The sequence below is a fragment of the Coloeus monedula genome, assembly GCF_965178545.1.
Source record: "Coloeus monedula genome assembly, chromosome: 3".
NCBI classification, from domain to species: Eukaryota; Metazoa; Chordata; class Aves; order Passeriformes; family Corvidae; genus Coloeus; species Coloeus monedula.
The window spans coordinates 117640137-117780250 of record NC_138783.1 but is presented as its reverse complement, the minus strand read 5'-3'; the positions used below and the strand labels follow the sequence as shown (position 1 = coordinate 117780250).

General features: G+C 46.2%; 6 protein-coding genes across 8 annotated transcripts; 4 read left to right on the top strand and 2 right to left on the bottom strand.

Moving 5' to 3' along the window:
• Nucleotides 1–28646: 28646 nt before the first annotated feature.
• On the bottom strand, nt 28647–36185 carry SETD4 (SET domain containing 4). The gene is made up of 11 exons (XM_082279343.1): nt 36138–36185; nt 35141–35244; nt 34607–34702; nt 33769–33806; nt 33480–33568; nt 32414–32843; nt 31363–31537; nt 30787–30868; nt 30458–30538; nt 29166–29289; nt 28647–28906 (listed from the first exon to the last, which is right to left on the bottom strand). The coding sequence occupies exons 2-11, from the start codon at nt 35208–35210 to the stop codon at nt 28772–28774; spliced, it is 1320 nt and encodes a 439-aa protein (XP_082135469.1). The 5' UTR covers nt 35211–35244; nt 36138–36185; the 3' UTR covers nt 28647–28771.
• A 34-nt stretch (nt 36186–36219) lies between these two features.
• Nucleotides 36220–42602, top strand: LOC309570710 (carbonyl reductase [NADPH] 1-like). Its single transcript, XM_082277713.1, has 4 exons — nt 36220–36354; nt 37455–37774; nt 40360–40467; nt 41288–42602. Exons 2-4 carry the CDS (start codon nt 37489–37491, stop codon nt 41722–41724), a joined length of 831 nt encoding a protein of 276 aa, XP_082133839.1. The 5' UTR covers nt 36220–36354; nt 37455–37488; the 3' UTR covers nt 41725–42602.
• A 6033-nt stretch (nt 42603–48635) lies between these two features.
• Nucleotides 48636–83348, top strand: DOP1B (DOP1 leucine zipper like protein B; the record flags this gene model as incomplete). 2 transcript variants are annotated; one of them, XM_082279276.1, is made up of 36 exons in its annotated part: nt 48636–48773; nt 55052–55233; nt 55379–55549; nt 57337–57526; nt 58069–58167; nt 59170–59293; nt 59788–59888; nt 60321–60435; nt 62216–62336; nt 62783–62902; nt 63481–63586; nt 63669–63860; nt 64949–65633; nt 66852–67120; nt 67302–67454; nt 68077–68177; nt 68766–68956; nt 70946–72542; nt 72972–73083; nt 73432–73620; nt 73794–73919; nt 74451–74585; nt 74990–75045; nt 75371–75475; nt 75557–75623; nt 76686–76827; nt 77038–77120; nt 77314–77423; nt 78102–78248; nt 78555–78616; nt 79243–79371; nt 80319–80455; nt 80884–80939; nt 81339–81488; nt 81913–82042; nt 82336–83348. In XM_082279276.1, 36 exons carry the CDS (start codon nt 48636–48638, stop codon nt 82591–82593), a joined length of 6849 nt encoding a protein of 2282 aa, XP_082135402.1. In that variant the 3' UTR covers nt 82594–83348. The 2 variants fall into 2 exon arrangements, with proteins under 2 accessions (XP_082135402.1, XP_082135401.1); XM_082279275.1 differs by having other exon boundaries at nt 66849–67120.
• A 6288-nt stretch (nt 83349–89636) lies between these two features.
• MORC3 (MORC family CW-type zinc finger 3) lies at nt 89637–109412 on the top strand. 2 transcript variants are annotated; one of them, XM_082278903.1, is made up of 17 exons: nt 89637–89722; nt 94981–95053; nt 96187–96319; nt 97363–97549; nt 97874–98016; nt 98275–98422; nt 98504–98635; nt 98880–98999; nt 99403–99500; nt 101298–101402; nt 101510–101632; nt 101744–101818; nt 102401–102443; nt 103405–103589; nt 104090–104924; nt 105038–105201; nt 107806–109412. In XM_082278903.1, the coding sequence occupies exons 1-17, from the start codon at nt 89684–89686 to the stop codon at nt 107957–107959; spliced, it is 2757 nt and encodes a 918-aa protein (XP_082135029.1). In that variant the 5' UTR covers nt 89637–89683; the 3' UTR covers nt 107960–109412. The 2 variants fall into 2 exon arrangements, with proteins under 2 accessions (XP_082135029.1, XP_082135028.1); XM_082278902.1 differs by having other exon boundaries at nt 97363–97577; nt 97869–98016.
• Nucleotides 109413–111591: 2179 nt separating this feature from the next.
• On the top strand, nt 111592–121804 carry CHAF1B (chromatin assembly factor 1 subunit B). Its single transcript, XM_082279135.1, has 14 exons — nt 111592–111612; nt 112069–112199; nt 113123–113255; nt 113388–113505; nt 113915–114018; nt 114792–114888; nt 115642–115726; nt 116679–116772; nt 118421–118490; nt 118585–118676; nt 119682–119844; nt 120095–120502; nt 121199–121290; nt 121670–121804. The coding sequence occupies exons 2-14, from the start codon at nt 112074–112076 to the stop codon at nt 121789–121791; spliced, it is 1704 nt and encodes a 567-aa protein (XP_082135261.1). The 5' UTR covers nt 111592–111612; nt 112069–112073; the 3' UTR covers nt 121792–121804.
• A 13110-nt stretch (nt 121805–134914) lies between these two features.
• On the bottom strand, nt 134915–135592 carry CLDN14 (claudin 14; the record flags this gene model as incomplete). The annotated part of the gene is made up of 1 exon (XM_082278040.1): nt 134915–135592. One exon carries the CDS (start codon nt 135590–135592, stop codon nt 134915–134917), a length of 678 nt encoding a protein of 225 aa, XP_082134166.1.
• Nucleotides 135593–140114: the final 4522 nt, after the last annotated feature.

Genomic DNA, 140114 nt, shown 5'->3' with positions numbered 1-140114 from the left:
GAAGGGTGCAAAGACTAAAACAGAGCCCTGATATCTGCCAAACACAGATATAAAATAAACTGGAAAAGAGAAAGGACTTCTGCTCTCTGTTTTGCTTCTCATATACACAGCATGTAAAGGAAAAATATTTACAACTCAGCACAGGCTAAATGGGCTTGTTTATGTAGACTCATGGAATGGGTTGGGTTGCAGGAACCTTAAAGCCCACCCAGTGCCACCCCTGCCATGGCAGGGACACCTCCCACTGTGCCAGGCTGCTCCAAGCCCCAATGTCCAGCCTGGCCTTGGGCACTGCCAGGGATCCAGGGGCAGCCCCAGCTGCTCTGGGCACCCTGTGCCAGGGCCTGCCCACCCTGCCAGGGAACAATTCCTGCCCAATCTCCCATCCAGCCCTGCCCTCTGGCACTGGGAAGCCATTCCCCCTCTCTGTCCATATAAAAAGTCCCTCTCCCACCTTTTTATTCCCCCTTTAGGCCCTGGAAGGGACTCCAAGGTCTCCCCAGAGCCTTCTTTTCTCCAGGTGAACACCCCCAGCTCTCCCAGCCTGGCTCCACAGGAGAACAAACAGCCATAAACCCCACTGGAGTACTCTGGGAGCAAGAACCCCATGGGAAAAGTTAAAAAGAACACATTTTTTCTGGCTGATCTGCTCGCTGGTGGCTGAACAATGTGCACTTAAATCTGCCAGTGCTCCCTGTGTTTCCAGCAGCTTGTGTCCCATTGTCCATTCTCCAACATCATTCAGCCTTATAACATCTGAACAAAACCAGGGCAGCAGGAGTGACACGTTGGGGCTGCTTGTGATTAACTGCCCAGGCCCTGTCACCCCAGGGAAAGCAGAGGCTGAGCTCAGGGAATTTCTTTAATTAATTTTAACCTCACTGGTTTAAGATCTGCATCTCCAACTGCTGTGGTTTGGAAAGACAGAGCTGGGAGCCAAGATATAAATGTATATATTTGTATATGGGCAGCTCACTGGAAACTTCTCTGAGGCTTTTCTTATTTCTCAGGGCACTTTCTGACACCAACACTGATCCTCTTCGTGCCTCCAGCTCTCTGGGGATGAGATTCCAGCCAGGAAACAGCCAGTGAAGCACTTCAGCACTACATGGCAGCCTCAAAATAAGGCTTGGATGGTCCTGACTGGGATAACAAAACAGAATCCCAGGATCCCTGAGGCTGGAAAAGCCCTCCCAGCCCAGCCAGGCCCAGCTGTGCCCCATGCCCACCTTGTCCCCAGCCCAGAGCACTGAGTGCCACCTCCAGCCCTTCCTGAAGCTGACAACTCCAAACCTCCCTGGGGAGCTTCTTTCCATGTTCCAGCTCATGGTTTTAGGGCACAAATTGCAGGTGTGAAAGTTTCTTTTAGGAGAAGCTGCAGGGTTCACTGGGACAAAATCACCTCCTTTGGTTTTCAGCTTCAAGGAGGTTGCTGAATATTATTGACCTCCAAAATGTCGTGGGGCAAATTCTGTTCTTGGTGTAGATGTCCAAAGGCTGGATTGGCATTAATGAGTATGGCAGGGAAAAAGGAGGGATTCCAAAGGAATTTCCCCATGGAAAAGGTCGTTAAACATTGGCAGGGGCTGCCCAGGGAGGTTTGGAGTGCCCATCCCTGGAGGTGTCCCAGGAAGGGCTGGAGGTGGCACTCAGAGCTCTGGGCTGGGGACAAGGTGGGCATCGGGCACAGCTGGGCACAGCTGGGCACAGCTGGGCTGGGAGGGCTTTTCCAACCTCAGTAATTCCAGAATTTTGTGAGTTGCTTCTCCTTCCTTGGACTATCCTGTTTGGAAACAAGAGCCCCTCATTCCCAACTCCCTGGAGGCTGCCCAGAGGTGCCCAGGAAACAGAATTTGACCCCTTTTTTAAGGATGTGCCTGGTGCACATCCTTGAGCTGCACAGAGAATTTCAGGGGGTGACTGAGCACCAGGAGTGAGGTAAATGTGCAACAACCCCCCAGCAGCAGGGTAACGAAGGGTAATGTTTGTTAATTTGTTAATTATGGAAGTTTTGCAGCTCAGCGCTTCATATTGACCAAATTGCCAGTGTGGCTGTGCACAATTACTGTCTGCCTTGATAAATATCCCTTTAATTGGCAGAGCTTGCGTGAGATGAACTTTTAAATCACAGCATTTCCACACAATGCAGCGTGAAATTTCTTTCCTCTGGTTTTTTTTTTTGTTTCTTTCCCCCCTAGAACTGAGTCACAAAGAGCTGGGTTTAAGATATATTGCTATCTCCTTTTTAAGTGGAGTCAGAATGGCTGTACCAGAGCCGAAATATTGCCAGCACTTGGTGCCAACACTTTGATCCATACACACGAACTGGATATAGACATAAGAGCTTACTAAACAAACTGGACAGAGTCCCAGTGGGAACACTCAAAAATGTATTAATCAAAGTCAAGCGGCAGAGCAAATTGAACCAGTTCATTAATTATGAAAATTCTCTCACCAAGTGACATGTTGTTAACTGTGTGAGGACTTAACACGTTTCAATCCGTGGGCTTCCCTCCCTACGTGCAAAATTTCGTTTTAAATGGGAGTTTTCTTGGTTTTCCTTCCCCTTCTTTGGGTTTCTAACAAGGAGAAAGGGCAGAGTCGGTAGCACGGATGCAGCACTCGCTGCAGGAAGAGACTTTGCAACGGTCAGGGCAGAAGAGAGTCGAGGAAAAACGGGATGGTCAAGAATTTTGGGAAGAAAACTCTTGAAGGACAGGTTGGAAAAGATCTTCAGGGTCATCCAGTCCCACCAGCATCACCCCAACCATGTCTTCAAGGGCCACATCCAGACTCCTCTGGAACACTTCCCTGGGCAACTCATTCCAAGGCTTGACCACTCTGGCAGAGAAAAATCGTTTTTAATCTCTGATCTGAACCTTTAGGAGAATATCTGGTCACCTGTTCCCTCTTCAATAAAGACCAGACACCCACAGGTACCCACAATACCCATCCCCATTGTTTTTCCTTGCTCCCAGCAATGGAACAGCTGCTTCCAGATCAAAACCTGGAAAAAAAGATGTCTTTTTAAGGTGCCTTTTGCTGAATATGAACACAGACCAAATTCCAAGAGACAGCCTGAGACTCCCAGCAGGGAAGCAAAGCTCATTTTTTTTACAGTTCCTCTAGAAAAGGAGAGCAAGGTGAGTGGGAATTATCAGGTGCTGGGAAGGAATATCAGGTTCGGAATGCTGGGATCACCACTCCTACGGATGCTGTAATTACCAGCCCTGGAATATTGAAATTTTCTCAAAGTTTTCAGCCCTTCTGTGCATCATGGATTTTAGACAAAAAAGAAAGAATGTGGTTTCAGAGGTTTTCTGCTTTTCAGAATGATTTGAATACATTTTTAGTGCAGGAAAGAGGAGAAAGCTTCAATTCCAGCCTTCCAGAAGTTGGACATGAGGCAGCCATTTGGGATTCCTCTGTAATCAATAAAGACAGGCAGGTCCCAGGTGGATTCATCCTCCCAGTCCCACTCACCTCTGCTGGAATGGGATGAATCCAGAGCCAGGGAGGCTGAACTGCTGCCTTAGATTAAGCCCTGAACCGTGAGGCAGATGAAGATTTTCTGGAGGATTTTCACACCCAGTGAATACTCACATTATGTAAAATATCCCTGGGTTGGACCCAAAGCATTCAACAACATTTAAGCAAAGGATGTGGGCATTCAAACTTTGTTTTTTAGTTCATCCAAAATTACTTCCATAAATGCTCTACTCCACGCTGATCAATTTTTAAAAATTTTTCTGACCTTTTCCTGCATTTTTTTTGTCTTCATCTCCACACTGAAATGAAATTTAAGGCCGAGAGTTCAACATTTGGGGTGAAAATAAATTCACTTTTGCACTGACTAATTATTATCCATTGAAACCCTCCACGGGTTCCAAGCTGTGTCACTCACCTACAAACTGACGGTATGGGAAATATTCCAAGAAAAAGGCACGTCCAGGAGTTAACTAAAAAGTGTTTGTCACCTGTAAATTCAATATTAGGGGAGTTACCAAACAGGAGACTGAGCTTTGCTTGAACATTGCCTGAGATCCCGAGCTTTGACTGGGATTTAAGGAGCACATTTTTCTGGGAATAGCTGAATTTTATCCCTCCAGGTGCTGGTCAGGGAAAGGTGATCATCTTTTTGCTTTCCCTAAGGGATTACAGATGAAAGATGATTTTCCTTATGTGCCCATCACTCATTATCCCTAAATCCTCCCAAAACCCACAATATTCCTATAAAATCTTCTTTTTTTCTTTTTTTTTTTTTTTTTTAACAGCAGCAATCAGGAATTAAAGAGACTTCTCAGTATATTTAATTTTTCTATATTTAATATTATTATATTACATTATTCTATATTTTATATATTAAAATATGTTATATAATATCATATAATATATTTTCTATTATTCTATATTTAATATAAATATCTGTTTGATGTTGGTATCATTTAATAGAATTATTTAATTATTCCCATCTGCTTTTATCCAGCAGTTCTGGGAAGCAGTCTCATCCTGGGAATATTAAACATGGTTTTCTTGGGAAGCCACACTGGGGGAATCCCAGGAGGAATGAGTGACTCTCCAAGAGCCTGCAGGGAAAGGGAGAATTCCCTTGATCCCACTGCAGAGCCAGGGCAAGGTCGTGCCTAAGTGACAGTGGCTGTTGGCCTAAATCCTTGTTTTTACATGGAAAATAGGATTTTCCTAAATATCTGAAGTGTTAAAAACTGAAATTCAAATTTTGGGGCAATAGAAAAATCTGCTTTGCTCTGTAGAGTCCATAAATAGGGATGGATTTATCCTGAAATTAAGGAAGTGGGGGTTGTTTTATTCACAGAATTAATAAATGGGGCGAAATCTCTCTGTGTGGTTATGGGGAGAAATGTTCTCTTCTTACAGCTATAAAATCCTCAAACCCACTGCTAACACAGACACGTAGCAACATCTAGTGACCACAGCAGGATAAGGCAGGAAAAACTTGGGAATGAGATCCTAAACAGACATTTCAGTCTGAGGGTAAGCGAAAAAAAACTGGATTTTATTCCCTTGCTTCATCAAGGTTTTGTTCCACCTTAAAATTCACTCGTTCCTACAAAAAATCCGCTGGATGGAAAATCTCTCTTCCTAAAAAAAACATTAAATAATAATAATAATAAAAAATTTCCCAGATCCAACACAACAAAAAGGGTCCAAAAAATGAATGTGAAACTCCTGGAAATTGTTGCTGTATTAATAAAAAACCCCTGCTTTTAATCAGGTGTAAAACCACTGAGATCTTTGTGGTACAGAGCAAGAACTACTTAAGGGTCCAGAAATTAATCTCTATGAATCTATTAAAAATTAATCTATTACATCTATTAATCTAAGGAAATAATCTATATTCATCTATCAAAACACAGGTAAAGACATATTTTAATGAATATGTTGAACAAATGGTGTCTACCCTGCCTGAGTGGATGGAGTTGTGAGCAGCAGGATATATTCTTTAAAAGTTTTTTTTTTTTACTTTTAAATATTCCTTTTATTCCATGGAAAAAGCCAACGAAGGCAGAACATTTTCATCTTGCTTTTTTTAACCACTTCCATGCTCCAGCTGCTTCCCAGATGATTTTTATCAGGGACCCACAGGGCAAAATGCACAATTCCTTGAATAAACAAATTACGGGCAAAGAGACCAAAGTGGCAAATCTGGGGCTGTGTACGTCAGCAATTTCAGATCTAAACCCCTGGGGGGTAATTTGGAATGTGATCCACATCCACAAATCTCGTTGAGTTGGAAAAATTCATCCCAGCCATGACTGGATGGAAGTTTAAAGCAGAGTTGTCCTTCCTGGGTGCCACCCATGTGTAGAAGTCTGAGCTCACGGAGGAATTCTGGAGGAATTTGTGGATTTGGGGCTTAGGGAGATGTCTTGGTGATGGCACTGGCAGTGTTTTCTTCATGGGTGATGATCTGAGGGGTCTTTCCCAGCTTTAGCGGTTCTGTGATTGTCTGACTTCGCTGGGTCTGGGCAGGGATAACCTTTCAAGGACGGCTCTTCCAGAAGGAACCTGGACACAGGGAGTGAGTCCTGAGGGAAAGCAATTAAAATCACAAGGGGAGGGCAGAGGGAATCAGACTGGGAATTATAAAATCAGATGGGATTGGGTTGGAAGGGACCTTAAATCTCGTCCCATCCCACCCCTGCCATGGGCAGGGACACCTCCCACTGTCCCAGGCTGCTCCAAGCCCCAATGTCCAGCCTGGCCTTGGGCACTGCCAGGGATCCAGGGGCAGCCCCAGCTGCTCTGGGCACCCTGTGCCAGGGCCTGCCCACCCTGCCAGGGAACAATTCCTGCCCAATCTCCCATCCAGCCCTGCCCTCTGGCACTGGGAAGCCATTCCCTGGCTCCTGGCCCTCCATGCCTTGGGAATTGTCTCTCTCCAGCTTTCCTGCAGCTCCTTCAGGCCCTGCAAGGCCACCCTGAGCTCAGCCCAAAGCTTCTCCTCTCCAGGCTGAACAATCCCAGCTCTCGCAGCCTTTCCTCCCAGCAGAGCTGCTCCATCCCTCTGCTCATCCTGGTTCCAAAGCCCCTCCATCCACCGAGGGTGAAGCCCTAATTTTCCCAAATGATGCTCTAGGAGTCTCAACAGGTGAATGTTTAACCCCATTATTTCCTGTTTCATGGGTAACTTTTCCCTCCCAGACCCAGGGAACAACTCATTGAGTCGTTATTGATCTCTTTAATTCCGGGTGACTAGAAGTTCCCAAGAAAATTCATCTGATTATTTAAATGAATTCATTTAAATGAGTGACCTTTTGGTGATCCAAGCACCCCCAGTCTCCAAAAATTCCTAAACATGGAAAAGGAGCTATTTTGAGGCATTTCTGTTATGATTTTCCCTGAAAATCACTCAAATCCAAAGGCTGATCTCTCTGCCAGAACTGAAACTCCAATTTTGGGAGAGTGGGAAAGTTCCCCTGAGTAGCTGAACTAGAAAAAGTAGACTCAGAAAAAAAAAAAAATATTAAGAATTCAGGCAAAAGAAGTATCTGAGATCTATGAATCTATTATTATATACGCTGAAATAAACCTCTCTGTTAACCCACCTATTTAAATAACATATTTCCCACAAACCAGCATAATCCTCCATCTAGAAAAGAAAAAAATGAGTTAATTATTGTATTTCTGTGGGGCAGGAAGGTGAAACATCTCCAATTTTCCCAGCCAGATGCTTTCCTGACAACGCGAGGAGACTCCCAACCCTTGTATCCACATGTGCCAACTTGGGCTCTTTGAAAGCCTTCAGAAGTCAGGTGTAGCACACGTGAGTGCAGCCGATGCCTTTGATTGAGGATATTGTTCTTGCTGAACACACTCCTGTCACATTTGCTCATCTGAGAGTGCCCTCGGAGGAGTTCTGTGCAGCACAGCCTTCTCCTGTTTGATTTTACACGTGTTTGTTCTCCTGAAAGGCTTTTAGCCCTCAGGTAAGGATTAGGCAACGATTTGGCTGCCTCAAAAGACATCAGGAATAAAAAGACTCTGCTGTCATGCTCAGAAGCCAGAGGCCTCGTTCTGTTTGCCACACTGGGGGTGCTGTTTCTTCCAGGGGATGAAAAACGGAATAATTTTGGCAAACTGAGGCACAAAAATCTCAGAATATGTGGAAATGGAAGGGATCCATGAGCATCATCGAGTCCAGCGCTTAAGGGAGTGGCCCAAACAGGGATCAACCCCAAAACCTGGGGGTTTTTAGCACCAGGCTCTAACTGGGATTTCCAGCACGGTGCTGGGGGTGGAAGAGGGGAAATCTTACACAGAAACGTCAGGTCTGGGGTCCCCAACACAAGGAAGGTGTGGAGCTGCTGAAAAAATTCCAGAGGAGGCCATAAATTGATCCCAGGGCTGGAGAGCTCTGGAGCCAGCCTGGGAGGGCTGGGGGTGCTCACCTGGAGAGGAGAAGGCTCCAGGGAGAGCTCAGAGCCCCTTGCAGGGCCTAAAGGGGCTCCAGGAGAGCTGCAGAGGGACTGGGGCCAAGGCATGGAGGGCCAGGAGCCAGGGAATGGCTTCCCAGTGCCAGAGGGCAGGGCTGGATGGGAGATTGGGCAGGAATTGTTCCCTGGCAGGGTGGGCAGGCCCTGGCACAGGGTGCCCAGAGCAGCTGGGGCTGCCCCTGGATCCCTGGCAGTGTCCAAGGCCAGGCTGGACATTGGGGCTTGGAGCAGCCTGGGACAGTGGGAGGTGTCCCTGCCCATGGCAGGGGTGGGGCTGGATGGGCTTTATTGTCCTTTCTAACCCAAACCATCCCAGGATTTTATGATTCTGACTTTGACAGCAGCACAGCCCCAGCCCTGGGATCTCTGCCTGAACAGGATTTGCGTGGAGGAAACCTGGATGTGGAATGGCTCCCAGACAATTTGTACCTCAGGAACAGTGACAAGAGCAGGAGAAAATGTTCTCTGGTTTAAATCCCCGACATCCCAACAAACGGTGTTGGAGATTAACTCAGTGGTAAGTGGGGTTAATGCCCAGGTTTCACCAGAGGTGTGTAAAGAAGATGTTGAACTCTTTTAGGGAACCAGGTGACTGAAAAATGAAGCCCCCACTGTTGATCAAAGCACCAGCAGAGAGCTAATCCTGCGGAGAATCCATCTGGTTTAAAAGCATTTGGTTTCAATATGGGAAAAAAAAATAAAAGAGAACTTGGGCTACTGATCAACAGATCTGGCTTTCCTTCTGCTGTTTTATTAGGAATTATAGCAGGAAAAATCAGAAAAGCCAACAAAGAAAACAGCAAGGAAGCACCAAACAGAAGCTGTGGCAGGGTGATGCAGAGAAAAAGCTGAGAGAGTGAATTTTGAATGCCAGCACTGTCAGGAAAGTCTGGAATCTGTTGCAAAGATGCTTCTCCTGCTTTATCCAAAGACATCAGACATTGACTGAAGCCTCTGTTTCAAACTGGAAACACCTGGAAGCCCAAAGTGCTTCCCAAATGCTTGAGGCTGGGAAGGGGAGAACAGGGTGTTCTCACCCACTTTTGGGAGATGCTCCAGAGCATTATTTTCCAGACAACCTTGCCTTAGGTGTTGTAATAAAGAGGGAGGGCTCAGTCAGGTGACCAAGGTGGTCAGGGAGTCACCCTTGGTGCTGTCCCTGGGGCCTGCCAGGCTCTAAATGAGCTCAGCAGAGCCTCAGCCCACGATGTCCCATTTTTCCACCACAGTGGTCCCAGTTCAGTGTGTCATTGACAGAATCTGCAATGTAAAAAATATTGAATTTCATTTGTTCTTCACCAAGAAGCAGGAGGAACCCACTGTGCAAAAATCACTGGTTCTTCCACAAAGTTCAGCCACTTTTGGGTGACACAACCTTGACTGTGCGAAGTTCTTTTAGCCTGGAACAGGAAAAGGATTTGTCTGATGATGTTGCCTCATTTTCCAGCTAATTATGATGTTAATGATGTTCTGCTGGATTGCTGCTGAGGAGGGGAAAAAATCTCAAATAACTCAGCTTGGAAGGACCTGGGGAAGAAGAGGAGGTTTCAGGGAGTCCTCATTGGAGCTTTCTAGAACCTCAAAGGGGCTGTAAAAAGGAGGCAGAGGGATTTTTTTAGAGGGGCAGAGAGTGAGAGGACAAAGGGCAATGACTTTTAAATGGCCTTGGACACTGCCAGGGATCCAGGGGCAGCCCCAGCTGCTCTGGGCACCCTGTGCCAGGGCCTGCCCACCCTGCCAGGGAACAATTCCTGCCCAATCTCCCATCCAGCCCTGCCCTCTGGCACTGGGAAGCCATTCCCTGGCTCCTGGCCCTCCATGCCTTGGGAATTGTCTCTCTCCAGCTTTCCTGCAGCTCCTTCAGGCCCTGCAAGGCCACCCTGAGCTCAGCCCAAAGCTTCTCCTCTCCAGGCTGAACAATCCCAGCTCTCGCAGCCTTTCCTCCCAGCAGAGCTGCTCCATCCCTCTGCTCATCCTGCTGCCTCCTCTGGCCTCTCTCCAGCAGCTCCACGGCCTCTCTGTGGCTGGGATGCTGGGGCTGGATGCAGTAGGAAGTGGGAATGCTCTTATTCACCTCAACGGAGCTTTGGAAGTGTCTGCAGCTGACAGGAATTCACAGTGAATTAATATCATGCATCGGTATAGCTGAAAATTCCTGTGTTTCCACAATTAGCAGCCAACACAACTCCCCTGAAATGTTTTTATCCAATCACGTCTCTCTGCTTTCGTATTTTTGTGTGGTTTATTTTACTGCTGGTGCCTTTTTCTGCTCTGTGACTCAAACCAATAAACTGAGTCCATGCTGGTAATAAAAGCTTGGAGCTGGAGGCATCCCACTGTCCTGGTGGCTCAGGGCAGCTCTGCCTCCCAGACAGAACTTATGGGAAAAGATGGAAGAAGCACATTCCCATCCTTTCTTCTTCCCTGAGGAGAAAATATCCCTGGAGCCTTGCGAGAAGTGGGTGTCAACCCTTACGAAAATCAGGTTATAATGAGCTGGCAAAGCTGCTCTTATTGGTTGCATGAACACACGTCTGACGTGTAAACAAAACGGAACATTTGGATTTTTAAAGCAGGATTAAAGTCGGTTTTCAGTGATCAGGACCCTTGGCACAGAGTGCTCCAAACACCACCGCAGACATTTTTCCTTTCCTTTCACTTATTAAGGCATCAAAATGAGATTTCATCCTGCAAACGCGGGGTAAACACGACCTTAAAACAGCACTTAGGAAAAGCCTTTGTTCAGTTCTAATCTCCTGAGCTTCTCGCTCTATTCTGGCTGTCCTTAGGGAGATTAAGGTGTTCCTTTGCTGTGCCCTGTTTGTTTTCAACACTCAGGCTCCAAACCCGTATCAAAGGTGAGATTTACTGTTCCAAAACATGAGCTCGGGGTTGTTTGAGGGAGACAACGCAGGGAGCCTCTGTACACTCTGCCCGTGACACTTTAACCCTAATTTGGAATCATTCCATGTGATTATTTCAGCCATCAGGAGCCTAAATCTACAGATTTCCAAGAGCTGGCACAGTTCAATTTTAATATATTTTTTGTCTTTCTTTTTTGGGTGCAGCCAGGATCAGAGCTTAGACACAAGATCATAAAAACCATAAAATCACAGAATGGTTTGGGTTTAATCTGTGGCATAAAAGAAGATATTTAAAAGCCTTTTCTGAAGAACAAATTCATCCATTTTTCAGTTTGTATCCAAAAAATAAAAAACTAAAAACATCTCAGAGCTGCAATGAGGCCCAGCTCAGTGTCTCGGTTGGCAAACACCTGCAAACTGATGCCTCAAAAACTTCCTTTAAAACTGAAACCTCTCCTTTTTTTATATATACCACAAGCCCTGGAAGAAGGGTTACACAAATTCAGATATTGCAGGATTAGCAACCGACATCTGGCAGAAGAAATTAATTCCTGCTTTTCTTCTGAGCCTCAGTTTTAAGCAGCTGGTCCTGGCCTGGAGGACAAGATCCTAAAATCCAGCGAGGCCGTGCATACAAAAATAAAGTTGTCAGCCTCTAAAGTGATGTGAAGAGGATGTGGGGTGAGAGGAATCTCGGAGGGAGGTTTGATTTCGAGTTTTCTATTAAAAGCACAAAGCATTTTTGCCATAACCCTGCTGTTTCTCACCGCGCTCGTGCGTCCTCGCGCCGAGTTTCTCCTCGCGGAATGACAAATTGCAAATAATTTTTTACTCCCGAGATATTTCCAAAGGGGAAAAAAAAAAAAAAAAGAAATAACTGACATTTAAAATCTGCGTGCTTAGCAGGTCATTAATTACCTCATTTGGGAGCTGACAGGTCTCATGTCAGGCTCGACGCTGTTTTTCAAGCTGTCACACCCACGCTCTGCCTAAAAGCTGTGGAGGACAAGCGTCATCATTTATAATGCAAAAAGGGGATCATTGATTATGGCCTGATTATTCATCATAATGCTTTCTTTCATGTCTACTTAATCATTGTGGTTTCTTGGAATATGCAAACCTTTCAGGCAAATCTTTCTGCAGTAATCCAAACAGAGCTCGGAGCTGACACCAGCTGGGCAAATAGGGCACGAATGGGGAACAATGCAGGGCACAAACCCCACCTCTGCACGACGAAGGCAGGTTTGGGGTGGGGACAGGGAGGAAGGACCTGTGGGATCTGCAGGGCTGAGTTCCAGTGCTGGAGAAATTCCTGGCTCGGGGTCCGTGTTTGCTGTGATGTCTTTGGGATGATTGTGGCAAACTCAGCCTTCTCCACACAGGGGATCAGCCAGCAAGAGTGAAAGCATCAGGAAAACAGAATTCACAGAATTCACAGAATTCACAAAATCATTTTCATTTGGAAAATCCCTCCCAGCCCAGTGAGGCCCAGCTGTGCCCCATGCCCACCTTGTCCTCAGCCCAGAGCACTGAGTGCCACCTCCAGCCCTTCCTGGGACACCTCCAGGGATGGGCACTCCAAACCTCCCTGGGCAGCCCCTGCCAAGGCCTGAGCTCCCTTTCCATGGAGGAATTTCCCCAATATCCACCCTGAGCCTGCCCTGGCCCAGCCTGAGGCCGTTCCCTCTCCTCCTGTCCCTGTTCCCTGGGAGCAGAGCCCGACCCCCCCGGCTGCCCCCTCCTGTCAGGGACTTGTGCAGAGCCACAAGGTCCCCCCTGAGCCTCCTTTTCTCTCCTCTCTCCTCCTTTTCTCTTACCTTTTGCTATCTCTAGACATAACAGTGAGGTCAGATAATGATTTCCACCAAAAAATTCCCTTTGTCACTATTAACATGTGATTTCTAGGAAATCTGGTGGCGCAGTAAAGTCTATCCATATCTGACCTCCAAAGAAAAGGATTTTATTCCACTAAGGGGTGCAGGGGTGGTCAACACCTTCTTAGGTCCCTGTGGATGTTCTGGTTCTTGGGGCTGTTGTTGCTGCCAGACTGATTTGTTGGAGCACTCGTGCTCCCCACTGTACTGACGTGCTCCATACCGTGGATGTGGGACTGGGAGTGCCACCAGCAGTGTCACCAGGGTCACCAGGGTCACAGGCCATTCCCACCACTTTGGGCTCACACTGATCCCAGAGCACCAAGCCCTGGAAGCTGCCTCCGAAATGAGATCCTCTTTGGAGCTCCACCTTTGCTCCTGTGAATGTGTTCTCAGAAAGCTCAAACCTTAAAATATTTCTCAGTGAGAGGAGCAGAGCCCTGAGGTCCCAAGTGCTTTGGGGAAGAGGCTTGAGGAGGCTGTTTGGCTGCATCTAAAAAAGGGAGCATCCATCTCCAAACTCTGGCTCCGGCAGTGCCTCAGCCCACAGAGATGGAATTATCCCCAGGAGAGCTCTCTCCTATTAACACCTCCTTGCTTTTCACCTCTGTGAGCAGCAAGCTTGGGCTCTTTGGCAGATGGATAACAAAGTTCTTGGAAAGGCAGAGCATCCTTTTGTGGGATACTGTGGATATTGGGATCACTGCATGGCACAGGTCGGAGCAGGAGGCACCCAAAGCATGGATGGCACCTTCCCTCTGGTGTGGGAGGCAAAAAGGGAGGGGGGGCTTGGAGTTTGGATCCTACAGGAACCCTTGTCACCTCAGGCAGGTCCAAAAATGCAGCACCTCCAAGGGCATGTTTATGGTTTTTAAACATTCTGCAACATCTGCTGTACCTTTACTAGAACTAATTAGTGGCTTGTTTCAAATCACCTTCCTTTGTCCTAAAGAGGCCACAACATCAGGGGGGTTCAGATTAGGTTAGATAAGAAAAAACTTCCCTGCCAGAGTGGTGAGGCCTTGGGATGAGGTGCCCAGGGAGTGCTGGAGTCACTGTCTCTGGGAGTGCTCAGGAGGAGTCTGGATGTGGCCCTTGGGGACAGGCTTTGGGGTGCTGCTGGTGCTGCTGGGATCTTGCCAAATGTGAATTCCTTAATCGAATAAAACCCATTTACAGAAAGAAATATCCATCCACAATCCATATATTTCATTCGATGGGTAATTCTACAGTCCTCAGAATGGGGTTTTCCAGTTTTACAAAGGAAAACTGAGACACACAAATACTAAAAGGCTGCCCAAAATCCATGGAGAAAAATCACGGAGCTGAACAGACAGTGCCCAGTTTGCTGCCTGACCAACTAAACCCTTCCTCCTCTGTAAAATGCAATTTTGGGGACAAAGGGAAGCTGTTGCAGAGTCTCCAAAACCTGCAGGCTGAGAAAATCACCACCATTAAACGCTGAAGTTCCCGAAGCAGTGTCAATGTTGAGACTAAAACAGAGAAAGGCGTTACAGTTCATAATGGCAGAAAAAGTACCGCTGATAACATTATCTGCGAGGTTAGTGAAGGCAGAACCATTCCTGGGAAGCCTTTTCCTTTTGTCCCAGAGCGGCTTGTTTGCCCAGCAAACGCCAGGAGAGGTGTGAACCACCTACAGCAAATGTTCCTACAATGAGAGGCTCAGCGGTGAGCGGGGATGTTTGCTCAGGTTTCATTTCCAGCCACCTGCGCTGGGTTTACCAAGCGGGCTGGGAGCCCTCCCTATCTTTTGTGTTTCCAGCTTTTGTTGCCCAGCTCCCACTGCTCCTTCCCAACTGTGGGAATGAAAATGAGCCCGGCCGGTTTCTTCCTCTGCCTGAAGCTCAGGGCTTCCAGAAAGGGAGCCTGGAAAGGGGATTCCCTGCCTTGGGACTCTGTCAGATGCCACGGTTTGAGATGCACAGCAGCGATTGTGGAACAGGGGATCCCAGGATCCCAGGATCACCAAGGTGGGCAGAGCCCTCCAGGATCACCCAGTGCCACCCCAGCAGCACCAGCAGCACCCCAAAGCCTGTCCCCAAGGGCCACATCCAGACTCCTCCTGAGCACTCCCAGAGACAGTGACTCCAGCACTCCCTGGGCACCTCATCCCAAGGCCTCACCACTCTGGCAGGGAAAAATTGTTTCCAGTCTCCAACCTGAGCCTCCCCTGGTGCCATTGGAGGCCATTTCCTCTCCTCCTTTCCCTTGGGACACGGCAGCAGAGCCCGACCCCCCTCACTGCCCCTCTTGTCAGGAGTTCCTCCCCATTTTTTGGTTCTACTCCCTCAGAAGGGCAGTGCACCCAGGTTTTATTGTCATGTTAAACGAGGTATTTGCCAGAGCACTTTCAAAACAAACACACCCTCCCTGTGTGTCAGCCGAATTCTCTGTACCTGCTGCAATATAAAACAGGATAAAGAATTGGCTCGAGCAGGTCGTGGGGCAAGCAAGTGGTGGGGTTAAGGTGAGAGCTGCTGCTGTGCTGCTCAAGTTTTCTTTGAGCCTCTGGTCTTTATTTAAGAGGTAACAGATAACCAGATAATCTTGTAAAGGTTCAGAATGGAGACTGGAAACAATTTTTCCCTGCCAGAGTGGTGAGGCCTTGGGATGAGGTGCCCAGGGAGTGCTGGAGTCACTGTCTCTGGGAGTGCTCAGGAGGAGTCTGGATGTGGCCCTTGGGGACAGGCTTTGGGGTGCTGCTGGTGCTGCTGGGGTGGCACTGGGTGATCCTGGAGGGCTCTGCCAGCCCTGATGATTCTGTAATTCTGTGTGATTCTCCCAGGATAATCACACCTGTAGACACAAATTAATCCCCATCCTGATGAGTCAGAGATCCACCTCTCTAATCCAGGTCAGCTCCTGCTGCCCAAACACAAATCTTGCTGCCCCTTTGCAATCTCTTCATGGGTTTCTTGCTGTCAGCTCAACACCACAACTGCACGTGTGGTCCTGATCCTATTCCCTGCCCCCTCCTGCCGTTTCCCTCAGCACTGGGATGCACAGCTCTCCACAGCTGCCCTGGGAAGGAGGATATCCCATCCAGGGAGCACTTCCTCAGCCAGGGTGGCAGTTGTTCCATGTGCAGAGCTGATAGTGCAGGACATGTGTGACCCTCCAGTGCAGAAAACCCCCATGTGTCATCAAAGATCTTATCATCAAGGAGGTTTCTGCTCTTCAGACTGGAAGCCTGCAGTTAGCTTCAAATATTCAGGAGGCGTGGTGCCCGCGTTCCTGCAGATCGAGTGGAAACAGATGGAAACCTCAGCTTGGAAAGAGGTGCTCTGGCCAGAGCGGCTTTTCCTCATCCTGACACATGTTCAGTGTGGTGCTCTGCAGGCTTGAAACACTGGGTGGGCCACAGGAGTGGCTGCTGCTACTTCAAAAGTTGGTCAGGATTTTTACTTCTTTCAGCTCAGGCTGAAGAAGTTCAGGTTTCAAGGTCCCAAGGTCAGAGCTGCTGCCAATGATAGCCTGAAAAGCACAGCACCCTCTCCTCACAGACAGGACAGATTCTGCAGAAAAGGGCAACAGAGCCCGGGTAGATGTTAAAAACAACAGAATTACAGAATTATCAGGGTTGGAAGAGCCCCTTCAGGATCACCCAGTGCCACCCCAGCAGCACCAGCAGCACCCCAAAGCCTGTCCCCAAGGGCCACATCCAGACTCCTCCTGAGCACTCCCAGAGACAGTGACTCCAGCACTCCCTGGGCACCTCATCCCAAGGCCTCACCACTCTGGCAGGGAAAAATTGTTTCCAATCTCCAACCTGAGCCTCCCCTGGTGCCATTGGAGGCCATTTCCTCTCCTCCTTTCCCTGCCCCCTCCTGTCAGGGACTTGTGCAGAGCCACAAGGTCCCCCCTGAGCCTCCTTTGCTCCAGCCTGAGCCCCTTTCCCAGCTCCCTCAGCCGCTCCTGGGGCTCCAGCCCCTTCCCAGCTCCCTTCCCTGCCCTGGACACGCTCCAGCCCCTCCAGGGCTCTCCTGCAGGAGCCAGAACTGGGCACAGCCCTCGAGGGGCCTCTCAGTGCCCAGCACAGAGGGACAATCCCTGCCCTGCTCCTGCTGGACACACAATTCCTGATCCAGGCCAGCTGGACTAACCCTGCAGTGCTCAGTGCCAGGTGAAACTCCAGAGTGCCCAAATCCTCCAGACTTCCCACTAAAACCTCTCCCAGAGTGAAGATGTCCTGGAAAAGCAAAAGACACTGAAGTGGTTGGTTGGTGATTCACGCAGAGCTCCAGGTGGGTGCAACATGGGAATGCAATGGACTCACGGAATGATTGAGTTGGAGAAACCCTCCCAGATCACTGAATCCAAGCATTCCCCAGCACTGCCAGGCCACCACGAACCCATGGCCCCAAGTGCCACATCCACACAGCTTTAAATCCCTCCAGGAACGGGGACTCCACCACTCCCTGGGCTGGATAATCCTTCCTCACCTGGCAGACTTGAACCCTCCACAAGTTGAACAAGGCTCAAGGCACCATCTCCTGCAAACCCATGAGATCCTGAATATCCCACATATCTGGGAAAGGACCAGCATCCCAGGGCCGTGCTGCAGGATGCTCTCCCCAGGTATTTTTCCAGAAATCTTTCAGCACACATCCCCTGTCCTATTTCCTTGCTACAATTCCCTATAAATCAGTCAAAAGCACAATAAAAATTATCCTTACAGGGAAAAAGCTGTAAAACTCCTGTCTTTAAGACATTTCTTTGGCTCTGTACCCACGTTGGGAGAATCATCCATGACATCACCTTTGCTTTGGGCTCTCCAAGGTGCCTGAAGCAACGAGGCACTTGAAATGTTGATTTTCTTTGGGCACACCTTTGAAAACTCCAGCTGGTGGTTTTTTCCAAGCAGATACATCCCCCCGGGAGCGTGACAGTGCTGGGAAAATCTTCCAGCACGGATTTACAGCTCCCTCACAGCACTCAGTGAGAGCCAAGGACTCGTTTTAATTCCTCTGCAGGAGTGTATCAGCACTGAGGTTTTCGTGGTGAGCTGGGAGAGGAGTTAACAGCGCTATCAAACCTCAGTTGTTTTATCCCAACACGGCTGTGGTTTGGTCTTCAAACAAGCCCAAAGATAAGCAAATATCTGCTGTGACCCCTCTTGCATCATGGATATTTGATGAGAGCAAACAGCGCTGTGTAATGTGTGATTCACACCTCGCTGCTGCACCACAAACCGTGCTCCAAGGGCTTTTATTCCTCCCCAAAAAGCACTGGAATGAGCTGCCCAGGGAGTGGTGGAGTCACTGTCTCTGGGAGTGTTCCAGAGGGGTCTGGATGTGCCCCTAGGGACGTGGTTTGGGGTGATGATGGTGATGGTGGGACTGGATGATGCTGAAGGGCTCTCCCAGCCGTGATTCTGGGGTCTGCTCTCCCTGCAGCCATAAGAACATCCAGAGGATCCTGTACTGGCTTTGCTCCAATTCTCACAGTGAATTCCTAGTGAAAAAACTGGGGAAAGTCAGCTTTTCTGATCCTATTCCCTGTTTAACCCCCTCTCTGGCACCCCAGTTACAATCCCATATTTGATGATTTGGCTTTGCCTGAAAGCAACAGCAGGACTACACCAAGAGGAGAATTTTATTCCAGAGAAATTGCAAAAGGATTCTGGGAAGAGCAGGAGAAGGCACAAACCCCCATTCACGTCATGAATCACACGAGTCCAAGCCCAAAAACAATTGCAATATTTCTCAAGTCCCTCCAGACCTGACATTTAAAGCTCACATACATTTCCTGCAAGACTTACAAGAGCTTCTTAAAAATATTCCTGGCTGCAGATGAGTGGTGAGGCACCAAATCCAAGCCATGCACACCAAGAATTTTAACCCAACTACTCCTTAGTATTTACTCTTTTTAAAAAATGATTAAATTAAGGAATAAAAATCTGTGTAAGGCACACACTGAGCCACATCTGGAGGATTCTAAGGCAGAAATAAAACACCACTTGGGTTTGAGATAGATGATCAGGATCTGAAGGTCCTGAAATGCCACTAAAATCCATTAAATGTTTTTCTTTCAAACCCTATTGAGTTTTAAATTATGTGCAGTTAAAGGAGTAGGACACTGTGCCCACTTTTCCCTTAGAAGCTTGTCATGACTAAGTCAAACTTGGGAACCCAGAAAGGATTTGCCAAAGAAAGGTTCCTCAAGACTGAAATAATAAAAGTCTTGAGCAATTGTTAAGCCTGGCCTTAAGTCACAAAGTCAGAGAGCTTAGAGCAGACCCGGGGATTTGCACAGGGCAATTCCCTGTGAGGGTGGGGAGGCCCTGGCACAGGATTCCCAGAGAAATTGTGGATGTGCCCTCCCTGGAAGTGTCCAAGGCCAGGCTGGATGGAGCTTGAAGCAGCCTGGGATAGTGGAAGGTGTCCCTGGCCATGACAATGAGGTGATCTTTAATGTCCCTTGCAACCCAAACCATCCCATGGTTCTCTCCCTTCAGGAAGCAGAAATCACACCCAGTGCCCAATGTGTGGCTTCTGGACACAGCACACACCTTCTGTGGGGATAGAACTGGAAGAGAGCGAGCAGCAAAAGCATCGGGGGTGAGGAAACCATCTGGCAACTTCCCAAAAGAGAGAGAGGAGCGGCAATTCCGTATGGGAACGAAGAGAATTCATCCCAATGTCCAGCCAGGACGGGGACTCCAGGGAAAAGCAGAGAACAAAGTGATGGTGTTGTTCCAGTTTGCATCCAGACCATTGGCGCTGTCCTTGTCTCGACCCTTTTGGAAACCATTTCTCCTTTTGGCCTCCAGGACATCTTGAGGCAATAAAGCTCAGTGAACCAATTCCACACTGCTGGGAAAAGCTCTTCCCTTTTGTTTTTGGCTTTATAATCCCACCAGGCACCCCCCACTGCTTGTGTTTTGGGAAAGAAGATTTCATCTTTCCCTATCTGCCTTCTCCGTGCTATTTGGGATTTTATAGGCGCCCATCATGGCCCTTTCCTGCCCCTTTTGTCCATTTTCCCAAACTTAGGAAAATTTCTGGGTTTAAGCCTAATTTCTGCAGGGATCACTTCAGTCTCTGCTCTTCTCTTTAATTCTGCTGGATTCGAGAAGTGATGCCCAAAGGAGTGTGTGTTATATTATTTATGTTATTGCATTATATTATATATATCATCTATTATTACATTTTATATATTATTATATTATGTTATGTTATGTTATATTATATTTTATTTTATTTTTTATTTATTTTATTTTATTTTAATTTAATTTATTTTATTTTATTTATTTTATTTTATTTTATCTTATTTTGTTTTATTTTATTTTATTTATTATATTTACTGTATTTACTAATTATATTATATTATATTATATTATATCATATTATATTATTCCTGTCTAAAAGGAGGTACATCCATGAATTATAAAGGACACAAAAAAATGCTCTGTTCATTTGTTTTTGGCTCTTGCTGAGCGCTCAACCAACATTTTCACCCACCACAACCCACCTACCCCAAGGTGACACCAGTACCCTGCAGGCAGCCAAATTCCCAAATTAAACATGCCAGTGAACTTCCAAGGTGAAGAATAAATCTGTAATGGAGTGAATCCATTCCTGAAGAACAGGCTGGAATATGGCCAGGGCATCTGGGATGGATCAGGACAGGCTGGATCCATGGACTGAGGCCAATGGTGTGAGGGCCAACCAGGCCAAGGGCCAGGTCCTGCCCTGGGGTCAGCACAACCCCGTGGAGCTCCAGGCTGGGCAGAGGGGCTGGAAAGCTGGGAAAGGCCCTGGGGGTGCTGGTGCCAGCGGCTGGACACGAGCCCAGGGGTGCCCAGGTGGGCAAGAGGCCACTGGCCCCTGGGCTGGATCAGGAATTGTGTGTCCAGCAGGAGCAGGGCAGGGATTGTCCCTCTGTGCTGGGCACTGAGAGGCCCCTCGAGGGCTGTGCCCAGTTCTGGCTCCTGCAGGAGAGCCCTGGAGGGGCTGGAGCGTGTCCAGGGCAGGGAAGGGAGCTGGGAAGGGGCTGGAGCCCCAGGAGCGGCTGAGGGAGCTGGGAAAGGGGCTCAGGCTGGAGCAGAGGAGGCTCAGGGGGGACCTTGTGGCTCTGCACAAGTCCCTGACAGGAGGGGGCAGCCGGGGGGGTCGGGCTCTGCTGCCAGGGAACAGGGACAGGAGGAGAGGGAACGGCCTCAGGCTGGGCCAGGGCAGGCTCAGGGTGGACAGCAGCAGGAATTTCCCCATGGAAAGGGAGCTCAGGCCTTGGCAGGGGCTGCCCAGGGAGGTTTGGAGTGCCCATCCCTGGAGGTGTCCCAGGAAGGGCTGGAGGTGGCACTCAGTGCTCTGGGCTGGGGACAGGGTGGGCATGGGGCACAGCTGGGACACCATGGGAACCTTTTCCAACCTCAGTGATTCTGGGATTCCATGATCTGCTGGATGCTCCAACATCTCCATGGGTGTCTCGCTTCCCTTGCCTTTTCCCTGGCCATGCAGCCCTGCACAAAGTCAGAATTAAGTGACATTCTGTGGGTCTGGCATTCCACTCTCTCCTTCTGCTGGAAACCCTTTTTTAATAAAATCCTGATCACTTCTCACCCACATCACTGAATCCTCAGCTCCTCAGCAGAGGGGAGAAGAACGAAGGAGTCTTTGTGCATTTAATGTTCTGCTGATGGGTGACAAAAATAAAACAAGACATCCCTGAATACTCATAATAAAATTTACCAGGAGACAACAGGAACTGCTGGAGGATAATCACTAAACAGGCCCATAAAACTTTTGGGGACAGAAGACTGTCAGAGCTTGTCTTTCATTTTCCTCACAATATCACATGGTTTTGTCACTAATTGTGCTGTTGGCTTAAAAATGTCTGATGTGGCATTAATTTGGGAACTGTGAAAAATTGACAGTCAACAGAGTCACAGCAGATGGGGCCCAATAGACACAAAAAACACCAAAAAATTGTATTGTTGAATTGTGCACTAAGTGTGTTAAGGCACCAAGTTACTCCACAGGCAGCAAAAGTAACAATCCCTCATTTCCAGGGGTCTGAATCTGCCAGATCTACTGAGGTGGGGATTGGTGTCTTGTGCCATGTCCCAAGGGAAAGAAGGAGAGGAAATGGCCTCAAATGGCACCAGGGGAGGCTCAGGTTGGAGATTGGAAACAATTTTTCCCTGCCAGAGTGGTGAGGCCTTGGGATGAGGTGCCCAGGGAGTGCTGGAGTCACTGTCTCTGGGAGTGCTCAGGAGGAGTCTGGATGTGGCCCTTGGGGACAGGCTTTGGGGTGCTGCTGGTGCTGCTGGGGTGGCACTGGGTGATCCTGGAGGGCTCTGCCCACCTTGATGATTCTGTGCCATTCCCAGCAGTCTGGAGAAGAGAAGGCTCTGGTGTGACCCTAGAGCAGCTTTTCAGTGCCTAAAGCGGCTCCAGGAGAGCTGGAGAGGGACTTGGGACAAGACATGGAGGGACAGGACCCAGGGAATGGCTCCCAGTGCCAGAGGGCAGGGCTGGATGGGATATTGGGAAGGAATTGTTCCCTGGGAGGGAGGGGAGGGGCTGGGATGGAATTCCCAGAGAAGCTGTGGCTGCTGGAAGTGTCCAAGGCCAGGTGCCCGGGGCTTGGAGCAGCCTGGGATGGTGGAAGGTGTCCCTGCCCATGGAACTGGCTGATCTTTAAGGTTCCTTTCTAACCCAAACCATTCCATGATGCCACAATTCTATGCCAGCTGTGCAGCCATGATCCACAGGGTTAATGTAACGTTCCGTCTGTCCTTTCTCTGGGTGACCAAAACTCTCAGGGGCAGAGGTGAGCAGAGCAGTGCCACGTTTGTACCACTGCAGGAGGGAAAAGCTGATTTTCAGCACGGGAATCTTGGAGCAAGACATCACTTAGGAGGGAGCCACCAGAAGAAATCCACATTTAAATACAAACACAGCTGAAATGCAATAGCCACAGCTATCACTGAGACAATCTGCCACTTGCCAACGAGCAAACCACAATAAATGGCTAATAAAAACCGACCTCTGTGAAGCACAAAAAAAAATGTACACGACTGTTATGTTGTGGTTAATTCCCAGACAATACAGCAGAACGAGGGTGAAGTGCTACTTCCTGTCCCTGAAAGGCAGAGAAACCCAAACAGCGAGAATTCCTCGGGCTGAGGAATGCAGACATACATCATGTCTGCAGGAATCATAAAAAGATCAAATGCAATATTTTCTTTCAGTGCAGACAACAGCTTTGAGATTTTCCATCCAGACAGCCTCGAAAAGCGCCTCCAGCATTTGCCAATTACTCCTGACAAAGACCATTTGGTAGTGAGTGATGGTTTAAGTGAAATAAAGCAGTGGAGAAAACTGAACATGATGAAAGGGTTCTTTTCCTCCCTCTGAAGTGCCTGGAAGTTCTGTATCCACGGGGTTGGGTTTGCGCTTCCTGCCGGTGACAAATCCCACGGGATGCGAGCGGGGAGGTGAAGTTTGTTTGACAGTAATAGGAAAGGAACTGGTTTTCATGTTCTTTTAAGCAGCCAGAGAGTTTCTGGCTATAAACAAAGGAGGAGTTGCTGGGACCTCTGTTCCACATCATCCCTCAGAAATTTAAGTGCATTAGTGGAGGGAATGATTCCCCAATATCGAAGTGGTCAGAGGGCAAAAGAGGCTGGAGCTTTCTGCCACCAGCACTTGATTTACAAATCAGCTGCAACCAGTGATAACCAGAATATTCCATATTTTTTATTCATTTATTAACCGATGGAGAGCCTCAAGACAGGTAAATACAGCTCAGGCCCCACAACTGTGTTTGAAGAATGATTTCAATAACTCACTGTTAGCTCTCTTTTGACTTTTCTCCTTTTAGACAGAGGATTGGGGTCCATTTAGCTGCACATTTATATCTAAACTGTCAGGAGTGTTTGTCTCAGTCCTTGTGTCCTCTTTGCTGTCTGCCTGGGCTCACACAGCATCACAGCCCTGCTGCCTGCTGCCCCTAGAACACCAAATGAGCAGAAATTTGCCTCTTCCTCCCAAGGGGAGCAGCATCTTTTTCTAACTAACACAACCCACCAGCAGCAGCTGCTTTGTGAATTATCCAAGGAACGCTCCCATTCCCCCCTCCTTGACATTCAACAGTTGCGTCTTGTTCTTGACTTAGATCCAACTCTTGAACCATTGGGGAAAGCAGGGGGGAAGCTCCAGAGAATGTGGGTGCATTAAGAACATTTTTCACACTGTTTCAGTTTGCAAGGGTCTGGGGTTTCTTGGTTTCACAATCCTCTGCTCATTTTCTCCGACAAAAACATTTTATTTGGAAATTAGGAATGTTTAACCATTTGGTTTTTCAGTGTTGCTTCTCTTCTCTTTGTTTTTCTGGCTCTCCACAACTCCATGACCAATTTTTCTTGTGGAAGGTGTCCCTGCCTGTGGCAAGGGGTGGAACTGGATGGTCTTTAAGGTCCCTTCCAACCCAAAAAATCCTGGGATTCTGGGATACACTGATATAACAGAAGACTGGAATGGGAAATGAGAGATTTCCCACCTGGGTTCTGTGTTCATCTCCATCTGTGCATGGAGCAGTGACACACCCAGATGGACCAGTATGACAAAAAAGGCTCCATCACTGCCAAAAAAATGCCAAAAGGTCCCTCCTGATCCCTCCCTAACATCCTCTGCAGGCCATCCCACCCCCTCCAAGCATCTCTGTCCATGCAGAGCTCATCTCGTGGGAAGGACACACAAATTCCCTGTCAGTTCCATCCCTCTCCATGCAGAGCTCATCTTGTGGGAAGGACACACAAATTCCCTGTCAGTTCCATCCCTCTCCATGCAGAGCTCATCTCGTGGGAAGGATGCACAAATTCCCTGCAATTCCTTGTTGGCTGCTTCTGGACAAGCTCTGGATGCCAGCCCAGGCAGGCTGGTACAGCCAGGAGTGGCACCAGCCTCCTGCTGGGAGTGTCCCTTGTCCCCTCACCACTGCCTGCCAAGGGTCACAAGGGCCAAGCTGCCCCTGCCAGCTCCTGCCAGAGCAGCCCCAGCAGGAGGGAGCTCTAAAATAACACATCCAGAGCCTCTGGAATGTGTCTGCAAGGGATGCAGAGCTCAGCTGATGATTCCCCCAGCCCAGCTCCAGCATCATGGAATCATGGAATGTTTGGGTGGGAAGGGACCTTAAAGATCATCCAGTGCCACCCCTGCAATTGGGACACCTCTCAATGTCCCAGGCTGCTCCCAGCCCCAATGTCCAGCCTGGCCTTGGGCACTGCCAGGGATCCAGGGGCAGCCCCAGCTGCTCTGGGAATTCCATCCCAGCCCCTGCCCACCCTCCCAGGGAACAATTCCTTCCCAATATCCCATCTATCCCTGATATCTGGCAGTTCGAAGCCATTCCCCCTCGTCCTGTCACTCCATCCCTTGGAAATTGTTTCTCTCTATCTTTCTTTCAGCTCCTTTAGGTCCTGGAAGGCCACAATGAGGTCACCCCAAAGTTTCTCTTCTCCAAAATCACCCCAGTCAGAGGAAGTATTTCAATGTGCTCCATCAAAGGACATTATTGAAAGGGATCTGTGCCAAAGATCCATCTGGCCCCGAATTCTGAAGGAATAAAACACAGGAGCAGACCCTTCTCCACTGCAATCCCACTGATTAAAGCAGCAGAGTGGAGTTCATAGAATCACAGAATCATCGAGGTTGGAAAAGACCTTCAAGATCATCCAGGCCAATGATTTGAACTCTGTGTTGAGTGACAGTTCCAAAGGGAATGATTAAAGCTGAGAGAGGAACAACTCCAACAAAGTTAAAAACCAATAAAACTGAGAGAAGATAAAAGACTACAAAGCTTCAAGTTTCACTTGGAAGCAGCAGAAAGAAAATGACATTTTCAACTATTTTTCTCAATTCGGTTATGGTTTATCACTGATGACAATACTTTTTACTGTTAAAAACATAATACAGTAAATAGGATTATAATTGGATGTGGATATCCTGTAATTTCTTATTCCTCTGCAGTACAGCTGCATCATCTAGTGGAGAGCACAGAGATTGCACTGGTTTTGTATTTTATACAACGAACTTGGGATTAATTATCTTTGGTTTTCCCCTGAATACACTTCACTGCAATGCCTTCTACTAATTCTGGAATTATAGATATTCACCAGAACTTACAGTAGAATGCGTTGCAAATGTAATTTTTTCTTTCCATTTATGGAATGGTTTAAGTTGGAAGGGACATTAAAAATTATTCCACCCCCTGCCATGGGCAGGGACACCTCCCACTGTGCCAGGCTGCTCCAAGCCCCAATGTCCAGCCTGGCCTTGGGCACTGCCAGGGATCCAGGGGCAGCCCCAGCTGCTCTGAGAAACCTGATCCTGTTAAGTGTTTAAAGAAACCCATAAAGTTTTGTTGGGATATTTCCCTGTGTCCCAGAGTTCATTTAATCCATCACAAGAGTCAGATACTCTGAATGCAAACAAACTCTTCAAATTCTGCCCAAGTGTGGCACTTTTTGGGCAACAACATTTTTGAAAGTCCTTTTCTTTGGGAATGTCATCTTGGCAATGTTTTCAGGGTTTATTTAAAAGCTTTAAGTATCGGGCTATGAAGTTGATACTCCCTTATCTCGTCCCAAACCAGACAGGCCTGGAGGCACTCAGCAGTGCTGGATGAGCTCCACAAATTACAGAAGAAAACTCTAAACTGGGAGCCACTTTCTGCAGAAGATCAAAGAAAATCCATGTTGTATTTACACAAATTGATGCAGCAAAGATATTGTCAGGAGGTTTGGTGTTTCTCATTTTTCAGTGACTTCAGTGACTGCATTAAATCAACACCTCTCTTAAAAAATAAAAAATCAAGCTGTGCTGTTTCTGCCTAGAGCTCTTATCACAAGAAATCAGGTGGCTCTTATTACCCTTAGCAAACCCAGTGTCTTTGCTGCAGCCACTGAGCATTCCCACTTTAGCTCTCCTTGAATCACAGAATCACCAAGGTGGGCAGAGCCCTCCAGGATCACCCAGTGCCACCCCAGCAGCACCAGCAGCACCCCAAAGCCTGTCCCCAAGGGCCACATCCAGACTCCTCCTGAGCACTCCCAGAGACAGTGACTCCACCACTCCCTGGGCACCTCATCCCAAGGCCTCACCACTCTGGCAGGGAAAAATTGTTTCCAGTCTCCAACCTGAGCCTCCCCTGGTGCCATTGGAGGCCATTTCCTCTCCTCCTTTCCCTTGGCACACGGCAGCAGAGCCCGACCCCCCCTCACTGCCCCTCCTGGCAGGGACTTGTGGGGAGCAGTGAGGTCCCCCCTGAGCCTCCTCTGCTCCAGGCTGAGCCCCTTTCCCAGCTCCCTCAGCTGCTCCTCCCAGGATGGATTTTCCAGCCCCTCCCCAGCTTTGTTGCCTCTCTCTGGCCACGCTCCAACCCCTCAATGTCATTTTTGTGCAACACTGCACAAGCTGGAAGAGAATCCAACTCCCTGCCCTGTTTGTGTCACTCCTGGGCAGAAGCTGAGTTTATTCCCACTCTTGCTCAGATTTGCAGGTTCAATCTGAAAGGGAAGTTATACAAAGAGGGAAATCAAGCATTTTTTCCCACAGTAAGATCCCAGCTAAATCCCTTCTCAGGGAACAGAGAGGCAGAGTCAAATGTTAACAGCACATCAGTGAGGAGATCTGTTTGCAGCTCACAGTAGGGGCTGAGAGGGACAATTTTCACTCTGAAAACTTAATTTAATGTCCTGTAAAACAGGTGGAGAGCACTCCCAGGGCTGCTGCTTCCTCAGGCACCTCAGCTCCCAGCCCACCTTCGGATGCCCTGTCTTGCACATACTTTAGTTTGAGTCAAAAAAGTTTAAGCTTAAATTTAAGTTTAAGGTATATTTTTATAGATACACATAAACTGCTGGGCTCTGCCTTCTTTTCTGCACTTCCAGATCCCCTTCCTGCTCTCCCTGGAGGGTGTGTAGGAGTTCCAGGAGCAGAGCTCATATCCAAAACCACCTGGAATAAATGTGGAGCCCCCAGTAAAAGCAAACAAACTTCTGTCAAACTCATATTCACCTCACCAGACACATTGTACAGGAGCTGGTCTTATGAAATAACCATCTCCAGGAAAAAAAAGAAACCAACCAAACATCCTTATCTCCTTTACCTCTGGCATCATTTTGTTATAAAATTATAAAATTAGAAACACAGCTGGTGTTAGAGAATGAAGAAGGGTTTCTTAGAGGAAGGCAGGAGGTCAAACAGTCGCAGGGGCCGAGCCCCTCTTTGCTGTTGCCAGTCAGTGGCACAGAAGGACCTTGAGGCAAACTGGTGAGAATTCCCTACAGTACAGCATTCCCAAATCCAATGGAATCTCAGGAGGCACTTCAGAGCCAGAGAATCCCAGAATTGTTAAGGCTGGAAAAGACTTTAAGCTCAAAATTCAACCAGCATCACCACCATGGTCACCATTAAACCAAGTCCTCAATGCCACATCCACATTTTTGAACACTTCCAGGGATGGTGACTCCTCACTGGGTATCCTATCCCAGTGTTTTACAACCCTTTCCATGAAAAAATAGTTCCTGATATCCAAGCTAAACTGACCAGGACTTAATGGGACTGATTAGAGTGTAAAATATGGTGGTAAGTGACTTAAAAATATAATTAAGGCAAATCTGAAGGTAAATTGGCCCCAAGGATGTAAGAAATGGAGTTTCCAGCTCCAGCAAGGATTTCAGAAAAATAAAATGGAGAAGTCTTGTAGAAAATGAAGTAATATATTTATAAAAATAAGCACTTTTTAAAACCACATCATGGAAAATAATCACAACACAACCACAACTACAAAGGAAGCTTCTGCAGCTTAAATATGCCCTGAAATGACTTTAAAAATTCTCTTTTCTCCAAACCACACAAGGAGCTCGAGTGCTTCACTTCAGCAGAACCTTTTGTGTGAATGTCAGCAAAGAACAAAATTATTCTGATGAATTTTTAAATTATTCTTTGCTGCTCAGGTCCATTAAAAGAGTAATAATCTGGCAATAATCCCAGACCAATTACAGCTGTCACAAGTCCAGAGGGGCTCAAGCTGTTGCCAAATTCAAGTTGCAAAGAATCTCAGCTGATTTTTGAAGGATCTTGAGGTCTTCTGAGCGCAGCATTTCCACCAAAGCCAGGTGGGTTTTGAGGTTCTCTTTGTCTTTTTTCAATTGGGAAATCTGGGGTTTAGACAAATGGGATGAAAGGATTAAAAATTGAGATTATTTAATAGGATATGAAGAGAAAATTTGTGGAAATCTCTAAGGATTTCATTAATTATGTTAAAATAGTGGGGGTTTTAAATTCCACAAGAGAAACTTTAGTAGTAAAAAAGGGGAAAAAAAGGGGGAAAGGGAAAAATCATCACAGTTCTCACCCAGAAAATGACATTGTTATGATGGAGAAAGGAATCTGAGCTCCCTTGTTTTTCCAGATTACCTGGAGAAGGACATGCTGGGTCTCCTCTATTAAAAAATGACAAATTTTTGCTGCTGTGTCCAGAGCCTGCTGTTCATTCCTGGCTGAAGTGACATCACCAAGCAGGGTCCTCCTCCAGCAGGCACTGGAACCAGAATGTTTAAACAACACAGAATTATTTGCTGCACTCCCCAGCTGGATGCCAAACGTGGTTCTGCTGCACTGCCCGTCACCTGGGCTCGTAACCTATCCCAGGGATTTATTTTTAGTTCTTCTATCAATTTATTCCACTCAGCAATGAACCTTCAAAGCACAAACAACTCTGAACAACCCTTTTTTCATTCATTTATTCCCTCCTTTCATTTATTCCAAGCAAAGTGCAGGTTACTATTTTCTATCTCTGATGTTTGAGGCCGATTTGCCATTTGGAATAAATGTTCCAACTGCACTGACAGTCGCTGAAGATGAATTTGAGCAGCTTCCTTGGCCCTGGAATTCCAGCCTGTGGAACACATGACTCAAGGAAATCAAGGCAGGTTAAGAGCATTTAAAATTTCATCAAACCAACAGGAAAAAGGCCTAGAGTCTGAACCTTGAAGGAATATCTGAGGCTTGAAATAGAAAGGGAAAACAATGGGAGTGTGGTTATTAATACAAGAAAGAAAAACACCAAAGCAGCAATAGGGGAGTGACTTCACAGTGAATGGTGTTTTCTGCCTTTCTTCTTCTCACTTCTCACCTGGGGTCAATAAAACAGACACAGGAGACCCAAAAATTGTCCCAGTATGTCCCACACAGCCAGCAGAGAGCAAGAGTGAAGGGAAACAGAAAATATTGAAGGGTCTGGAAAACACATCCTGGCAGGAGCAGCTGAGGGAGCTGGGAAAGGGGCTCAGCCTGGAGCAGAGGAGGCTCAGGGGGGACCTCACTGCTCCCCACAAGTCCCTGCCAGGAGGGGCAGTGAGGGGTTGAGCTCTTTGGCCATGTCTCAGGTGAAAGGACGAGAGAAAATGGCCTTGAGTTGTACCAGGGGAGGCTCAGGTTGGAGATTGGAAACAATTTTTCCCTGCCAGAGTGGTGAGGCCTTGGGATGAGGTGCCCAGGGAGTGCTGGAGTCACTGTCTCTGGGAGTGCTCAGGAGGAGTCTGGATGTGGCCCTTGGGGACAGGCTTTGGGGTGCTGCTGGTGCTGCTGGGGTGGCACTGGGTGATCCTGGGGGGCTCTGCCCACCTTGGAAGAGCCTTGGTGATTCCATGAAATAAAAGCAAATGGCACCTGCACATGCACCAAATATTCAGGGTGCTACAACTTACAATTCATCTGCTCCCAGACTCAACACCTTGAGGGCTGTGAGGAGTCTCCAGGATGGTCCATCCCATCCAAAAGTCAGGTTCCTACAAAGTCAAAGTGATGAGATGAAGAGAAGGTGAGCCTTAGAGTGGTAGTTTTCTTCCTGAGACATGCCAGCCATGGAAGATCTCCAGCTTTGATGGTGGTGTTTACAACTGCTCTCACAAGCAGTGAGTTTGCTAAAAACCAAATTTTTTTTTTTTTATTGGATTTTGATACTAGAAGCAAAATCTGACTCCCAGAAAACCTGAATAAAAATCTCACCAGGAAACAAAGAAATTCAGATACCTACTCTAGGAAATCATGATCCTTTAGAATGGCAACTTTGGCCTTTCTCTGCTTGTCCAGTGGTGAGAAATATTTGAGGAGAGTTTCTGCAGAAAAATACAGTTTAAATATTTAAATTTAAATTGTATGTAAAAGAAACCACAACTATCAATTCTGAAATTACATTCCAACTATATTTTTCATGTAGGACTAAGATCAAAACCTGTTAAATTCTGGTGAACTTTCCAGAATTCTCAAAAGCTAACAGCAATCTCCAGGATTGTGTCCTTATAACAGAAATCCTGATTCAAACTGAAGTTAGGAACCACCCTCAGCAAGTTCAGCTTGTGGAGACCAGGATTTCAATCCTGAGGTCAAGGATGCAATCTAAGACATCCAGCTGGAATCTCTACACAGATGCTGTTTATAATCACAATTTTATAAAAGAAAATGTTAACAAAGAACATTTTTAATTAAAAAAAAATTAAATAATTAAACTCTATGCAAAGAGGTATCAAACCCTTTTCCACTCCTTGAGAATCTACATGCTCAGTTCTCTGTTATTGTGCCTTTCAATGTGCAGCCAGTCCATAAATCCAACCTGCTGAGACATAAACGCTGCTGTGAGGGTTATCCATGGTAACAAATCCATATTCCAGCAGCAGCCTCTGATTATCATGAGGTCCATAGCAGATAAAAACCTCCTGATATTTTTTGCACTGTGAATTTGTCCGAATTTCATAGCTCCTTGTCTGCTCGTTAAACGCAGCCTTGACCTTCAGGGAATGAAAAAGAAAAGGTTTTACTCTTGGCAGGGTGCAAAAGGAAACAAACCTTGAATTTTAAGACCCCAAGGGATTGAACTTCTTGTTCAATTGTGGGGACTTCTTGGAGAGGCCCCAAATGTGCAATCACAGCTGGTCCCATGCAGAGCTGGCCTCTCCGGTGCTGTCCCAGCTCTCCGTTGGCACACAGAGCCTGACAGAAGGTGGAACTGCTCTCTGCACTTCCCTCAGGCTGCTCTGAGGCTTCAGCCAGAGGTGAAGCAACACAGGGACCGTGGAACTTGGAATTCGTCTCAGGACAAGGAATTTGTCTTGCTTTTAGGAGCAGATCAGGGCTGTGTTTACAAATGGCTCTTCCCAAAACCCGCTCTGGATGCAAATCTCCCCCAGCCACTGTGGGCTCTCCCTGTACCTTGGCTTTGCTGCACAAACTGAAACATCGGAATTACAGAATCCCAGAATGTTTGGGTTGGAAAGAACCTTAAATATCCAGTGCCAACCCCTGCCATGGGCAGGGACACCTTCCACTGTGCCAGGCTGCTCCAAGCCCCAATGTCCAGCCTGGCCTTGGGCACTGCCAGGGATCCAGGGGCAGCCACAGCTGCTCTGGGAATTCCATCCCAGCCCCTCCCCACCCTCCCAGGGAACAATTCCTTCCCAATATCCCATCTAACCCTACCCTCTGGCATTTTGAAGCCATTCCCCCTCATCCTGGCACTCCAGTTCCTGAGGATCTGAGATATCTTTCCCCCTTCAAGATCTCTCCCTGACCTCCCCACACTCCTCATCCATCACAGAAATGCAGGTGGCATTGACAGAGTGCATTTACAGATCAAGAAATTTACTGATCTATTTTGAGTTTCTTACCTGAACATTTGGGCTGTGGTTTAGCAAATCTAAATATGGTGCCAATGCATAAACATCTGGCTCCAGGGAAAAACATTCCCTGTGTGGATGTTTCATGTAGATTGTCCTGGTATTTATAGTGCACCAAGCCCACTCCAAAGCGCTGTAGTTAAAAATAGTTCCTGTGTTCTCAACAAATAAAGGCTGCAGGGAAGAGAAGAAAGCTCTGGAAGATCTGAACAACTCTTGGATCATCATTTTTTGCTCCTGAGCCTTCTTTTTTAAGGGTTTTGGGAGAACATTTATTACATCATGGTCCAAACAAGCAGGGCAAGTGTAAGTTTTGGGTAGAACATCCAGGTAGGGCTTCCATGGAGATTTCTCCCCAGCGTGTTTCTCTGCTATCAAAAACGTGCACAGTGCCAGCAAAGGAGACACAGGGGGCTTCCATCTGTTGGAAAAAAATATAAAATAAATATAAAAGTAAAAATAAAAATAAATACCAACACAGCAGATTGGCAGAGGTGAGATGGGAAATGGACACAGCAGTGTTTCATCTCTCTCAGAGTTCTTTGGAAGTTATAAATAGCTTCTGTTTGAAACTTCTTTGTAGCTAATCTCCAAGACTTTTTTGGCTGATTTCAAAGGGGCAATAAAAGCTGGTTTGTAATAACAACTTCAAATTCACCCCTTGGGTTGGTTTTTTTAGGATACACTACAAGTATTCAATACCCAACATGGGGCTTTGTTCCAAACTTTCTAAAAGGCCATGGCTTTGCAGCCCCATTATATCTTCCTTCTCCTATTGAAGCTTACTCACAAATTCCCAAAAAAACCATTCCTAATTGATGTTTAGGTCCAAGCAGGCTCTGAGGCAACTCAAGCTCCAGTCTGTGCTCCCTCTCTCCAGCTCTGCCAAGCAGAAAGGGGATGCTCAGTGTCCAAACCTCTCCTGTGTGAGCATTCCACACCCACGAAATGCTGGCACCACTCAGGAGATTCAGTTCGAAGCTCCCGCACCCCTTCAGATGATTCATTACTCCTGAACAACCCCCACCAAAGGCCATCAAGTGTCATTGTCACTTACTTCACAATGTATCCTCCCAAGCAGCTGCTGAGGACAGTGCCCGTGGTGAGCAAACACTTCTCAGGCAATGAAATAACCAGATCTCCTGCCTTTGAGGGAGGAGAATAAAAAAATCACACACAAGGAATAGTAAAAATCAAGTGGGGACTGGTGGTTTCACATTATGGCTGCAACAATCTAAAAGTCAGAAATTACACTCACTACAGAATTCTGAGCTTTGCTTGCTGCAAAAACCATTAAATGTCAAAAAAATCTGAAGAGCTCCTGCATCAGAACCAACATCACTCACCTGAAGAGCTTTTGTTGCCATCAACCCTCTTCCTGTCCCTGAAGAAGAGGGAACAAAGAGCAGGAGTAAATAAAGGTATACATGGAAAATCAGCAGTCGGTGATCAGGTCAGCAAGGAAAAGCTCCAAAGGAGCAGACATTATGTCTTACAAAACATAAATCCAATTATGGACTGTTCCAGAGATATACCTCATTTCTTTTTCCTCCAGTTCTCTTTATTTTTCAGGATCTTTTCCCTGCATCTCCTGCAGCATTTGCTGTCCAGTTCTAGCAATTATTTGACTTTTTTCTTCCTCCCAGTTATAGCAATTATTCAACTTCTTTTTCTCAATTTTTTCCTCAAACACATCTTTCATCACCAGCTGCAGCTCTTGGTGTCAGATTTCTAACTAAACTTTAGGATTTCTAGTCACAATATTTTTCTCTGATCCATTCTATTCTTGATATCTCTGTCTATAATATTACAAAATGTTTTAAATATAACCTACATAAAGAGAAAAAATATAAGTATAAATCTTTATTGTAAGCATTACTAAGTGAACCTCAGCTCTCTGCTGAACTTGCCTAGGGAAAAAAAGATGAGCAAGTTACAACGAGGTTAAATTCCAATACTGGAAACTCCTTTATTCTTTAAAACTGTATTATTAACACTTGAAATTTTGGCTTTTTCAGGCCTCCATATCTACTTTTTAATGTTAAATTGACATTCCAAAAACCCTTAAAAGAGTAACTGGCTTTTTTTCCAGATGCCAGCCAGGTGCATAGTTCAGAATGAAAGCAGGAATCCAAAATTCTTAGACAAATCAGAAATTTGTACGATCAATAATTAAAGCATTACCCCAGAACTCTGCTGGCCTTAAATTAGTGCCTTCAAATCCTCTCTCTTTTAGCCATTTCTGAAGTTTAATGTATTCCAGCTTGTGACTGCAGTTGACTAAAAATAGGAAGAAAAATTAATGCTATTAAAGAGCATTCTGTTGGAAAATAAAAGAAATAGAAACATTTTACTCTATAGTCAGAAAAACTGTATTTTGGACATTTTAGAGCATAATAGAATAGCAAGAAAGGCTCCCATTGAACGAAACAAATTCTAGGCCTCTGGGAGTTCTCAGAACTGTGTGAGTTATTCAGCATATCGAAGGAATTTTAGAATAATGTAATATTTGCCATTAGGCAGAAAAGAGAGCTCAGAAAATTCACCGTGCTCTGCTTGGGACTGCAAAGCAATGCCAGAACATTTGTATGCAAAAAAAGGTAACATTTATGGATATATTTTTCCAAGCACAAAAGCTTTTGACAAATATAAATAATAAAATGACACCTTGAGAAACAATTGGTTATTTTATTATTTAACTCCCAGGGATGAGGATACCTCCATCCATAAAACTCTTCATGTGTTTTCTTCTTCTTTTTCGACCTGTTCGACCTCTACTTTTCTTCATATTAGGCAACAGATTTTGCCTTTTTTAAGACAACCTGAATTTAAAAAAAAAAAAAATCAAAAAATAAATTATTTAGAAACATTTGAAGTCACTTTCAAATTTCTTACTGTGAGGGTGGGCACAGGGTGTGCCCTGGCACAGGGTGCCCAGAGCAGCTGGGGCTGCCCCTGGATCCCTGGCAGTGCCCAAGGCCAGGCTGGACATTGGGGCTGGGAGCAGCCTGGCACAGTGGGAGGTGTCCCTGCCCATGCAACTGGATGGGATGGGGTGATATTTCATAGACTCATGGAATATCCTGAGTTGGAAAGGATCCACAAGGATCACCCAGTCCCACCCCTGATCCCGCCCAGACCCCCCAACAATCCCAGCCTGGGCATCCCTGGCAGCGCTGTCCAAACGCTCCTGGAGCTCTGGCAGCTTCGGGGCCGTGCCCATTCCCTGGGGAGCCTGGGCAGTGCCCAGCACCTTCTGGGAAAAGAGTATTTCCCCGATCTCCTTCCTCTTGCCAAAACTGCCCTGAACTGAACCTCAAAGCGCAGCTTTTCCCTGCCATGAGGGTCTCAGGAAACCGGCGTCACGCACGAGCGTTCGGGCTTCTCCAGCGGTGGGGCCTCCACTCCACTCCATCCCATTCCATTAGGTTGAAAAGACCTCAGAGATCATCGAGTCCAAACCCCATCCCATCCCACCCTCAGAAGTGGGAATCCTGTGCTATCCAGACCCCCATTCCCGGCTTAGCACAAACGCCCGGGACTGGAGAGAGAGAAACGGCCCCGGCAGCGCTGCGAGAGCGGGAACTTCCTGAGGGACTGCCCGTGCCCCGCGCACCCTCCCCGGGACACCCAACCGCATCCTCCCCTGCGAGCCCAGATTATGAATCCCGAGTCTCTCCCTGGCTGGAAGTGCTGCCCGGTGTTCCAAACCCACCAGCCGGAGGGGACACAAGCACCGACATTCCCTCGCCGTCTCTTTCCACGACTCCCCGCCCGCTCTCCCGCCCCTGAGGCGGAGCTGCCCCGCCATCTTAGGGGCGTCCCCGTTTCCTTCCCCCGTGGTTTGGAAGTGTCCGTGCTTTGGGAATAACGTGTCCTGTCTTCGCTGTGTGCAGCCGAGGGACGAGGGAGAGGCCCCCGCGGTGCTAGAGGTGGGTGATGGGATGCTGGATGTCCCCCCGGACCCTTCGCCCCCGCGTCCCCCTCAGGGAGTTGGGGTTCATGGCGGCCCGCAGGTTCCCTCCCCGTGAGGGGGACAAGTGGGGACTGAAGGAGACTTGCGGTGAGGTTGGAAGAGGGCTCCTGACTTTGAGAAGTCATTCCGGACCTACTAGAAGTGTTATATCCTCGCTGGATGCCTGCTTAGGGTTACAAGTAAATATGGAAGAGATACGGCAGTGATGCCAAAAGGGAACAAGCCCAGTGTTTAAACTTGCTTTATGGGGGGAAATGCAGCTTCTTTAAATGCACTATATCTGTTAGAAAAGCAGCAAGCAGGTTTTCCTGATGGTGTGTTACACAACGAACCATTGTAGTCAGCCTGTGGGGCTGCTGCTTCCCCCAGAAAAGGCTGTAATTGCTCCTCCTTCCTGGCACTGGAAGATAAAGCTACACCATCCCTTTTTTTTTCATGGTTTGGGATCTTAAAGATAATCCAGTTCCAACCCTTGCCATGGATAGGGATACCTTGCACCACACCAGGTTGCTCGGGTTTTGGGCCTGAGTTTTTAAGTAAAACTTGAGCTGAACCAATTGAATATTCCTAAAAGATGGGAAGCCTTTCTCTGAGGTGTAAATGCAGAAGAACTGACTCCCACAAAAAGTTAATTTAGTACTAAAAATGAGTCATTAACGTTTTTTAGTCCAGATGTTTCTTTCTTCTTTTTTACCCATCACCAGCTGGCCTTTCTTCAGAACACTTAACACCAGATCTCTCTGTGAATACCTCGTGCTACCTTAGGAATTGACATGTCGTGCACAGGAATGTAGTTTCTTTCACATAATCCAAGGTGGAACTTGAAACAGTATTTTAAAGAAAAACCACTTGCCTAGGGAGGCTGTGGACTCCACGCCTCTGGAAGTGTTCAAGGCCAGGTTGAACGGGGCTTGGAGCTACCTGGGATAGTGGAAGGTGTCCCTGGCCATGAGATGATCTTTAAGATCCCTTCGAACCAAAACCATCCCATGATTCCAATTCCTTTTCAAACAGCCGTTTTGTCTGGCTGGCTGAATTTTTCTTTGCTGTTGGCAGTTCCTGGCACCTTGGCTCGCGTCCTGAGGGGACAATGTCTAGCGTGCAGGTGGCTGTGGTGACAGGGTCCAACAAAGGGATTGGCTTGGCCATCGTGCGGGCCCTGTGCAAGCAATTCCCAGGGGATGTGTACCTGACATCCCGGGATCCCGGCCGTGGCCAGGCTGCCGTGGCACAGCTCCAGCAGGAGGGGCTGCAGCCGCTCTTCCACCAGCTGGATATCGATGACCTGCAGAGCATCCGAGCGCTCCGGGACTTCCTGAAGGAGAAGTATGGAGGGCTCAATGTGCTGGTGAACAACGCAGGCATCGCTTTCAAAGGTAGGAAGTGCTCTGCTGGGATAGTCCTGTGTTCTGCCGAGCTGTGGGGAGAGGGCAGTGGGTGCAGCCAACGCTTCTGTGCCAGTGCTGTGCTGCATTTTCGCTTGGGCAAGCTTCCCATCTTAAGTATGATGTGAGAACAGTGTGCCAGGGGAGGTTCAGGTTGCACATCAGGAGGAATCTCTTCCTGGAAAGGGTGGTCAGGCCTTGGAAAGAGCTGCCCAGGGAGGTTTGGAGTGCCCATCCCTGGAGGTGTCCCAGGAAGGGCTGGAGGTGGCACTCAGTGCTCTGGGCTGGGGACAAGGTGGGCATCGGGCACAGCTGGGCACAGCTGGGCTGGGAGGGCTTTTCCAGCCATAATGATTCCGTGATTCTGTAAACATGCTTCCCTGGCAGGTTGTGTTTGTACCACATGGAAATATTGAGGCACGCAGGGCAGGTGAGCTGGGTTGGATTAATTGTCTCAGTGCCCAGGAGTTTCAGCAGGGCCATGGGAGCCCATCACCATTGGGAATATCAGCCCTGTGCCTCAGGGATCTGTGTTTTCTCTCTTCTCCACCCACATGCTTTGGTCTTTGCATTATCTGCTCAGGGACTCCAGCTGATAAAAAAGAACTTTTGTCCCACAGTGGCTTTTGTCATCTCGAACTTTCTCAGGCCATTCAGTCACCTCTAAACCAGTTCACCCAAATCCTGCTGTGCTGAGCAAGAATTTAACCCTTTCACCTTCCAGTGGGCAGAAAGGCTGGGAAAGTGAGAAAGACACAGCAGTTTCAAGGTGGAAGGATGCATTTCTGTTATGTGTATGAAATCCAGAATCATGTTAGTTCCAGAGTCTGGTTGATGGTTCTGTGGGGGGCATTGTGCCCCTGTGCCCCTGTGCCCAGGTGAGAGCCCACCTGCAGAGCTGCCCCAGCCCTGGGACCAGCACAGGGAGGACGTGGAGCTGCTGGAGAGAGGCCAGAGGAGGCAGCAGGATGAGCAGAGGGATGGAGCAGCTCTGCTGGGAGGAAAGGCTGCGAGAGCTGGGATTGTTCAGCCTGGAGAGGAGAAGCTCTGGGGTGACCTCAGTGTGGCCTTCCAAGAGGCAATGGATTCACACTGAAAGAGAGAAGGGAACTTCTCATGGAGTGGGAATGCAGTGATGTTCTGAAGCTCAGTCACTTTTTTGCCTGTTACTTTTTAGGGAAATGGCTTGTGTTCAAGATCAGCTTAATAGGGGGCAACTCTTAATAGAATTGTCTGAGCTTCAGGGTGTGCTCAGGAAAGATTCCAGCAGCAGTTACAGTATCACTTCCAGGTGTTTAGCCTAGAGGTTCCTCAAGCTGACAACAACTGAGTCAGCAGCGGGTCACACAATTTAGAATGTGATAAAGGATCCTCTCGTAACTGTTGCTGTTTAAGAATTTGCTGTGATGCTTCTCTCGTAGTTTTGTTTTAATTCTTGCTTCCCAGATCGGTGTTTCTACCCAAGCTTGCTTCTTGCCTCATCAAATTTCTGCTGCCATCCCAGAATTTATGCTTTCCTTTCTTTGTTGTAGCATTGTGAGCTATTGCAGTCTGTCCCAAGACTTGCCATTTGGCGAATCCCAAGATTCTTACCATTAAGTTTTGTTATTTTGGTTTTGTGCTGCACTTATCCAGCAAAGAACTTAATCCAACAAAACCCATTCCTGTATGAAATGGTGGTGGAGCTGTGATTGTCTTCTGGATAACCCTCTCTGGGAAGAGTTGTCTAATAAAGCTCCTCAAATCAAGTGTAGATGTTACAATATATCCTGTTAGACTCATGAGTGGGGTTTGAAGGTGGGGAAGTTCTCTCCCACAAGGAAGGGAGGGTATGGAAGCCAGAGTTTGGACTTCTGTAGGTTTTTGGTTCTCCTACTGCCGTAACCCCGGTCATGGGTCATGATCTGGCTTCAGGTGTGAGATTTAAATGCAAGTAAGTGATATGCAAGTGAGCATGAGTCATTAAACTGTGTTTTGCAATAAAAACCACATCACATAATAACCTGTTACTATTTCTCTTTTGAATTATCATGGGTTTGGAGACCAGTGAACACCTGCCCAGTCCAGGCAGGTGGCTCCATCCCTGCCCAGACAGAGCCTGGAGCAATGCTGGGACTTTAACTCTTGGTTCGCCCTCCAAGTGCAGGTGCTGAGCCCACAGCAATCCCTCCCCACTTGTGGTGGTGCCCAGCTGCCACTTCTGTGGGATGAAATCATCCCCTTCCAGAGCAGTTCCATGGCTTCCTTCCACTCACCTCAGCGAGCTCCTTTTCCTGGCTCCAATTCCCACATTTCACTTGTGATCTGTCACCTCAGGGGTGATTTGTGACACAAGTGTTGCTCACGTTTGGGGATGGTTGGGGATTTCTGTTAGTTTGGTCAGACTGCACCAAATCCTGCCTCTGCCTTCTTTGTAGAAGCTTTTCTTATACATTTTGATTCATCATATGCCCGTTTTCTAATTATTAAAAATGCTAACTAAGGTAGACTTTTGGGGTTTGGTAACTTCTATTCAAACAGTGTTACAATTCTGATTTTTGTTATTTTTTCCCATTCCTCCCACCTCTTATGGCCAGTTCATGACACAACTCCATTTGCAGTCCAGGCTGAGGTTACACTGAAGACAAACTTTTTTGGAACCAGGAATGTTTGCACAGAATTGTTACCTCTTATGAAGCCTTATGGTAAGTGAAACAAAGCAAGTAAAGAAATAGTTTTGAGGGAATTTTGGCCCTTTTAAATGGGAAATTCTGTCCAGTCTCAGGCACTGCACCAGTGTTTTGGAGTTTGATGTGGTGCTGTGATGTGTTTGCTGCTATAAATAAAATATGTCTCTCCTAACATTTAAATACATCGAGGTTTTCAAGAAAAAAAAAAAAAGTCAAGTAGATGAAAAACAAGTTGTTAGTTCCCAGGGAAGAAGGAAAAAAACAAAGCAAATGAATTTTGGGGAGAGAAGAAACAGTGCCAACATTGCAGTCTAGTCCTCTTGTACTAAAGTGAAGGATGACTGTGTTAATAAAGTCATTAACAGAAAGAACTAATTTTTGTGGTTTTTAAAATTAAATCCCCAAATTCACCACCAGAATGGCTGTGAAGTTGCAGGAAAGAGGGGAAACAGTGCAACATAATTTTGGAGATGACAAGTGATTTACTGATTCAGCTGACTTGTACCTCTTGCTGAAGTGCTGGGAGATAAATCCTTAAATTTGTGAATCTCTAGGTATTGTTCCTACTGTGAGTGTACCTACAGATTGTGAGGTTGTTTCCTGGAGGTTTAGCTGAAACTTTTGCAGATTTACACCTTAAATTACCCTCTGTAATGGAGTTTATTAGAAAGAAGAACATTGACTTAACTCTGATCTTACAGGAGCTCTGCAAAACAACCCACCAAATTATTTTACAGGTATTCACCTGAGGAGTGAATCCAGAACTGTAGAGCAGCTCCACTTCAGTGCTGGGCTTAAAATGTGTGAAAATAATCAGTTTTTATTCTCTTTTCAGGTCGAGTGGTGAATGTCTCCAGCATGGTGAGCAGCTCAGCCCTGGGAGGCTGCAGCCAAGAGCTCCAGCAGAAATTCCGCAGTGACACCATCACTGAGGAGGAGCTGGTGCAGCTCATGACCAAATTTGTAGAAGACACCAAGAAAAGTGTCCATGAGAAAGAGGGTTGGCCAAACACTGCCTATGGGGTGTCCAAAATTGGGGTCACGGTCTTGTCCAGGATCCAAGCCCGGTTGTTAAACGAGGAAAGGAAAGGTGACCACATCCTGCTCAATGCCTGCTGCCCTGGCTGGGTGAGGACAGACATGGCAGGTCCCAAAGCCACCAAGTCCCCAGATGAGGGGGCTGAGACCCCCGTTTATTTGGCCCTTTTGCCTTCCAATGCTGATGCTCCTCATGGCCAGTTTGTGAGTAACAAAACTGTCAGACCCTGGTGAGCTCAGGAAGGTGGGGGTGGAAAGGTGCCTGACATTGTTTTCCTGCTTTCACTCCTAATTCCATCATTGCCAGCCCTTTCCCCACTCCCCCTGGGATGGATCTCAGACATGGAGCTGGGATGAGGAAACAGGTGCCTTATCTCTCATCACAGTAGATCTTTCCAGGATCCAGAGCTGCTGCTTGAGGCTGCACAGGGTTTCCTAAAGATGATGGGGTTGTTTAGAGCTCCTGTGATCTGTCTGTGGGGGAGACTCAAGACCAGAATCACAGTTGTGCAGACATTCCTTACTATCAGAACTAAATGGAACTAGGTGAAAATAAAAAATAGCACTGATCCACCATTTATAGCCAAACATAATCAGTTGGTTTTATTAATATATCAAGAAATAATTTCTGATTTATATTCATCCAAGTGGCTTATTCTGGTAGTAAAAACTTAGAAAGTTTGAAAATATATTTTCATTTTTTGCAGCTAAGTTTGTGGCTGGAATTTGTGATGTCTGCCCTGGATACAGAGAGAATAAACTACAGACCTGACACAACAAAGTGTTCCTCAGTTCCTTTATTGCACAGCCAATTTCCTTAATAAATTCTGGATTAAGTGCTCTCTACATAGCAGGAGAAAGAACTGTAAGTGATGTGGAGAGCTCTACATTTGCTTTAAATGCTGCTTATGGCCTTTCACATGCTCAGAGTTGAAAAATTACCTCTTCTGAGGCTGAAGGAGCTGGAAACAATTGTGCATAAAGCTGTTGTTAGTAATGACAAATCAATAATGGGCTTGTTAATTGTTAATCAGGAGTCAGGAAGGCGATGCCAGAGAGCCTCACCTGACTGGGTTTGACATTAGCCTCCCCCAGAACAGGTTGGATTGGGAAGCCTTGGAATGGAAATAAACATTGGAAATTAATATTGTGTGGGGTTATTAATTGCTTATCAGCACAGAACAAAGGGTGGTTATAAGTTGTTTTTTTAAGCATACAGGAGCATTGTTTTTGTGAAGAATTACCTCATCAGTCATGCCCCAGAGCTCCTTGAAGGGAAGGCCTAAAGTTCTCATGGTGATCTATTCTCTGGGAAGAAAAAAAATCAGAGGCCTTGGGTTTAGGGGAAAAATTATAGAATCTGTGTAAAGTTTTGGCTGCTACAATGTAACTCAACCCTCCTGCTGTGCCACAGAAAAAAAACCCAGTCTGTGTGTGCCCTCCCAGTTGTGCTACTGGGATCTCGGCAAAACACAACGTGGCTCTTGGATTTAGTCAGAGCTTTAAGAGACTTAATCCAGCAGTGGGGAATCCTGCCTAATTCTTCTTCCCTCAAATGCAGCCTGAGTCACTGAGCTTCAGAAGCTGTGTGTCCATCTGCTTGGCATCTCCAAACATTCCAAACACACTTTGTTTCATGCAAGGACCAGAGTGGAAGAGTCCTTGACCACAGCCAGGTAATATCCAGTGCTAAACACAAATTAGTTTCTAAGTATCCCCTGTGATCTGTAAAGCTCCAGCTTAAGTCTAACTCAGGATCTGCTTTGTTGGTTTGGGTTTTGTTTTAGTGTGAGTCAAATTCTAGGTTTAGGATCTGCTTTGTTGGTTTGGGTTTTGTTTTAGTGTGAGCCAAATTCTAGGTTTGCAAGTTTTACAAAAGGTGTTAAATTCATCCTGGAGAGTTTTGTTGAGCTGTAAAACTTCTCTTAGAATGCAGCCTGGAGAAGAGAAGGCTCAGGGGGTGACCTCAGAGCAGCTTTTTAGTGTCTAAAGGGGCTACAGGGGAACTGGAGAGGGACTTCCCATAGGGACATGGGGTCAGAACAAGGGGGAATGGCCTGAATTGGAAAGAGAGCAGGTTTTGATTGGATATTGGGAAGAAATTCTTTATGTGAGGGTGGTGAGGCCCTGGCACAGGTTGCCTAGAGAGGTTATAGACTCCCCATCCCTGGGGATGGATGGGGCTTGGAGCAGCCTGGGACAGTGGAAGGTGTCCCTGCCCATGGCAGGGGGTGCCACTGGGTGATCTTTAAGGTCCCTTCCATCCCAAACCATTCTGTGACAGTTCTGTGCATTTCAAATTCTTAAATTAAGCTCTTTGTTAAACCAACTTCCTCTGTGTCAGGATGAGGAAGCAAAGTGGGAGGTGGTGGCTGGGGAGTCACTGTCATCTCTCATGGAGGTGTTGATGATAAACAACTTCCCGTGGGATGAGCAGAAGGAAGGACAGGGGACAATGTTTTCCCCACCTTTGCAGCTGTGGTGTGGGACTCCGGGAAGGAGAAGCAGCTGTTGGAGATGGGAACAAGAGGCAGAACATATTGGTCAGGAAGGAGCGTGTCCAGGAGGAGCTGCACCCATTCCCTGCTGCCCCTAGAAGAGGGAATGTGCCCTAGGAAGAGAGCTGGGACAGGGCAGAGTGCCAGGGGGGGGCTGTTTGCTGGCAGCAGGCTCAAGCCAGACTGTGCCAGGCTGGGGCTCTGCACAGGGCTTGCATTGTTCAACACAAATTTATCAATTATTTATTTTCTTTCTCTTTTTTTTAACTGCCTTCCTGCTTGTCTCCCAGCTCTGTTGTGTGGGAATTGTTTTGTTGCTCTCAGATTCTGGCAAACTTGCCGAGTGTCAAGTTTAAGGGTTAGGAAAGGATGAAATAATAATGAAATAATCACGGTCTGCACAAAACTTTTACACGTGATTTACTGGTCTTCTTTTCATGGCACGTCACTACCATTGAAGGAGAATCATGGATCACAGAATATTTGGGTTGGAAGGGACCTTAAAGATCATCCAGTCCCAGCCCCTGAGAAAATAACTGGAAACCATCCTAAGTAACACACCGTACTTTAGGACATAAATGTCATGTCTCAAGGAAATCACCAAAAATCCAAGTTCTTTGCTCAGTCAGGCACATGCTCAGAAGCTCTGACTTGCATTTCCAAGAATAATTCTAAAATGTAGGAATTGAACCTTGAATTCGTGCAGCTTAGAAAGATATTCCTAAAATCTAGTTAGGAAGGGGAAAGACAGGTATCAAGAAAATAAACCAGCATACTAATGTAACAGTTAATGCACTTATTGTACTTAATGTAATGTAACTTAATATTTAATGCGTTACTTAATACTTAATGTAACTTATCGGCGGTCCTTGCTGAAACAGTATCCATCCAAATCTGAACAGTTTCTCTTCTTTCACCTTGAATAACTAAATAAATGCATTTCCCTTGATTTTTTTCCCCCAGCTGCTTTGAACAACCACGATTTTCTGCCTGCATGTTAAAAAAAAAAAAAAAAAAAAAAAAAAAAAGAGGAAGAGGGAAGAGGGAAGAAAAAAAAGGGGAAGGGTAAAAGGGAGGGAAGAGGGGAAGAGAAGGGATAGCAAAGGGGAAAAAAAAGGGAAGGGCAAGAAAACCCGAGGTTAAATAATATGTTTCCACAGTGTATGAATTCTTTTCGGGCACGATCCTGTATTTTACTTCCCACGGGTATTTTGATTTTGTTTGTTTTGTTTGTTCCTTTGTTTTGCTGTCAGAGAACTAAAAATCCTCCAGCACAATCACTTTCTGCCAAGCCTTTTGTAGCGAACAGATGGCTCCTTACATCGATCTCGAGCCCTCTAGAAATTCGACATCCGACCTCTCGTAAAAACCATAAAAATTTCCCAAAAACGCCTCTTTCCTAAATCCAGCTGGACCAGAAACGAAGCTGGAAGCGCTGACTCTCCTTTACCTGCAGGGCAGGTCCCGGCGGGGCGGGGACAGCTGATGTTGTCCTTATTTCCAGACCACCGGCGGGAGAAGGGAGCGGCTCGGCCGCGATGCCAATGCTCCGGTGCTTCCCGGGGCTCTCCCGGTGCATCCCGGGGCTCTCCCGGTGCATCCCGGGGCTCTCCCGGTGCATCCCGGGGCTCTCCTGGTGCCGAGCGGCCGCGGGGGGAGCGCGGAGCCGCCGCCCCGCCAGCGCCGCCAGGGGGCGCTCAGAGCCCCGGCCTGCCCGCCGGGCTGTACCATCTCCCCGCACGGTGGGGGGGGGTCGAGGCAGGTGACGCGCTACGTGGCACGACAGCGGCACTGACAGCGGGTGACACCTGGAGAAGGGTGACAGCGACAGCGCCTGACAAGGACAGCGGGTGACAGCGGCGGCGGCCTCGGCTTACGGGGAAAGCTGGAGCCCTCCTGCGGCGGGCGATGCCGCGGCGCTCCCCGCGCGGCGCTCGGTGGTGCGGCCGCACTGCGGCCCCGGCGGCGCGGGCGGGGGCGGGGCCGGCGTTCCTCAGGGCTGGCGTTCCTCAGGGCCGGCGTTCCTCAGGGCCGGCTCTCCGTGGCCACTGCGGGAGCCGCTCCCGCCCCGCCGCAGCCCGGGCTGCCTCACGTCGCCGCCGGCGCCCCGGGAGCTGCGGGGGCCTTGCGCAGGTACGGGGTGGCGGGGAGGGCACGGCAGGGGAGCCGGCTGAGGGGGCAGCGCTGTCCCCCCGTTCAGCTGCCCCAGGACAGAATCGCAGGATCCTGGAATGGCTGGGGTTGGAAGGAGATCACCCGCTCCACTCCCTGCCAAGGCGCGGTCACCTGGAGCAGGTGACACAGGAGGGCGTCCAGGTGCGTTTGGAATGTCTCCAGACGGGGAGATCCACAGCATTGCCAGGGAATGGGCACGGCCCCGAGGCTGCCAGAGCTCCAGGAGCGTTTGGACACCGTGCCAGGGATGCCCAGGCTGGGATTGTTGGGGTGTCTGTGCAGGAACAGGAGCTGGACTGGATGATCCTGACGGATGTTCCCCAACTCAGCATATTCCATGGTTCTCCTGGGCAGCTGTTCCAGTGCTCCGCCACCTCCATGGAAAGAAGCTCTTCCTCGTGTTGAAGTGGAATGTCTTGTTTTAATTTATGGCGATTGCTCCTCGTCCTGACCACTGAAAAGAGCCTGGCGCCATCAGTGCTGGAAGTCGACGGATAATCATTTACATCGGGATTTACTAAGGAAGTTTGTGACCTGGGATTTGGGATACGTGCCTAAAGGTCACTGACAGGGGACCTTTGTTTGGCTTTTAAAGAATTTTTTATTATTATTTATTTTCCTGCCTTTGTGTCCAAGCACAAACCCGATCTATTGGCCTTATTTAGATTATTGGATTTTATCAAACCTTGCTCACATCTGGCAGCTGAGGGGAAGGAACATCAATCCACACTAAATCATTACTTCCATCCCTGCTCTTCTGGGTGGAAAGCAACTATTTACCTGTCTTTTCACTGCAAAAATCCAAATTAACTATCCTGAGACCTGATGTGTCCTGTCAGCAAACCGGCTCCCTGATTCTAAGTGATCCAGACAAATCTCTTCTTCATGGAAGTGGCAGCAGCCCTGGCTTGGCAGAGAGCTGCTGGAATAACTTCCCAGCTCCTGCTTTGTTCTCAGGAGTATGAAACAATCCCATGGTTAAGATCCTTAGATGAGATGAGGGAAACAGGGTTCCATTTCTTGCCCAGTGTTTGTATCAGATTACTCTTAAGTTTTGCTGACAGTATCTTGCAGCTTTTCCACATTGTTGGGTTTTATGGGATGATTGACTTTCTTTTTTTTTAAATCCTTGTTGGAACAAGAAGAGCTGGATCTCAGATAAATGTTATTCTCTGATTTCACTGTCTCTGCTGGGAGAAGCACTGCAAACATCCTGATAAAAACAAAATTAAATCCTCTCTGTAGCCAAACAAACCAACCCAACCAACCCAATCTGGCCCTGATGACACTGTGTGATAATTTTATTTTTCCATGGAGGTGGATCCAGGTTGGCTGGCACAGAGTGGTTTTATTGGCAATGCCTGAGTCCTGCTCATGGGACTGCAAAGGTGGCTTAAACCTTTCTCTTTTTTGGATTCACCCAGCATTTTGGGAGAGTTTCCTCCCCAAACCCTTCTATTGATGGAGTTACAGTTGTTTATTACAAGATACTTAAAGTTGTAAAGGATATGGAGGATGGCTTGGGTTTATTTTTGTGTCCTAACGGCAGGAGACTGAATGCAGATGTCTTTCAGAAATGTAAAATATTTTGTCACAGAGCTGTGATTTCTTTTCTGCATCAGTGATGCAGCAGGGATTGACCTAAACCTAAATCTAAGCATATTTAAAATATCCTAGATAAATATTTTTACGTTTTCTAACAGAAGTGGTGTCAGAGGTAGCAAAGGAGACAAGGAAGGATTTTTAAGCAGGGAAAATCCCACCATGCTTGTTTCCCATTGTTCTAAACCAGGTGTATGTTGGATTTTCAACCTAAATGCCTTGCAAAACACAGGAAAATCAGGTCAGAACAGCTTATTTTTAAATATAAAAATATACAGATCCTTTTTGTTGAAATGCAGGAAGATTATAATGCATGGCTTGGCATTTTGGCACAACACCTTGGACTTGTACTTGAGCATCTGCTGCTGCCAAGTTGAGATCAGAGCTCTGAGAGCTCCTGCTGCTGTGGGCTGAGAGCCCTTTAGCAGCATTCCTCTGGAAAGCAGGGTTTTGATTGGGAATATTTCCCATTCCATGCTCCAGGTAGCCTTGCAAAGCCCAGGTGATGAGCTATGAGAGCCATTCCCAGCTCCCCAGCTCCTTGTCAGCGCTTGGAGTGGGACTTTGGAGTCCTTCCCTTTGTTACTGTGTGACATCCATGTGCATGGGAGGGAACAACACGTTCCAGAAATAGGAAAAAGTGACTGCAAAGCTTTTGGAAGAGCAGTGCGGAGTTACAGTCATGGCCAGGGAATTATTTTTAACTTTGTGTTGAAATTTTGGTCTGCTGACCTGTTTATTGTGCTCTGTCAGTGCTTCTGCATATTTATCGTTACCTCAAGTGTGCCAGAACTGAAATTTGGGTGATTTTTGTAACCCTTTGCCTGTTTTAGTTTACCAGGAAGTTCCACCTTGCTATGAGAACCCAAGATGGATCCAGAAGAGCAGGATTTACTTGGGGATTACAGATACAGGAATTATTCTTCAGCAATTGAGAAAGCTTTGAGGAACTTTGAATCATCCAGTGAATGGGCAGATCTGATCTCTTCCCTTGGCAAACTCAATAAGGTACAGTGTGAGGGGGAGTATTTTGTTATTTGTTTGTGAGATTTGTATTGTTACGAATTTTTCTGTTGCTTCCAGCTCTTGGAAAAATTGAAAATTCACTCAAGAAAAATAATGGAAGGAGCTAAGTCAGTATTTTTTATATAAATGTGAGAAATTCTGGTGAAAGCAGCAGAGCTTTCCTGCAAATGGTATTTGCTGTCTTTATGCTGCTAAATTAGTTTAATTTTTGCATCAAAATGCTGCTACTTACTCTAGAGCAGCTAAAAAACTTTTCTAGAAAACAGGAGGTGACCAGTTTTAGAATATTTTCTGAGTCAAAGCTTGTATTTAAAGGTCACATTTACTTGACTGTGCCCTCCCCTTAGATTTGGGGAAATTTGGTGGTGTCTTTTGTACGACCATGGAGAGAAACAGACAGAAAGAAATACTGGTTTGGAACAGGAGCTCCACATTTTTGCCTTCACTGTTTCATCCTGATTGCTGTTGAGTCAAGAGCCAGAAGCTTTCAAAATGCTTTTCTCAAAGGGAGAATAGGAAATAATTAGAGTGAGAGGTGGCTTTGATCTTTTATCTTGATCCAGATGAACACCCTGAACTGGTGAGCACCTACCTGAGACTCTTACTGAGGTGCAGAATTTCCAAAAGATGTGGCAGCAGAGGAGAAGCCAAGGGAAAAGCTTTCAGCTGATCCAGCAGTCCATCTGCTGTGGGATTTTATGGATTTAATCTTTTTAGGAGCTTAAGAATTGGTGGAGCAAATCATCCCCAGTGTTCATCCCTGTCTGTTATCTGAAAATCAGGATGGTGTGGCAGGGGAAGGTGTTGCCAAAAGGAAGACTGGGAAAGAAGATGTCACTAACTGTTCCCTGAACTCCTGGGATTACTTGGTCTCCTACAGCCTCAAACAGAAATATTATTGCTGAGTTTTATCAGGGTTGGAGTTTCTGACAGAAAAACCTCTTTTTTCCTGCAGTCAGTGGGGGAGGTGGATGAGCAGGAGGGAGGAGATCAGCAGGATCTCAGTGAGAAAATTGCTTTTACACACTGCATGTGGTTATATTAAAGATCCTGGGAGTCACTTGTGTGCAGGGAAAACTGACATTAATCACACATGAAACTGCTGAGAAAGGGAAGGACAAAACACAAGAAATCAAGAAGTTCCAAAGCTCTTTCCCAGAGCAGTGTGAAATCTGTTCTTGCCTCTATGGGTGTAATATTTTCTGAGGCTTTTTCTCCTGCAGGCACTATTGAGACACACAAACACTCTCTTATTTCCACAAAGCTCAGTGGCATCACCCTCCAGGTAATCCAAAGTCTGGAGAAAGCAAGACAGGCTCTTATTCCTTAAAAATGAGGTAAAAAAATGGAGGTTGGTGAAGAGAAACAACTCTGCTACTTCTCTGTTGTTATTTGATGATCTTAAAATCTCTTCCAACCATGATGGTTCTACTCAGGATAAACTGGAGGTTGTTTTTCAGTTTCTCTGTTGCTTCCACAGCTCTAAATAATATTTCATGGAGACTTGTAGAACCAGGGAAGCAGCCTCTGAATGCTCAGCCAGAAGGGTCAGTTGGCAGATCTGGAGAGATTTTATTTCATCATTTAAGGGAGATGAGCTTTATCTGACTTGACACGACTTCAACACAGACAGCTTCACCTTGAATTGCTTTTAGCAGAGGAATAAAAAAATAAAATTTTTTTGGTTTATGACTCATCTCTTGCTTAAAGTAGGTCAGATGAACATTATCCTAAAACTGTGTGTGTTCCTCATGGGTTTTATGGGGAGCCTGAGGTGAGTTACTGCATGGTTTTGGCTGATTTTTGGGTTTCTGAGGTCAGGTGAGATGAATCTCCCCTTAAGAGTTAAAGAACTGCAGGCACCAGGTGTGAGCATGAGGGAATTGGCAGAATTGGCTCGTTTATTTTACACCCCAAGTTGATAAGGGAAAGATCTTGGGGGGTTATTTTGAATAATGTGGCTGTAATATATCATTATGAAAAATGAGAAACAGTGGAAAGTAATATTTATAATTAGAATATAATGAGCAGATGCACACAGGCAGATGAAACAGGCAGTCAATATGGGCACCAATGTTTTAAGGAAGCTTTCAGCTTCATTTTCAGTGAGAAATCACTTTCATACTTTGATCAAAAAGCTGCTGGGCTGGAGAAATGTGGCCTTCTAAACTTAGAAACAGGTGGTGGTTCAGTGTAGGTGGGTTTGACAATGAAACTGGTGCTTTTAATGTTGTTTTTATATCCACAATGCCTGTCACTCTATTCAGAGTATAAACACATAGCAAATGCATATAAAATGTTCATGTAGTGGGAGCCTCAGGCAATTAAGAGGCTAAAAAGATGATGAATTTAGGAAAATCCAAATTTTTAATCCTGATTATAAACAGAAATTTTCCATAAATTTCAACTCTGGGTGTAGGTAAGTAGTAGATAAGTGGCACAATTCACAAAATGAACAACTAAGGAGTAGAAAATATTGGATTCTGCATCCTGGTTTTGTAAAGAAATTAGGAAAGGGGGGATTTTTAAAAACTCTGAAATTTGTGGTGGGCAGGCCCTGGCACAGGGTGCCCAGAGCAGCTGGGGCTGCCCCTGGATCCCTGGCAGTGCCCAAGGGCAGCTTGGATGGGGCTTGGAACAACCTGGAATAGTGAAAGGTGTCCTTGCCATGGCAAAGGTTGGAACAAAATGATCTTGAAGGTCCCTTCCAACCCAATCCAATCTGTAATTTTAGTAGTATTTGCTCTGAAAACAGCACTTTCAAACTGTTTTTATCCTTGGACATAACACAGCTCTGTAAATCCAAGTTTTAATCTTTACTTTGCAATTTCAAAGTCAATTTTTAAAAAATCAAACTGCTAACAGAAAATAAATCGGTGACTTTTTAGTTCTGAAGATTTTCTTGCCTCAGGAACTTTGAGGTGAACCTGATCTCACCCAAATCCTTGTTCTGTTTGGAGGGAAAGGCAAAACAAGCCCCAAAAGTCATTGCAGCTACACATTCATTGTTGGAACAGCAGCACTCGGTGTCACAATCCGTCTGTAATTGAGGGAGAGAAGAGGAGGATTCTTCTCAAGCAGGGATTTAATGAGTGCAGCCATTAATTAAGCACTTGCTTCATATGAAAACTCAGACATCCAGGGCTTTAAACCAGCTGCTGGCTCAGCTTCAGACTTCTGCTGAAGACAAACTTTAGTTCTATTTTTGAGAAGTTGCTTTATTTTTTCCCCAAACCCAATGGACAAATTCAAGGTGCAGGATTAGGGATATTTTAAACACCTCTTTCCCCCCTTTTTAAATAGAACTCCAGCTCCAACCACCTTTAAAATTAATTCTATTCATGGTATTTCTATGGAAGCTGGGACTCTGCAATTTTTTTTTTACTTGGAAAATGAATCAGTGGAAAATGGAATCACAGGTTCTCCTTCTCCCCCTCTCCTCACAACCACTGTTGTTTAAACAAGAATTATGGTATCTCCTAGTTGAAGGTAAGCTTAGAAATTGATGCTACCTGTTCCTGGAATTCTAGTAATGGAAATAAAAATATATGCTTGATTTGCACAGGGTTTTTATCATTTTTTTAAACAGGTTTCTAGTGCAGAAGGAGTTAAACCAGGAACTGAGGAAATGCAAATATTGCTCTGTGTGCGTGGTTTAATTTTAAGGCACAGGTGCAAAAAATAGCAAGTTTTCCCTTTTTAGACAATTCTGTGCTTTTTATAGGCCAACTTCACAGAAATTCTGAGCATCCTTATGTGCTAGTGTTGCAAACAATGGTGTGGGATGGGATCTCAGGTTTATTCACCTCTCACAGCCAAAGCTGTCATTTCAGCACTCCTGGATCCTGCTTCTGTGTTCTTTTTTCACTTGTGGAAGCGCAGGATATTTAAAAATCCACCTTCTCGACTTTGCCTGTCAGCTCAAGGGGACTATTTAGCATTTAGAAACCTGTCTATTATCATGTCACTCTTATTTCAGTGAACACTTTGAGATCCCTCTGCTAATTCGTGCCTTTCAAGCCTTTTGAAATCCTTGGATCTCTGCAGTTCTGGGGAAGCTGGGAAGAACCTGGACCTTTCAGCAAAGCAGCAGCCAGGGGCTGCTGGGAGGGCTCTCAGGGCAACCACAGCCTTCTAAAATGTTGGAGTGTGGTTTAAAATCCCTGAATCTGCTGGGAGATCAGGGATAACTGGGAATTTTTAACACAATGGGATCTTGGGCAGGAATTGTTCCCTGGCAGGGTGGGCAGGCCCTGGCACAGGGTGCCCAGAGCAGCTGGGGCTGCCCCTGGATCCCTGGCAGTGCCCAAGGCCAGGCTGGACATTGGGGCTTGGAGCAGCCTGGCACAGTGGGAGGTGTCCCTGCCCATCCCTGGCTGATCTTTAATGTCCCTTCCAAACCATTCAGTGATTCTAAGTATTCTGCTTATCTATCCCTGATGTCTGGGGGAGGGAGTTCTTATTTTCTTCAAATCCGTAGGAAAGCTGGAGCCAAACCAGCCATTTGCTGAGATGCTATTATTTCTGCAGTGGATCTGATTCTCTGTATGATAAACAGTGAATGTTTCCATTTTCTGCCTGGCTGATATTTCAATTCAAACTGTTGGAATATTAAGATGGTATTTGTTCAGGCTGAACACTGAGAGGGAAAATATTTACCACTGGCCTTTTTTTTTTTTTTAAATTAACTCCTTTTAGATCTGTAAATATACAGAGAGGGTGTGGGCAAACACATGCCAAACAATATAAATAGAAAGTTTCAAAGTCCAGCTTTCCAGAAATCTTCAAAGTTCTTACAGGTATTAAGGATTTTCATGTTGAAATAATATTCCTTGTGTAACACACGGGGAAATGTCTCAAATGTAAAAGGTATAAAAAGGGTAACTGCACAAATATAACCTTGTTTAGCTAAAAATATGTGCAATATTACTCTATTGTTGGATTCTGGTTTTTATTACCCATTAAAATGCAGCTCTGCCCATCCTGGGGGAGGGAAGGAAGGAAACGAAGTGGCTCTGAGTGACATCTGTGTGTCTGCTGGGATGGGGTGACATTTCTGTTTGCTGTTGTTATAGACTCTCAACCTTTTCTCTTCTTGAATAAATTTACTGCCAGCTGCTCTTATTAAAAGGTGATGGATTTTATCTCCTCCCCTTCCTGCTGAGGAGTGTTCAGGGTTAAGTGACCTGGTTTGAGTTTATTCCAGGAAGGGTTATTCCACTTCCTGCTGCTTTTCCAAGCAGGATAGAAGAACCTCAAGTTAAAAATTATTACATAGGATAAGGTCATGATTTAACTTTAGGGAGAGACAAGAATTTGCCTGATCCTGAAAACCTCCCAAATGTCCACGTGCTCTGGAACATCTGCTTGTGTTTGCAGACCGATCAAAGCCTGAAGTGCCCTTGACTTGCAACTTTTCTTTTTAATTGTCTCTGACTCAAAGAGAAAACTTACTTATTTCCCTGCTGAAATGCTCTGCTGGCTCAAGGAAAGGAGGAACCTTTCCCAAGAAGAGAGGCACAGTTTTTCCTAAAACCTGGCCCAGCAGCAAAACTTACTTAAGTATTTCCTGTCCTAAAGATCCTTTACTTGTACATCAATGCAGTGACTTATTCAACTTAGTGAATGCAGCCACACAGAATTCCAGATCAGAGGGGTTTGTCCCATTTCATCGTGTCTGCTTTGGTTGGAAGGTTTGTTATTTTTGTTTCAGATATTAGGAAAAAAATTCTTCCCTGTGAGGGAGGGGACACCCTGGCACAGGGTGCCCAGGGAGGTTGTAGGGTCCTCATCCCTGGAAGCGTCCAAGGCCAGGTTGGACAGGGCTTGGAGCAACCTGGGATAGGGGAACAAGATGATCTTGAATGTCCCTTCCAACCCAAACCATTCCATGATTCCACTCATGAAATGAGAATTTATGAGGAAAGATAAATCTGTAATTCTTTCTTTATTCCTTAAAAGCTGAGATTCTCTTCTTGTCACTTCCCTATTTCCCCTGGAGGTAGGATAAGGATACCCTGTCCCAGTCCTGTTCTTTGGCTTCCTTTTCCCTCCTCTCAGCAGAGTCAAACCAGGCTTTTCTAAATTTTCCATGGCTGATTCTATATAAAAAATCAAATGCAGAATTGTGCTGTTTCAGTGTAACAAAATGCAGTTAGGAGTTAAAACTCTTCTCAACAGTCCTCTCAACCTCTAACTTTCAGTCATTATATATTTTGTATTTCACATTCTAACTATTTATTCTCTCCTTTCTCCCCCAGGCTCTGCAGAGTAACCTGAAGTATTCTCTGCTGCCCAGAAAACTGATCATCAGTAAAAGATTATCCCAGTGCTTGCACCCAGCCCTGCCCAGTGGGGTGCACTTAAAGGCTTTAGAAACCTATGAAATAATCTTCAAAATCATTGGCACAAAATGGCTGGCCAAGGATTTATTCTTGTACAGGTAATTTACATTTTTTTCTAAGGCGTAAAATGGCTTGCCAAGGATTTATTCTTGTACAAGTCATTTAAATTTTGTTTTCTAAGGCATAACCATCTCAATCTATTTTAATCAACTCATTTTTTTTGTCTTTCTTTTGGATTCAAAGCTCTGGTTTGTTCCCTCTGCTGGCAAATGCAGCAATGTCAGTGAGACCTGTTCTCCTTGGGTTGTATGAGAAATATTTTCTCCCTCTCCAAAAGTCCCTCCTGCCTGGACTCCAGGCCTTTGTAATTGGGCTGCTGCCTGGCTTGGAAGAAGGATCAGAAATTTATGACAGGTAAGATTAATTATTCTATATTAATTGAAGCAATATGCAGTATTTTGATTTTGTAGGGAATTCTCGAGAAATTTCTGTCAGATTTCTATAGATAAAAGAGCTTCTAAAGGGGGGTGAATGGTGGGACATGGGAAGATGTTGAAGTAGAAAAACCCCTTCCCCTCTGTTGTCATCCCAGGAGGAGAAGAGAAGAGGAAAAGGAGGGTTAAAAATAGATGTGCTGAGAGAAAAGAATAAAAACTGTTTCTTAAAGCTCCTCTGAACTCCTAAATTATTCACCTGACTCCCCAAACCACTGCTCTGGAGATAAATTCTATTTGAATACTTTAACATGAGAGAGCAGCTGAATTCTTTCCAATATTTCTATATAACTTGACAAAAATATGGAGCAGGGAGTTGATGGGAACTGCAGATGAACTTCCAAGATCTGACCTCTGGTTTTATACCTTTTTTCCCCATTTTTGATGGCATCATTTTCCTCTTTGCCTTGAGCAAACAGGATCACGTGGTACTGACCACATATTTCATAAATCTTGTCAAGTATTTGTGCTAAAATTCATTTAATGGGAGGTTTTTTGGTGAAATACAAATTTCCATGAGGAAGTTTTTCTTTTGATTACTCATTGCAATGGTTCTGGTGCAAGAATATCATGACAGAAGATGTGTTAGGTTAATTTTCAATTCTTTTTCATGAGAGGCTCTCCACTGAGTGTTTTCAGAACCTTCAATACTGCAGACTAAAATTAATCCATCTCCTGCTGATCCTGAAAGGGAACGAAGTGCTGAGGTTGTGCTTCAGCCTAGACACCATTTCCTGCTCAAAATATTCCTGAGTTTGTGCACTTCCACACAGAAAATGGAAAAGGAAAACTGGTTTGAGGGACTTTTTTATAAGGAAATGGAAAAGAACATCACACTGGGAGGATGTTTCCTCTTCTGAGCTGGGCTTTTTCCTCTTTTCTCCATTTGCATTCATCTTGTGAGGTTTTAATTCCTCCTTTATGGTAAAATACCAAAATATTCCAGAGCAGGGAATGTGCCTCCAGTCACAGGACTTCCAGTGGGATGGCCTGGAATTCATTTCAGGGTGTCCTGTGTGCAAGGTGTTGTTTTATCTCATGGAATCATGGAATGGTTTGGGTTGGAAGGGACCTTAAAGCTCATCCAAATTATCCTATTCCAATCCCTTCCAAGGCCAGGGACACCTTCCACTATCCCAGGTTGCTCCAAGTCCCATCCAGCTTGGCCTTGGACACTTCAGGGACCCAGGGGATTTCACATCTCTTGGTTTTTTTCATCCAGTGTTTTAAAAATTAACCCTGTTGTTTTGAAAATAGAAATTTTTAGGACAACTTCCAGCTCCCAGACTTATAAAATTTGCTTTCAGACTTCAGGATCTGCTTAAATTCCTTCCAATTTAGTATTTCACACCTCTGCCCATAAACCTTTTGCAGTCAGAGGTACTGCAGTTGTTTGGTCAGAGCTAAATATTTGCAGATATTTCCTGAAGAAGTTTCCAGTGTATGAACAGAAACTTTGTTTTAGTGACAAAGAATTGAGTGGGTTTGATTGTTTTTGTACAATGAGATTTATCCATCATCACCTGGTCTAGGGGAAGCTTCCCTGCCCATGGCAGGGGGTGGAACAAGGTGGTTTTTAAGGTCCCTTCCAACCCAAACCATCCTGAGATTCAAAGAAATCATCTCAACTCTATATAATTACATTCCTGTGGTACAGAATCAGCTAACAAAGGGGTTTTCTCTCCTGTGGGCTGTGTCTGTGTACAGAACAGATGCTCTGCTGGTGAAGCTGTCCCTGCTGATGGGCCAGGAGGTGTTTTATGGGGCCCTGTGGGGCAGTGTCCTGGGCAGCCCCTCCATCAGGCTCCCTGCTTCCCTCTTCGTTGTCAGCCACATCAACAGAGAACTCTCTGGCAAACAGCAGAAATTCATGCTTGGCACTGATTATAAACTCACAGTAAGTTCATTTTCCACTCCATAATCCCAGCAGATTGGGTTTTCTCTGGATTAAATTAGGATACCATGCAGTTAACAGTATTTGGATAAGAGAGGCTGAAAGGTGCATGATATGAAATTGCTTCCTACATTTAATTTGGAAGAGCAGCTTTTCTGGTTAGTGTTAAATGTGCAGCTCCCAAAGTGTTTGCTGTTCTGAAATTTAGTGTCTTTTTAGTTTTGCACTGAGATGGAAATCTTCTGTAGGGAGTAATTCATGTTGAGTGATGGAATAAGTGTAAGATTAATTAGAGTACTTTAATATCTGCATTTTGGGAGGTTTTACATCTTGTAACTCTGGGACATTCTGTATTGTTACAAACCCAATATTAACAATTCTTTTAATGGCCAGAAAAGTTTGTTTTAATTCATTTTGGGTGCAGGAGTTAAACTGTAATTTTCCTCTTATTTAAACAAAATATTGTTCATAGGTAGCCAGATTTTCTTCCTTTCCTTCCTGTGATTATTTGATGGTCATTCCAATGTTGTGTTTTCCTTTTACAGATAAAGTCTTTGTGTGTGTCAGTGCTGGATTCCAATGTCCTTGTGCAGAGGAACACTCTGGAAGCAATCCTCTTCTTTTTCCCATTTTACACAGCTCTGGTAAGGGGATTATTTTGGGATTGTCCCATGGAAGGTGTGTTCTGTGCAAGCAGCCCAGCTCCTCACCTCTGTTATTGCCAAAATTTGAATTTTGAACCTTCAAAATCAATGAATTTTGTGGTTTCTTGTGCCCCATCAGTTCTAGGAGTGGAGGAGACTCTGCTGATTCTCAAAGTCTTTAAGCTTCCAAGGCTGAAGATGTGATTTCACAGGGGCTTTGGGGGGATATTTGGGATGTGCTTGAAGTATTCAGTCATGTGGAAAAAATACGGAGTTTATTCAAGTAGGATTTTAGAATTTGGAATTGTCCACATTAAGTTATTTCTGGTAAAGACCAGGGTAGAAAATATTACTTAAAACAAAAGTTGTTCCATTGTTTCCTCACTTACCTGTGGGACAGGCAGTGTTTTGGATGGAGGAAGGATTTTTAAGTCTTAAGGAGAAGAGAAGCTCTGGGGTGAGCTCAGTGTGGCCTTGCAGGGCCTGAAGGAGCTGCAGGAAACCTGGAGAGAGACAATTCCCAAGGCATGGAGGGCCAGGAGCCAGGGAATGGCTTCCCAGTGCCAGAGGGCAGGGCTGGATGGGAGATTGGGCAGGAATTGTTCCCTGGCAGGGTGGGCAGGCCCTGGCACAGGGTGCCCAGAGCAGCTGGGGCTGCCCCTGGATCCCTGGCAGTGCCCAAGGCCAGGCTGGGCATTGGGGCTTGGAGCAGCCTGGCACAGTGGGAGGTGTCCCTGCCCATGGCAGGGCTTGGAATAGGAGGATCTTTAAGATTCTTCCCAACTCAAACAATCCTGTGATTCCATGATCACAATTGTGTCAGATCCTTTGAGACTGTGTCACATTTCTCGAGATTTTTAGCACACAAACCATTTTCCTGTTGATGGTTTGTTACCTTTATCCCAAAACATTACTATTCCCAGGTAAAAACCCCACTCCATCACCAGTTTGACTCCTTTCAGTGCTCACAAACAGCTGAAATATCTTTATTTTCCACCCTAGGACTGCAAGGAAAGCACCATCCTGCTCCGAAGGGCTGATCTGGTTTATATCCTGTCAGCAGCCACCCAGACACTGCTGAGGAGAGACATGTCCCTCAACAGGAGATTGTATGCATGGCTGCTAGGTACTGTACAAAATCCAGGGATTTTCAATATTCTGGATATTTGAGAGCAAAAAAAAAAATCAGTGTTTAAAATTATAATATGGTTTAGCTGTTAATGAATGATAGTAAAATAAAATGGTGTTTATTTGCCATTTAAGTGCCTTAATGCAATGAAACATTTGGCAAACAGGGCTTCTCTTGGTGAATTTATTTCCCTCTGAATCCCAGGGTATCTGATAAATTCTGGTTCCACCCACAGTTTGTTGTGAAATGGTTCAGTGGATGGAAGGAATGGGGCACTATTTTAATCTTATTTTTCTGGAAGAAATAGTAATTCCCACATTTATCTGGCCTTGATTTTGATTTATGTGCTGTGCTGAACACCTGGATGCCCTCAAACTCCTCATTTTGTTGAAATGACAAAGGTTAAAAATGCGGTGTAATTTCAGTGTAAAGCCCTGTGTTCCGTGCTCTGTGCTGCTCCCTGAGCTCCTCCTGCCTCTGCTTTCTTGTAGGCTCTGATATTAAAGGTGGCACTTTTGCTCCAGACTCCACCACTTCTGAAGACCATGCTGTTTATTTCTTTGCAAAATACTCTAAAGATCTTTTGGTTGAGGTTGGTGTCCATTTTATACAGATATATTCCAGATAAATTCATGATCCTTTAAATTTTAGCACAAACTGTGTCCAGAATTACTCCCAATTATTGCTTTGTCCTTCCCTCTCTGTCCCTGTGGTTACATTTCTGTCCATCTCAAAGACTCTGGGCTGTGTTTATCCCAATATTGGATGTGCTTATGGAATATAAGGAAACCAAAGGGAAGCATCTTGGCTGAACTACCTGAATTATTTAAAAATGTTTCTCTGGGTAAGATCAGCCCTGAGTAGAGCTGATGGAAAGATTGCATTGATTTGTTTACCCTGGATGGAAAATTGGAGTTCATTTGTAGTCAGTCCTAAACAAAATCAAACTTGGAAACACTTCACCACTTAATATGAAGACACTCTGTCTCTGATGTATAACATTGGGATGTTTTCCTTTTCCTAGAGTTTGATTGTGATTCTGCATCAGAAATTCCCAGAGTCTGACCCAGAGGAACAGCACCAGGCTTATCTGAAACCCTTCCGGATCCTTATCAGCCTCCTGGACAAACCTGAAATAGGTGAAGTGTTTGTCCCAGCTCTAAATAGGACTTAAAACCCTGCACAATCCTTCCTGACCCCGACTCTGTTTTCTGGGAATGTGCAGGAGGCTGTTCCTTGCCTTGGCCCTGCTCTGGAACAAGGTTCCCTCTCCAGGTTGTCTCTGGCCACCCCACAGAGCCCTGCAGAGCAGGGATGGATCCCAGTGAGGGAAATGCACATCTGTGCCCTCCTGCTGGGTCAGCACAACCCCAGGCTGGGGACAGAGTGTCTTGAGAGCTGCTCAAGCTGGGAAAGGCCCTGGGGGTGCTGGTGCCAGCGGCTGGACACGAGCCCAGGGGTGCCCAGGTGGGCAAGGAGGCCACTGGCCCCTGGGCTGGGTCAGGAATTGTGTGTCCAGCAGGAGCAGGGCAGGGATTGTCCCTCTGTGCTGGGCACTGAGAGGCCCCTCGAGGGCTGTGCCCAGTTCTGGCTCCTGCAGGAGAGCCCTGGAGGGGCTGGAGCGTGTCCAGGGCAGGGAAGGGAGCTGGGAAGGGGCTGGAGCCCCAGGAGTGGCTGAGGGAGCTGGGAAAGGGGCTCAGGCTGGAGCAGAGGAGGCTCAGGGGGGACCTCACTGCTCCCCACAAGTCCCTGCCAGGAGGGGCAGTGAGGGGGGTCGGGCTCTGCTGCCGTGTGCCAAGGGAAAGGAGGAGAGGAAATGGCCTCCAATGGCACCAGGGGAGGCTCAGGTTGGAGACTGGAAACAATTTTTCCCTGCCAGAGTGGTGAGGCCTTGGGATGAGGTGCCCAGGGAGTGCTGGAGTCACTGTCTCTGGGAGTGCTCAGGAGGAGTCTGGATGTGGCCCTTGGGGACAGGCTTTGGGGTGCTGCTGGTGCTGCTGGGGTGGCACTGGGTGATCCTGAAGGGCTCTGCCAGCCCTGATAATTCTGTGATCCTGTGCCCTGAACTGAGAGGGCCCTTTAAAAAAAGCACTTCCACCCTTGTCTCCATATTCAGCCTCCTTTGTTCCATGGAGTTTCTCTGCTGGAATGCTCTTCCCTGTGCCGGGTCTGTCCCGTTGTGTCCGTGCAGCACCAGAAGGATGAGGCTCTGCCCATCCTTATTTTCAAGGGCAAACTCACCTTTCTGCACTAAAGAATTAAACCAAAGTGACATGACAAATCTATTAGGATTTAAAAATATTTGGGGTGGGGAGTGATGTTGCCAAAGAGGTTGTTTCCATTAGAAATGTATTGATTCACCTAATTTAGAAAGTAAATAAGAGACATCGCCCTACTGGCCGTGTTGCTTGGCTGTCTGACAATCAGCATTAATCTAAAGTACAAATAAAGGGATAATAAATCCCTTTTAAAGCAGGGATATTCAGCTAAACTGCATTATCCAGTTTAATCTTTCTGTTCCAGTCAGCACACAAAGTTTAACTCCTTCAGCCTTAAGCCATTAAGACTTTCACTCCCTTTGGAAATGGATTTAACGATGCAACTATTATTTAAAGGCATCAAATTAAACATCACAAGAATCTTTGACCTTTTCTGCTGTTCTTAGTCACTTAAACTTGTTCTTTTCATTTTTGAAAGCACTCATTGCAATGCTTTATACACTACTTTTTTAAAAAATTATTTTAATTTTTAATTATTCTATTTAATTATTTTAATTATTTAATTAGAATTATTTTTAAATTATCATAATTTTAATTACTATTTATTTAATTAATTATTTTAAGTTACAGCCATTGAAATTATTATTTCTTCAACCCTTCTGTAGACAACTCTTGGATTCTTTTTTCCCTTCCCTTGCAGGGCCACAGGTTGTTGGGGATCTGTTCCTGGAAGTTCTTAGAGCTTTTTATTCCTACTGCAAAGACACCCTGGGTTCTGATCTCAAACTCAGCTACAATCAAAGTGGCAACATCCTGGCAAGGTAGAGACAAGTTTCCAACTCTGAGCTGAAACTGGACCTTTTTTTTTAAGCTAAATTGTTAAAATCAAGCAATTTAAGGAAGGTTTGGTCTGTAACAGGATGACTTTCTGGAGAAGGGATCAGTTTTTTTCCCTGACTTCCCCTTTTCCCCACACACAATGGATTTCTCTTGGATTAACAGAGAAAAAATTAAGTTCCCTGTGTGTGATGAGTGTTGAGTAACCACAGGGACATCAGGCTGCTGACAGAGCTCAGCCTTGTGATTTCCATCATCTGAAAGATGCTCCAATTCCAGCTATTCCAGAATGATTTAGTCTTTGATTTAAAATAATCAATGTTTTTTTAGCTTGTAGAGAAAGGGGGAAAGAGATTTCAGAGTGCATCAGCTCATGGGATGTGGATCCTCACTGACATCTGGTTTTCTTTTCCTTTTCTTTCCCTTCCAGTGCAATCAAAGAGAACAAAAATGCTTCAGAAATTGTCAAAACAGTGAATTTGTTGATCACATCCTTAAGCACTGATTTCCTCTGGGATTACCTGACCAAATGCTTTGAAGATTGTTTCAGGTGTTTATGTTGTGCTCTCAAAAATGCCACTTCAGAGCTGTCTGTTAAGGATAATAATATTTACTGAAGCTTTTAAGGGACATCCCACGTGGTAGAACCAGCCAGATCTGTAAGTTGTGTCCACAAATAATTCAGGAATGCAACCAGGTAAACAATTAGATGGAAATTTCAACCTGGGAACAGAAGAAATTCCTTTCAAATCAACAGATAAAGGAAAAAGGGCTGGGAGGGGAGGTGGAGAGGCCTTTATAGAAGAAAAATAAAGATGCTAAATGGTCTTTAAGGCCCCTTCCAACTCTGATTTTATGATATCTCCCTTTTTATAATTTTCTAACTCTAAGAAAGAAGATTCTGCTTCAAGTAGTGAGATTCAGTCTGAAAATTAGCAGCTCTTCATCATCCCACACAGAGTTTAGGTTGTTTTGACAGAATATTTTCTCCTGCTGTGTTAGAAGCCCTTTGCCTCAAAGCTGTTCAGTATTTTGTGCTGATTTTAACGAAGCTTTTTGTTTTTAACCAGAATTTTGCCATGCAAAAAACCAAACAAACCTTACATAAGAATGTGTCTTTCACTCCAGAAACAAATCCACGGAGATGAGATATCCTCTGGAAAGCGTGAGCACTCCTCCCACCATTTCAGAGCTCTGCACCCTGCTGGTGTTCCTGCTGGATGTGATTCCTTTGGTAAGGCAGCCTGGTTTATCAGTCACTGCTCAGTGATGGAAGAGATGTAAGAACTCCTTTAAACATTCCTGATTTATTTCAGGAGCTCTACTCCGAAGTGCAGACCCAGTACCTCCCCCAGATGCTCAGTTACATGGTGCAGTCTCTCCTGGAAAACATGGAAGTGTTGGGATTGCCAGAACTCACCCATGCCTTAAAGACCTGTTTTAAGGTGCTCAGCAAGGTGCAAATGCCCCCTTCCTACCTGGACGTTGAGACAGGGAGTGGCAATGGGGTAAGTGATTTTTCAACCCCTCAGAGATGGTTAAAACCCTTTAAAACTGTTGGTTTAAATAACATAATTTAAAATGCTAATTGTCCTTCAGCCTAGATGAGAACTGCACCTGAAGGGAGCCACAGGAAAGATGGAGAGAGACAATTTCCAAGGGATGGAGGGACAGGACAAGAGGGAAGGGCTTGAAGCTCGAAGAGAGCAGGGATAGATGGGATATTGGGAAGGAATTCTTCCCTGTGAGGGTGGGGAGTGGCTGGGATGAAATTCCCAGAGAAGCTGTGGCTGCTTCATCCCTGGAAGTGTCCAAAGCCATCCTGGACAGGGTTTGGAGCAGCCTGGGATAGTGGAAGGTGTCCCTGCCCCTAGCAGGGAGTAGAACTGGATCATTTTTAAGATCCCTTCCAACCCAAACCCATAATTCTATGAAATTTGTAACTGCAACAGTAAAGATTTTTTGAAACTCCCCTTCTTTGGCTCCTTCCAGAGCACTTTGATGCCTTGTTACTCTCACTGGGTGTTCAGTTGTGGCCTGTTTGAGTTATTTGTGGCACTGAAGGAGTTCAGTCCTGTCTCAAACTGGGGCTATAATTCTGCCCCTGAGAAGGACAGGATCAAAATGGTTTTGGAAACAGAATGCAGTAGCTAAAACCTGGAGCTGCCAAATGCAGCCCAGCTTCACAGCTGGTTAGGTCTGCAGGGCTTTCAATTAATATTTCAGTGGAACACAATGGGGCATTGTTGGTGTGCAAAGGACCATGCTAAGGAATGAGGAATAAATGGGATAAAGCAACCCCACAAGCACAGCCTGCCAAAGAACAAGTACCTGCATTTGAGCAGGAATAATGCAACAGATGGAACACTGCTCTGGGGGGAAATTGCTTTTAAGGGAACACACCCCTCTGTTTGATGAGTCAGTGTGTGAGGTTTATACAGACATTTGTTGGGTTTTAAAGGGAAGTGAATGGAGCTGCTTACAAACAACTGTGATCCTGGAAATCACAAACTGGAGGGGTTTTTGTCATTGCTGTTCTCCAGTTTAAATCTCTGTTGGCAGTGCCACATTAACCACATCCGTGTCACTGTTCCAGAGCCCAGTACCAAAGGAAGATGTGGATATAACCCTGGAGACCAAATCTGTGCTGCAGGAGGAGGATGAGGCTCCCTTCCCTCCCCTCAAGTCAGAGGACAGTGGCATTGGCCTGAGTGCCTCCTCCCCAGAGCTCTCCCAGCACCTGGGGGTGCCCACGGTGACCCTGGAGAAGGATGATGTCTGGAAAAAAGGAGGAAGCATCCAGAAAACTCTCTATTGCATCCAGGAGCTGGTGGCCAAGTTTTCCAGCAAATATATTTTTGGGGTGCAGCTCCAAGAAATGAGTAATGAAGGGATTGCAGCAATAAATCTGAGTGGGAAGGAGAAAAAGGAGAATGGCTACAGGTTACCTGAGAGTGGCAACAAGAAAAAGAGTCCTTGGGATGCCAAGCAAATCACAGTGCCTCAGGTGAAACAAATGCTCTCCGAGCTGTTCTCAGCCCGGGGCTCACCCTTCAGGAGCAAGAATTCCAGTCCTCTGCTCTCTGAACACAGCTCTGGTCACAAAAAGGAAAAGGAGGAGGAAGAGTGGGACTTGGAACTGGTGTTGGGACCCCTCCGAGGTGACTGCAAGGAAGCTTTCTCTGCAGCTTGTCACCTGCTGCTGGACTGTACCACATTCCCAGTTTACCTGTCGGAGGAGGAGATGGAGCAGTTGTACCTCTCTCTGTTTCAGGGGCCTGGTAAGAAAAGCTTCCTTTCCTGGGCAACCTGAGCATTTTTAGGATACAAACAATGAGAGCTGGGCTCTTTTCAAGGCCAGAGCCAGTAAAAAAGCACTTTGACAGGGTTGAAGGCAAATTGTGAATTAAAGACTCACCCACCTCAGTATCTGGGGTGTGTCTGGCAGCTGAATTTTGTCAAGCTTTTTAAATTCATTTTTGTTTGGAAAACTTGCACTAGAAAATTTGGAGCTGAAGGGATAAAAAGATCTCCTGGCCTGTGCAGCCTTGTATGGTTCAGGATTTTCAGGATATCCATCCCCTACTGTCCATGGGTTGTGTCCCCCCCAAACAAAGAATGTTTTAGATGAAGATGGCTGCAGGTGTAAAACTGAAGCTCTAAAACATAGCAGAGGCAAAAATCATCTCTTTTCCCAAACCCTCAGGATTCAAAGGAGTTCAATGTAACAAATAAGAATAATTTTGTATAACTGGGGGGCCTGTTTGCTGTTGGAATTCCAGTTCATTCCTTAGCTTTAGCAGGAGCTGTGATTGGCCTGAAGGGTTAACTCACAAAGAGGTTTGTAGGGAATGGAGAGGTGGGAAACTGGAAAATCGGGTTCTGTTCCTCACCTCACTCCATATTCCAGCTGTCTGATGATATTCCCATCATCTCCGTGGGTGAGCATGGCATGGACATGGAGTACTTCCATTGTTCCCTCAGGAGAGGCAAAGATGGCTTGGATTGATGTCAGCCACTTCAGTTAGAAATTTATACATCCGAAATGAGGGGCCTCAGTGCTACTGGAAGAGCATCAGGAGCCCTCTGGGGTTGTTTGTGATGATGGCAGCTGGAAATCAGCAGCTGTAAATAATGCTTGGGAATAAACACAAATGGGAAAGCAGAAATCCTGTAATTATTTGGGTCCTGCAAGAGCTTTCTGCTGGGAGAAGTAGAGAAAACACAGAGAGGTTGTGGCTGCCTCATCTCTGGAAGTGTTCCAGGCCAGGTTGGAGGGGGCTTGGAGCAACCTGGGATAGTGGAAGGTGTCCTTGCCATCTTTAAGGTCCTTTCCAACACAAACTTTCCGTGATTCTGTGAGATACTGACGATGTCAGCATGACAGTGGGATCTGGGCAGTCATTTTGGTCCTGTGACCTCGATTAAAGGATTTTTGGGAGTATGACCCCAACCCTGAGGTTGTTTCAAAGCCTTTCTGTCCCTTCCCTTCTGAGCAGGAGGTGATCCCAGCTTCCCTCTGTGGCTGAAGTCCCTGATGACCATCTGCTGCTGTGTCAACGACTGCTACGTGCAGAACGTGTCCATCTTCACCCTCCTGGAGGTCATCAACCATTCCCAGTCCCTGGCACTGGTGATTGAGGACAGGATGAAGAGGTACAAAGTGTCTGGCCACAACCCTTTCCTTGGGAAGCTGCAGATGGTCACCCTGCCTCCCATTGCTCCTGCAGTTCTGAAGATGATCTCAGAGAAAACAGATTTCTACCAGGTGTCCATTTTGTTCTCCTTTTTAACTGTCCAGCTACACTGACCCTCTAGTTCATAGAATCCTGGGATTCTGAGGCAATTTGGAAATGCCTTTTGCTAACAGGAAGCCAGGAAAGAAACGGCTCTTATTATTAATATAATTATTCTTAATTATTGATACAAATATTATCCTTTTTCCCTAGAGAGTTGCCTGTGTGCTCTGGAATCAGCTGAACAAGGAGACTCGGGAGCACCACATTGCCTGTGTGGAATTGTTCTACAGACTGCACTGCCTGGCTCCATCAGCAAATATCTGTGAAGACATCATCTGCCAGGCCCTTCTGGATCGGGATAAAGTAAGTCCTGGAAGCACTGAAGCCCCTCCAGCACTGTGGAATTGTTCCAGTGTTTCCCAAATTTCCTCCTATTCTCTTCTCCATGTCTTGACTCCTGTGGTTGCTGTGTCTGACAGGCTCTGTCCATGCTTTTACAATTCCCTGGGATTTGTTTTAGTGCTGGATTTAATCCCTGGATACAAAATCTATCAGTACATATTAGCTGGAGTTTTTAGTTCAAGCCCAAATCCTGTAGTGTCTGAAAACTTGCAGCTTTTGTCTTTATTTCCCACTGCCCCACTATGTGTAAAATCACTTTATTTTAACTTGATTTTATAGTATTTGGTTTCACAATGAGATGTATTTTAAGTGAGCCAGTTATGAAGTAATTTCCTTTCCTTTTCCTTCCCTAATTTAATGACAGAGCAATTCTTTGACAACCAACAGTACATTTTGCACAATAAAACTTCAACCAGCCACTTCCAATCTTTGCTATTGTTTTTCTCCCCTTGCAATTTTGAAACATAAAAGTTTGGAAACCTTTTTAAAGCATTCCACCAATAACCACTGCCTGGATACCAATGTGTTCCCATTTTCATCCAACTTGGAAACCTTCCTAAATCTCCCTTGTTTCCTTGCCAAGGGGACAAGGCTGGAAGCTCTGTTCAGATTCTCTGTCATGTGGCACCTGACCAGAGAGATCCAAGGCAGCAGAGTGACTTCCCACAATCGCTCCTTTGATAGGTATTTCCACTTCCATTTGCATTTTTATATTGAATTATATCGGGCTTGATTCTCTTTTCTGAGGGAGGGAGGAGCTCTCTGTAGGGAGAGTAAAAAGTGAGCAAAAGGAAGATCTTCCACTTCTTGGAGTTTATCTTTGCAGGGCACTCTGTGCATGCTGTGGTTTTTTGGGTGAAGGAAGTTGCTGTAAAAATAGAGAGAGCTTCATAAATGAGGAGTAGCTTTTCTGGAGAGCAGCTCTTCTTTATCTTGGAGTGAATTAAATTTGCCTTCCAAAGAAAACAGCACCAGCTCCTTGTGAAAATAAAAAGTTTAGCTTTACTTCCTAGGGGATAAAATGAGATAAAAGCAAATAAACATGGGAAAGAACTTTAAAATCTGCTGCTCTTGCAGAGTGGGAGGATTTGTGTGGCAAATTCCTGAGCTCAGTGCAGGAAAAAGTGCTTGACCAAAGCTGTTGGGAGCAGACCTGAGCCATTGGCTGGCGCTTCCTTGAATACACTCTGGGTGTTCTCTGCCGGGATTTTGCTGCTCGATTTAACTTTTTTTCGGGATTTCAGCTGTCCTTGGTGCTGGTTTCTCCCTCAGGTCCCTGTTTGTGGTGCTGGACAGCCTGAACTGCTCGGATGGGGCCATCGGGGCGGCGGCTCAGGGCTGGCTCATCCGGGCGCTGTCCCTCAGCGACGTGGCGCGGATCCTGGAGCCCATCCTGCTGCTCCTGCTGCACCCCCGCACCCAGCGCACCTCCATCAGCTACATCAAGCACAGGAACTCCCCAGGTACAGCTGGCACCGCTCACAGAGCTCCTGCTGAAGGGAGCAGTTCTTCCCCTGCATCAGATCCATGGATTCCTGCTCATCCAGTCCCTGTAGTGATGCCTAAGGCAGAGTTCAGGACTAAATCATTCTAACTGAAGGATCTTTCCTGTTCTGGTGGCTGCACCTCCCTGATGGTTTGGATTGCTCCCTGCTTTGCTCTGGGATCTTGTCCCACACTTCTCATTTTTTTCCTAGATGATCCATACTGTTCACTGTTTTCAGGACCCCTTCCAGAGCAAAACTAGGTCTGCAGCCAAAAGGAGTCCAGGAGCAGTTGAGTGATGGTGTGAGGAATATTTTGCTGTTTTAGGCACACAAAAACAAACCCCTTCCTCATCCTGCTGACTTCTGAAAATTGAAATATGTGTCCAAAGATCTGTTTTCATTCAAGAGCAGAGCTGAGCCTTTGTGGCAGAGGTATCCCAGAGCTAGGATGTGGAAGCAAAATATTTGGAATTGAAGATGATGTCCAGACACCCAGATTTAAGGTTTGGGATTGCTGGAAGTGGAACGGATGTGAGACACTTGCATCATTTACAGGCTGGGGCCAACGGTGTGAGGGTCAACCAGGCCAAGGGCCAGGTCCTGCCCTTGGGTCACAACAACCCCATGGAGCTCCAGGCTGGGCAGAGGGGCTGGAAAGCTGGGAAAGGCCCTGGGGGTGCTGGTGCCAGCGGCTGGACACGAGCCCAGGGGTGCCCAGGTGGGCAGGAGGCCACTGGCCCCTGGGCTGGGTCAGGAATTGTGTGTCCAGCAGGAGCAGGGCAGGGATTGTCCCTCTGTGCTGGGCACTGAGAGGCCCCTCGAGGGCTGTGCCCAGTTCTGGCTCCTGCAGGAGAGCCCTGGAGGGGCTGGAGCGTGTCCAGGGCAGGGAAGGGAGCTGGGAAGGGGCTGGAGCCCCAGGAGCGGCTGAGGGAGCTGGGAAAGGGGCTCAGGCTGGAGCAAAGGAGGCTCAGGGGGGACCTCACTGCTCCCCACAAGTCCCTGCCAGGAGGGGCAGTGAGGGGGGGTCGGGCTCTGCTGCCGTGTGCCAAGGGAAAGGAAGAGAGGAAATGGCCTCCAATGGCACCAGGAGAGGTTTAGATTGGAGATTAGGAAAAATTTCTCCATGGAAGGGGTTGTAAAGCATTGGAAGGGGCTGCCCAGGGCAGTGATGGAGTCGCCTTCCCTGGAAGTGTTGAAAAATGTGTGAAGGTGGCACTTGGGGACATGGCTCAGTGCTGGGTGATGGCTGGACTCTGCTCTTGGAGATCTTTTCCAACCTTAACAATTCTGGGATTTAGCCCAAATATCCAAGTTTTTTTCCTGGAGTAGAGCAGGAAACAGCAGAGAAGTTTCTGGGATTTTTATGTACAGAAAGCTGCTGTCACCTGCGCCGTGCCTGTTCCCAGGCTGTGCTCTCAGCATGATTTTTTGGTGTCAATTGGCAAATAAATGTCACACAATTACAGCATCCACAGGAATGCTATAGAAACACAGAGCTGATCTACTCCTTCCTTGTCCCACAGCATTTAATCAAGGAAAACATTAGCTCTTTAATTAATTAATTAAGCAATCCCTCTGTTGCCATCCTTCTCATTTCCCTCCTGATCTCCACAAACACTGAATATTCAGGAAGCATAAAAACAATTGTGTCTCCTAGGGAGTCTCAGCCTAAAAGTGTTTCATGTTTTGATCCTGCTCTCTTTGCAGTAGGTTAGAACTGCTCTCTAACCACTTTAAAAGAGAAACAATTCTTGCCTTAAGAATAATTCTTGCCCATTTTTTTAGCCCCACTCATTACAATTAATATGGGACTGGAGCAGAGTAGCTTTACAAACCTTTTTTAAAATGATTTATTGAATATAAAGCACGTTGTGTTGACTAAATGACCCTTAAAGGTCCCTTCCAAGCCAGACTATGGTATGATTTTATGTGTGAAAATTAAGTGAAAAATATTATTTTTTTCAGACTATGTTCGTGATTGGCTTTGCAAGAAAAAGGCTCCTTTGAAAGAGTCTGGCATCTCTGAGAGCAATTCCGAGGAAAACCTTCCTTTGAGCCAGTTCACTGCTGTGGATAGAGAAGCAATTTGGGCTGAAGTGGAAAATGATCCAGAGAAGGCAGAGCTGAAAGGTGAGCAGCCTGAAAACGATGGATCTTATCAGGACGCAGAGGCTGATCCAGACACCAGCGAGCACACGGAATCTGCAGACACCAGCACAGGCCATGACAGTGACAACACCTCCTCCTTCTCCCCTTCCCTGGAGCTGCAGGAGCTGAGCAACGAGGACAATGAGGCCACAGCTGATGGCAGAGAGGCCCCAACCCACGGGAATTCCCTCAATGCCTCCCTGTCCGAGAGCTCCAAATCCAGCACGGGGCCCAACCTCGTGAGGGCCGACTCCGAGAGGACTCAGGCCTCGGAGTCTCTGTCCAGTGATGAAGAGGTGGACTTGGAGCTGCAGGAAATCGCCCAGTGCAGGCTGCTGAAGCAGCAGAAGGAGAAGCAGGAGATGGCAGAGGCCCTGTTCAAGCACATGCTGCTGTATTTGCAGCCCTACGACTCCCGGCGGGTGCTCTACGCCTTCTCCGTGCTGGAGGCGGTGCTCAAAACCAACCCCAAGGAATTCATCGAGGCCGTGGCTACCACCAGCATGGACACCAGCTCCACAGCACACCTGAACCTCATCTACAACCTCTTGGCTCGCCACCAGGAAGCTCTCGTAGGGCAGAGCTTTTATGGGAAGCTGCAGCCTCAGTCGCCCACCATGTGTCCCCATTCCCTGCTGATCGAGCTGCTCACCTACCTGTGCCTGAGCTTCCTGCGCTCCTACTACCCCTGCTGCCTGAAGGTCACCCACAGGGACGTCCTGGGCAACAGGGATGTGCAGGTGAAAAGCGTGGAGGTGCTCATCAGGATGATGGCCCAGCTGGCCACCGCGGCCAAGGCAGCCGAGACCAAGAGCGTGGAGTTCATCCACAATTTGCTGGGAAGGTGCAAAGTGCAGGAGTTTGTTCTGCTCTCGCTGTCGGCGTCCATGTACGTCAGCCACAAACGCTACGAGCTGCTCGTGGCTGATGGTGCCCACCACGGGGCCCAGGAGGAGCTCTTTGAGGAGAGCCTGATCAATTTTGGCCATGATCAGATCTGGAGTGAGCACCCGCTGCAGATTGAGCTGCTGAAGCTCCTGCAGGTGTTGATTGTCTTGGAGCACCACCTGGGACAGAGCCCTGAGGAGCAGGAGAACCAGTCTGACCTCTCCAAGGAGTGGCGGCAGGCTGTGAACTTCCAGCAGGCCATTGGGGCCATGCAATACGTGTATCCCCATCCCATCACTTCCCAGGGCTTGTTTGTCTCTGCTGTGGTTAGGGGGCTCCAACCAGAGTATGGCCATGGGATGCATCCCACGTGGGTAGGATTGGTCACCAGTTCCCTGCCCTATTTTGGGAAGTCCTTAGGCTGGACCGTGGCCCCGTTTGTGGTGCAGATCTGTAAGAACCTGGACGAGCTTGTCAAGCAGTATGAAAATGAAGCTGTGAAGACTTCTGCCAAAACATCTGCCAGGTAAGAGCCACGGGGGGAGATTTGTTATCCTGAGAATTCCCCTCACCACAGAGCAGTGAGTGTGTAGGAACTCCCTGGGTCAGCTCCATGGCTCCCAGGGTTTGATCCTTAATTCCTGCTGCACCTGTCCCTAGAGTGAGCTGGAAGCAGGATTGTTGCAGCAGCTGGAGGAGGAGAGGAAAGAGGAGCAGCAGCTGTGGTACTTCTGTCCCCCTCTGCCTTCCATCCAAGTATAAAAGTTCCCAGTTTTATGGATCCTTTTGTTTTGACATTCCTGACCTGATATTCCTGACCTGACATTCCTGACCTGATATTCCTGATACTCATTCCAGTTTTAGCTAGGGAATAGAAGCAAGAATGGAATTTTTAATCAAGGAAATACCTCTCGACTTATTAACCTGTTTGGTTTTTTTTTTCCCCCCTCCAAAGCTTAACTTCCAAAAGAGAAAACGTGACTCCTGATTATCCCCTCACCCTTCTGGAAGGGCTGACAACCATTGGGCACTTCTGTCTTCTGGATCATCCCAATCCAACAAAAAAGGTACGTGGGAATCCCCTGACAACAGAGGCACTTCCCTTTTCCTTCCAGGTGAATAGAAGCAGTGAATTGTACAAGAAAATAACCTCAGAGAGGCCTCATGGCACACCCAAAGAACTGAACTGAGTCCAAGTGGAAGGACTGAGCTTCATTTTCTGCATTTGAAGCCTGCAAAGTGAATTTTAAATCATTATTCATGACGATCATGGTGATGCAAATATCAGTCCTCTGTCATCAACAACCTCTTTTCTTTTCTCTTGAGTTGATGTTTTGATGTGTTCCCTACAATTTTTAGGCTCTTGTGCATAATAAATTATTTTCATATTGATATTTTGGGGGTTTTTTTCCCAGTCATCCTGTTCAGCTGAACCTGCCAACCTGAGGAATGCCAGGAATGCCATCCTGGAAGAGCTGCCTCGCATTATGAACACCATGGCCCTCCTCTGGAGTGTCATAAAGAGAGAAGACTCCCAAAAAAGACCAACTGACTTCTTTGGGACAACTAAAGGCTCCTCTTCAGTCTACTTTAAAGCAACCAAAGTAGGAGCTCTTTTAAAATGCTGATTTTTTTTATCTCTGCATCTTTCCCAGTGCATTTTACCCAGAGGTCTTTAGTTGTTATTTTCTGTATATCCTGGGAAAAGAAATGATGTTTTATAAGATAGGAGGTGGCCTTTGCCTTACATTGATAGTTATTTTTCTCTCCTTTAAAGACACTAAGAACAAAAATATTGGATTTCCTGAATCCCTTGACAGCACAACTTGGAATCCAGCTGATGGCAGCAATTGCAGCAGTGTGGAACAGCAAGAAACCTCACAGGAGTCACAGTAAAACCAAGGTGAAACTAAAGAAAGGCACCCTTCCATTTCCTAGATAAAGGCAAATGTTACATTTATAGGGTCAGTTCTCAGCTCTGTAGATTCTTTGGGAGTTTTCATATATGACTGAAAAATCTGAGATGCTCTTATTTAGAAAAAGTATCAGGACTACAATTAAACCTCAATAACCAGTCAAATAAAACCCACACCGTGGCACTCTAAATCTGAGGGCAAAAGCCTTTTTTTTCTTCAATACTGGACTGCAATTGGACAATTATATTTTAAAGACCATGAATCAATTTGCAGAGAAAGTGAGAGCTGTCTTCTCTGGAACTCATTATTTATTCTGGGCAAAACCTTTTTCTTTCCTGCTTTTACTGGAGCAGAATCCAGATGTTTCCATAAGGTGTTGGGAGAAGATCTTTATATGGCAAGGGCTGTGTGTTTGATTTACCCTCTGTAATTTACATTTAATTTTGGTATTTGGGTAATCACACAAAAAGCTGGTTTGGTCTGAGGGATGTGTCTTTTGTTTTGTTCTTTTTTGTCAGATTCTCCCAGTGGCCAGTGCATCTCAGCTTATCCTTGTGGATTTAATTTGTGCCCTGAATACACTGAAAACTGACACCATATTATATCTGGTCAAAGAGGTGGTCAAGAAACCAGCACAAATCAAGGGGGAAGAGGTAACCAGGAAGATAATTCTATTTTCTTAATGTATTCCACCCTGGATCTGTTCTAATGGGTCTTCAAGGCATTGTTAGAAAGGTTTTCTTTTCAATGTGGGGATTCTCTTTTGCTCCTGAATAAGTTTTGTTATCCACAATGTGGTTTGATCCACAATGAGTAGGTTCTTTGGAATGTATCAGGAGATGGTGATGGGACAGGGGGAATGGTTTTAAATGATCAGAGAGCAGGGTTAGATGGGATATTGGGAATAAATCCTTCCCTGGGAGGGTGGGCAGGCCCTGGCACAGGGTGCCCAGAGCAGCTGGGGCTGCCCCTGGATCCCTGGCAGTGCCCAAGGTCAGGCTGGATCTTCTTTTTCCTTCTGATGGCAAATAAATGTGGGTTTGCTTTTCTTTTCCAGAAATCTTCTCTCGTGGATATCCCAGTGCTGCAGTTCAGTTATGCTTTCATTCAGAGGTAATTCAGTCCTGCTAAAAGAGAATTTTCTGTTTGACTCCAGTGAGGGAACAGCCAATATTGTCATTTCTGCTTTCCTTTGATCTTCATGTCCCAGAACACTTCTCTGCAGGAAATGTGCTGTCACTTGGTTGGTGACACACAGACACACAGTGCCAGGGCTGTGACACTGGAAGGGGAAGTGACACTGACAGTCAGCAAGGACAGGATCCCAAGGACTGATCCTGAAGCTTTTAGGCCGCCAAGTTACCCCTGTGTGTTGTTTTTTGTTCTTTCCCTAACTCCACCTGCACTCAGGTGTGGTTTGGTTTTATTTTTTTTGCAGACTCCCTGTCCCAGCCCTGCAGGAGAACTTCCAGCCCTTATTAGGGCTCCTCAGAGAGTCTGTGCAGTTGAACTTGGCTCCTCCTGGACACTTCCTTCTCCTCAGGTACTGCATGAGAGAGGAGAAGTCTTACAGAGGTTTTACACTGTGCAATTCCTAACTCAGAGTGCTCTGCTCTCCCCACAGCACCCTGAATGACTTTGTGACAAGGACACCCACCCTGGAAAACAAAAAGGACCAGAAAGATTTGCAGGTACAGTGGGTTCATGTTTACCTTTGAGTTCCTAAACCTGGCACTGTTCAGGTGAGGAAAAGTGGAGATGACCTGATCTGTCCTTTGTACCTGCATTCCTGTGCTCTGGGAATGCCTGAACGTGCATCCACACGTTCTGGCTGAGGCCTGGTGAACAGGGGAGACTCCAACATGAGAGACAAACAGAATTTTGCCCCAAATACCTGAAATCTTTTCCAAGCTGTTTTCACTGTGCAATATTATGATCTTTCTTAGAACTGAGCTCATAACACAAGTGGGATGTCATGAGTTCATGTCCTGTGTGTGAATATTGAAATCTCCAAGCTGTCTAGGAAAATCAGTGGCCTAATTATCCTTGGAGCAATGGGAATGACTGAGCTCAGCTGTTGTGTAAAGAAAGGGTGGAGCAGAGCAGGGTTCTCCTCCTGTACTGCCTGATTTCACCAGGACAGTTTGAACACTGCTTACCTGGCTGGTTTTGGCTGTGAGGAGCTGTTGTGGTTACAGGACTTTCATGTGCCAACAGAGAAATTCAATCTCCCCTTCTGCTTCAGAGTCCTGCCAGCAAAATGGCAGCAATGACAGAAAATGGTGTCATTTTACAGCCTCTGCTTTGCTTTGGCTGGATGGTGTGGATACAAATATGCAGCTGGCAAGAACTTCTCTTGCTTCTTTCCAGTCCCGTGGGATACTTTTCTCTCTCACTGAAGATATTAGCAGAGTTCCATAAGCTATGAACACCTGTGACCTTGCAGAGCTTTGTTTATGGTACAGTAGAAAAATATTTTGACAATGGATGTTTTAGGATTTTAGCCAATCACCCCAAGGAGCGGCTGATCCTTTGATCAATTTGACTATGAAGAAAAAAAGTCTATAAAAGAGTTGTAAAATAATTAAATAAATGAATCTTGCTGCACAATTCTGCCTGTTGGATCTCTCTTCTCCTCCCTACCACTGTGGGATGCCGTGATAGGATGGGATTTGGTTTCATTGCAGCTCCTCACTTCCCTGGGAATTAAACACACCAAGTGTTCATCTGATGCCACTTTGGTTATGTTACAGGAGGTGACCCAAAAGATCCTGGAGGCTGTGGGGACCATTGCTGGTTCTTCCCTGGAACAGACCAGCTGGCTGAGCAGGAACTTGGAAGTGAAAGCTCAGCCTCAGATTTTACCAGATGAATTCAACGTGGAGGATGTGAATGGTAACGTGGCTTTCCCTGACTCCTGCTGCTCCCTCTCCTCTGCTGGAGGCACTGAAGAGCACGAGGAGTTTGATGATGTGGGGTTTGCATGAGTTTACATTTCAGTGTAACACCAATGTGCAAATAAATGTTCTGTTTGGACAGCAAATTAGGAAACAGCAACATTTAGACCTGTCTGAGGAGAAAACTCTATTATTTTGCCTCTTTTAGATACAACAGTGGCACCATCTTCCATGGTTTCTGCCTCTGCTCCTTCAATCTACAGTGTCCAAGCCCTTTCTCTCCTTGCAGAGGTGAGACCCTCTCATCTGGGGGGTTTTTGGGGTTATTAAGGTGAGGAAGATTTTCCCGGTAGATAAAATGGGAGTGTAAATCTTTAGGGGACCATTCCATTGCCCAAACTTCCAGCCTGAAACATGGCAGGCTTTCCCCTTTGGCCAGAAGTGCCAGCTGTGGGTTTGAAGAGTTTTCCTTTGCCTTTTGCAGGTCCTGGCCTCTCTGCTGGACATGGTTTACCGCAGTGATGAGAAGGAGAAGGCCGTGCCCCTCATCTCCCGCTTGCTCTATTACGTGTTCCCGTATCTGCGCAACCACAGGTGAGCCTCTCTCTGCTCCTGGGGTTTTCCCTGTCTGATCAGACACTTGTTTTTCCCTTGTTTCTCCATTCCCTGTTTCCATTCTAACAAGGTTTGAGCTGTGTTTCCCCAGGAGCTGAACCTGTTGTTGTTGGAGCTCTGTGCCAGCAGTTTCTGCTCAGCTGTGGGGGTTCCCCACCTGGGATTCTGGGCTTCCCTCAAAGCTCCCTTTCTCTGCCTGTCAGGGAATGGGGATGAGGCAACAGAGCATGGGCAGATCCCAGGATCCACCAGGAAGCAGGGAGAGAATCATCTCTCCCTATCCCCTTCCTGGTTTTTCACCAAAAGCACAGGTGTGGGAGAGATGGATGATATCCAGTGGAGACACAGGGCATGGAATCCAGACTGGTTTGGGTTGGAAAGGACCTTAAATCCCATCCAGCCCCACCCCTGCCATGGCAGGGACACCTCCCACTGTCCCAGGCTGCTCCAAGCCCCAATGTCCAGCCTGGCCTTGGGCACTGCCAGGGATCCAGGGGCAGCCCCAGCTGCTCTGGGAATTCCATCCCAGCCCCTTCCCACCCTCACAGGGAAGGATTCCTTCCTAAAAATCTCATTCAAACCAACCCTTCTGTGAGTTGGAATCTATTCCTGAACTTTTGAAAAGCCTATATTGATCATTTTTGTTCTCTTCCCCAGTGCCTACAACATTCCCAGTTTCCGTGCTGGTGCTCAGCTGCTCAGCTCCCTGAGTGGATACGCCTACACCAAGAGAGCCTGGAAGAAAGAAGTGCTGGAATTGTACATGGATCCATCCTTTTTCCAGATGGATACTTCCTGCACTCAGTAAGACATGGGGTTGTACCACTCCAAGCTTGGATTCTGAATTTGCAAGGAAAGGATTTAAAGGAGAAGACTAAAATTGGGAAGAAAATTCCATTTAGTGCTTTCTTATGGAATGGGGTAATGTTAAAAATGGGTCTTGCCACTAATTCTGTTCCATTCATTCTTTGTTAACCCAGATAAGAGTCTGCACATGAATCCTGTTAGGAAACTGTTTCCTTGTATAAAAAGTTTGACCCAAATCATTTCTGAGGTGAACCCACACCACAGCTTTCCCTGGATATCTAATTCCTTCTTTCTCTCCTGCAGCTGGAGATCCATCATTGATCATCTCCTCACACATGAGAAAACGATGTTCAAGGATTTGATGAGTAAGTATCAGCTGCTGATGATTTATTTCTACCTCAGTTTGTAACCTTTTTGCATTTGAGCCACTTGGGTGCATTTTTAATACCCTGCTGTATCCATAAAGTGCTGACTGTGCGTAATTGACCTTTTTGTTAACTTCATTCCCAGCTAAAGCTGAGTTCAATCCAGATTTTGGTCATGTCTAAAACACACCAGAGGAGGCTTTGCTGTGCTCCCACATTCACATTTTGCCCTAATTTTGAGTTGTCTGAGCGCGACCTTTTCCAGGAGGAGACTTTGGCAAACACTGCACAAACTCTGCAGGTGTCTGCCATGAGCTGCGGGAAGGTGGAGCAGCAGTGCAGCAAACCCTGGATGAATGTGCTTTGACCTCTAATTCAGGCTTGAGGAGAGTGTGGAAGAACAAATCCTGAGGGAAAGGATGGGATAGGACCCCTTAAATTGGCCTCAAGCAGCTTCAGTCTCTTTTTAAACCTTTCTAAAAGCATAATGGAGAGGTTACAACACAAATTCATGGTCAGTGACCCCGAGAGTTTTCCTCTGTAGAAGATTTCAGAACACAGGGATTACTTTCAGCCCCAAACCCGAGCAGTTTTTCTGGGGTAGCTAACTGTGCTCTGTGTTGCAGACATGCAGAGCAGTGCCCTGAAGCTGTACCCCAGCTTTGAGCAGAAGGCAATGCTGCTGAAGAGACAGGCGTTCGCTGTCTTCAGCGGGGAGATCGATCAGTACCACCTGTACCTGCCCCTCATCCAAGGTGAGGCTTCATCCCAGCCTTTCCCTTCAGCTGCAACACAGATCCCTTGGTCCAGAGCAGCTGGGGCTGCCCCTGGATCCCTGGCAGTGCCCAAGGCCAGGCTGGACATTGGGGCTTGGAGCAGCCTGGCACAGTGGGAGGTGTCCCTGCCCATGGAACTGGCTGATCTTTAATGTCCCTCCCAACCCAAACCACTCCATGATACAGATTCTGCAAGAAAGCAAAGTCACCTCTTTGCCAGCACAGGCTTCTGTTTTTTTAAATTTTGAACAAAATTTATGAATCTCTGAATTCCAACAGATAAATGTTCTCAGCAAGGAGAGACAGCAATCTTGGTTTCAAAGCCTTTGAAATGTTTGGAAATACAACTGGGAACGTGATTATTTCATGGCAATGTTCCAGCCACTCTTGAGCTGTTGTTCTCCTTAAATGTCACTTTGACCAAGTTTTGTGCACTATAAACCCTTTCAGGCTGTGTCTGAATTTCAATTTAGTTATCCAATGCAAGGAACTCAGCCCAAAACTGATGGTAAAGTAAAGAATTTTGTTTTGCCACCTTCTGTAAGGTGGAGAGGGACCTTTCACAAGGGATGGAGTGACAGGACAAGGGGAATGGCCTTAAGCTGAAAGAAACTGGGATAGATGGAATATTGGGCAGGAATTGTTCCCTGGGAGGGTGAGGAGGGGCTGGGATGGAATTCCCAGAGCAGCTGGGGCTGCCCCTGGATCCCTGGCAGTGCCCAAGGCCAGGCTGGACATTGGGGCTTGGAGCAGCCTGGGACAGTGGGAGGTGTCCCTGCCCATGGCAGGGGTGGGGCTGGATGGGCTTTAAGGGCCTTTCCAACCCAAACCATTCCATGGTTCTACATTTCAATTCCCAAAACACCACAAATTCAGGAAAATGCTACTTTTATTTCATTTTTTCCCTTTTTTTATGCTTCCTCCAGAGCGCCTGACTGAGAACCTCCGTGTGGGCCAGACTTCTCTGGTGGCTGCCCAGATGTTTCTGTTCTTCAGAGTTCTTTTGTTGAGGATTTCCCCTCAGCATCTCACCTCGTTGTGGCCAATCATGGTAACAGAATTGGTAAGGAAGAAGTTTTGAAAAAATACAGAAAATATTTTTAAATATAAATATAAAAATATTTTAAATATATTAAAATTATTACCTTTTAATTTTCTATAGTAAAAAAAATTAATATGTTTAATATTTATATTAAATATCAAAATATATTTGAAAAAATCAGCCTGTGGGTTTTTCCAGTTTACCTTTTTCCTCTTCCCTGTTTGGAAATGCTTTCACAGTTTTACATTAGTCTGATAATTTGGGGGATGAAGTGAAATTGTCATTAGGAATTTCCTTTTGGATCAAATTTGTTGCTGTTAATGGAATCTCTTGCCTGATTCATGAGTTTGTTACAAGTCATAAAGGTTCCTTTTCAATGTAAAGCATCACTTTTAGTTGGGATTGAGTTGTATGAATATTTCAGCATCTCCAAAATTGCTTCTTTAAAGATCCAGACATTTCTACAGCTGGAAGAAGATTTGACTGAGGAAGAGGAACCATCAAAGTAAGAATTGCCATTTGAGAGATTTCTTTAAAATTAATTAATTTAATTAATGCGCTGGGATAGGGAGGAGTCAACAGGATATTTTGCTATTGCACTTTTATATTCTGGTACTGATAAATCATAATTTAGGGATATTTTTAGCAGCTAAATTAGTGATATGCTTAAAAATACAGGTATTAATTATTGGTTGTGCACAAAAATAAAGTTAAATGCTAAGTCAGCAGTTGGCTATTTTAACATGCTGCCCTTTTTTGGTATATTTTAGATTATTTTGCTCCCACAGAATAAAAATAATTGCACAAAAGCTCCTTTGTGTAAGTGTGGGCATTTCTCTTGTGCTGACTGAAAAACCTTGGGTGGATTTGTGTTTTAAGGGGACATTTCTTAATTTAAACACAGGAGCAACAGCAAAATGAGCAAAGCCAAAGGCTCTGGAGATGGCAGTGGGGCTGAGATCCAGCCCAACGAGCTGTGCCTGTACCTGGCAGCCTGCAAATTCCTGGACACAGCACTTTCCTTCCCCTCTGACAGGATGCAGCTCTTCCAAATGTAAGTCCCTCTTCTCCTCTGTTCCCTTATCCCTTAAAGGAATCCTGTTTTCCTCAAGATTGCATTTTGCCTTTCATCAGTTCCTCCTACAAGTGGTGATATTGAGATCAATGGAATTTAGGGGATTTGGGAGAATAATTTGGTCTTGGTATAGGAGGATTTCACCATCGTTTTTAGGGCATTCCTTAACCTGGAAAATTGGGAGAAGAGAAAGGTGGAGATTGTTTCACATCTGCCACACACCTGGGAATGTCTTGGAGCTGGCTGTATTTAAATATTGACAAATTAGTAATGTGATAGTTCATTAATAGCAAAAGAGAACATTTATGACAGATCTTTCTAGAAACAACCAGTGCTGCACTAAACCAGGCATGATCCAAACAAGGCTTTTCATCTTCTCAAGGAATCAATCCATTTGTTCCAGGTACAAATGGGCCTTCGTGCCAGAGGTGGACACGGAATCATCTCCTGTCACCTCTCACCTGGTGGAAAACCACCAGGAATGCAGACCCCACATCGTGAGGATCATGGATCTGCTCAAGATGAAATATGGGGTAAAGAAACTTCTCCTTTCTTTTTCTTTAATCCATTAACTTACTTTTCCAAACACAAGATTTAAAGTCATTCAAGGGATTTTTAGATATTCCCTGTGAGGAAGGGGAAAAGGCTGCCCAGAGCAGCTCTGGCTGCCCCTGGATCCCTGGAATGTCCAAGGCCAGGTTGGACGGGGCCTGGAGCAGCTTGGGACAGTGGAAGAGCTCATGGATGAGCTTTAAGGTCCTTTCCAACCCAAACCATTCTTTTTCATTTACCTTTAGTAAATCCCAGATCTTTTTTTTCCTTGCAGGACCCAAACCACCCAGAGGGAATTCCCAGGAATCCCAGATTCCCCCTGCTGACCCTGCGCTCCGTATCCAGCATCACCCAGCTGCTGCCTTTCTTCCAGACTCTGTGCTGGGCATTCACAGCACGTGGCAGTGACTCCCAAAATTCCCAGCCCTGCACAGCTGTCTCCATGGATTCTGGTGGCAGCAATGGCATCAGGATCCTGCAGCAGCTGGAAGACAGTGTGGAATGTGACTTCCTGGAAAACATGGAAAGTTGAGCCTCATGTGGGACCCTCGTGGTGGATCAACAGCAAATACAAGGAAAGCTTGGCTGAAATTCCTGTTTTTCCCCCAGATTTCCAGCTACATTTTGGGATTTCTCCCTGCTGTTAAAGAGTGCTCTTGAATTATCCAGGAGCTGGTGGTAAAAAGCAGGAATCTCTAGTTCCTGTGGTGGGGAAAAAAGGGCAGTTTGGTGGGAAGTTCTCAGAGTTACTGTATTTTCCTTGATTTCCATGGGAAGGATTAAAGACATTTTGTAAATAAGGGAAGAATATTTTTGACTTGGTGGAAGTAGCAGCTGCCCTGTGACTTCTCCAGGACTGTGAAGTGCTTTTGGAACTGTGTTCTGAAGGAAAATTGAAGGAAAATCCAATGTTGCATGTCAGTGTACAATCAGTTTGCAGGTGAGTCATTTGCTGAGGTGAAAGCCCCTTAATTCGGCCTAAATTGAGCAAATCCTAAACAAGTCCCCCAAATTCCTCACAGGTGGATTTTCTAAGTCTCAGCATTGTGCAGAGAACTGCAGCTTTGCCATGTCTGTAATTCCAGCTCTGTGCTAGAACAGCATCTTCAGGCTTAGCAATTCCTAATGAAACAGAAATGGGCATAAATCACGAACCTATGCAGGGACACTTTGTAATCAGCATTGCTTGAGGGGCTTTAGATTTTAATTAATGGATTGAAATATTAAAATTCTTTTTTTTTTTTAATTAAAAACTTTGGTTCTTTCAGTGACTCAGGTCACTGCAGCTTCTGTAATGCAACTCAATGAAGATAATGCTGTAAAACCAGAAATTGCTGTATTCCATCAGCTTAACTAAAATGAAAATAATATTCTTTTTTTTTTCTTTGTAAAAACACTTTTGGTACAGAAGAATGTATTTGGCTGTTCCTCGATGGTGAGAGAGGTAGGGGGATCACCCCAGTGCTTTTGCTTAATTAAAAAGCATTAATGAAAAGGGAAATGCGTGGTTTAGTGTGAGTAGGTTGGGAGCCAGGGATTTATTTTTCCCAAACTCCCAGAACAAACATGGGAGGCTTCTCTGCAGTGGCTTTTAGGTACAGATGGATGAGGTTCTCATCTTGGGATTATAAACTAAAATAATGAAACATCCTTTACTCTGCTAATACTGGAATGCTGCACAAATATAAAGCCACAATAGGCTTATGCTAAACTTATTTAAATTCTTTACACTTTTACAGTGAAGGAAAGTGGTGGACTGAGGTGTGGTCATGAAGAATGTGAATTATTTGTATTAATATAATTTATTAATGGTCTATAATGCTGTTGGAACGAGCACAAGTGAAAAGTTACCCTTTGAAAGCATTACTTGAGTATTGGAGCAGGCCGCTTTTTTAAAAATGTTGGTGTTTATTTCCAACCTATCTTCAATAATTTTTATGGATAATATGAATACTCAGGAGGATTTGGTAGTTTTACTTTCAGTTTCCTGCTGGTTGCATTCCATACTTGGATATTTCCCTTAAAATGCTGATAAAGGAGAGCAGGGCTAGATGGGATACTGGGAAGGAATTGTTCCTTGGGAGGGTGGGGAGGGGCTGGGATGGAATCCCCAGAGCAGCTGGGGCTGCCCCTGGATCCCTGGCAGTGCCCAAGGCCAGGCTGGACATTGGGGCTTGGAGCAGCCTGGCACAGTGGGAGGTGTCCCTGCCATGGCAGGGGTGGGAATGGATGGGATTTAAGGGCCTTTCCAACCCAAACCATTCCAGGATTCCATGATTCTATTATTCCGTGATTTTATCAAATGGCTATTAAAATCTAAGACAACTTTTTGTCATTAAAAGTTCTGTAAAATTTAGTATCTAAACAGATCTTGTGTAATTATCAACAGCCTGGGGATAAGGAGGATAGGTCTCAACTAAAAAAAGTCCTGCTTTAGTGCTGGAGGGGCACAGTTCCACAGGCCCAAAGGGGAATATTTTACTCCTTCATTCCATAACTTTATTGCTTTTCCATGTGGGACTAACAGTAGCTGTTTTCCCCTTATGCTCCTGCTGATAAATCCACTGAGGAAGGGCTGTCCTGCTCTAAGCTGGTCCTACCAAAGCAGAACAACTTCACTGTCCATGAATCTGGAACAGTTTTGCCTGGAGCTCCAGCCCAGGAGAGGAAATGCTTTTGCTTTGCTGTGCTTCTGCTTTTTGGTCTAACCAAGCTCAGCTTTATCTTTCGGATGCTCCAGCTCCGATACAGCAGAGCCACAGTGCACAGAGGGAGACTTTGAAACATTCCAAAGGATTTCATTTCCCTGAAAGAAAAAATTAGGAGGTGCAAGCAAGGTAAACTGCTGAAGAGCAGCAGGACTTGAAGTGTAGAGCATTAAGTGATGGTTGTGTATCCCATACCATATATGAATGTAATTCTTCTAATAATATTAAATGTTATTTTGCAATACCTTTTCAAATGCAGTTCTTATTTTTCAACCTTCCTTCACTGCTCATTCACCAACTTTTTAATTTTTATCTGACTCTGGAAAAGCTCCCAAATTCAATTCCAGAATCATTGGAAATGATCTCCAAGACCATCAGGTCCCAGCTGTGCCCGATGCCCACCTTGTCCCCAGCCCAGAGCACTGAGTGCCACCTCCAGCCCTTCCTGGGACACCTCCAGGGATGGGCACTCCAAAGCTCCCTGGGCAGCCCCAGCCAAGGCCTGACCACCCTCTCCATGAGGAAATTCCTCCTGAAAAGAAAGAAGCACCTCCCCTGACCATCAGACAATGCTGAGGAAGGATGGAAAGAACCTCAGTGTCACCCACAGTGCCATCATCACCAATAAATGTCCTTTTTTCCCTGTGAACCAAATCATTCTGGGTAAACAGAGATAAAACCTTCCTGTGTAACACAACAGCTCCACACCCTTCATTTCACTGCTGTGAACCACTGGGAATTCTGAAAACAACATCACTAGAATTGCGCTGATATTCTCTGGACCACTGCTTGGGGGAGGGTTTGAGAAAGGCTGGAAGGTGGTTCCCAGAACTGGGAATTGTAGCAGGTCGTTGAAGGGCTGGAAGATGGGAACTGGAACAAATGGGGTCTTGGCTCTAACATCTCCCATCCCTCAGCAAAAAGCGAGCAAGTATCCCACAGGAAATTCATGGGAAAGTTATCTCAGAGCAGACAGCACCGTCTGATCACAGAATTACAGAATGCTTTGGGTTGGAAGGGACCTTAAAGATCATCCAGTTCCAATCCCTGCCACAAGCAGGGACACTTTCCACCAGACCAGGATGCTCCAAGCCCCATCCAGCCTGGCTTTCATCATACCAGGCATTGAAACAAGGGCACAAAACCAGATTAAAGAACAGAACAGTGGGTTAACGCCATCAGTTTTGTAGTTTCCTCCAGAGCAATCCAGCTGTCAGCAACCACTCCCTAAGTCCTGATGAACTCATCAGGAAATATTTAAGTCCATTTGTCCCCTTACACTTCATTCATCAATGCACCGCTTTAATTAGCCCATAATTAATTGAGGTTCAGTAAGAGCTGGTCCCCAGATGAACACTCACTTTGCCAATCCAGCTGTTTTGCTCACTCAGCCAAACACATTTCGTTACTAAGTAGGCTTTGTTTAGTAATTTCATTTTTCCTCCTGAGACCAAGTGCAGCCAAATACAACTCAAATGTCCCACTTCTTCCAGCTGGGTATATCTGAACTTAAAGTGTCCTGCGAAGAGCATCCCCTACAGTTACAACCAGCAAATACTGAAGAACAAAGCAGTTTATCTCTCAAAAATGACAAGCAGCTTTGGGAATTTTAGTTTTCCAAGCAAACCAGAACTGTCCCATCCCTTGCAGATCCCAAGGTTTGCACAAATCCAAAACCATTGCAGAGTTTGCCTCATTTTGGAACTTACTGCTTGCACATACTAAATTTCTGTTTTGTTACACGGCATCACTGCAGTAACTTATCCCACATTTGAGTGGAAAAATGCATGTTGGTTTATCCTCCACTTATGTAACAACTTCTTGGGAACAACACTGCCATTTTCATGGAATTGTTTAGGTTGGAAAAGCCCTCCAAGACCACTGAGCCCAAGCTGTGCCCGATGCCCACCTTGTCCCCAGCCCAGAGCACTGAGTGCCACCTCCAGCCCTTCCTGGGACACCTCCAGGGATGGGCACTCCAAACCTCCCTGGGCAGCCCCTTCCAAGGCCTGACCACCCTTTCCAGGAGTTAATTCCTCCTGAAAATCCCATTTTAGGGGATGAGGGCTCTGTATCCCAGCAGCAGAGCTCACTGCTGGCCCCTGCCTTGGGGGAGGCTGTGCTGCTGCCTCCCTTCCCTTCTCATCACACGGCCCTGCTGCTCCACCTCCTGTATCCCTGCTTTTACATCCCTGGAATTCCCACACTGAGATCCCTGTCCCTGGCTGGGACAAGCTTTCTGTTGTGTCTGGAACATGGAGCACATGGAGGCAGCTGCTGCTGCAGGGATCGTGGATCCTGTATGGAGTGAGAGACTTCCCAGGGAATCGGGGGCTGCTGCTGCACAACTGCAGCCTGAACATTTTCACATATCCAAGGGAAATGCCCTGGAAGTGCTGCCTTTCCTCCAGAGGGAAGAAAACTCTTCTGTACCATGAGCTTTAACACCTCAGGCTGGAGCAGTGTGGTTTAAATGACTCTGGGAAAGCTGCTTTTCAGATTTCACCCTTCCCCTGTATCCAGGGCCTCCCCTGGAATATGGTGTGAGGGATTGATGTGGATGTGCCAAACACCGAGAGCTGTGGAGCCATCCAAGGATTGTTGGTAAGGACACATTATGAGAAAGAACAGGATGTGGGTGGGGAAGGGGCCATGAGGAGGTGGGGCAGCAATTTCTGGGACAAACGGCATTGTTCTGGCTTCTGGAGAACAGCACAGGCACAGGGATGAGGTCAGGGAGTGGGTAAGGACTGTCAGACAAAATTCCCAGATGCTCCTCCAGGGTCACCCTGCTCTGCTCCAGGAGACAACCTTGGCTGCTGGGGTCAAAGAAGAGAATCACAGAATCATCAAGGCTGGAAAAGACCTTTAGGCTCTGTCACGGTCCAGTTCTTAAAGTTCTTAAAAATGCCTCTGCCTGAATTAAGGTGCAAACGATACTATAAGCCAAAGTCAATAGTATGTGATAGTAAATATGAGAGAGGAAAGAAAGAAATAGAAAATAGGTGGGGGGGGGGGGGGGGGGACAGAGAGTGATAGAGACAAACTAAAGAAAATATCACCATCCGTGGATCCCAACGCTGGACTTCTGGTGGTGATGGTCCCACAAAAAGCACAGAATCCCATGGGTTAATAGAGCTCAGGCCAGGTAGGAATGCCCGGGTGTGTCCCCTGGTGGGGGAGTTTGTCACAGCAGACTCTGGATCTGTTGCATCCCGTGCAATCCTGTGGTGCAAAGCCTCTGGGGAGCTCTTTGGGGGATCTTTGATGGATTCTGACACCCCCTCAGCTGCCTTTCACGTGAATGTCCTGTGGATGTGGCCTGTGGGGTCGGGGGTTCCACAGCTGGGCCGGTTTGTGTAAGGGAGGATGGGTGTTCAGTGCCTCTGAGCAGAGGTTACACCCCAAACCTCCCCGCCCTCTCTGTGTAAACCTGGCCTCCGTGGGCTGTGGAAGAATCTCTGCTGTGTTTGGCTCTTTCGTGGATGCATTCCTCTCCCTCAGCCTTGTTTGTTTTTCCCGAGGCTGGGATGATTGAACAATAGCATATCTAGGCAGCTTAACTTACAGTCCAAAGTCCCACTCAGATATCCCCAGGGAGGCTTCTGTGGTTGTAGCTTCTTTGCACAGTTTTTGTTATAATGGGCAAAACTCTTTCATAACAATGTTTAAGGCATGGACCATTTCAATCCCAGCACAACCATCATGTTCACCATTAAACCCCATCCCCAAGTGCCACATCCACAAGTTTTTTTGAACGTTTCCACCACATCCCTGGGCATCCTGTTCCAATGCTTTACAACCCTTTCCAGGAAGAAACGTTTCCAAGTATCCAACCCGAGCCTGCCCTGGCCCAGCCTGAGGCCGTTCCCTCTCCTCCTGTCCCTGTTCCCTGGCAGCAGAGCCCGACCCCCCCGGCTGCCCCCTCCTGTCAGGGACTTGTGCAGAGCCACAAGGTCCCCCCTGAGCCTCCTCTGCTCCAGCCTGAGCCCCTTTCCCAGCTCAGGAGTTCTCCAGCCCCTTCCCAGCTCCCGGAAGCAGAAGAAATGCGAAAGCAGAAACTGCGCTGGGGAGCCGGACAGGGACACGCCGAGAGTCTGCCTGGAGAGCAGCAACGCTGTGGGAAAGTGCCCCGGTGGGAAAGGCCCTGGGGGTGCTGGTGCCAGCGGCTGGACACGAGCCCAGGGGTGCCCAGGTGGGCAGGAGGCCACTGGCCCCTGGGCTGGGTCAGGAATTGTGTGTCCAGCAGGAGCAGGGCAGGGATTGTCCCTCTGTGCTGGGCACTGAGAGGCCCCTCGAGGGCTGTGCCCAGTTCTGGCTCCTGCAGGAGAGCCCTGGAGGGGCTGGAGCGTGTCCAGGGCAGGGAAGGGAGCTGGGAAGGGGCTGGAGCCCCAGGAGCGGCTGAGGGAGCTGGGAAAGGGGCTCAGGCTGGAGCAAAGGAGGCTCAGGGGGGACCTTGTGGCTCTGCACAAGTCCCTGACAGGAGGGGGCAGCCGGGGGGGTCGGGCTCTGCTGCCAGGGAACAGGGACAGGAGGAAAGAGCTTTTAAGCTGTGCCACGGGAGGCTCAGGTTGGACACCAGGAGGAATTTCCTCTTGGAAAAGGTGATCACGCATTGGGAGTTTGGAGTCCCTATTCCTGGAGGTGTCCCGGGACGGCCTGGAGGTAGTGCTCTGGGCTGAGTGACAAGGCGGGGATCGGGCACAGGCTGGACTGGGTGATCCTGGAGCACTTTTCCAGCCGGAACAATTCCACGCCTCCCTTTCCCCTCACACCGCCCTCAGCCCCGGCCCCGCGCGCCGGGGAGGGGGCGCGGCCTCGCTCGAAGCCCCGCCCCCGCGTGCGCGCGCCCGGCGCCGGAAGCGCCAAAGGGCCCCGGGGAGGCGGAAGCGCGCGCGGGGCCGCGGCCTAAAGATGGCGGCGAAAACACAGGGAGGGATCCGCTTGAGCGCGGTGAGTGTGAGGGGGCGGCGGCACCGCGGCCGGCCGGGGGAAGCGGCCTGAGAGACCAGCTCGTTCCGAGCCGCCGCCATGGGCAGGGACACCTTCCATCATCCCAGGTTGCTCAGAGCCCCGTCCAAGCTGGCCTTGGACACTTCCAGGGTCACTCCCTCAGCGAGGGCGGGGAGCGCCGCCTCGTCTTTCCGGGGGGACGTGGGACCGGGAGCTTTCCCGCCCTTATCCCGGCTCAGATCCTGGACAATTAAGTTATATCGGTCCGGCTGGGCTGTGCTGAGGGGACGGTGAGGGCTGGGGGTGGGCTGGGTGTTGGGGGCGGATTTTCCCAGCCTCTGGTGAGCGCCGTGACCTCTAATTGCCAACTTGTAACTTCAAATCTTAACTACTTTTATTGCAAGCGGCCTAATTACATTTTAACCCTAATTACATCTAAGGGGGATGAGTGTTCACTCAGTTAAATGCTGCTGTGTTGTGCTTTTCAGTTGCAGTATTGTTGCCGAGCTGTTGCGGCAGCTGGTCGTTTCTTTATTTGTGCTGATATAAATGAAGTCAAAGCTGCTTTTTCAGATGAAACAGGAGGGTTTTTTTCAAGTCAATGCCTCTAAACTTCGCCTAGAGCTACACCTGGCTCATCACCTTGCTTACAGAATGGTGGAAAGAAGCAGGAGTACTACGATGAGTAACTTAGCAAATATTTGAACGAAAAAGGTGTGTTAGGATATGCTCAGCACTGCTGGAATTACAGAATCATTTAGGATGAGAAAAACCTCCAAGATCCTTGAGTCCAACCTCTGTCTGAAATTTTATCACCTAATATCAATTGATGTTATCTTAATTTCAATTTATATTACCCTAATAAAAGTTGCCTTGATTCTAGAGATGAGCTCTAAACATCATCTTCTTGAAGTTCAGCAATTGCATTTTGATTGTGATTTCAGGCCTTTAATTCTTGCAAGTGTTTAAAATCCACAGATGGTGTGATATTTTATTAGAGCTGGGTTGTTCTGCTTGTTCAGATAAAGATTTTGATTTATTATTACTTTTTGGACATACCATGAGTCTTCTTGAGAGAAGAAAGTATCGATAATCAGCCTTTGCATCTGGCAGTTCAGAGTTTCAGATCATTCTCAGGTTGAAATCACTTTGGCAAGCTGCACTCTCAGAGGTACAAACGAAACAAGATGCCCTTGGTAACTTTCTGAATTATTTTTAGGCTGCTCTTTGGTTTTGTCTGTCGCAGGCTCAACTAAGAATTTGCATTCAGTGGCTTTCCAGTGAAAGCTGTGGGTTTTGTAGGGTTGTTGGGGTTTTTTTTTCCTCAGGTGAAGCAGCTGATGCAGTTTGGGGCAGGTTTGTAAAAGGCTTTGTAATCCAGAGAATGGTGGGGAGAGCTGATGGTCCCAGTTCTTTGGGAATAGAAAGTATTTCCCGTGGTTTCAGAAGCACTTCCAAACAGCACAGGCACTTGGAAGGCCTGGTAACTCATTCCCACGCTGGAATTTCTCTCCTGCTGTTGCTCTGGCAATATTTTTGTCCAGCTGAACAATGAAGCAGCTGAGGGAGGGGATCCAGGTTAATATTTTAAGAGCAGCTTTTACTTTGGATCGGTCCCTTGATGTGGTTGATTGCACAGTCGTGGAACTGGGATTGTGTAGCTGGGAGGGAGAGGAGGAAAAATTTCAGGAAGTTTCAGGAGGAATTTCTTCCTGGAAAGGGTGGTCAGGCCTTGGAAAGAGCTGCCCAGGGAGGTTTGGAGTGCCCATCCCTGGAGGTGTCCCAGGAAGGGCTGGAGGTGGCACTCAGTGCTCTGGGCTGGGGACAAGGTGGGCATCGGGCACAGCTTGGGCTCAGTGGTCTTGGAGGGCTTTTCCAACCTAAACAATTCCATGAAAATGGCAGTGTTGTTCCCAAGAAGTTGTTACATAAGTGGAGGATAAACCAACATGCATTTTTCCACTCAAATGTGGGATAAGTTACTGCAGTGATGCCGTGTAACAAAACAGAAATTTAGTATGTGCAAGCAGTAAGTTCCAAAATGAGGCAAACTCTGCAATGGTTTTGGATTTGTGCAAACCTTGGGATCTGCAAGGGATGGGACAGTTCTGGTTTGCTTGGAAAACTAAAATTCCCAAAGCTGCTTGTCATTTTTGAGAGATAAACTGCTTTGTTCTTCAGTATTTGCTGGTTGTAACTGTAGGGGATGCTCTTCGCAGGACACTTTAAGTTCAGATATACCCAGCTGGAAGAAGTGGGACATTTGAGTTGTATTTGGCTGCACTTGGTCTCAGGAGGAAAAATGAAATTACTAAACAAAGCCTACTTAGTAACGAAATGTGTTTGGCTGAGTGAGCAAAACAGCTGGATTGGCAAAGTGAGTGTTCATCTGGGGACCAGCTCTTACTGAACCTCAATTAATTATGGGCTAATTAAAGCGGTGCATTGATGAATGAAGTGTAAGGGGACAAATGGACTTAAATATTTCCTGATGAGTTCATCAGGACTTAGGGAGTGGTTGCTGACAGCTGGATTGCTCTGGAGGAAACTACAAAACTGATGGCGTTAACCCACTGTTCTGTTCTTTAATCTGGTCTTGTGCCCTTGTTTCAATGCCTGGTATGATGAAAGCCAGGCTGGATGGGGCTTGGAGCATCCTGGTCTGGTGGAAAGTGTCCCTGCTTGTGGCAGGGATTGGAACTGGATGATCTTTAAGGTCCCTTCCAACCCAAAGCATTCTGTAATTCTGTGATCAGACGGTGCTGTCTGCTCTGAGATAACTTTCCCATGAATTTCCTGTGGGATACTTGCTCGCTTTTTGCTGAGGGATGGGAGATGTTAGAGCCAAGACCCCATTTGTTCCAGTTCCCATCTTCCAGCCCTTCAACGACCTGCTACAATTCCCAGTTCTGGGAACCACCTTCCAGCCTTTCTCAAACCCTCCCCCAAGCAGTGGTCCAGAGAATATCAGCGCAATTCTAGTGATGTTGTTTTCAGAATTCCCAGTGGTTCACAGCAGTGAAATGAAGGGTGTGGAGCTGTTGTGTTACACAGGAAGGTTTTATCTCTGTTTACCCAGAATGATTTGGTTCACAGGGAAAAAAAGGACATTTATTGGTGATGATGGCACTGTGGGTGACACTGAGGTTCTTTCCATCCTTCCTCAGCATTGTCTGATGGTCAGGGGAGGTGCTTCTTTCTTTTCAGGAGGAATTTCCTCATGGAGAGGGTGGTCAGGCCTTGGCTGGGGCTGCCCAGGGAGCTTTGGAGTGCCCATCCCTGGAGGTGTCCCAGGAAGGGCTGGAGGTGGCACTCAGTGCTCTGGGCTGGGGACAAGGTGGGCATGGGGCACAGCTGGGCCTGGCTGGGCTGGGAGGGCTTTTCCAGCCTCAAAGATTCCATGAGATTCCCAAGTGTGAGTTGATGCCTGTCAAAACCACAGTCAGGACTTCTTGCCAGGTCTGTATTGCTGAAATTCCAGTGCCAGCAGGGAATCCAGCAGGGAATCCTGCACTTCCAGCCTCCTGTATGGCTGGAGTTGTTCTGTGTTTCAGCAGGGAGCTGATCAGATGCAAATCCCTGAATGTGCATCCCTGTGGTGGGTTGGGATTTTTAAAAGTGATTTTGTTTTGCCAAGAAGGGACTTCAGGTGGGAAAAACCCCACTAATTGTTTGTTGTGTGTTTTGATCCTGAAGCTTAGAAAACAAAGGAGCAGATGCTGCCAGTTCTGTGGAAGTGAAGAGAATCACCCAGGGATCTGAGGATCCCCTGAGTTCCTGTACAGCAGAGGGAGAAATCCAAAGATCCTTTTGCCCACATGCCATGGCACATGTGAGGTTTCCATTAATAGCCCAGAGGAATTTTCTCTCGGATTCAAAATTATTTGGAAGCATCTGTTGGGGGCACCCCTGCTTAGCCTGACTCAGTGCACCAGATTTTGTAAACCTGGAGCTCTGCAGCACAGATGGCAGCGAGGAACGTGGTGTCTGTTCCCACTTGTGCTCCAGGGAGAAGTGCAGGGATTAAGTTGCAGTTGGAAGTGTGTCATGTGCTGCTGTGACCTGAGAATCAAGGTGACGTTTCTGTTGCTCTGAACCAGGGGTGTTACTGCTCCCTCTGCCTTCCTCCTGCTCTGGTACCTGGTTTGTGACTCTAGGATTTGCTTTTAGCATCATTCCTTTTCAACTTGGAGCCTTGAAGTGGTTGCTCGCTTTTATTTGAGCTTTACTTTTATTTACACTTTATACCGTTATAAAAGTGCTTGTCAGTGAGTAACTGTAAAAATTAAGTATGGATGTGTACACAGTATTTTAAAACATCTTTCTGATTTTATGTGTGTAATAATGTGGATTATATTCTGGTTTTTGTGTAACTCAGTGGTACAAGGGCTGTTTTCAGTGTTAGGTGTCCATAGGTGCTGCTTTTTCTGCCATCAGCACAACTTTGGCAGTAGGGCTCGAGCCAATTGGTGCAGGGGGGTTTGTGTTAAAGGCCTCATGAAAAGTGTAACCACAGATTTCCTCAGTGATAATGCAAGCACAACTATCAGTTGCAGCAGTTAAAATTTCACCAACAGTTGCATGGATGGATCCTTAACTTACATGGATATTTAGTTCTGGTTTTCCTAGTCTTGAAGTGAATATATGTGAACCTAGGATGGGATGCTTGGCAATGCTTTTGTCACTAAGTTACATCCCATAAAGAGGTGCTTTTTTGCGTATTCCCACCTAATTCTGGTAGTGGCTGTGCCTTTGGTTACATAAAATGTGTGAGATCCAACTGCTTAAAGCACAAAGCACCCCTGGAGAGGGTCTGAGAGGTGATTTTGGTCACTGTGGGCACAGACAGTGACCCACGGAGGGTATTGGGTGCTGCTCACTTTTGGCATGAAGTTTGAATCCTGGTTTAAGATGTGAGTTTTTAACATCTGAGAGCTTCTCTTACTGGATTTGGAACCACAGCTTTGATGTTTTCTGTAGTCCCTGCCATCATTATATACTAGTAGTTCCTTATATTTTTATAAAGATGAAGACTGCTAGGATGACAATATAACCCATGCTCAGAATATGCTGAGACTGTGCTGGATTTCCTCTTCAGGAGCTGAATCAACGTTCCCTGCCAATACCCAGAAATAAATTCAATTACAGCCTTTTGATGGGCATGTCCAAAACAGCTTCATGGAATGTTCCTTCCTTTAACAGACTGTTTTCTGCCTTGGAGAGCACAAACTAATGCCCTTGCTTGTGGTTTATTCCAGCTGTGCCCAAAGTTCTTGCACACCAACTCCACCAGCCACACCTGGCCCTTCAGCGCAATTGCAGAGCTCATAGGTAGGTGATCAATAGCTTGGAATAATTTTTGTTCCTTGTTACAAAACCTTTTTCCTTCAGGTAGAGGAAGACCTGGCTGAAGATCCTGAGTGTTTTGCTCTTTGTTCTGGTCCTGTTACCTGCATTACCTGGGGCTTGTGCATCTCTTTATTAGCTCCACCTTGCCTTTGATTTTGAACAGAAGTTAACTGGACATGTCCAGTGTTCCTCTCTTCCACAGTCAGAGAATGATGAGCAGGCTTACCTTCCCACGCCTTCCCACACCTTCCCACGCCTTCCCTTCCCCCTAACAAAAAATAAAAGAGGGATTTTTCTGCTGGATAAGGCCAAAGCTGTCGTAAAGGAGGAAACCAGAGCCCTGTGGCTGTGGAAAGGACTGGCTGTTTTGGGAGTAAAATATGTTAAATCATTTCAGCTCTTTTAACACTCCAACTACTTCCAAACTTTCAGGTGTACCTGTACATCCTCTTTTGTGATGCAGAAATACATTTTACAAAATATTTCACTGTGATGCAATTTGGACTTAAAGTTTGTAGGAAGGAACCTGCCAAGCTGCAGTTCCTTTTATTGGCTTGAGCTGTTTTATGTCTCTCAGATGAACCTTCAGAACAGGCAGTGAGGCAGAGGTGCCATCACATCCCACCTTTCCTCCCTCCTCACAAATCCCAGGGGGATGAGGGGAAGAGATGGAAGAAAGTGGTGTTGGGGCAGATGGGGTTGGGCCTGGCTTTGCTGCCAGGAGTGGTTTGTGGTGTTCTGGTTTCTGTTGCACTCATGTTTCACTCTTTCACATCCTGTAAACACAAATTTGAGTCTGAAGCATTTTGCAGTTCCCCTCTGCAAGAGCTGAGAGAAAGTAAACATTGCACCAGCTGCTCTGCAGGCAGGAAATGAAACTGGAACCTTGTCTTGCTTTCATTTTCTGTTCTCATGTGAGCTGCTCACCTCCAGCTACACTTTTTGCCTCTGTGTTGCTGCCATCGATAATCTGGGGAATTTTGTGCTGATTTGGGTGAGGTTCTCCTGGTTTGGATGCAGCTGTTCCATCCTAACATTTTTAAAATGTGTTTGCACTTAAACAGTTGAATTTGTGCTGTTTAGTCTCCCACCCTGTTTGCTCTCCTTGCCCTCAGATAATGCCTATGATCCAGATGTGAGTGCCAAGCAGATCTGGATTGACAAAACCGTCATCAACGACAACATCTGCCTGACATTCACGGATAATGGGAATGGGATGAACTCGGAGAAGCTGCACAAAATGCTCAGGTAGGCAACCTCTTTACCTGCCTTGTGGAAAATCCAGTTCTGGTTCTGTTACTGCTCAGTTTATTCCTGTTTCTCATCTCTAATTCACTGATTTTGCTCATAAATTCAGCATTTCTGAAGGTAAGTGAATGTCCAGGTGAGACTCCGGAGCAGACAGGTACTACTAAAGCTTCCCTGTAACTTTGTCAGGGAACTTTCACCTCATCGTTTCCTTTTATCCCTTCTCTCAGTGTTCCCTTGATGCTGTGGAAACTCTGTAGTGCCTACTAGTGGAGATAAGGAGAATTCAGAGTTTTTTCTTATTACTATCATCATAATCATTATTATTATTATTAATTGCTTTAGTTTAAGTTAGTGAATGAGAAAAGAAGGGAGATTCAGCTCAAACCCCTGCGAGTATTAATAATAGAAGCTATTGTAGAAGTTTTAATGAATGATAATGTGACTTATCTTTTTATCTTTAAATATTCTGTGGGGTTTGAACTGATTTTTCTCTTATTTTTACAGTTAGCAAAGAGCTTTCTGTCCAATTTCTCTTTAGTATAAAAAACTGCTCTGCCTGCAGATTTAAATTTGAGTAAGATTGAGTTCAAGCTGTTATTTCTCTGTCAGATACCATAATAGCACAATAACAGCTTCCTAAATTCCATATGCAGTTCCCTGCTTTACTCTAAGTGTGATCTGTAAACGGAAATGGCAAACTTGTGGATCAAACATTTCCTAGGAAGTGGAGAGAGGAAAAAGACAGGGTTAGGGGCTTTTTTTTAGAATGCCATAAGAATGCTTTTACACCTAATTCCAGACAGATGATATTTCTATGCCATACTTAAAAGCTGGACGTGGATTTTCCCAAGTTTTTGCTGTGTGGTTTTAGCAGCATTGTCCAGGTGATTTTAGGATGTAATTGTGCAGGAGTCCCTGACCTCTGAAACAAGAGAGAAACTCGTTGGGTTATGTAATTTGGCAAGTCCTGCACTTGCATCTGCTGAACTCTCAAGTTTTCCAGGGATTTTTCCACTCTCCTCATGTTCCCCGTGTTTCAGCTTTGGCTTCAGCGAGAAGTCGGTGATGAACGGCCGCGTTCCCGTGGGACTGTACGGGAATGGCTTCAAGTCAGGATCCATGCGCCTGGGAAAGGATGCCATTGTCTTCACCAAGAATGGGGAGACCATGAGTGTGGGGCTGTTATCCCAGACTTTCCTGGAAGTCACCAAAGCAGAGCATGTCATGGTTCCTATCGTGACATTCACCAACCAACATATCCTTTTCAGCATTCCCAGTGAAGGGTTGTGGGCACATCCCAAATCTGGGGGATAGCGTCACCAAAGGAAATCCTTGGCTGCTTTTATGGATGTTTATATCAAAATTTTCTCCTTGGAGAGGAGTCAAAAGGCAAAAAATTCTGTGAGATGCCATAATTTGTTAAAACCTTGAAGCTTGTAGGAGCTCTGAGATATGGAATGAGAAGCTGGGAAGTGAGTCCAGAAATTTCCTCATTTTTTGGGATCATCACTCCATTCCAAGTCCCTCTCCTTAACACAGTGCCCACGGCAGATCAGTGATCCAGCAGAATCCAAGAACAGCCTCAAGGCCATCCTGACACATTCCTTGTTCTCTACTGAGGAGAAATTACTGGCAGAGCTGGATGCCATCATAGGGAAGAAAGGCACCAGGATTATCATTTGGAATCTTAGAAAGTAAGATAAATCCAGTCTCTTATCTCTCATTAATTTTACATTTTGTTTCAGTGTATGCAAACACAGAAGGGTTTGGGGGTTTTTTGTGTGTGGAATAACTGGAAAAAGGCTGTGGGCACTTAAATAACTGGGAAGCTGGACTCAAAATCTATGAGGAATTCCCCTTTTTTTCCTTCTTTCCTGGCTCCACCACAATACCTCCCCTTGTATTTGCTTTTTCCCCCTATAATTAATACCTTTTTCCATCTTAATTCTTAGAGATAAAAACGACAAACCAGAATTTGATTTCGACAAGGATAAATACGACATCAGAATTCCAGAAGATTTGGATGAAACAGGCAAAAGAGGCTACAAAAAACAGGAGAGACTGGACCAGATTGTTCCAGAAAGTGATTATTCGCTAAGAGTACGTGTTGGGATTTTAAAATTGGATTTATTTGTGGAATAAAAAGGGTGTATATGTTTTAATATAATGTCTGTTTTGTAGGCTTACTGCAGTATTTTGTACCTGAAACCAACTATGCAGATCATCCTGAGAGGACAGAAAGTGAAAACACAGCTGGTTTCCAAAAGTTTGGCCTTCATCGAGCGGGATATTTACAGACCCAAATTTCTCAACGTATCCTTTAATATTTCCATTGCTGAGCTGAATTCTGTGACTTGTTATGGCTGGATTCTTGTGGGTGTGTTGCAGTTCCACTGATAAAATTTGGATTGTTTTGGGGGGTTTTTTGGTTTTTTTGAAGTCATACTGAAGGAATTATCTCAATATAAGAAAAGAAAGTTTTTAGACCCACTCAGAGTAACTCTGGTTTTTGTGTTCCATGAGATTCACCCTATTTTTCCTTAATACCTGCTAAAAGGCCAAAACAGTCAGAATTACTTTCGGATTTAACTGCAGAAACAAAGATCATTATGGAATAATGATGTACCACAAAAATAGACTCATCAAAGCTTATGAAAGAGTTGGCTGTCAGTTAAAGGTAAGAAACTGAGCCTTCAAAATATTTTAACATCTTGACAAATTTCGTTCAAACGCTGATTTTAAAAAAGAATATGGATGGAAAGTAGGATATTGATGTATACTTTATAAAATCACATTTTTTGCTGTGTGCAGCAGTTAAAAATCATATTAAATTGTTTGGTTTTGAGGTTGTTTGATACAAAAATATCTGAGCATATCTTTCAGGACAAAAAGAGGGGTGGAACAGAGGATTTGTTATTTACGGGGTTTATATCAAGATTCTCTCCTTGGAGAGAAGTCCTAAGCCTAAGAAAGTCCTTTTTACCCAATGTAGATGTAGTTAATGATTACCTCCAGCAAACTCTTGCAATATTGGCATGGAATTTGGGTTGGTTTTCCTGATAAACCTTCATTCCTTGCAGGCAAACAACATGGGCGTGGGTGTTGTTGGGATTATTGAATGCAACTTCCTAAAACCAACTCACAACAAACAAGATTTCGACTACACCAACGAATACAGGTATTTTTATCTGCACTTTCTACCCCATATTGTCATTTCCTGGGATATACTTGATAAAGCTGCTTCTTTAAATAGGAAGAAGAAAAGTTTATGGTGTTCTGGCAGAACCTGGTTTAAATGCAAACAACTCCTTTTAGACCCCTTTTTGTCTGCCCCCTCTTTGTCTCCTTCTGTTTCCTTATAAACTTTCTCCCACTCCACGTATCCATACCAGCCTTGTTCCCATGTTTTTCCCTGGATGTTCTTTTCCCTGGCTGTTTCCCTGGCTGTTTAGGAGGAGGCATTTTCCATGTGCCCAACAGTACTTTTCATGTGGATATGGAAATTTGTGATCCCTGAACCATTTCCTGTGTGAGGCGCCAACAGTTCCCTTGGCAGAGGGGCAGGAATTGGGAATGCCCTTGGCAGGCACAGTGAGCAGGGAATGTTTTCCACTTGTTGGGCTTTTTTGAACACTCACATGAAAAGGGGGTTTCCTCAGTCCCTTGGGTTTGATTTGTCTGTCAGCCCCCGAATAAATCTGGGACCTTTGTGTCCAGCCAGTCTGTCCAAAATATAATTAAATCAATATCCAGACAAGTGGGGAGAATCACAGGATCCTTAAGGTTGGAAAAGACCTCCAAGACCTCCAAACCTTTGAGTTCCTGGATGTAACTTTGGGGTGGAGGTGTGAGTTAATCTTGCAATTAAATTATAATGAACCAAGTTGTTCTGAGGAGAGTGATTTCACCCCAGCTGCTGCTTCAGCAGCAAAACAGCTTCTCCTGTCTTGGCTGCTCTGTGCTTTCTGGGCTTCTGGTCCCGTGGAGTTCCCATTCCTGCAGAGATTCCAGCAGAACCTGGCTCTGGTGTTTCTGCTTTGCTTCACCCTCCTCCCTCTCAGCCTATGCTTCAGGTTGCTGTGTTAACATCCAGGGACAGATTCCCTGCATGGCCACTGCATTCCATCCAGGAAGCAGAAACTGCATTTCACCTTTAATTTCAGTACTGTTACACTTTTGTTCCAATGGGAATGGAACTTCCCAGCTTTCTCTGATTTTTACCCCCACATTTGGCATGTGAGTGGGCACAGTGATACCACACTTGAAAAGTCTTCTAGAAAGGTTTTTCTGCCAGGAGTGCTCCAGGCTTTCAAAAGATGGTTTTGTTTTGGGCTGGGAAGTTGTGAACCTGATGTAAAGGTGCTCTGCACTTCTTGCCTCCCCAGAAAAGGGATGTGATTTGGAATGTGATCCCGTCCATGCATCCCTGCTCATTTCTGCCCTTCTGGTGCCTCCTGGCTCAGCAATCCCTGCCTGGGTTCAGAGGTGACCTGGATCCAAACTCTCTGGGTCACATGAGTTCACTGCACAAACATTTGTGTTGGTTCAAGGCCCGGGGCGGTGTCAGGTGGCTGGGCTTGGTTACTCATCCACTGGATTGCTCAGAGGTGAATTCCACAGGCTGACAGGAGGCTGTCCTCACCTTTAGCTCACCTGTGGGGTTTGTTATTGTTCCTCACCTCTCCCTCCTGTGTGGGCCAGCTCTGGGAGTCCCTGAGCTGCACGATGAGCCCTGAGCAGGAAACAAAGCTAAAAATGAACTTGGGTGAGACTGGCCTGCTCCTTTAGCAGTGTGGAGACTTTATCCTGCGTTAAAGTGACCAAATGTTTGCCAGCTCCAGCTTTTTTCCCACTGTTGTGCAATTAGAAATACTAAAGTGCTTCATGCCCTTATTCTGTCACTGGAGTTAATAAAGGTTCTTTCTGTGCTAGAATTGGATTATTCAAGGTGGTCTTTCAATTCTTTTCTTTGTAGACTCACGATAGCAGCACTGGGAGAAAAGCTCAATGATTACTGGAACGAGATGAAAACCAAGAAAAACGAGGAATATCCCTTAGCTCTGCCCGTCGAGGAGATCCAGTGAGTCCCACTGTGACGGCAGAGAGCTGAACACGCTGTCACTGCTTTATCTGACATGAGAACACTGCCATGTGCAAACCCTGATTCCTTTTGGTTTTTTACCCCAGGAAACAGCCTGACCAGACGTGGGTGCAGTGCGACGCGTGCCTCAAGTGGCGGAAGCTCCCGGACGGCATCGAGCACTTGCCAGAGAAGTGGTACTGCTCCCTCAACCCTGACCCGCAATTCCGGTAAGGACACAGGCCAGGGGCTCCTCCCAGTCCTTACTGATCACCTGGCAGCAGCAGGGGTGTTCAGCTCTTTCTGTTGTGGGTTTTTTCCTGTTCCTTCCCCTCCCCCAGGAATTGTAATGTGCCAGAAGAGCCAGAGGATGACGATTTAATACATCCGACATATGAGAAAACCTACAAGAAAAAGTGAGTTCTGGAGACTTTTACAAGGGGCTCAACACTAAAAACTACCAAGGAGAGCAGTGCAGCAGTTGGGGTGAAAGTCCAGCTCCCACAAGGATGTAGCTCCATAGGAATTGGCAGTGTGGGAATAGGTTGGGATGTCCCAGAAGCAAAATCTGAGGGCTGTTAGGAGACCTTGTCTTTGTTACTTTCAAGGTCCACATTGAGGCAGCTGAAAAGCTCAATACATTTATTTAAGAATTAAAGGGTTCTTTGCTAAGGTGTATGGCAGTGTATGACAGAAACTGATTTGGGTAATTGTAATGCTGGCTCACATTCTAGAAAGGAGAGTTTGGGGTTGTTTCAATATTTTAAAAATAAATAATCTGAGAGGGAACTTATTTGAGGTTAAGCTAACTTCAGACCATACAAGCTTCCAGGTTCCTGAGGAAATTTTCATTTAATAAACAAGAGTACTTTTATTATTGTATCTGGCTGACATGAGGAGTACTGTGTTTGCTTTTAGATCTTAGATTTCATTTTTATAATGAATGAACAATTTGAATCTAAGCTTTTAATTTATATTTTTTCCTTGCTGCTGTGCAGGGACAGGGAAAAACTGAAGAGGCGACTGGAGTACAGCCACCAGGTAACTCCTGAAGCTGGCAGGAGCCTGCCCTGGGTACAAATGTCTGCTTTAGCATCCAGTTTGACTCTGATGGCTCTGCAGGATTTGCTCACCATGAGGAAACCCAAAATCCCCTTTCTTTGCTGCTCAGTGATGGAAAATCCACCATTTCTGTCTCATTAGGAAAGTGTTTGAGAGGGACAAAGGCCTTTCACCAAAACTAAAAGATATGTCAGTCACTTGTGGCTGTTTTTATGGCATGAACCCAATTCTTGAAGGGGGATTTGTTGGAGAGAGATGTCATGAGGATATGAAAGTAAAGATGCCCTTAAAAGTGGGGATCTCAGGGGGTGGGGATGGACAGAGCTGGAACAGGTACACTTGTGCAAGGAGATGCTCAAATTCAGATTAAATCCAGATGCAGACCGAGGTGTTTGATGGGAATGTCTGAATTGTAACTCAGAATCAAATTTGCTAAGTGTGATTTAATTTCAGTTGCATTCAAAGTCAATTGCTGACCTAAGATCACTTCATTTCTGGAGAAGAGATGCTGCATGTGTTGTTTTAACCTATTTATTTCATTTTATTGTTTCTCTGCCATTAGATCTCCCCCAATACAGAAGTAATTTCTAGAAGTGAAACAAAAATTGCTCATTTTGGGAAAACTGAGTGAACCCTGAGCATCTTTCCCAGGGATGTCTGTCCTGGAGTTTGTGTCTGATGGGCAAACTCCAGACAGAGACACAGCTTGGGAAAAGCTCTTGCCTGGGATTCTGCACAGCACTTTCAAATGGAAAACTGGGATTTGCAATAGTCTAGTCAGCCTTTCTCATCCCAAAATCCTGAGCCTGGGTTCAAGGAGGTACTTGGATATGTAGGTGTCAGAATTTTAGGTGTTGGTATATAAAGAACTGCTTAAATCTATCCCGAAGAATCTACTAATATCTGTTTATTTCCATTCTTAACTTACATTGTCTTATAGATCAATAATGAAATGTTTTTAAAAACATCTGTTTCTTCAAGTAAAGACTTCAAAACATTCTCAACTCCGAATGCAAAGGAAGCTCTTCCAAGATTACTTTTACCAAAATCATCAGATGCTTCTGTTAGAAGATCTCTGCCTATTTTAATTAAAGTATCTTCCCCTCATTTGGATCCTGACAGCAGGTGAGTGGACCTGCACAAAGTAGATTTCTGTTTATTTTTAAAATTAATAACTTCTTAAGGAAAATGATGGTGTTGGGGGCAGCTTCAGCTGCTAAAATTCCTGTGGGATTCTGGGAGCACAGGAAAGCTCCAGGTTAAAGGGACCTGGAGACTTTGTCAAGTACAAAAGTGAATGCAACAAAATGACAAGGAGCATTTTTAGTGATTTGTCTGCTTAGGAGCAGAGTTTGTGTTATCCACAGGCTGTTCCCCTGTAGGGATGTTCCTGGGAATACTGAGGCTGTTTCAGAATAATGTGTGAGTGTGCAGATGGCAGGCACTTTTTTTTACAGGAATTTAGTCTGGCTACACAAATTGAAATCCCCTGCAGGGGTACATCTCTTTCTAGTTCTGGAGTGGGTTTTTGAATAGTGCTCAGAGAAACACTGAACATGGCTGGAAACAAATGATTTGGCAGCATCTGAGCAATAAACTGATTATTTTAATGTTTTCCTCCTCAGTCTCAAAAGGAAGACACAGAGTTGTGTGACACCTGTGTCCGTAAAGACACCTCGGCTCGGTGACAAAACATTCAACAACCATGAGGAGGAAGATGATGATGATGAAGATGTCATCATTTTAGAGGAGAGCAGCACTCCAAAGCCTTCAGCAGATCCTGATGTTCCCGTGGTAAAAACGGACTGTATCTGTTTGGATCAGGAGGAGAAGCAGAATGTAAACTCTCCCGTGGGAGAACCCTGCAGTGCAACCACTTCAGAGGCAAAAAATGAACAGCTGAGCTCAGGAACACAGACAGAGCTCCCAAACCTGGTGGTGAAAAAGGAAGAGGTGGAAGACATCCCAGTCCAGGTTCCTGTGGCAGGGTTGGAAAGGGAACAGCAAAAGGTGAATGGTGTTCCTGAGACATCTGTAGAGATGGAAAATGAACTGAAAAATCAGCTGCAATTATTGAACAGAGAAAAAGAAATGTACCAAAGCAAATGTGAAGCGTTAACCAAACAAGTGGAAGCACTGGAACAGCAGCTTTTGGAGATGAATAATAAATATGTAAAAAAGGAAATGTGCCATCAGGCAACGGAGACAGTTCCCTCCTTTGGAGAAGGAGGCGCCGACGGGAGGAGTTTGGCCGAGGTGACAGCTCTCTATGAGCAGGCCTTGGGGGAAATAGCAACGCTCAAGGAGCAGTGCAGCACCCTGCAGAACCTAAAGACTGAGTGCAGCAAATGTGCTGATGGTGAGAGCAAGAGTGAGGTGGATGAGATTGCTGTGCAGCTGGATGAGGTTTTCAGGCAGCTGGACAAGTGCACCATTGAGAGAGACAGATACAAAAGTGAGGTATGTTTGTTAAAACACTTCTATCACTTAAATTATCTCTATTTTTACTGCCTTTTCATAGCACATAGTGTTTTAAATAGTTTTGACAGCTTTATTTTTATTTTGATTGCCAGATTGAAGTCCTAGAAGTGGAGAAAAATCAGATGGCCTGTCAGTGTGAGGAGCTCAAGGCAGAGCTGGCACAGTTAAAAGCTTCAATCCCACAGGCTGTAGCACATGCAAATGAGTCTACCACCAGTAAAGTAGAAGACTCTGTAAATTTTTCTGATGGAGAAAGGTATCAGTTTTGCTCTTTCTAGATGTTATTTCAAGATTTTTGCTTGTTGGTTGTATTTGAAATGTTTTGATGAAGGTTATGTCTGATAATTGTATAATAAAATGTGATGCTTGGAATTCTTTTCTACTGCCTTTTGTGACTCCTAACGAATGTTGGTTTGTTTTTTTTTTAATCAAGTGATGTTTGTGATTTATGATTTGTGTGAGCAGGGTTAGCCACTGCACAACAGAATAGCAAACTGATACTTCTTAAAGTATCCAAAATGTTGGATAATTTCTGAACACAACTTGCAAACCAAGGAAACAAAAGGGAGGCAGGAAAGAGGGTGATCATTATTTCATGCTGTGTAATGAACTTCACTTTGAGAATCTGTTTTTCTTTTGAATCAGCTGAAAAAGAGTCTGGATTTGAAACCTTCCTGTAACAACTCCTTGCTGCAGGCAAATCCTGGGGAATCAGGGTCCAGGGCATGTCTTGGAAGGGCTGAAACTTCCAGCTAGAGAGCTTGCAGCTCTTGGAAGTGGGAATAGCACACATGCAAAAAACCCAGAGCAGGAGCTGAGGTCCCAAAGGGGGAAGCATCACCTGTGATAAAAAGGGACTCAGTTAAAGGACCACTTAAACAAATTGATCCCTGGGATGAGAGGCTTTTCAGAGGGAGCTGGCCTTGTAGTATCTCCAAAAGTTGACATTCCTGGAAAAAGGCAGTTGTTATGCATTATTTAGGACAGCCCGAGCTCCATTCTGGCACTGTAGCTTCAATCCCAGGGAAAACATGGAATAAATCTACCTGGAAGCCACCTGCAGCCCCATGAGAGTCAAAAGGGAGTAAGGACAACCAGCATGGGGTGACTGAGGGCAAACTGGGGATGAGCAGCAAGGCCAGGAATGGAAAAGGCCTTTGCGCCTCAAGTCCTGTGTCCAGTTCTGTGTCACTTCAAAAGGACATTGAGGGGCTGGAGTGTGGCCAGGGAAGGGAACAGAGCTGGGAAGGGGCTGGAAAACACATCCTGGGAGGAGCAGCTGAGGGAGCTGGGAAAGGGGCTCAGGCTGGAGCAGAGGAGGCTCAGGGGGGACCTCACTGCTCCCCACAAGTCCCTGCCAGGAGGGGCAGTGAGGGGGGTCGGGCTCTGCTGCCGTGTGCCAAGGGAAAGGAGGAGAGGAAATGGCCTCCAATGGCACCAGGGGAGGCTCAGGTTGGAGATTGGAAACAATTTTTCCCTGCCAGAGTGGTGAGGCCTTGGGATGAGGTGCCCAGGGAGTGCTGGAGTCACTGTCTCTGGGAGTGCTCAGGAGGAGTCTGGATGTGGCCCTTGGGGACAGGCTTTGGGGTGAGGGTAGCACTGGATAATCACAAAGGTCTCTTCCACCCCTGAGGATTCATGGCTTGGGTGACAGACCAAAATGAACTCAATAAATTCCTGATGCCATCAAATTGGAGGGAACTCAGGAGGGCAGAGCTGCTGCTGAGGGACTTTGACAAACTGGAGAAATGGGCTGGGAAAAAAGCTCCTGAAAATTCCACAAGGGCGCCTGGGAAGTGCATGCAGGAGAACCAGCTGGAGACAGCTCCTGGGAAAGCAGCTGGGAGGAAGGTGCCTGGTGCTGCTGGGGGCGTGGCAGTGCAATGTGAGCTAGCAGTGCACTCTGCTGGTGGCACAAACCAGTGCCTACTGGGCTGGACTGGCCAGGGCTGGAGAGTGACTCGTGCTGGGCACTGAGAGACCAACCAGGGAGTGTTGGATCCAGCTCTCGCTCCCTGCTGTGACACTGGCAGAGGGTGGCAGGGGAGTAGAGGATGAGCTGGATAATTTCCAGAGACCCTTTTCAATCATAAAGAAGAAACTTACCCACATTAAAATTGATCTGTCAGCATTAAATTTTATTTTTCCTTATAGCTCTGACTTGTGTTTACTAAAAGAATTAGCAAATAAATGCAGGACTTGGAAGTAACTTCCCCCACAAGTTGATGGAGATATGGCAGCACTGGGAGAACTGGTTATGGAGATGATAAAGGATCTGAGAGTAGAAGGAATTGGGCCACAGAAGGGATGGCTCATGGCAAAACAATTTGATCAGGAAGAGGACACAGCAAGGACATCCAGGAGAGAAACCAAAAAAGGGAGGCACAGCCTTTTCCCTGGAGTATAACTCTTATTTCCTATTCATATTTTAAAGTCTTTGGACAAATTCCTCCTTCTTGCCTTCTACTCTCTTTTTCTCTCCTTTTGTTCCTGTGGGTTGTGGTAGTTGGGGTTTCTAAATGGATAAAAATACTAGGATTTAATACTGCTTTGAGAAATAAAGCTGGTGTGGGGTAAAGGATTGTACTAATGCCTACTCAGAAATATTTCTGATGGGAGTTCAGTTTAGTATTGGTTTGAAACTAAGGGAATATTTACCTTCTAGCTGAAAACTGAAGAGAAGCTTGGAAAAACTGGTAAATTTAGAAATAATCTTGATGCAGTTTTACCTGCATCGGTTTTTTCTTGGTTTATGGGAGTGATGGAGCCTCTCCAGTCTGGATTATCAGTCCAGCTCTGTTAGGTGAAGGACTCTGAGCATTCCACCTCCATCTAATCCTGTCTAATTCTCTCTCCCCAGCCTGAAGCTCCGCTCTCTCCGAGTGAACGTGGGACAACTCCTGGCCACAATCATGCCTGACCTGGACCTGCAGCAAGTGAATTATGACATTGATGTGGTGGATGAAATCCTAGGGCAAGTTGTAGAACAAATGCATGAGATCAGCAGTACTTAATAGCTCAGTGTTTCAGCAGTGTTTTATTGCTCTTCCATTATAACCTTTAGGTTCCAGATTGTAAATAGAGCTGCTTCACTTTATATATTTGACATAGGTGGATCTCTCAGTGTAAATATTCCACATGTTTAGCTGTTCCCTTCACTTCCTCTTCAAGGAGCACTGTCAGTACTGACCGACCCTGATGTACTTAATTAAGGATTTTGCTTTGGAAATGTATTTGTAATTAAATTTGCAGATATTTTTACTATTAGGAATCTTAATACTTTTCTACAGACACCTTTTCGTTGACTTTGGATCTTATATAAGCATTAATACCTGTGAGTATTTCCTCTTCCAAAGTAGTGGAATATCTTAGAAATGCAAAAAAATCAACTTCCTTGATTTCCTTCCCAGAGTTGTATCCCAGTGTTGTTCCATTGCTCCCAGCAATGTTCTGTGTTGCATCCATGGGATAGAAATGTAAGTAGTAGGTGAGAATTTGGGGAATATTTGTGTGTTTCTACCAAAAGAATGCTTCTTTAAGGGTTTTATCCTGAAAACTGGTGATGGACCAGTTGGATGGAAGCACTGGGAAAAGGAGGGATGTTTCTTCATCTGTGGTGTAAACCACAGAGTGAGCTGGAGCTGAAAATGTTCAACTGCTTTAGACAGTTTTTATTATAGGAAAGGTAAGGGAATTCCTCTTTTTCACATCTCCCCTTTTAGAGTTCTCTGCTCTAAATCTTCCCATTTGTCCATGGAAGATGGGTGGGAAAACCTGGAAGCAACAGTACCGAGAGAAATTCCCAGCCAGCTGCAAGGGGTTTCTTTCCAAGTCACTGGGAATGACAAACTGGGTGGCAAAGACAGCAAATCCATCTTTTCCTCTGTGGTGGGACTGGTCACCCAAAGAGCCATCCAGAAAAATGGGTCTTGCTTAAATATAAAAAATAAATTTAAAAAATCATTTAAAAATCATTTAATTAGTGTTCAATATGTTAATTCTTAGGAAGTATCTTGGTTTTTTTTTTTTTTTAATTCAGCCAGTATTGGCTTTTGCACTGCTACTGTCCTGAGTTAATTCCTTGGTGTCCCTTTCAGTTGTAGTTCAGTGGAATTTTTTCCATGGACAGTATTTCAATGGAAGATCTCTCTCTATGCCAATAAGGGGAATGCACTACTGTTGTACTTTATAAAGGAGAAATTGAATGTTTGATTTGGGAAGAGGTGGCTGTAATATAACTACGTATGACTTTTGCAAAGTTTATATTTCCCATTTCTTGGTGTGTAGCTTTTCCATTTCTTAATCATTATTTATTACGTTTCATCAGACTGTAGCTGAATTTCTTGTAGACAACTGGCAAAATAGAGCACATGTCTATATAAAAAATGGCAAATTTACAATGTACATTTACACTTTGGACAACGGTGGACTTATGGAAATGGTTTCTATTTACTTGTTAAAATGTATTTTTTGTAAAAAATAAAAAGATATAAATCTGAGTTTGCAGAATCTCAGCTTGTGTTTGTTTCTAAATAAACCCCGTGCGGAATGGCTGAAGTGTTGGGTGTTACAAGGAATCCTGGCTCAGTCTGATGTTGGACTGGGCACACCAGTATGGAAATGGTATGGGAATGTCCTGGAGATGGAAAAAGCAGCACTGTTATAATCCAGGGGGTGTTAATGGAATGGAGCTGAATTTCAGAAAGTTCTGGTGTTGGATACATGGATGTGCTTCCCTGCCTTCTGCTGCAGGAGTGGAAGTTCACCAAGCACGTGGACTTGCACCATCCTGGCTTCCTAAGGGAGGTCCTACTGCCATGGAACTCCTCATGACTTTGTAAAAATAATTTTAAAACCCCCTATGCCATACACATCCTTCTCCCTCAGCTGGAACAAGGATAAGGAAGGGGTTGGATGGTTGCATCCAGAGGGTTGTGGGTCAGGGTCTGGAGAGCAGGATTGGGGGTCCCTGGGGTGTGGAGACTGGGATTAAGATCAATGGAGATGGATGAGGAGAGGACATCTGTCAGGATTTAGTTCAATAAATGGTCTCAAACGCTGCTAAAGGAGGGAGTTCCCACTGGATAACTCACCTAAGACACAGATGGCAAACAGGAAGGTGTATATTCCAGGCCTACATGGAGGGGAAAGGTTTGGGATGAGCACAGCACAGGGCAGATTCCACTGTGCAGACAGTGGGAAAAGTGCAGATTCAACACCAGGAAGGTGCCAGGCTTGGTGAAGCAGATTTGGGTGACCTGTTTGGACAAAAATTCCCACCATGGCAAACTGGGGGAAGAGGAAACAACTGCCATCCTAGTTTGTGAAGGGAAGGGCAGCTGGAGCCGGGCCTCATCCCTCCGTGGGGACAGGCTGCCACCTCTGCCATGGCTGCTCTGCCCAGGGACCTGAAGGGACACTCAGAGCTGTGGCACAGAGGTGGCGAGGCTGGGGGAGATGGAACCACAGCCCCACAGCCCATCCTGGGCTTCTCTTGCAGCCCAACAGCCCCGTGCTCAGGTGTTATTGTCCCCCCTCAGGGTGGCACAGGAGGGCACAGCTCCTGCCATGGAGCACTGGCACAGCACAAGGCTGGGAAGGATCTGAGCATCCTGTTGGCCCCGGAGCTGCAGCAGGAGCTGAAGAGGAGGGCCCTGGCACAATGTGGAGCCAGAGGGACCTTTGGGCTGTCCCAAGGAGAAGACTCCAGAATTCAAGGACTGCTCAGAGAGAAAGAGGACAATGACAGTGAGCTGTGCCACAGGGATGACAACAAAGAGCTCTCCCATGGGGATAGAAAGGCTGAGAGAGCTGGGATTGTTCAGCCTGGAGAAGGCTTTAGGGTGACCTAATTGTGGCCTTCCAGCACCTGAAGAGAGGTGACAAGAAAGATGGAGAGAGAAAATTTCCAAAGGATGGAGTGACAGGACAAGGGAGAATGGATTCAAAGTAAGAGAGTAGGTTTAGATTCGATATTAGGATGAAATTGTTCCCTGGCAGGGTGGGCAGGCCCTGGCACAGGGTGCCCAGAGCAGCTGGGGCTGCCCCTGGATCCCTGGCAGTGCCCAAGGCCAGGCTGGACATTGGGGCTTGGAGCAGCCTGGGACAGGGGGAGGTGTCCCTGCCATGGCAGGGGTGGGATGGGATGAGCTTTAAGGTCCCTTCCAATCCAAACCATTCCATGATTCTATGATACAGAATTAGTTTTCCTTTGTTCTCTGCTGCTCCCTCGCCTGCTGTGTCAGGCCTTGTGGGGAGCTCTCAGAGCACCATTTTGGGCTTCAACCGCCTGCCCAGCAGCTCTTCTTCCCGTGAGCAAGAAGTGAAAGCAGATGCCATTTTCTCACGATGTAATTTTTCATTACTGTTTTCCAGGCAAAAATTTGCACTTGAAACAGGGACGTCTGGGAGCACGTTACCCTTAAAGACTTTTATATATTTACACCGGTCAAGCACAGCAATGCCTGGGGGGAAAAAAAACCAAAAAACCCACTCTTTTGAGGAAGTGCGAGCATCGGGCTTTTTTCATTTTAGGTTTATTCTGCTGATTTGTGGGCTTTTCCCTCCGGCAGCCCCCGACGGCTCCTGAGGCGGCGCGCGGGGCGGGCGCGCGCATGCGCGGGGCGGCGGAAGGCGGGAACGCGCGGGAGCCGCGGGCGGGCCGCAGGTGAGGGAAGGGGGGGGGCCCGAGCGGGGGGAGCCGCGCCGGGATTTGGGGGTCTGGGGAGTAGGACTGGGGGTCCCCGCGGTCTGGGGAATGGGACTGGGGATTCCCGGGGCTCCGGGAGCGGCCAGCGGCGCCTCTTCCCTTCCCCTGCCCGCGCCGGGCCGCCCGTGCCCGCTCGTTGTTTGGGTTGCTGACGGGGTTGTTACTCCAAAAAAGTTTTTCCCTCACGTCTTAGACTGATGCACAGGGCTTGATAACGTCCTCTTGCAATCCCCAAACATGAACTTTAGCTATAAGAATCAGAACTTTTAGGAACAGCCTTCCTCAAAGCATCTTGTCAGTCTCTGCAGTGCAGTTCCAGGCTCTGCTGGCGGTGCCTGGGAAATCTGCACAAAGTTTGGCCGACTGAGCCATAAAGAACAAGAATTGATGTGGGGTTTGCTCTGTTGTCTCCAGGAAGCATGAAGGTCATCACCTGTGAGATAGTGTGGCATAATAAGGAGCCGGTTTACAGCTTGGACTTCCAGCATGGAGCGGATGGGAGGATCAATCGCCTGGCCTCGGCAGGGGTGGACACAGCCGTGAGGGTGAGTTAAACCTGTCAGGGTTGGGTCTGGAGCATGTGCAGGGTGTGGGGGTTTGTTATCCAAAATACTGGGTTATTGGCAGGTACGTGCCACGGGGAGTGGATGGTTTGGAGAAAGGTGTAAGACTGCACAGCTGTCTGCAGAATTATAGGGTGGTTTGGATTGGAAAGGGATTTCATCCAGTGCCACCCCTGCCATGGCAGGGACACCTTCCACTGTCCCAGGCTGCTCCAAGCCTTGTCCATTCTGGCCTTGGGCACTGCCAGGGATCCAGGGGCAGCCCCAGCTGCTCTGGGCACCCTGTGCCAGGGCCTGCCCACCCTCCCAGGGAACAATTTCATCCTAATACCGATCTAAACCTACTCTCTAATAATTTGAAGCCACTCCCCCTTGTCATTACATATTCTTGTATATAGTCTCTGTAGTAGTTTATTCCAGCTGTCTCAGCTGTCTTTTCCCTGCCTCACTGGCAAATTGACCTCTTCTTCCCTGGTGGTGCATATGTTTCAGGGATTTTTTTTAATACATATTTTAGGGCTAGAAAAATGTCTGCTTTCTTTGACATAAAAGATGCTCCCTGCCAGGAGGGGCAGTGAGGGGGGGTCGGGCTCTGCTGCCGTGTGCCAAGGGAAAGGAGGAGAGGAAATGGCCTCCAATGGCACCAGGGAGGCTCAGGTTGGAGACTGGAAACAATTTTTCCCTGCCAGAGTGGTGAGGCCTTGGGATGAGGTGCCCAGGGAGTGCTGGAGTCACTGTCTCTGGGAGTGCTCAGGAGGAGTCTGGATGTGGCCCTTGGGGACAGGCTTTGGGGTGCTGCTGGTGCTGCTGGGGTGGCACTGGGTGATCCTGGAGGGCTCTGCCCACCTTGATGATCCTGTGACATTACATCTTGTCCTCAAAAGCTGAAACACTCTTGTCACTAGATCTGGAAAGTGGAGAAAGGCCCAGATGGAAAAGCCATTGTGGAATTCCTGTCCAACCTGGCGCGCCACACCAAGGCCGTGAACGTTGTGCGCTTCTCGCCCAGTGGGGAGATCCTGGCCTCTGGAGGGGATGGTGAGAGCTGCTTCTCCTCTGTCTCATCCCAGATAATTTTGAAGTTAAACTAAATGAAATCCACCTGCATTACGTTTTGCATGAACAAAAAAGAGCGGGGAATAATGTGGCCTCCTCTGATTTCTTCTATAGATGCTGTCATTTTGCTGTGGAAGCTGAATGACAGCAAAGAGCTGGAGCCGTTGGTTTTTCAGGATGAAGATGAAGCTCAGCTCAGCAAGGAGAACTGGGCAGTCATTAAAACTTTAAGGTAATTTATTATTTGATGAGTTTGGTTTCCTTTTCAGTGTTTTTCGTTTCCCCAGTGGCTTTTATCACGTGGTGCAGTCATCAGTGTGTGTAGAACTTCAGTGCTCTCTACAATTCACTTGCTCTAATATTAATCCTTTTAACTCCCTGTTAATGGGGCTCAGAAAAAGGAGGGAGAGGGACATTTTAAATAATCAGAGGGTGACAGGCCAAGGGGCAATGCTTTTAAGTTGAAGAAGCAGTTCCTGGCAGCTGCTGAGGTTGATGTGAGAAGAGTTTCAGAAGTGCTTGAAGCACCAGCAGGAGTTTTTATTTGCCTCTGATTTTTTTTAACCTGAAAATTCATAAAACTCATGTTTACACGTAGCTTTTAATTTTCAAATTAATAATTGGTTTCTCCTGCCTACTAGAGGCCACTTGGAAGATGTGTATGATATTTGTTGGACCTCAGATGGAAATTACATGGCATCTGCTTCTGTAGATAACACAGCAATCATGTGGGATGTCAATAAAGGTAAATGCTGCAGTTATCCCTTGAAATTCCAGATGTGCTGGAAGTGCCACATGGCATTTCCCCAAAAAAATTTGAAACATCTTTCTTGTAATTGGCTTTTTGTGTGATTTTCTGGGCTTGTGAGGCTGTGCTATATATAGGTATAAAATATTCTCAGGCCAACAAAATTTACACCTGAGGCATCTGTTCACCTTGGAGTATTTAGGATAACTTCACATATTTTTTTCCCCCCAAACTCTTGCACAAACATCTTTTATATTCCTTACTCCACTTTTTGGTGTTGTGCAGCGTGGCCTCAGCTGTGTTTTTATCATCCTTTTGAAAAACTGTTTATTTTCTTTGAAACGTCTCAGCTTCTGGGATTTCTTTGCAAGAAAGCAACACTTAAATAATAGGAAAGATTCCTTCCTGTGACCAGTATTCAAAAAGTATTTCTAAAATTCTCTGTAACTTTGTCTCATCAATGTTTTGGCTCTGAGACCTTCACTTGTGGAACATTGCTGGGGTTAGAGAGCTCTTGACTTTACTTATCTGAGTTCTAATATTAATCTAAAATTAATTCTAGTTAATGATTAAGTTTATAGTGAACAAACCTTAAACTGGCACTTGAGAAGCAACTTTTTCTGATATTCTTATCAGCCACCATCCAATGAACACTTTTATGTTTAAAAAATTATTTCTCTACATTTCGAAACATTTTTGGTCTTGTTTTATTTCTGCAATGTTTGGAAACACATTTGAATTTATGATCTGAAAGCTGTTTGTGATTTCAGGACAGAAAGTTTCAATATTGAATGAGCACAAGAGTTATGTCCAAGGAGTAACCTGGGATCCTCTGGGCCAGTATATCGCAACCCTGAGCTGTGACAGGTGAGCTCTTGGTCCAAATGCTTTGCCTTAATATTTTAACTTGTAGTTAATTGTTTTTAAGGTGAGTTCCCACTCTTCAGGAACCTACAGTGCAGGTAGGAACACCCTGGCAGTTCCCCATTTCCTAATTCCCTCATTCCTTCATAAATCCATGTGCTGGGACTTCCCAAACCTTATGGAGTCCAAACATTGCCAGGGTTCTTTAGACATCAAAACACGTCCCTCTGGAGGTGTCTTGTGAGGAGGATTTTAATTAGTGGTTATTTGGTGATCCAGTTTTATATTTCATGGTGCTGACTGAGAAGGGAGGTCCTGGGGCATTTTGTGAAACTTGGGGTGAAAGGAAAGGCTGCGAGAGCTGGGATTGTTCAGCCTGGAGAGGAGAAGCTTTGGGCTGAGCTCAGGGTGGCCTTGCAGGGCCTGAAGGAGCTGCAGGAAACCTGGAGAGAGACAATTCCCAAGGCATGGAGGGCCAGGAGCCAGGGAATGGCTTCCCAGTGCCAGAGGGCAGGGCTGGATGGGAGATTGGGCAGGAATTGTTCCCTGGCAGGGTGGGCAGGCCCTGGCACAGGGTGCCCAGAGCAGCTGGGGCTGCCCCTGGATCCCTGGCAGTGCCCAAGGCCAGGCTGGACATTGGGGCTTGGAGCAGCCTGGCACAGTGGGAGGTGTCCCTGCCCATGGAACTGGCTGATGTCCCTTCCAACCCAAACCATTCCATGATTCCCTGCTGGCTGACTCTGCTCTCCCACACAGAGTCCTGCGAGTTTACAACACCCAAACCAAGCGAGTGGCCTTCAATGTCACCAAGATGCCATCAGGATCAGGAGCTGAAGGAGAGGTGCGTGGTTCTGCTGGGGCTGGAGACTCTGCTGGGTGCTGTTTTATGTGGGCTTTCTGTTCCATGAAACCAAAGGATCAAATATTTTCCATTCAAATAATTCCTATGTCCCAGAATCACGGAATCATCAAGGTTGGAAGAGACCTTCACGCTCATCCAGTCCCATCGTCACCACCCCAAAACCACATCCCCAAAATTTCTTGCTGATTCAAGCAGTAACACAATCCCTTAGTTGTAAATGTTAAAAACTGAGGGAAAAAGTAGTACTTAACAGGAGAAACTTCAAACATACCTGGCAGTAGTTGAGTTTATTAATGGATGTGACATCACAATAATATTTGAAAGTTAACAGCCTGGAATTTTCAAGAAGGTAGTTAGGTTTTTAAGAAAAATAGGAACTTGGGATAATTTAGGAAATTCTAACCCTAAGAGGGAAAACAAAGAGCTTTTTTTTCCCCTCCCAACCAGTTCCAAGTGATAGTAAAATAACACCTCCAAGCTGGCTATAACTTTATTCATTCCTTCTATTCATTCCTTTTCTTTTTGGGGGAAAACATTTGTAAGAGTTTTATAGACACTGAAGAACAGTCCTGAGAGCAGGCACTTTGCCATGAGAGAAGTTCTCTTTTAACCTCTAATCCTGGGGTTAGAATCAAATGCCTGAGGAACACTGGGTGTTAAATAATGTTGTTCTCCAGGTTATGACTATTTTTTGATGACTGATTTAAGGCGACAGCTCTGGGAGTGTTTTGCTTTGCAGCTGAAGAGGGATCAAGGACTATTTTTCTTAGCTGTGAAGAATTTATAGCGAGGTTGAAGGAGCCATGGCTTTTGAAATGTTTTAGTTGAAAAGTTCCATCAGGCTGGATTGTCCAAGTGGATGTTTTGTCTCGCTGGGATTCCAGCTGGCACATTCCTGGCCCTTCCCACAGTCCTGTTTTCCGTGTTGCAGGCGAGGAGCTTTCGGATGTTTCATGATGACAGCATGAAGTCGTTTTTCCGCAGGCTCAGCTTCACTCCTGATGGCTCCTACCTGCTCACTCCAGGTATGAGAACATCTCCTGCGACTTGGGTTGTGTCACAGAGGTTGGAAAAGATTCCCAAGGTCATGGAGTGCAGCCTGTGCCCCATGCCCACCTTGTCCCCAGCCCAGAGCACTGAGTGCCACCTCCAGCCCTTGCTGGGACACCTCCAGGGATGGGCACTCCAAACCTCCCTGGGCAGCTCTTTCCAAGGCCTGACCACCCTTTCCATGTGACACTGAACTGTGCCATAAATCAAATCTCTCCTGATGGGAGAGGGTGTTTTAAAGTCCTTGCTAGGAGTTTGAGAGACAAACTGAGACTTTCCTGGAGTTTCACTGCTGCCAGATAGTTGTTTATTAAGTCTTCTCAGAGAAACAGAGTCACTAGTGTGACCCAGGCATAACACAGAGCAGAGAATGCAGGAGAAAAGTCTAACTAGATTTACACAGCCCTTTAAAGATAATTTAACCAATGGTTACTAAAAAGGTACGTTATTTTCACTTTCCTGCCAATTATTCAGTAACACGGCCAGGAACTGCGGAATTTTTTGTCCAATCATCCCAAATTACTTTTACTGCAGAATATGGAGTAGTAGTAGAAGAAGAAGAAGGTTTGGAGAACAACAGCAATCCTCCATTTGGATGTTTTTTGCTCTTACCTATTTACTACAAAGAGAAGCTCAAAACCTCTAAATTTTTCACCCTGTGACAATCTTACATAGTAGTCTATCACCTAATTCACACCACTGCATTTTCTAGTTCCTGTCTGACCGTTGGTAATTTTTTCCAAGGCTGGAAGTCAAAACAGCGTTGTTCAGGGGGGTAAAACCCCTTCAAAACAGGCAAAGAAATATTCTCAGCACTCTGGGTTCCTACACCATGGAGAAATTCCTGCTGCTGTCCACCCTGAGCCTGCCCTGGCCCAGCCTGAGGCCGTTCCCTCTCCTCCTGTCCCTGTTCCCTGGCAGCAGAGCCCGACCCCCCCGGCTGCCCCCTCCTGTCAGGGACTTGTGCAGAGCCACAAGGTCCCCCCTGAGCCTCCTTTGCTCCAGCCTGAGCCCCTTTCCAGCTCCCTCAATCTATTACGTTCTAGTTTGAATGTTCTTCAGTATTTCCAACGTGTCAGGGATGCCGATTTATCCTAATTAAGCCATTCCTCCTCCTCCTTATTAACTCCACTAGCAATCCACAGCATCAGTTTTCTCTTGTGATAAAAGTGATATTTGTGGCATTTTGCTGAATAAATTGCAACACCAGAACTCTTAAAATAAAAATGAAGGATAATGAGTGGTTTCTTTTGACTGGCCTCTCTTTGTTTGGGTCCTTCCCTCAGAACATTCTGCATTCAGAGTGAAAACAACCCTGCAAGGAGGGATCAGTTTGTGCCTGTCCAAGCTCTGCTTTTATTGATGTCTGGCAACATCAAAAAGCAGCTGTGAGGAGGGAAGTGTATAAGGGAAATAAAACCAGCACTAAATAAATATTTGGGATGCCTTTTAAAGTTGTATTCAAGTTGCACAGCTTTTGCCCAACTGACAAGCCTAATTCCCGGGAATTAGAATGTTTATGGACAAGCCTAATTCCTGGGAATTAGAATGTTTATGGACACAAGGTGTGTGCTCAGGAGCTCTCTGAGGTGATGAGTAATGTTGGAACCTTTGTTTTTGCAGCTGGCTGTGTGGAATCAGGAGAGAACGTTACAAACACCACCTATGTTTTCTCCAGAAACAATCTTAAAAGGTAGGGTTTAGTGACATAAAAATAGGTTTTTATTAAAAAATAAATAGTTCAAATCGTGCAAGGCTGTTTTCTGAACTCCTGATTCTCTCTGAAGGCCCGTGGGTCACCTCCCCTGTCCTGGCAAGGGAACTCTGGCTGTTCGCTGCTGTCCTGTCTACTTTGAGCTGAGAGGAGCATCTGCTGAAGGTATTGGCAGGCTTCAGGGAGTGGGAACTCACAGCAAATCTGGGAAAAGATGTGGCTGGTCACTATTTTATGCCCCAGCCTTTTAGCATTCCTCTAAGACAGTGCTGTACCACATCTTAGAAGCTGTTTCCTGATTCTGAGACTCTCAGTTCACCATGAGTCCCCCGTGAGTAGCTTTTGGTCAAGTGGATAAATGTTGTTCCTTGGCGCCTCAGGCTGCAGAAACACTGTTAAATATTTTGCTCAAACTGTTAACCATTTTGTGTTCAAAATAAATAACCTGGTTTAGCACCAGAGGAGCAATCCCATGAAATAATTCCTGTTAGTCTCAACTGCCCACATCACAGGGAGTTGGAACAGTTTGCAGCAACCACTGGTGTTTATTCAAGGAAGCAGTGCTGGTGTTACTGGGCAGAACAGGAATTCGGAGCTGGGGATGGGATTGTGTGAAGTTGCACAAGAATTTATCTGGGGATTGAAATCCAGCTTTATTGTGTGGGTCCAGGAGTGTTTATATTTTAACAAGACTGACATTACTCAGGTGAAAAGGCAGAGCTTGGCTCCTTTCTTTAAAGGTTAAATTTGGAGTATTCCTTACAGGATTTACCTGTTCTATTTCCATCATAATTTTAGATCCATTGTGCTGCAAAGGAAGGAGATGAGGATCTGCAGTTGCTCTCTGTAGCTCTTCTAAAGGGCCACTTTAATATTGAAGTTCATGTAAATACACTGAAAAATTCCAATTGGAAAATACAGAGCAAACTTTACAAAACAAAACATCAGCAAACCAGAGGGAGAAAAATTCTGCCAATTTTTCTTCAACTAAGAAAATCAAGTAAATTTCAGACGACAGAAATGTTAAATTTTACGTTTTACACAAGCACTGTCTTCTCAGTGTTTATCTTGGTACTGAGTAATAATGTAATTTTACTTAAATTAATGGCCAAGTGCAGTCACTATCTTGCAATAAATACAAGAGAATTCTCCCTGTTCTTTTCTTTGCAGATGAAATCAGTCCCAAATCCCCCCCTGCCCTGTTTAACCTGCCCTATCGGTTGGTGTTTGCTGTTGCTTCAGAAGATTCTGTGCTGTTTTATGACACTGAGCAGTCCTTCCCCTTTGGTTATGTTTCCAACATCCATTACCACACCCTGAGTGACATTTCATGGTAAGGAATTGTATTCCTAAGATTTTTTGGGGGGGAAATGTCCTTTTTCCATGTCCAGGTTCTGTGCAGCACCTTGAGCCTTGCTTTGGGTTTATATTTCATTTATGACACACACATGGTCACTCATCAATGTCTGAGCAGCAACCCACCCCTTTTTTACAGGAAATTAGAGAATTGTGGCTCTTAATCAGTTGGGTGAAGGTTGAAGTAAAATCCTGGCCTTTAATGGAAAAAAATAAATCCCAAACAGGTCCAGTGATGGATCCTTCCTGGCCATTTCCTCCACGGATGGATACTGCTCATTCGTCACCTTCGACAAGGACGAGCTGGGAGTGCCCCTGAAGGAAAAGCCCCAGATCAGTGTCAGGACTCCTGGTGCAGCAGACAAGAAAGCCAAGAAGAGCCAGTCCCACAAAGTGATTTCCCCAGGCTCCCGGCTGGCAGAGGGGACCCCTCCCACCAGGGATCCCCCCCTCCAACCTCGACCCCCTGGCACTGCTGGCAAGGACCTGCCTTCCACACCTGTTGGCATCAAAACCATTCCAGTGCCATCCTCAGAGGAGAGGAGAAGCAGCCAGGCAGCCAACCAGAGCAGCAAAGCCCCCCAGCCCAGGAGGGTCACCCTCACCACTCTACAGTCCTGTTTCAAAACACCCAGGTGAGATTCCAGTCGTAAATTCAGGGGCCAAGACAAGCTGTGCTTGTGCTATGTTTAAAGGCTGAGCTTTGCACACAAATTCCCAACCCTGGCTGTGGGTAGGAGCTGTCTTGATGTGGGGATTTTTGTTGTGCTGCAAATGAGAGGTCAGAATGTCTCCTAAATGTGGAGCTTTTAGGTTTCTGCCTGAAATGTGAGGCAGCAAATTCACGTGACCCTTCACAACAAAAGGCGTCTGGCTTGGCCACGAGTTGGACTTTGATCCTTGTGGGTCCCTTCCAGCCCAGAATATTCTGTGATTCTGTTTTAAGGTCCAGTTTTCTGTACAAAAATGATATCTGAAGCCTTCAGCTGCCAAGAGCTATTTAAAGACCCTTCTGCCAAAGAATATTTTAAGAAATGAAGAGTGCAAGTCTAGACAGGCCCTCTGGTTTTTAGAAATTGCCAATAGTCCAGGTATTGATTGTATCAGGGCTCTGAGCACCCTGCTCCAGTGGAAGGTGGCCCTGCCCATGGCAGAGGGGATTGGAAGTGGATAATGCTCCATTCAGCTTATGAAAAGAAGGAAAAATGTGCAGTAAAATATATCTGAACTACCTTTGCAGTTAACTGATTCTATATGAATTAAATCTTGAAGTGAAATAGTCATGGAAATGATGTCTATAAAGCAATTCAACTGTTTCTGTTCTTTTAAAGGAGAGTAAACTTGATTTCCTTGAAGCCAGACACTCCAACCTCTGCATATCCAGACCCAGCTCCTGTCCCTCCTTCCTCAGAACAGGAACATGGTGAGTTTCTGTGGCTCTTAATACCCGGCCAAGTCTTTTCCCAGTCAGTTTTTTTCCATTATAGATTTATATTACAAAACAATCCTCACTCTAATTGCAAATTCTAAAGCTTCTCCATTGTCTCTATGTGTCTGAAAGGTGCTTTGGGCAATATGAAATGTGTTCTCACTGCTCTGGGGCAGCTCATTGTGACTGTCCCTACAGTTTTATAGCAGTGAAACCTAGGATAAATTCATGGATGTGATGTTCTCCAGTTTTTAAAGACTTTTGTACTTCCACCACATCATTGTTTCAGGTTCTGGACTCTCTCAGACCAGGGTGGGGTTTTTTTAATATGGATTTATTCACTTGAAATGATTTCCCTGTCTGCTTCTTCCAGAGAAATCACTGCCATCTGATGAGAGCCTCCAAACTCCCCCAGCACAAAAACGTCCCAGGACTGAGGAATTGTCCCTTCCTGCACCTGCTGGGGATCAAACCAGCTGTGATCCCAACAAATAAAGGCTGAGCAGACTCCTCACAGCCTGAAGTCAAAGCAGCCGTGTCTGAGTGCATTTCTTCTTGCAGAAGTTCAACCCTCAACTCCCAATTCAAGTTCCCTGTGCATATTTGATGTAGAACTGTGAAGAAGCTGCCAGTGGAAGACACAGGTTTCAGGAATGTGGTTCTGCAATAGAAGAAATAATTGGGAAGTGACTTCAAGAATAAGGAAATCAGGGAAATCTGGGGATTAAAAATCCATCCAGTAAGCTGTGAGTCTCCATCAGAGTTCCTAAATCCACATTTATAAAGCATTATGTCTGCCAATAATGTGTCTGGCAAAAAGAATTGAATGCATTCATAAGATTTGATGTGGTTCAAGACCTAAAAAAGGGGGAAATTGCAGCATTTTGGTTTATTTCTTCAGCACTGTGTCAAATAATGCTCCTCAGTAGCTGTGGAGTGGAGCTGATTGACTCTGAAAGCAGCAGCAAAGATCAGGACTGAGATGTGGAAGCAGAAATGGGAAGATTGAACTGCAAGAAACAAGAAAGCAAAGGGAGGAAACCCTCTGAAGAGCTGCTGTAAGAATGAAACAGCAGCAAGTTCTTGTTTAATTTCTGGACTTAAAAAAGAAATGCAGGTGTGAGATTTTCCTGAGGCAGCAGCATTTGAGTGTGTTCATTGAAATTTCCCCTTTTTTCCCCAGTAACTCCCTTAGCCAACAAAACACACTCCAGTGGATGGGAAACTTCTAAACCTGACATTTTTTAGCATTTAATACTTCATAAAAGCAGAAATCTCAATATTCCAGAAGTGACTCACAGAAGTCTCACAGGGAGGAAATATTAACAAACACCTCTGTCAGTCTTTCAGGCAAATGAACTCTTGCCTACAATTAAATTTCAACAATTAATAAGCAAGAAGTTACAGGAAGCTTGATGGGATCTTGGTTTTCTCACTGTGCTGAGGATGGATCTTCATTAGACTTAATTAAACCTGGGTTTCCTTCTAGTGAAGAATCATAAAGAGTTAATTCTCACATTTATTTCTCTGGCTTGCTGATAGATCTTTTAAAAAATTACATTTGTGTCCTAATTCTGCATTCTTGATTTTATATCTGTCCATTCTCTGCAAAAAAAATTGTTTCTATTCCTTCTAGAATTACATTTTATAGTTGACTGAGGAAGATTAGTCCTTGAGAGCATTTCTCAGTTGGGAGATGCAAACTGAAAATCCTGAAATGCCACAGGCAGCTCCAGCTTTTCCATGGGTGTCTTTAGCATCATTTCTGTGGGATAGGGAAGCCCTGTGGATCATCTCCAGTGCAAACTCTCCCTCAAAACCCACTTGTCCGTGGTTGAGTTTCTGCTCATTAAAATCTTGAGGATTTCTTGCTCCTCCCCAAAAGCACGTGGACATCCCACCTTGAAATGCAGATATTTTTGGGAGCCACTGAACTGGGCAGGCCTTGTTCCATAGAGCTTTGTAGGTAACTGCAGCAGGGGTTTCAAGTAGATTTTGATATTCTTCAGATGGGTTTCAAACAGATTTTGCAATTTTTTAGTTGGGTTTCAAGTGGATTTTGCAGTTTTTCGGATGGGTTTCAAATAGATCTTGTAACTTTCTAGCTGGTTGAGGATTCACGTTTGTCTTGTTCCTGAAAAGACTTTCTGCTGTGTAATAATGGTGAATTTTTAGACAGCCAGACCTTGTGCTCCTGTGCTGTTGAAGTTTTAATTTTTAGCTATCCAGATGTCAATATTAATTTATCTTGTCATTAATTAACCACTGCAATTTGGTCAAAATTTCCTTGATCCTTACCCATGGATTCTAGACAGACTCTGTATTTTCTGTGCACATTCCCTGTGTTTATATGAACTTTGTTACCAAATAAAGAACATAAAGACCATAAAATTAATCAAGAAAAACAGACTTTTCAGGGAACTCTGTGTGTTTCCTGCTCTGGCAGCTGCAGGATCCTGAAGAAGAGGCAGATGAATTATGTGACAACAAAGTGTCATGAATTAAATGACATCAGGGACGTGATTCCACCACTTCCCTGGGCATCCTTACTTTGCCAGGAAGAAATTTTTCCCTAATATCTGATCTAAACTGGACACAGCCCTTGAGGGGCCTCTCCGTGGGACAATTTTTGGCAGTCCCAAATCTCCTAAGTGCTGCCTGTGCACTGAAAAATGGAAATCATGGAAGGCAGGCAGGTGTGAGATGCTCGTGCCCAGGGAGAGCTCCTGATTTTCTCTGGCCACGTGGAAGGTGGGAAATGGTTGAAAAGGAGGAGGGCGTCCATGGAAATGGAGGTGGCTGGGGGAGGAAAAGGGACAGGTAGGGAGTAGTTGGAGCTGGGATGTGGAGAGAGGCTGGAGAAGGAGACAAAACTGGCATTTGAGGAGAAGAAGTGGATGGGAGGGAAGCTGAGAGGGAGTTTGGTATCTTTGGGAATTCCTGTGCAGGACTCAGCCCAGCAAGGATCTTTCTTACCCAAGAACACCTCATTTTCCAGGTTGGGTTTTAGCTTGGAGGTTTTTTGTGGGTTTTTTTCTCCCCTCTGGGATAGGGAAGCTCTTTTTTGCCACAAAAAACGCCGGTTTTTCAGTCTCCTGCCAGCAGGTGACAGCGTTCCCTAAAGCAAAGCAAACGGAGCAGAGCTCCCCTCTCCTCCACACTTCCATCCCTCAAGATATTTTTCATCATCATTTTTTTGTTGTTCTACCAAGTGATTATTTCTGGCTTCTTTCCACGTGGTTGAAGAAGAAAACAGGGTTCTACAGGAAAGAACTCCTCAAGGAGGAAAACACCACAGGATGACTTCAGTCCTGAGTTGAGCAGAGCACGGCCTCTCCTGCTTCACTCAGTGAATCCAAAGGTTTTTCCAGGAGGAATTGGCACTCCAGAGTCTGCAAGCAATGGGCCTTGGATTAGCCATGGTCATGGGCTGAGGTGACACAGATTCCCAGGATTGCACATCCAGCAGAGCCTCTGGCTGCAGGTACAACCCACAGAGGTCCTGGCAGTCTTTATGGAGAGACTGGTGTGGATTTGGGGTTTTGCAGAAAAGTCCACCAAGGGAAGAGCATTCAGTGCCTGGAGGAGGTGAGAAGAAAGGAGAAAGAAGGACAGGACACAGGGAATGGCTTCAAACTGACAGACAGTGGGGTTAGATTGGATTTTGGGCAGGAATTGTTCCCTGGGAGGGTGGGCAGGCCCTGGCACAGGGTGCCCAGAGCAGCTGGGGCTGCCCCTGGATCCCTGGCAGTGCCCAAGGCCAGGCTGGACATTGGGACTTGGAGCAGTCTGGGCTAATGGAAGGCGTCCCAGGGGGGTTGGAATTGGATGATTTTTAAGGCTACTCCCATCCCAAACCCCTCTGTGCTTCCCCAGGTATTTTCCCTGCTCGTTCCAGACCTTACTGCTTGGGAGATCTCTCAGCCCTGACTTGGCAGCACTTTTGCCAATCATCTCCAAAGCAAAATCCCCACATTTGGTCCTAATTTTCCCCCTCCCTGAGCAGCCCCGAGCCCCACACAGCAGCTCTGTTCTTCCTCAGGTGTGGGATTTTGGGATGCTGCCATTCCCCTTCCAAGGGGAGCTGGCAGAGCTGCAGAGAGACGGGGCTGGGGGTGCCGAGACTTCTCCTCCTCCTTCCCAATCCCTCTGGGAGGAGTTTATCCATGCAGCCTCATCATCTTGGAGTCTCCCTGCAGGTGCTCCAGCACCAGCAGAAAAGCTGGAATGGGCAAACTGGGAGCAGTTTTCCCTCCCGTGGCTGCCGAACTTCCAGCCGAGGGACACTGATATCGCTGAGCTGCTTATTCCCTCAGCTGAAAAATCCCAGGAAAAGCCACGGCCCCAAGGCCTCCGGGCCTGCAACCCGAGAGGATTCTGCCTCTCGGAGCATGAATAATTAAAAAGGTTCACAGATTTCTTTATGTCTGGAAACTGGGCATAAACTGGGGCTCTTCAGTGCCTGGGAAAAGCTGATCCTGGTGCTCCTGAAAGGAGAGGAACCGGTTTCTGTCTTTTACGTTGTTGCCATCTTTTCTGGGAGGGCTGATTGGTATTTAACACCCCAAATCTTCGTGTTTGCGCTCCAATTGTTTGTATTTCCCACTTAAAATGTTTTTCCTTGCTGAGAGTTTAACCAGGAAAGCTCCATTTTGAAGGGAATTGTTTCTCTGTGCATTTTCCCCCCTCAAGACTCCTCAAGATTTGAGTTTTAAGCATAACAATGATAAATTCTGATGCTAAATAATGTCAGGTTTTGTCTCAGCATAAACTTTCCCCCTTCAGCCACCAAAATAAATAAATAAGCTAGGCAGGCATTTTTGTTTTGACTTCTGCCAAGCTGAAATAAGGAATTTTGGTGTTGTTTGTGAAGGGAAATGGAAACGTGCCAGGCTGGATTGGGAATGGCTGTGGGATCTCAGCCTGGTCGATTGATCTCATTTAAAATGGTACTTTGAGCTCACTGAGTGCTCCTCCTGCAAGCCAAGAGCTGCAGGAGCCCGTGGATGGTTTTGTTTTCCCTTTTCCTGGCACCAGTGGGGTTGCACCAGCTGGATGCGCTTACAAATAAATAGCAGGGTAGGGAGGAAGGTGTGGATTTACTCTGCAAGGAGAAGGGAGAGAAGGTGTTGGCTGGGTGCTCCAATATTCTAAATTTTCAATCCATAAAATAGCTGCATCTCTGCTGTGGGATGGATTATTAAAGGAAGGTAAAATTGACAGCCAGGAACAGCCAAGTCCATGTTCCTTGCTTGGAGAAGCAGGAATAGCCCAAACCAGGCTCCTGCTGGAATATTTGACTGGATAAAATATGTAATTCTGAGCAGACAGTGCAGGAACAGGGATGGGTTATTGTCCATGGCAATTATTCCTTGGAATGGGGAATCCTGTGTAGTGGGAAAGAGTTGGCATAAAACAACTGCACCTTGTGCCCAGACAGGATTTTCCACCAAAAAAGCTGGAGAAGTTTGCCAGGACCTGGGAGATGTTTGTTCCTGGAGCAGGTGGGGTGGGAAATTCACCATTGTTTCTATCCACTCTCAGCTTCCCAGGAGTTGGGAAACAATTTTCCAAACAAATCGCAGGATCACGGCATGGTTTGGGTTGGAAGGGATCTTAAATATCCAGTGCCACCCCCTGCCATGGGCAGGGGCACCTCCCACTGTGCCAGGCTGCTCCAAGCCCCAATGTCCAGCCTGGCCTTAGGCACTGCCAGGGATCCAGGGGCAGCCCCAGCTGCTCTGATGTGGGCTGTGGGAATGCTTTCCTTGGATTTTTCTTGTCAGTGTAGAAGAACTTGGTGTGATACTGCAGAGAAGGGATTGGTAAAAGAAAATATAATAAAATCACTGAAAATCACAAGTTATTCTAGCAGTCATAGGATAAAGGAATTCAAGAGCTGGAACATTACAATTTCACTTTCAAGCCATGTCAAAGATGAAGGATATTGAAACTGATTCCTTATCCTTTTTTCTTCCTTCTTGTTTCTGCAGGAAGAGGGGATTTTCACTTCTAGGATTTCTGCTTGGACAACTCAAGATGAATTTTGGAGTGAGGTTTTAAATATGATCTATAAATCCCTGAGGATCAGGGGCACAGTAGAAGGGCTGGGATCCCCTTTTCTGTTGTACACAGGTTCTTGCTATAAAAATAATTTCTCTAAATATATCCTATAATAGTGACAACTTTAAACGGTGTCTCTGAGCTTCCACAGCAGGATCCAGGTGCAATCTGCTCTCTGCTGATTAATAAATTCAGGCTCACGGCCGAGCCTTTGCTGGGAGCAGCCACATGATGGCAACATTGCTAATTTTTAACTTTGTTCATTGGAGCAGCTCCTGGAGCTGGGGTTTAGCTCAGAACAAGGTGGGGAGTTCTGCAGGAACACTGAAGTTCTCTGGGATTTAGAGGAAACCTTTCTTTCATGGTTTGACTTGGAGAGGGACTTTTCACAAGGGCTGAAGTGACGGGACAAGGCCCTAAGCTGAGGGAGGGCAGGGTTAGGTGGGGTTTTGGGAGGAAATTCTTTATTATGAGGGTGGTGAGGCACAGGTTGCCCCTGGATCCCTGGCAGTGCCCAAGGCCAGGCTGGACATTGGGGCTTGGAGCAGCCTGGGACAGTGGGAGGTGTCCCTGCCATGGCAGGGCTGGCACTGGGTGGGCTCTAAGGTCCCTTCCAACCCAAACCATTCCATGATCCAATGAAATCAAACCACTTTACAAGACACTCTGTGGCTCTCAGCTCAACATGGGCAGGTTTTTAAGAGGCAGGAGTAGAAAATGCCACTTTCCTCTCTTTTTTTTTTTTTCCTTTCCCCCCCCTTTTCTTATTTCTCCCATTTTATAAGCCATAGTGGAACCTGTAAAAGGTTTTTCCCTGGTGACAACCAAGCAATTCCTGAACTGGTACAACTCTGAAACAAAAGAACAGGATCTGGCACTGCTGATGGAGCTCAACAAAGTTCAAGCAAGATCTTCATTTATGCCCTCAAATCCTGGACGTGATAAATACGGGGGAGTTTTGGTGGAGACTGGAAGAAAAATGTGTCCTTCCAGCCAAAGTAACTCTCTTTCTGACAAACGTTTTGCTGGATTGTTATTTGAATGAATATTTAATAGAAAACATGCAACCTGCTCTAATAAGAGCACATTCATAATTTCGAGCAGGCAAGCCCTGTCCAAAATTCCCTTGGCTTTGCTCTGGGTAAGGAATAACTTAAGAAGGAAATGTTGGACTGCAGCTACTCTTGGCTGAAGGACACAGTACAGCAGGAACAGCTGTGGAAGCAGATTTACTGCAAGAAGTGAGGCTGCTAAAATCCTGACAGTACTTTGATTTTTTTGTTGTTGTTTTTTTTTTTTTAATGAAAAAGTCCAATATAGAGTTTATGACTTTTCATACAGTTATTTATTTTAGGAATAAGAGAGCTGCCAAACACAGCAGGTAGTTAATACCCAATTCAGACTGTGTTTAAATAGGGAAGGAGCTATTGGCTGCATCCTTTGGGATTCTGTGATTGACCCACAGGGAGCTGGAGGTGGCTTTTTCCAGAGGCTTTCAGGTGAAACGTGAGTGGGAGTGTTGGCTCCCTTGGAGGGCAGTGGAGTTGGAATCAGATGTAGCAGATAACTCAGCTCATCCTCTACTGAAATGAGCTTTTCCTCTGAACAGGGAAGATGGATCTGCTGGAGATAACCTGGAGCTGGGATGGAGATTCAGTCTCTGCCTTGTTCCAGACATGGATCTTTCCTGGTGAGGGTGGTGAAGGTTCTGGAGAGTCAACCCTGTGAGGAGCAGCTGAGGGAGCTGGGAAAGGGGCTCAGGCTGGAGCAAAGGAGGCTCAGGGGGGACCTTGTGGCTCTGCACAAGTCCCTGACAGGAGGGGGCAGCCGGGGGGGTCGGGCTCTGCTGCCAGGGAACAGGGACAGGAGGAGAGGGAACGGCCTCAGGCTGGGCCAGGGCAGGCTCAGGGTGGACAGCAGCAGGAATTTCCCCATGGAAAGGGAGCTCAGGCCTTGGCAGGGGCTGCCCAGGGAGGTTTGGAGTGCCCATCCCTGGAGGTGTCCAAGGAAAGCCTGGACGTGGCACTCAGTGCTCTGGGCTGGGGACAAGGTGGGCATCGGGCACAGCTGGGACGGGATGGGCTGGGAGGGCTTTTCCAACCTCAGGGATCCTGGGATTCTGTGACTCCTGTGCACAGGAAGGAGGGTCAGGTGCTGTGCCCCAGCTGAGCTGCCCATGAGTCATTGGTGTGAGCTTTGAGAGTGATTCTCCCTGAAGATCCCATGCCAGGCAGCACTTTGGGACCAGCTCCAGAGGCTCCATGTTTGGCCCCTGCTGTTCCCAGTCAGCCCTGGCATCTCAGGCTGGTTTGGGGGATGAGAGGGCTCAGCCACATCCCAACCCACAAGGGACTGGGGGTCACTGTTTGGTGCTGAACAGTGGCCACTTTTTAAAACCCCTGTAGTGAACTTGGCAGCATTCACTGAACTCTCCTCTTTGTTTGGTATTCACCATAAAAAAGGAGGGACAGCAATCCTTGCATCCCTCCCGAGTTCGCTCTGAAGTTAAATCATGGAATCACAGAATGGTTTGGGTTGGAAGGGATCTTAAAGATCATCTGGTTCCACCCCTGCCATGGGCAGGGACACCTCTCAGGAGGTGATGGAACTCATCAAGGAGAAAACAAAGAATATAACAAAGTTGGCCAAAACACATCTTCAAAAGGTGTTGCAGGAGGAATAGAGGAAACTTTGGCTGAGACTGGGAAAAGGGAAGCAGCTCTTGCAGCAGGTGGGGTTGACAGAAATTGCTACAGGTCTGGTCATACTGAGGGAAAACTGGAGCTGATGCCCAGAGACCACAAAACCTCCAGAGGAAGGGAGGGTGCTGTGTCCTTGGAGTGTGAGCTTCTCTAAAGACCAGCATTCTCCTGTTTGGCCCTTGGAAGCAATGAGACATTCCAGAAGTTCTGTTCACAAGCCATTTTGGGCTTTATGGATCGGTTTGCTCGTGTCTGCCAGGTAACTCCTGCCAGGAGGTACCAAACAACAGCTGGAAGACTCCAGATTGCTTTGGGATTGTGGGAGAGGAGGAGTTTAGGCTGTGGGAGGACCCTGAGGTGCCATCAATGGGGTTCAGGGACTGGTGGTTGCGCTGCATATTCCAGTGCTTGGGATGTGCTGCTGGACATGGGATCAGCGCCACGTGCGGAGAGATCCCAAATGAGGATGTTTGGGATCCAGATTCCAAACTGGATCCAGATTCCAACCACTGGATGAGTTGAGAACTGCCAAGAGCTTCACTCCAGGGGTGAGGGAGTGGCATTTCTGGTGGGGCATCTGCCAGCTCACGGTGCCAGGACTTATGTGAGGATTTGGATCCAGCACAGCCGTGTTCGTTACGTGTGCAGACCACTAAAGGAACACTTGGATATTACTGGGGATGGAAATTCCTTTTCCTTGCTCCCACTTTTCTCCTGCTGGCAACATCTACTTGATGGTTTGCCCTTGTAGAGGAAGCAAATACCAATTCCATAAAACTCTAGAAATCATCAACAATTGCAAAGCTGATTCCCTGAGTTCATAGTGTTCAGTAAAAGGAAAATATTTCACTGAACTGTCCTGATTTCCAGCTTCTTCCTCCTCATCTTCCTTTCAAGAGTGAGGGGATTTAACATGATCTTTGCATCCATGATGAAACCCAAATCTGGTATTGCCTTAGCTGACCTTTACCATGTATTTCACAGAATCATCCACCTTAGAAGGGGCCTTCAAGAACATCCCTCCCCTACCATGGGCAGGGAAACTTCCACTATCCCAGGTTGCTCCAGGCCCTGTCCAGCCTGGCCTGGGACACTTCCAGGGATCCAGGAGCAGCCACAACCTCTCCCAAGCAATTTAGTTCTAACTCTGTTTCCCAAGGTTTGTCAATACCTCTTGATTTTTGCTCTCCATGTTTTCCATGGAACGATAAAATGGGACTAAATAAAATAAAGAGGCAGCTCAGGGCAGGTGGAAGGCTGGGACTGCTCTGTCAAAGAGCCTTTTTCTCCCACAGAGAGCCATGAAAAGCAGCTGAGGTTCATTAGCAAGGCAGCCTAATTGGGCTGGAATTTCCAGGGATAGCAATAGTGGCAATAGCCCGAGCCTGGATGGATTTGAGAGCACCCCCAGTGATCAATACCAGTGATTATGACATTTTAAAAATAAAATTGCTTGTCCTTGACTCCAGTGGAAGGGAGAACTCCCTCACACATCCCACAGGCTGCAGCTGCTCTGCTCAATACCAAACACTTTGTGAAATGGCCAACAAAAGCCTTTCCTTGCCATCCCATCCTTCTTAGGGGGAAAAATCTCCCTGACTTTGATTCTCTTTGCTCTGGAGGCCTTTTAGTTAAAAGCTCTCTAATAGATTTGGGAGTATTGACAATAATAATGAGCTTATGGGTGAAACTGTGACCTCAGAGAAGTCAATGGAGCTGGAATTCCAGCGTTTTAAATATACACACATCTCTATGAAGTCCACAGATGTGCTCTCAACAGGTCAGATCTCTGCATTGATTCACTCTGTTTATTCACTCCACTTTCTAACAGTTTGCTTACCAAACATCTTTGAAGTGTGAGCTGATGAAATTAATGTGTTTTCTTCCTGCTTAAAGCAGAAAATAAAATTAACAACCTTTTCCCCCCAGGAAAAAGGAGGGAGGTTGGGTTTATCCTGCCTTTCTTGTCCATAAAGCATTTAAAACCCATTCAGATGTCTGAGTTTATGGAAAAGTCAGTAAAGGGTTTAAACAAATCTTCTGATGCCATGTGCTGAAGCATTGGAAAGGATGATCTGAATTAAACTGGGAATCAACATGTCCAGATGCCTCTTTAGTGATAAGAATAGGAAATGTGGATAATAGGGACATGGGGACTAAGTTATATTAATCATTTTCAAGAAAACAAGTGAAAAGAACATCTCTCTCATGTTGCAAAGCGAGATTTGCAAGGAAGGGGGTAATGTCTTTTGGTAGATCAGAGAAGGAAAGAAAAAAAGAAAGAAAGAGAGAGAAAGAGAGAGAAAAAGAGAGAGAGAAGAAAAGAAAAAGAAAGAAACAAAAAGAGAAAAGAAAAGAAAAGAAAAGAAAAGAAAAGAAAAGAAAAGAAAAGAAAAGAAAAGAAAAGAAAAGAAAAGAAAAGAAAAGAAAAGAAAAGAAAAGAAAAGAAAAGAAAAGAAAAGGAGAAAAGAACAAAGAAATTTATGTCAGTTTTAGCATGGAGCAAGATCCACTGGCTACCAGCTCTGTGAAAGAAACCATTTCCCTCTTTATTGACATCCAAGCACTTCCAGGTATTTTTGCCAGGACTTTATAAACTCTTCCCACTCCTGTCACATATCCTGCCTGGCTGGGAATTGCTGCAGTAAGAACAGCCCTACACAGGAGTATTCCCACCACACCAACACTTGGCAAGGGAAGGAATTTATCAGTATATGGCAAAGTGCCCCCCTACTGACCCACAGCCCATTTCCTCACTTGGAATTGCGCTCCAGCATTCATGGCTGTCCAAAGCCCTGGCTCAGGTTGGTATCTAATCACTTGGCAGGATCTGTCACAATGGAAATACAGGAAAAGCCCACGGAATTGACCACCTCCATTGGGCTGAAAGTCATCCCAGAAATCCATAGTGGACTACGAGCAGTTTGTCTCCATCTTCTCTAAGAAGCCATTGTGCAGTTTGTGCTCATTCCCTGCTCCTCAGGGCCTGTCACTGAGATGTTTGCAGGGTCAGTGATCACAGAATTTGGAAAGAACCTTAAAGCCCATCCAGTTCCAACCCCTGCCATGGCAGGGACACCTCCCACTGCCCCAGGCTGCTCCAAGCCCCAATGTCCAGCCTGGCCTTGGGCACTGCCAGGGATCCAGGGGCAGCCCCAGCTGCTCTGGGCACCCTGTGCCAGGGCCTGCCCACCCTGCCAGGGAACAATTCCTGCCCAATCTCCCATCCAGCCCTGCCCTCTGGCACTGGGAAGCCATTCCCTTGTCCTATCACCAGAAATAACCAAACTCTGGTCCCAGATCCCTTTTATTATTATTGGTCTCAGCAGATTGCTTAGAAATTCCATTTCTTTTTAAAAATTCTGGTGGTATTAACTTGGATCAATGCTGAAAACCCTCTGTCCCAGTTCAAATCACCTTCAAACAAAAGGCAAAGGTGATCAGCCACAAAAAAGAAGGTTCAGGCTGGAACCAGGGGAAATGCTGAAAATTGCCCAGCTCTGGAGGTGACACAAGGTGATAATATAATTACAAACAGGTTTTTTGCCAAATTAAGATCAGTTGCCTCACAGATCTTGGAATTAATTTTTTTTTCAGTATGTTGGTCCATATGTTGCATGTGGAAGACCTGCAAATTTCTGGTTTAACAGGAATACAGTGATTCTATTTTTTGTTATAATTTTATGTCATAATATGTGTGCCTGGGACTTCACTGTAACGTGAAATGGAGAGGGCTGGGCTTCTCTGCTCATTATTTTGATTTTTGATTGCTTGAATGCATTGTGGAACGATGGAATTTTGTGAGGATTTTAGAAGGAAATGTCTGGATTTGATACTCCTGACAAGCAGTGGTCACAGTCCATGAGTGTTGGCGTGGAGGGTGCCCTGTGCCCCAAATGAAAATTCCCCCAAAATCTCCAGAGGGGATGGAGATACCCTTGCTAACCCTGATGCACCCTCAGACACAAAATACCAGCACTCATCCTAAGAAATGAGCACATTTCATTACATGGGATTTGGGAATAGGATTTAAGGAACTGTTTTTCCACTCTCTATAATGCACAGATTGTGCAGAATGCTAAATCTGCCCCGAATCTAAATGCCCATTCTGTGACAAATTCTGAGAAATTTGGTTTTAAATTTTAAAAATATGTTTAATATCAAATGTCTGGTTTCATTCTATTCCTGACATCTGTAAAAAACCCCAGCTCTGAGCCACTGAGAGGGTTTGCTTCCCTCGTGATGCATTTCAAAAATGTGCTGAAATTTTATTTTGATCAGGTCAAAACATTGTAATGGAACTTCAAATATTGCCTGTAACAGGCTGTCAAATACGTCTGTCACGGTGCCATTGAAATTCATATTGCAAGGGACTGTAAAAAAAACAAACAAAAAAAGTTAAGTCGAAGCAAAATTAATACCTTGTCATGACGAAACGTTCATGAATTATGGAAATGAGGAACCAAGCAGGCAATCAGTGCTGGAAATCATTGTGTATCCCCAAGACATTCCAGGTTTTAGGGAAAACGGTGTCTTTTTTGGGAAGAAACAAGGAGTTGTGGCCAGTTCTACCTCACAGGGCACCAACTCCAAACCAAAGCATTGTTATTAACAAAACCCCCCTTGATTTACCTGCCTGCAAAGCCCTGATTGGAGGTAGACAGGAACGTGCTGCCTTGGGAATACCCCAGCTCCTTTGCCTTTATTTCCCAGGTTTTGCAGGCAGCAGTTCTGCATCCACACCCTTTCCTCCTCCGGGACGAAAGGAAAGGGATAAACAACTGTAACATCAATTCCAAGTTCTCTCATGCCACGCACAGAATCCCGAGGCAGCTGTGCCAGATCCCAGGAACTCACACGTAGTCACTCAGTCTGTAGCCGCTGTGGGACGCAGATGTCAGGGAAGGAGCGTGGTTTCCCTTGGAGGCGCCCGGTCCGGTCCCGGAATGCGGCGGGAAAGGCGGCTCCTCGCCGAGGCACGACGCTCCCAGCAGAGCCCCACCCAGCATGGTCAAGGTTGAGGAGACAAATCCAAGATAAAGAGCCTGCCCTATCTCATACTTCATCCCAGCGGGCAGCGTGGGGTTGTAGAAATCCATAACGATGTCACTGGTGCTCCACGAGACCGGGACCAGGCAGAGGAGCCCGGCCCCGATGAAGCCGATCCCGCCGGAGCCGGCGATGGAGGCCTTGGCGGGGCTGCCCTCGGCGCAGCGCGTGCACTTCATGCCGACGACGGCGATGGCAGTGGCCAGCACGGCCAGCAGGCAGGAGGTGACCATCATGGCACGGGCGGCGCGGAGGTCGGCGGGCAGCGCCAGCTGGGAGCGGTGCGCTTGGCACTGGTAGACGCCGGTGCTGTGCCACACGCACTCCATCCACAGCCCCTTCACGTAGGCCACAGCTGTGATAATATTGGTGCCCACGTGTGCCGAGCGCCACCAGTGCGGCAGGATGGTGGCAATTAACGTCCCAATTAGGCCCAGCAGGCTCAGGGAGAAGCCGAGCAGCTCCAAGGCCCAGCTCGCCATGGGAATGTTTGTCCTGCTCGGTTCTCTTAATGAGGCACCTCCGCTTGGGTTCCCTCGGAAAAACACGAGCTTTTCTTGGAAGATGTGCGGCTGTTTTACTCTGACACCTCCTGCTCGCCTAATAAAAGGTAATTGAGGAAAAAAGCAGTTAATTATTACCCCAAAGCATTGCCTCTCCAGCCAGTGAGGTGCATTCCAAGTGCAGTGAGGGCAATAATTAGCATAGTTATCGCTGTTAATCGTATTTTTGTGGAAGTAATGGGAAAGCAAGCTTCCCTCTTCCCTTATATAAACAGCCTTCTGCTGCCCGCTGGGAAGAGAACTCAAGACAATTTATGAAATGGAAAAAAAATATTTTAAATGCAAATATTCCTCTTCCCAGCAGGCTCTTCAAAAAAACAAACATGATTTCCTCTCTAAAGCAGAGAATTAGGTAGTGTTAACACTTGGAATGAAGGAGATTTATAAAGTAGGGAACTCCAGGTTGCTTTACGCGATGAAAACATTCCCAGAAGGTCGTAGCAGGACTAGGAAAACAATAAGGGTGTATTTGCTCAAAGTAGGGAGCAAAGAGAGTGATTTAAAACCTGTGGAAGAGGATAACAAATATTGGATTAAAGTCGCTTTCCTGACTGGCCAGTATTTCTTGAGGTTGCATTTCAATAAAGCAACTCCAAGGGGAATAATTTTCATTAGGGTCTGTGGAGTTTCACGTCGTGATTTCAGTTTGTGGGTGAAATGTGGAATCAGGTGAACATCCTGGAACTTCTGAGGGGCAACACCTTCACAGTTTGGTGGTGTATAAATCCAAGCTGAAAAACAAGGAATGGCAACTTTTCCTTCTGGATAAATCCCAAATTGAGTGGCCTTTTCCAATGGCTGCCTTGCCAGCTCTGTTATACATCATGCATCATGTGTGTGGGCAGAAACCCGATATTTTAATATATAAAATAACCCTTGTGTCACAATCCAGCTTGGAATTCAGAAACAGGAACAAATTTAGGCTCCAGTTCTGTCAAGCCCCATGCACGTGCTGAACTCCTGCTTGGAGGAGAAAGTGGAAGTGTTTGCAGGACCTGGCCTGAGCAGGAAAAGGGAGGAAAACCATCTGGATCAACTCATCAATGCCATCAGGACAGCCGAAGGATGCAGAGGGAGCAAAGTGAAAGCTGCTCCACATTCCCCTTGTCTCAGACTTGTCTCTAATGAGTCTGGAGTGCTTCAGGTGAACATCAATCAGTGCCAGGGTTTGTCTCCGTTGTTGTGGCATTCACTGATCTCTGCCTGACAGCAAAATCATGGAATCATGGAAAGGTTTGGGTTGGGAGGGACCTTAAAGCTCATCCATCCCATGGACAGGGACACCTCCCACTGTGCCAGGCTGCTCCAAGCCCCAATGTCCAGCCTGGCCTTGGGCACTGCCAGGGATCCAGGGGCAGCCCCAGCTGCTCTGGGCACCCTGTGCCAGGGCCTACCCACCCTGCCAGGGAACAATTCCTGCCCAATCTCCCATCCAGCCCTGCCCTCTAGCACTGGGAAGCCATTCCCTGGCTCCTGTCCCTCCAGCCCTTGGGAATTGTCTCTCTCCACCTTTCTTGTAGGATGGGGCATCTCTTCCCAAAACAATCCCTTGGACATTGAGAAAATACAGGGAAAAATGGAAAAGCACAAGGATTTTATGGCCTAGGCAGGACAACACCACAGGCTGAGGACTCTGTACTTCCACTCATTCCTTTTACTTGGAGTGTGCCATGGGATGGGGAGGAATGGGGTGTTGGATTTGCTGGCTGGAAGGGAACAGCAAAGCAAAGAGCAGCCTTCCTTTAGTGTGCCTGGTTTTAGGAAAGCTTTTTCCTCCTGCTGCGACTTCCTGGCGTTTCAGATTCTCTTTATGTAACACTTAAGTTACATAAACACCTGAGTTTATGTGGCTGCTGAAGTAATTTGCCTCATTTGCATATCCCGAGACAAACACAGAGGGTTTTATATCCGAAATCATCGTTCCAGGGGAGGTCAGGCTGCAGATTTCTCTCAGCTACCACAGATATGACAGGCCATGGGTTAGGGCCAAGCACAGCACAAAGGAGCAAACCGTTACCTCCAGCACTACTGGAGATATTTTATTTCTGTTCCAACCACGAGAAGTCCTCAGTGTTTCTTTTCCCTGCAGGTTATATGGGTTTGGTTCCCATATTAAGGAAAATTAAGCAGCATTTTCCCTTTTTATGTTATTATTTGTTTCCCGTGAGGCACATCTGTATCCAAGCATGCCACCCATCTCAGGGAAATTATCCTGGGAATATTCCTCCAGGATCAGGGAGATCTACACATGGTTTTGGGGCATAGCAGGACCATAAGGGACCTCAGGACACCACACAAGATATTGGCAACCGAGCTGGAAATGGAGCTTGTGTCTCCTGTGTCCTCAGTCCTCTCACATCCCCGGTTTTGCCTGGTCTGGGAATCTCCCACTCCCTCATGATGAGCAGACAGCACGACCCAAGATTATCCTCTCTAATTCCTCATCCCACACACGACATCCACACATTGCCCACATCCAGAGGAGTGCCCTGGGTCACTCTGGTGTGTTTGCAAAGAGGCTCCCGAGGTCGGGCACGAGGCTTTGCAGCTGATCCCGGGGAGAACACGACCTCAAAGGAAAATGTGATTTACACCACCAGTCCTGGGAAATGGACCCCCGATTTAATGGAGGTCAGAACACTCTGGGGCTCGGCAGCAGCTATTTTTAGACGTCATTAAGGTGTTATTTTTAAACATTAGCCATTAAAAGCTTTCTAATTTAAGCAGCCAGTGTTAATTAGCCCCGCTTGCTCGTCGTCATGTTTTCCATGTGCCTTCCTCAGCAGTTCCAGCTGCCCCCGGCGCTCAGTAACACTTTCACTGCTGGGCACCAGCCTTCCCCTCCTCGCTGCCAAGTGGCAGAAGCAGCAGGAACTCAAGACATTTATCTCCAGGAACATCAGCAGCCTTGTGGAAATGTCTCACTTTACAGCTCAGCTCAGGAACATTCAGTGGGATCAGATGAGCGGCAGCTTGGATGTTCCTTGTGGGCTGAGCCAGTCAAATATTAAATCACAAATCAGCCCTTTTTTTCTGCATGGGTTGTGTTTGTTGATATTTCTTAAGGAAGTGAGCAAATTTTGCTTTCTCACTGGGGAGTCACCCTTTTCTAGCAGGGAACAGGAGGAGAGGGAACGGCCTCAGGCTGGGCCAGGGGAGGCTCAGGTTGGACACCAGGAGCAATTTCTTCCTGGAAAGGGAGATCAGGCCTTGGAAAGAGCTGCCCAGGGAGGTTTGGAGTACCCATCCCTGGAGGTGTCCCAGGAAGGGCTGGAGGTGGCACTCAGTGCTCTGGGCTGGGGACAAGGTGGGCATTGGGCACAGCCGGGACTCCATGGTCCTGGAAGTTTTTTCCAACCTTAATGATTCTGGGATTCTGTGAACCAGAGCCAGCCTTTGTGGGGAAGTAAAGATGGCATCTGGGATAAAAACCAATAAAAAAAGAGACACAATGTCCATGTTTAGCCTTCATGACCTTCAAGGCCCATCTAAGCACTGAGTGACTGCAAAATGATGTGACAATTTATGAAACTTTTGAATTCCCTCACCCTGCCAGCTCCTGCCAGCTTTATTTTTATGAGCACAGGGGCTGGAAAGACAGTATTTCCATACAAACTTTAGTTCTGCCTGATGCCATGTCTGGGATAAATCCTTGGGCTGGATCCATGGGCTCTATCCCAGCTGCCTCCGCCTTGGGAGCCACGGCTCCAGAGTAAGCTCCAAATAAACAGCAGAATCTGATGTCACTAATCTGGGTATTTACCCAGGATTAAATAACAGATGCATGTTTTACTGCTGTCTCTTTCATTGTTTCTCATTTTACTGTTTCCCTGCCTGTAGCAGTCTTATCCTTTTGTTCCTGCTCTTTCCAAGCCTTTTCTCCAGACCTCTGAGTTGCTCCTCTCGTGCAGGCTGTGGCTGCTGTGCCCCTCCCCTGGGCTGCAGGTGGTTCTGCCAATGAATTCTGACCCAGGAATTTTGGTATTTCTCTGTGCACCCTTCCCAACTTCAGTTGTACCTTCAGCACCCACTAATTCTGCACCAATTCCCTCAGAAATGCCAGAAATCCCTTTCAGCCTCCACACTGGGAAGGCAAAATGATGAGATGTCCTTCTTACAATGTGCTGCACCTCAGCTGAGCCAGACCCTTAAGTATGTAGTCATTTTACTTTTGAAATTAACTTTCCTTGATTAATCTCTTACAACCTGATTAATTAATGTTTAAGGCTCAGAGCTTTGGGGCGTGCTCAGGTTCACCAGACAGGTGAGTGAGGTTCCACACCCTGGCATTGTAAATTCTGCTGTTTCAACTTCCCAGGCCCTCTCACTGCTCGCTCCTGCTCAAATATTTCCAGGGGGAAAAAAATAAATTGCCTGGTAAGAAGAGCTCCCTGCTTGGATGTGGGTGAGGGTGGGCAGATCTGAAGGGAAACAAGGCCCG

Excerpts from the sequence above, each read along its gene's own strand:
- SETD4 (XM_082279343.1), bottom strand. The coding sequence starts at position 35,210 with ATGAAGAAAAGTAGAGGTCGAACAGGTCGAAAAAGAAGAAGAAAACAC. Across the intron at positions 33,807-34,606 it reads AAGGCCAGCAGAGTTCTGGG|GGACAGGAAGAGGGTTGATG; the intron begins GTAATGCTTTAA and ends CCTCTTCTTCAG. Across the intron at positions 30,539-30,786 it reads AAGGATCATGATTTCCTAGA|GAACCTGACTTTTGGATGGG; the intron begins GTAGGTATCTGA and ends TTGACTTTGTAG.
- LOC309570710 (XM_082277713.1), top strand. The coding sequence starts at position 37,489 with ATGTCTAGCGTGCAGGTGGCTGTGGTGACAGGGTCCAACAAAGGGATT. Across the intron at positions 37,775-40,359 it reads CGCAGGCATCGCTTTCAAAG|TTCATGACACAACTCCATTT; the intron begins GTAGGAAGTGCT and ends TCTTATGGCCAG. Across the intron at positions 40,468-41,287 it reads ACCTCTTATGAAGCCTTATG|GTCGAGTGGTGAATGTCTCC; the intron begins GTAAGTGAAACA and ends TTCTCTTTTCAG.
- MORC3 (XM_082278902.1), top strand. The coding sequence starts at position 89,684 with ATGGCGGCGAAAACACAGGGAGGGATCCGCTTGAGCGCG. Across the intron at positions 101,633-101,743 it reads AACCCTGACCCGCAATTCCG|GAATTGTAATGTGCCAGAAG; the intron begins GTAAGGACACAG and ends CCCCTCCCCCAG. Across the intron at positions 101,819-102,400 it reads GAGAAAACCTACAAGAAAAA|GGACAGGGAAAAACTGAAGA; the intron begins GTGAGTTCTGGA and ends GCTGCTGTGCAG.
- CHAF1B (XM_082279135.1), top strand. The coding sequence starts at position 112,074 with ATGAAGGTCATCACCTGTGAGATAGTGTGGCATAATAAGGAGCCGGTT. Across the intron at positions 113,256-113,387 it reads CCTGGCCTCTGGAGGGGATG|ATGCTGTCATTTTGCTGTGG; the intron begins GTGAGAGCTGCT and ends TTTCTTCTATAG. Across the intron at positions 120,503-121,198 it reads TCCTGTTTCAAAACACCCAG|GAGAGTAAACTTGATTTCCT; the intron begins GTGAGATTCCAG and ends GTTCTTTTAAAG.